This window comes from Erithacus rubecula (assembly GCF_903797595.1).
Source record: "Erithacus rubecula genome assembly, chromosome: 4".
In the NCBI taxonomy this organism is placed as follows: Eukaryota; Metazoa; Chordata; class Aves; order Passeriformes; family Muscicapidae; genus Erithacus; species Erithacus rubecula.
In genome coordinates, this window is record NC_136686.1 from 26,041,601 (window position 1) to 26,155,403 (window position 113,803).

The window sequence follows — 113,803 nt, forward strand, 5'->3', positions numbered from 1 at the left end:
ATAGATTTTTGCTTATATAGGCTACTGAATAGAAGAAACATCAAAACTAACAAGAATGTCTTAATAAATAAGCAATAAGGATGATGAGGTATAGCTTAGTCCTCATGAACAAAAAAACTAACAATGCATCTGTGTGAAATGCAATGCTATTTATCTCAGAGCAACTGAATGTTTTGAAGGCGTGAAAACAACACTACAACTTTTGATTAAATAAATGGAAGAAAGCTATCATAATGCCTTTCTTTTTGTTTCCTTTTCCACTTCAACCAATGTGTTATTTTCAAGTTCTTTCTGTTTCTTCTTAGAGCAGTTACTCACACAATTGCATAAGAAATACAGGTGAAAAGGTGTTAATTAACTAACAACGAAATGTGAAGTTCAAATAAGAATGGCATTCTATTGGAAGGAAAGGGGAGGGGGAAAGGCAGCTGCATTTAGCTGAATGTAGCTAAACCCAGACCTGCAGAGATCTGTGTGCCTGCTTACCTACTGATAGGTGGGAGTACTTTGACTGTCCATGTGAGTTCAGTAAACACACAAGGAGCTATTCTCTGCTTCAGAGCCTTGAGGCGTGCCTTTGTTCAAGATTTACAAGTGCTGATCGCTCCTCAGGGGACTGGCACCTCTCAAGTCTTCCAAATCTATCTCAAATGCCATGTAGAGGTAGGAAGGATTGTATTTGAGAAGAGCTGAAATTTAGCTTTCTTCTTCTGCTTTAGTATCAATGATTTGCTCAACATTTCATGAAACACACATTGCCATGCCATTTCCATTTCTACTGGAGCAGTATTTTCTTCTGAAGTCCCCGCCCTTAGTTCCTTGCCGCAGATTTCACTGAAGTTTTGAAAATGCACTAGTTACATCTTGCTGAAATGAAGAAGAAACTCAAAATCAGTCAAGCTTAACACTAATTTAACAAGTTTTGTCCTTCAACATGAAGTAGATAAGTGACTTGGGAAAATGCCTGCTTGTATCTATTACCATTGGTCATGTCTTGCAAAACCTGGAAGTTTTTGTTTAATTAGTCAGGATTAATCCTTTCACAAGTATTTTCACTGTTTGGCAAGATGTGGGATCTCTGTCTCTCCTAGGCTCCTTTATTCCTTCCAGGGATTTGACAATGTTTATGTGAAGGTGTAACATGGAATGACATAAATCAGTCTGCATTCTAATACTGGAGACATGAATTGCCATTAATCTGTGTCTGAGATTCAGTTTACAAACACAGGTAAATATGTTAAACTCATTACTAGTAGCTGTGTCCCTGTGTGGACTGACTAACAATACATTTCCATTTCTGATTACGCCTTATAAAATAAATAAATAAATAAATAGGTTGAGGCATCATCTTTGCACTATTTGCAATTTCAGGTACTCAGATGAGGCACCTAAATCTAAAGCTTGATAGTCCTTAAGTCCTTGTCTACTCTAAGAAGATACACATTCAATTTCATATGAGCTGATATCCCCCTTCCATTCCCTTTGTAATGGATATGCCAGTCTCTTAGGCAGAGCAGTTAGATGTGATGAGAAAGAGTGTATGTAAATAATTTGATGCAAAGCACTATTAGATATTTTCTCTTCCTTCATCTTTGATACTTCCTGCTCAACTAATTATTTCAAAATGCCTGAAATGTGCTTTAATGATTTGATGCCTTGTTTTAGCTTTCATATTATCCAGATTCTGTACTGCATTAGTATATGAACTAACTCTGAACTTCATATAAAGTGGTAGCAAGTTATCCTCACAGTTTAGTTGAACAAAACAATCCTTTTCTGGCCTGAGAACCAAGGACACCATTGCAACTTCATGTCCAAAAAGTATAAATAACAGTGAATTGAGGAGAGCAGCATGGGAGGTTGGGACTTCATAATTTGAAGCTGTAACTGGACAATTAACCCCAATATATCAATGGACCAAAACTTATAAAAAAAGTGTGAAATGTGTGATCAGTTGTCCATCTTGGGTAAAGCCATGGCCAGGCTCTTGAACTGCCCAAAGTGTATTCTTGGAAGGCCTTTTAAATAAACCTACTTTGTTCCTTTAATATTGTCTAACCTGTGTTCTAGTCAGCATCTCAAGGCATCAGATAGATATCTTAAGACTGTAGAATTATCACACTAAGAAAAAGCAATGCTTAAGTTTCATGAAATTTATTACATGTGGTTGAGTAAACGTATTTGAATCTTCCCTGTGTCAAACCTGAGAGCAATATTTTTCTTGTGAAAAAGGAAATATAGGAGACTGTCATGGTTTAGTGTCATAAAAACTTTTTTTTATAAACTTGGCTTTACACTTGTGTATCAAAACAGTGTAGAAAAAAAAATGAATTCTATTACTTTTAGTAGACCTATCTTAATATCATAAAATCACCATGTAAATCGTTTGACAGGATAGATCTGAGAAAGCAGATCAGAAATACACAAAGTATCTTGCAACATGCAGCATCTCCTACCTCACTTGTTAGGGTGACAAGATTTATTACTTATAAATTCACCATAAAATAAAATTTCCCAGATTGTAGAAGAAAACACCACCTTTTTTTCATGTTTATAAGTAGGGAGAATGCTCTTCAAAATGTTCTGTTTGCCATGCTGAGATTTTTAAGATTTTGTGCATTTGATATATATGCAATATCATTTTTTTGTGTGTATCCTACTTCTTTAATTAATTTCTACCTATTATCTTGTGAATGCAGGCATCAGTTTCAAATCTGTTGTCTAGTTCAAGTGTGGATTAGCACTCATTCCATTAGGTTTATATGAGCAAATATATGACAATACATGAGAATTGCATATCAAGCATTTATATGCTGAATATATGAAGTATAGCATGCATTTTAAGGATACATTATTTAAGTTAATTTATCTCCACAAAGCAGCAAAATAAAATTATTAAGATATACAACTATTATCCGGATCCATCCATACTCAATCTTGCAAAAAATTGTTTTGTGGCATTTAACATTACTGGCACATAATTTAGTCAAGATGAGAACTCAGGAGTAGCTGACAAGTTAAGAATGGCTATATATGCAAGCTTAAAAGCTGAAACAAAAACATACAGGCTTTCCAGTCACAGCACTATTGAAAACAACTCAAAATATCCATGATAGCTGATATATCATAGCTAGCAAGCTCCATTCTAAAAGCACAAGTGAAAGAATATCCAAATAAAAAACATTCAATCTTCTACTGAACTTCACAAGTTTTTCTCTGCTCTATTCTTGTGAGGATTCACTTGGAGTGCTACATCCAGCTCTGGGGTCCTGAGGACAGGAAAGACATGGACCTGTCAGAGCAGAGCCACAGGAGAGCCACATAAATGATCAGAGGGAATGCTTCTCCTATAAAGAAAGGCTGAGAGTTGGGCTTGCACATCCTGCAGAAGAGAAGGCTCTGGGGGAGATATCCTGCAGTTTTTTAAATATTAAGAGGGCTTGAAAGAAAGATGCAGACAAACTTTTTAGCCATGGGACAAGGGGTAATGGCTCTGAACTAAAAGAAGCTCAATTTAAATCAGATACAAGGAAGAAAGTTTTTACAATGAGATTCATGAAACGCTGGTGTAAGTTAACCAGAGAGATGGTAGATGTCCCATCCCTGGAAACATTCTGAGACACTTGCCCTAGTTGAAGATGTCCCACCTCATTGCAGGGGATTGGACTAACAACCTTAAAAGATCTTTTCCCACTCCAAGTTTACTGTGATTCTATAATTCTGTGATACAACATCCAGCAAATACAATGACTTTTAAATACAGCAACACATTCTTGTTTGTCTCATCAGTACACTTACGTGAGTTTAAATCAAAGTAGAATGTTAATTTCCAAAATAATGGATAGAAATCATGGCTCATTTTCAAGGTAAAGATATACATTCTCTAGAACATATCTTAAAGACCTCCAGGAATACTGGACCTATTGTTTAGTACCTCAGAGTCAAAATACAACTCAAGCATTCAAACAGTCATTTGTACTTAATCTCTTATTTTTACAAGTTTTAAACTGGTTTAACATATTTTCAATGCATCAGCTTCATAAAAGAATGAGTTTTACAGCTGATGCACTAGAATCTTCTCTGTCAAGCAGATGTCAATTCCATAAGCCTATCCTAATCCTCTAGTCCGACAAGGAATTCATTTTTCTTTTTCAAAGGAGCCTTAGACATGGAAGCTTAAGGGTAAAAGTCTCAGAGTTATGTTATCTTCAGGTTTCAGTAGTACTTCAGAAGAGGTATGAAAGATGTTACAATTCCCTAAAGGTGAGGGGATACAGAAAGAATGTTTACTAAACAAGAGCCCAGTGGAATACCATGAAACATTCTAAAACACTCTCAGCTGGTGCAGACTTTTGAAACTAATTTATTATAAAATATTATATATATATATATATATATATATATATATATATATATATATATATATATATATATATATGAAATATTTGTCTTGCTTAGGAAAAACCCCATATAAGAGTAAGTCACAGAATGGTGCATTAGTGAGTTGTTGGTATCGTCCTTGGATGTGTTTTCAGCAATCTGTGCACATCTGAGATGTTACCATAAGCACAAAATGGCTCAAAATTCTTAGGCACGTGTTTCCCTTTTTTTCTTAACAGAACTGATTTGCTTTCAGAAAAGGATTAAAGGTCATTCCCAATGGATGAATAAGTGTAAGACAGAATTGCTGTGGGGATTCAGGTCAACCTTGCATGAAAAGAAGATGCCTAACTAACTGTAAGACAATAGATTGGTCAATGTGAAAGTCTGAAATGTGGGGATTGGTCTGAGAAAAACCCTCTCCATTTCAGAAATGCAACCAGAAACGCTGAGGTTTAAATTTATGAGATCTTCCCAGAGATCCATACATTTTTTGTTGGTTAATGGATCTATGCATCAGCTATTAAATAATCTTTCAGAAATAATAAAAAAAAGTGTTAATCCAGTAGCAGCAAACATTACTGAAAATAGCACATACGGAGTTGTTCTTGGTTTATGTTTATTCTTAGGAATTCACATGAAGTTATTTTCTTTATTACTTGGCTTATTTCCTGAAGTGCTGCTAACTGGCAAGTAGTATTTAAAGCAATTTGATCTAAAGCTGTATTTTTCTCCTGCAGATGTTTTTAGAACATTTCAGTGAAGCTGAGGAAGTCAACAGTGGTCACAGTTTTTAGCTTGAGAGAAGGGAGAGCAAGAAAACCCTCAATTTGTTTAACCAGAAATGGAATGTATTTATATTAATACATGTTACTTGAATAAAACTTCATCTCAGTGACCCTGTTTCCAGAAAGCAAACCAATATTCAGACTTCTTACTCTACCCCTGCTTCACTCTGCTGTGAAATATATTTGTCTTTCACTGTTCTCACCCCATCTGTACCCCTCAGCTCTTGCAGAGTGCAATGCCTCTTCCATCTTCTGTCAGCAAGCTGAAGAAATGAGGGATGAAGGTACCTACTTCCACTCAATTTGTTAAGGTTTAAATGACTACACAAGTGAAGACATCAGAAAAACAATTCCAATATATTATCTTCTTTCAGAGAAAATCAAAGCCTCCTGAAAAGAATTTGTTTAAAGGATTTTTCCCATTGAAGCACTGCATTTTCATTGGCACAAGTTCCTTTGTTATGGACTTTGATAAGAGAGATGTTAAAAGTTTGAAATTTTTGTTAAAATAAAAAAAAACCCTGATTGTCAAATGACCTAGAGGTATGATAAAATTATATTCTGGCTTCTTTTCACTATGAAAGGAAATTAAAATTAACTTCTAATTTGCAACTGAGTGAAATGGGTACATTTCTTACAGCTAACAAGTATAGAGGAAAAACTGCAAGTGCAATTTGTTCAATATCTGAGAAATCAAGGCTACATGTGATTGTGTCAAGCTGATACTGTAATGCATACATGCATGGATTAAAAAATGCTTCATTTACATTACTAAAAATTCAAAATAAGTTTATGCATGCTGGGGAATCTCACAGTTTGCACTAGGTGCAGACAGAAGAGATTGTCACTTAAAAAGTAGAAAGATGTTTCAGATATCAGGAGGAGAATGGGGGAAAGTGCTTAACAATGGATGAAGGCATAAAGTTGCAAAAAATAACTACAAAAATAGACTATGTTAACTGAAAGCAGAGATTTAGATAACACCAAGAATTCACTCATGAGCTGAAAATGAGGTATTTGGACTGCATATGAAATGAAGGTAAAAGAGATGAAAAAGAGCATAGGAACATGGAATGGAATTGTAATGGCAAGTATAAAGAGTAGATTCTAAGATAACTGAAGAAGAAAAAGTAAAAATATGTGCAGAGAGCTAAATGTGATGAAAATAAGGCAGAGGAGATAAGGAGGATATTTTTTTTTATTATAAATTTTGACTGACACTGTCTGATAAGCACATGTTTCATGAGGTACACTTATTTTGGAAGACAAAGCTGAATTTAAAAAATAACTTTCAGAGCTTTCTTATTGTCTTGTTGTTGTGGTTTAAACACAGGTGGAAATTAGGCATCATGCAGACACACAACTCTCCTCTCTCATCCCCCCCACCCCAGTGGAGTGAGGAGAAGGATCAAAGTAAAATTTGTGTGTTGAGATAAGAACAGTTTAATAATTAAAAATAAAGCAGAATACAATAAACATGGTAAAAAACTGTATTTTTTTTTAATAAATGGGAAACAAACAAGTGATAAAGAATGCAATGGCTGACCACTGCCAGGCCCTCATTCCTGAACCCAGATCGACCACGCTTCCAGCTAATTCCTCCCAGTTTATGATGTTATATGGTGTGGAATATTCCTATGCTGTCTCCCACTTTCTTTTGTGCACCTCCTCATTAGCAGAGCATGAGAAAAGGAAAAAAGTCCTTGACTCAGGATAAACAAGTCTTAGTGAAAAAAAAAAAAAAATCAGTGTGTTCTCAATGCCACTCTCATTCTGAATACAATTCACAGCACTGAAACAGCTACTGAGAAGAAATTAACTCTACCCTAGCTGTAACCAGGACACTTGTTTTCAAGAAGAAAAAAGTTAAAATAACTTTGATAAAGAAGATTGATTTTATTTTAGAAAGCCCAGAAATAACTTCTTGATGAGTGGTTGGGACTAGATCTTCTGTCATGACAAGGACGTGTGCCACAGTGCATTCTGTGAAACAACTCCAAAACAATCAACTAACCAAAAATACCACAGACTATTTAGAACATCCTGTGGAACTAACTGGAAATATGTTTCAGTCAAATTATGAAACCTATCTTTTGTGGACTAGAATGTTTGAGACACTGGGCCAAAGTCCATTAATATCTTGTCCCTTCTAAGACAAAATATTTTCTACTACAAGAAACACTGAATTTTAGTGATTTCCAGTGGGAAAGCTAACCACTGCTAAAAAAAGCAAGAGATGGAGTTGGGAACTTTCTTTGCTAACCTAGGAGAGAAGGGTGACAGAAACTGCTTTAAAATATTTTTCTCAATATGGAAAACAAAGAAAGCAACGATGCAGCAGCTTAAGAAGGAAGGAAATGCTTTCTTGTCCTATAAACAGTGATCAAATCCTAAACTTGCAGGAATGAACTCAGGATGTTTCATTAAAAGTATCCCTCCCCTCATACCTCTGGTGAGAAATTCCTTGCTAAATATCCCATTTGGATATAATGTCCCCAAATGGTTTAACCTGGACCCCATGGGTAGATGAAAACGAATGCCATTTCTACAAACACAGGTTATATGTCAAGTGTGAAGCTCTGACTTCAGTCAGCAAGGCAGTAAGCATGGTGTGATAGACATGATACAAGCATTCCCCAATTATCCAAAACATAGCTCTTTGCTATTTTTACTATATTTTGCATTGGGCAACCTTGTGCTCAGATAACCTTTCCAGCCAGGTCTACTTTTCTATCTAGACCATGAGAACCAGTGTCTTTGGTGTATGCACAACCCTCTGCACCCTTTGCCAGAGGATGAGGCATGGCACTCATGTGCCAGACATTGCCTCCCCTTTCCCTGATGAAGGCTGTGCACGAGCAGAGGATCCAGGGATGCATACAGTGGAATGGGGGTGTGGTAACACAGAAAGTCTTTTTGAACTGTAGAAAATCCAGCGGTAATGTTATTAATGTATCTCGGTATCATCTATTTAACTCCCTTCTCCCAAAGGATCTGCAGTGTCTTCACACATTCCTGAATCCTCTAATGCTTTCCAGCTTCACCCACTCACTCCCTAGTGGCACACAATCCACAGCCCACTGCTGCTCAAATTACATCATCCCTGACACTGTATCCCTATAGGTTTCAATTACACCTGATTGCTTGTTTTCTGTCTTGCTGGGAGATGGCAGGAGTCAAGGGGAAGGGAAGGAGGCAGGGCAGAAATGGCTTTATGAGTAGTTGCCTTGGTTCAGGGCAGTGAAATGGTATGGGCAGGAGAAACAGGGATCAAAGATGCCCTGATTAGGGTCTGCATCAAAGATACCACCACTGTGAAAATCTCCTTCCCCTTCCTGTTGAGCCAGGAGCTGCTTCTCCATACTCTTTCCATCCACTCCTCAGGGGCCTTCTCCTCCATGATTAGGCTTTTGGTAAGAATTCTTTATTCAGTGAGTGGATATGACTATTCTGTTTTCCGATGGTTTTTCAACATCCCAAGACCTACAGTCCCTGCCCCATTGAGCCAGATCTCCTCTCTCACCATCTCTGCTCATTCAAATCACACTAACCCTACTCCTTGTGTCCTTATCCCCCTTCCAACTGCATCCCTTCCAACTTACTAACAGTCAGTGTTTTTACCTGATACTTCCATATCTGTAATGTTATCCTGTAATAGGAAATCAAATCTATTTTTCTTCTCATGCTGTCCAAAAAAGATTTGCACTAATTTCTAACACTGATCTCTCAGAATTATTGACTTCATTTTATAGCACACCTGAACATGGAAAACACACTCACTGAATTATTTTGATGATGCTGGTGAAGACTTTGTTCCATTTGTAAACCACTGATGAAATATGCCTCTTAGTACTAGTTAGATGTCTCTTTAAGTCTTCACACTTAAAACACTCATGGTGGATCATCAGTTAGTATTTTTATTTCTCAGTTCTTTTTGCTTGTGCAGTAGACGTTGGTCATACTTTTGCCATTATTGTTATTATTACTATTCAAGCTTCTTCTACAGGAATTCTGTGATCAAAAAGTCTCTACAAGAATAATTAATAAATTCAGCTGATGGCTGAGAGTGTGAGCTATAGATGTGTCAAGGGAAGGCAACGGTTCTTGACTCTCCTGATTCATTCTGTGACAGATGTTACATTCAAGGAGTAGGGGAATGTTAGAAATAAGCATTTATTTATTCATTCCACAGTCTCCTGCAGAAAAAAATAGAGTAGTGACAGTGCTCACCCACACTGAATAGCTTAGAAATGCCAATTTATTATTAAAAAGAAGTTGATTGTTCTGTTAACATGGAAACTTTTCAGAGCACAACAAAGGAAAAAATAATCTACTTTCAGGGCCTTACTGGCTACACGGTATGACATGTACCAGAGCACATTCCTGCAAGTTTTATTTATTCCAATGTGCAGGTCAGGATGGCAGACAATTTTCGTGCAAGAACTCATGCTGGCCCTTTTCAGGGAATTGATTGGGGCACAGTATATGAGATTTCTCTATAAATAACTCTAGCATTTCTTGGCAAAAAGGTAAATTTCATCCTGGATTCATTCTGCATGAATGACACTCCCATCTCTCCAGTCTCATCCTGGAATATACACTCCCACAGGTGGGTGCCACTAACAAAATTACATCAGTGCAAGATCAACCAAAATTCTCTCACTCTCCTCAGTATCTAAAGAGCCAGCAAAGGACAGTCATATGGCTTTAGCATTCAGTAGCTTTGTATATTTTGGTATATCAAAGTTCCACTTCCACTGTGGTTCTGCAAAGTTTGTGATCTTTGCAGGGAGGTGATGTTAGGAAGTGGGTGATGTAGAAGGGTGTATTTGAAAGAAAACCTTACCACCGTGTTAATTCTTCTTTTTTTTCCCCTAACTTTTACCTTTGTTAGGAGATGAATGTTTGGCAAATGTTTAGCAGATAGAAAAATCTTAAAGTCTTACAACTCAGAACTTGCAGGAACTTTACCCTTTGCTAGTCCATCTTGCCTTCAGCCTCAGTTGAAGCTCTGGAAGCTGTTGGTGATGGCATGGCACAAGCTGTGAGTGCCCACATGGCCTCCACTTTAGCTCTGAGCCATGGACAGACAGTGCTATCCAACCTGCTGCTTCCAACAGCTGTGGGAAATCTGTCACTATTGATCTGTTTAGACCATTATACCATCTAGAAGCTGTGTAACTGTTGATAATGACAGCTCACTGCAATCTTCTCCTTTACTCTTCCTTTCCATTTCTTCTCTGACTTCCTTCACCAGCAATGAATGTGGAATGGTATGCTTTTGGGTGTATTCCCAAAGGATAATCTGGTAGGAAAATGTAAATGCCTTCTCAAAGCAACAGCTTGCTGGATATATGTAAAAAATGTAAGCCTTTTTTCTCCTGGGCTTTTCAAAATAGGTATTTGATTCCTCTCTTCAGGAAGCTACCAGCCTTAAATATGTCATTATTATTGTGATTGTGTCGTGGTTTAGAAATGGACTCCCTGTGTTCAGTGTTCCCACTGAAACCCCAAACCACATACTGCTCACTGTCTCTCTTTTCCCCTTCCTAACCCCACTGCAGGAGATTGAAGAGAACTGGAGGCATAAAATGCAAACAGCACAGATTGAGATAAGAACACTTCTCTGGAAACAATAATGAGATATGAAAACCAACAGTGACAGCAACAATATTAATAACAAAAGCCTAGAAAAAAAGAGTGAAGAGCTCAGCCCAAATGCAGCCACTCACCCCGACTGCTTCCTCCAGCTCAGGACGTGTCACCCCACTGCTCTGTCCACCACACCAAAGGAACCCCTCCCTTCTCCCTGGAACAGAGTTCCTTTGCCCAGCCCTTAGCAATATCATGAGGTTGTATGGAGTAATCTCTGTGCTTTAGTTCCTTCCTTGCTAATGCAAAAATATAACCTGTCCTTGCTGGTACTTGGATAGATCTCTTGCAGAAAATCACATTTTTTAAATCCAGGCACTATCCCTTTGTATACTTGATTATGTTTTTCCTTATTCTTGAAGGGCATATACAATGGCTGCCTCCTGTCTCCTGAAGTTCTTCAATGAAATTCTGTTTTTTGCTTTATTGCTTTATGTTTTCATTAGTCCACCATTTGCTCTGTAGCTTTATATATTCATTAAAGTTCTGTGAAACACGCTACCAAAATATCAAGCACTTTGCAGATCTGATTCATGTCTGCTCAGTATTCAGGTATTAGTTCCAGCAAACCTTATGTGAACTTTTAATTGCAGCTGGTGCAAACTTTTTGGTCCCCCTGCCTGTCTGCAAATATCTTTTGATACTGTTCTGTGATGCATTTGAAAGCTGAATCCTGTGTTTCTATAGAAAATCAACACTCTTCTTTCCATTTCTCTGACTGGATGAAAGTGCTGTCAGCGCCTCAGAGGATCAATTAGAAACTATTTCACTTGTGTGACTAAAGAAAGACAATCTGAGCTCTTTCTCCAATGGGAAAAAAATATCAAGAGACTAATTTATGTCAGTCCTTCTTTCTGAATTAACCAGAACTATGAATTAGTGGAGTTCTATATTCAGTCTTTAGAAAGCCCACATGCAGACAGTGCAGAATGACAGTAGGGCCACAAACGGTCCACCCCTCAGATCACCACTGCTAGCAATGCCCCACAACCGGTTTGCAACAAAAGAAAACAGCTCTAAACCATGTCTGACTGCAGTACACAAGCACCAGAACACCACTGACTAGGTGTAACTATGTGACATACCAGAATTGGTATATAAGTGCAAAATTCCACGTGCCTTGTACCTTAGCATGGCTTTTGTTTATCCTTTCAACCTTGGTGTATCCAACCATCTACATCCAAAAAGACAGTAAGGTTCTGTTCATCAAATGTTAGCTTTTCTGACTGAAGTACAGTGATTTTTGAACAACACAATGTCTTAAGGAATGAACAAGACATCTGTGGGAATGTCTATTTAATTAGAAATTAGGAAACCACAGGGACTCATGAGGCACACATGGAACTTGTGATAGAATATAAACATCCCTGAGTTATGCAGCCACTCAGAAAGTATAAATGAAGGGTTTAATTAACCTTTGCTGTGAGCAAGCAGATTATTAGAAATAGCTGCTCAAAAACTCTATTCCAGGTAAAAAAAACAACCACTGGCTCCTCAAAAAAAGATTTCTGTGGTACACATTAAGGAAAGCTTTGGAAACAGAGACTGTCAGTCATAGAAAGTAGAAAACAAACCAAGAAAAGCAAAGCTTCTTCATATTTAACACAGGGTTTCCACAATAAAATCAGTAGCAGAAAGCACAGTACAGGACATTACTGACTTTCAGAAAAGATATGGTTTCCTTGCAGAGAAGAATCTCAGAGCTATATAACTGCTTGTCATGCATATTGGTACTATAAATTCCTGAGTTACAATGAATTAGTAGAGATTATGGCAGGCAGGATGCCCTGTCAGAAGTGTCTCGTGGATATTAGCTGTGTCTGGTGGTCAAGCCTTTTGTATCATAGCTCTCCTGCTATGGAGCTACTGTCAGCACAGCACCACTCCTTTCCCCTCCATGACTTCTAGAATTGTTTAAAATGCTGATAACCTGAAGTATTTGTATGTTGCTTGAAAGAAAATCAGGACTGTGGGAAAGGAAAATCCACAAGGAACTCCTCTAATGGAGGAGCAATAATGAAACTGCCTATAGCTCTCCAGGCTGGAATAGAAATAGAGCAACCATGCGTCCTTAAAATTAGGAGGAGAAAAGAGAAAAGAGAAAAGAGAAAAGAGAAAAGAGAAAAGAGAAAAGAGAAAAGAGAAAAGAGAAAAGAGAAAAGAGAAAAGAGAAAAGAGAGAAGAGAAGTGAAGAGAAGAGAAGAGAAGAGAAGAGAAGAGAAGAGAAGAGAAGAGAAGAGAAGAGAAGAGAAGAGAAGAGAAGAGAAGAGAAGAGAAGAGAAGAGAAGAGGAGAAGAATGTTTTCAACACAAATAATGTGTTTATGAAGCTATTGTTCTCCTTTGAGCAGCTATAAAGAGTGATCTCTAATAAATAAATCACTACAAAATAACATATAGAACTGCTCCTGTACCAAAAAATAGTTTTTGAAAAGGTAAGTCACTTCCCCTTCATAACAGTACTGAGTCAGACACTTGTGGTTTTTCAAATGCTGTGGGAATACAGAAAATGAAAGTCTAATTACATAGCTTTTCTTCCTATGAATCTTCCTTTCTTTCTGCTAGTATGCAAGCAGAAATTTAAATGTAAATCTAAAGATCATCAGGCCTAGTAGTCAAGACTGGTATTTTGAAAAGGTCATCTTCTTACAAAGCATTTAGAGTGAAATCCAAGCCTTGGCAAGTCTCCTACTGATCTCATTTTTTTCAGATGCATATACTGATCAGAAAAAACACTTTTCAATGAGGAAGGAATTGAACTGGGAATGTAACTTTATGAATAAAAGTCTTACATGTTATTGCTACAAGATTTTTCTTTTGCATTTCAGGTTTTAGATTGAATACTATTTTTTTAATTCTCCAAAAAGTTGTATTTAGTCACCTATGCTACTTTATAGCACTTTCTTCAAATCTAGCTTCTATATTGGAAAAAAATCTTCTGCAGACATTTTAAATTTTAACCTGATTAACTCAGTTATTTTGATTTATTTTTTGATTGCCTTCAGGTACCTGACCCATTCCAATTAATTGCTACAGATGATAAAAATAATAATCTTATTAGCTAGAAGCCACAGCTATCATAGTATTATGATTTAGTATGCTACAAGGAAGTAATGAAGAAATGAAAAGCTTTAGAGAAATTTTAAACATACACAAATTACTGGAAATATGAGCATAACTCCCAGATCTACAAAATCTCTTTTATAGCTGAATTTCGTAGTGGCTGAGCACCAGGATCTCCAAGAGAGTAGACCAGAACTTGGACAGGAGATGTGTACTTCATAGTTATCATTGAAAAAGCCTAGAACAAAAAACCCCTACAAGCTAAAAGTAGAAAGTCAGACAAATCAGACTACTTTTGAACAACCATGTGCCACCTAAGTGTACTGAAAGGTCCATGAGTTATCTCACCTATTACTATAAAAAATTAAAAGGGTAAGAACTCATTTGTATGTGCAATTTCTAAAAAACACATTTTTACTTCCACAGCAAATTTGTCAGATACTAAAGTTTAATTCTTGACATATTTCCATTCAATTTAGGAATGGTCTGGAAAAGTAGATAGTTATATCCCTTCAATCAAACAAGGTGAAAACTATGAAGTCTATGTCAGGCAGAATGTTGCCTTCTCCAATGATGAACATCCCTCTATTTCAGAATCAGCTAAAAAAGAATTGGATGGTGGAAAAATTTTGAAATGTTATAACCTTTTTGTTGTTGTTATCTTTGAAATGAGTCAGTTATGAAGTTCTTCCATTTACAATGGAAAATGTGAGGAAAGGGTGAAAAAAGTTTTTGAAATTGTCAAACACTTTGGATACTAAGAGAAATAATTTTAGTTTGGCTGCACAACATTGAAAAAACCATTTTCACTAACTAGAAGTACCAAGTATTCTCAAAGCCTTTTATGCAGCAAAGAAAGTATGGGTTAGAAAGTCAGGGTAATGCCCTTGCATTGGGAGTCTGAGTTGGAATTTGAGTGTGCCAAAGAGGTGTTTTAGTGCTGCTGGAGAATTGCTGTCTGTTTACTGGAAGTACACGCTTATTTAAAATCAGGGGACCATGAATGAGACATCTTTTCAAAGTTCTTAGTCTATTCAGTTTCTCCCTCTGTATCTAAGTGGAAAGTGTCTTCTCTTGGGGGGTTTATGGGATGTGTAAGTCTATGTATTAAGCAAACTATCAGCTCTACTTTAACTTAATTTCCTTTCTCTGATCGTGATACATATCGAGATGACAACAAGCATTCCTCAAAATAGCAAGGACCAAATCCATTATCCTCTGAAGAAAACTGTTTGACATTCGTGGCATTTAAACCCCATTCTTATATGTAGTCAGGGATTGTGGTGAGGCATGATTGCTCTCAGTCAAGCAACATAGGATATCAGTCTGTAAAAGACAGGGCAGGGATGTTCTATATGTCAAAAAATGTGTCTTAAATTGCTGGTGTAAAATTATGAACTTTTCTGGTATTCTTTATTTTTAATCATTAATAGCAGAGAACACAGTCACCTAAGGGTGTTCCTCTTTTGCACACACCAAGGACGATGTTGTTTTCCACTTTGCATGGATCTTCTGGAGAAACCTGTAATTAAATAAATCAGAATTTAGATCCTGTATCTGTAGGCTTGGGGCTGCAGTTCCTAGAGTCTTACTTCACCCCAACAGTGGAATATTAAAAATTATTTCATTTTTAGCGTTTTTCTGAAAAGTCTGAACTTCTAACTGCAATAGGAGTATGTGGCAGGCTATAGCAGTGAATCCCAACTTGGGTGCAGAGACAGTGAAGGAGGCAGCTTTGTGACTGAGGGCTGGAAGAGATTACACTGGTGACACAATTTCGAAAATGGCCCATGGAAATTTTCAATGCTCTTGACTAAGAGCACATGCTATGATTCCTGGGCCACCTTAGATAAATATCTCTTGTTCTTGACAGGCTTAAAAGCTCAATCAATTGCTGTGAACTCAAAAAAGAAACATTAGAGACTCATGTAAATGCTTTTACTATTTGCAATCATAGATTTAATTACATTACTTTAATTACAGTAATGTGCTGTTGATGCCTGTCTTCTCTTCATCTGTCTCCTGTCAGTCTTAAAACCATTTCATTGACATGCCTGGAAAATAAAACTTGTTTTTAGAAAACTCTTCCTATCAAAGCTGAATGAATTTGATTCTGAAGAAAAAGGATGACATTAAAATAGTCAACTGTACTTCTAGGTTTTATAACATACATAATATTTATCAAATTAAACCTTGTCAATAGTAATTATTTTGTTTTGGTAATAAAAGCACCATGCTGCCTTTTCTTTTATCAACATAATTTCTTCCATCTCAGGACTATCAAACCATCAAATCTATATATGTCATACATCTCTTCTGTAGCATTTATTTTTTTTTTATGGCAACTTTTAGGATTTGTCTTTAAAAACTCCTATGAGTCTTATTGCAGAAGAAGAGCTGAGATGGATACTTTTTCAGCAATTTCATTGCTTTCTTTCCTTTCTTAGCATACGCATGCTTTATTTGGTATTTTGCAAGAATTTGAAAGTATCTTGTCAAAGAACAAGTAGTTATATTTCTACAATTACATATGTATAGTCCAGATCACTGTCCTTGCTACTGTTTGTCATGTTGCATTGGGTTAAGTTCCAGTGGTAGTAAAGAAATCTTTGAATTCTTTAATGTAGGGAGGTGCAGTAAGAACAATCTATTGTAATCTGTCAAGACACTTCAAATCTCTCTGAAGATACAGTGAAACTAATGAATTACTTATATTCACGGTTTCTAAGGCATGTATTTAAAGTCCTATCTATGTCACAGATCAATACTTTAGAGTAACAAGAAAAAGGAGGAAAGTATTTCAATGATGAGACCAAAAATCAATTGTTTTCTGTCACACTTGATTTATATCAGCAAGACCAATTGAGATGCTCCAAAATGTTGACAGAATATCTTTGAACAGAAACCAAGACCAAAGTAAAACGTTAAAGTAACTAGAATTTGAAATGGGAAGATGAAAAAGTCATCACTTATTGCCATATTAAACTCAAAACCATTACCTTTAGCTTCCTTTAGTTTGAGCTTCTTTTAGTTTGAGTTCATAGATATATATTTTAGTGGTTGCTCAGATGTCTTTTAGCTATTTTAGTCAATAAATAAAAATGGTTATATCTCCATTGTTTCAAAAGGGAAAAAACAAACAGCAAATCAACTCTAAATTAGTTTTATAATTTAGTTTGGATTTGTAGTTATAGGGGAAGAAATCACTTTCAGTTTGTATATTATGGTACCAAATGCAGGGATCTCGAAGTAGAATTTCAGACCTACATCAAGCAAGGTGTGTAGACTGTCATTACACTGGGGAAATCTACATTTTTTTGTGATCTTAGATAACAGCGTGATCATAAAATTTAGGTGTCCCAATATTTGAACTATATCTTAGCTATGTTGTTTGAAATAGTTCATCTTGAAGCTGAATGGTGATTGCTTGAGACAGTAATGCAAAAAATCTCTGGCTCCTTTAAGGAGGGGTAAATAAATGGTTGCATGAGATTCTTCTGATGACCTTTCTGAGCCTGAATATGGTAATTTTTGGTTGTCATGTGATTTGCCTAATTCAGTTTTTTCTGTGACCAAGAGAAGAGAAAAATAATTGACAAAGGGCTTGAGGACTGGCTTTCAGGCTATGTATGAGGCTTTCAGAATACAGTTATCAAAATACTACATAGTATATATAGTATATCAGTAAACATCTAGACTAACGAGCTGAATGTATTTGGGACCATAACCTATGGTATTAAACTCTTTATCTACTAACCAGAACAGCCTTGCAGCTGGCTAATGAGAGCAATACTCAGTCCATGTTAAACCCTGAACAGTGCTCAGGAGGTGTTTGGAGCAGGGATAGCTGACTTACTATGGGCAAATCACCATGGCAGCTATTCTAACAATTTAGAGTTCTATGATGATTGCTTCAGGACCTGGAAATACACCTTTGTACTCTATGGTTTATTACTAGAGATACAGGTCATATGTTTCTCTATAATTTATAGTAATGTATAAACAAATTTATAGTAATGTATAAAATCCTGATTGTTCCTATGCTGTGACTGAAGACAAGCACACCAATAGATATTTCTGATATCTCTTTAAAAAAAAAGAGCAAGATCAAGACTCTATCTAGATATGTAAGATTAAATATTGCAGAAGAACGATGCAGATGAGGATCAAAACTATAGAGATAACAGAGTTTTAAAGGAAAGATCTTGGAAAATATCCAATTTTAAGTTACTTCAGCAAAGTCAGGATCACACTGCTATATCCATTTCTCTCAATAGGTCTAAATTGATGAGAAATAGAAGATGCCTAAAATGTGCATAATTTGAACTGAATCCTCCTTTTAAAATATCCAGCAATTTCAGGAATTTAATCTATAGATTTTTTTCACATAGATTACTTTTTTTCATCTTTATATGCCTCCTCATTTGATTGGTTTGTATTATCTTTTAAAAAGTTTTTTAATACTTTATTTTTCAAGTTGTACTTAGTTGGAAGGATAACATTCTTAGCAATGCCTATTTCTGTTCTCCTGAAGTAAAGTGATTAAAACTTGCTGCACTTTCAGTTTGTTTGCTTAGCAGATATCTGTCAACATTCCCTACCTGGATTTTCTTCTCTCCTGCGTATTTTGAGTGTATATTTGCACTGCTGCAGGAATTTGAGCAAGGGCAGAATGCTAAGCAGAGAGAATGTCTGTCACAAAATCCAAGTAACAGAATGGTCGAAGCTGGGAGGGTTCTCTGGAGGTCACCTTGCCCCCAGCCCCTTCTTAAGAAGATCATCTTGTGGGTCTTCATTGAGTTCTCTCCAGGATGTCCATGTCTGTCTTGTATTGAGAAGCCCAGAACAGGACCCAATACTTTTGAGATGGCCTCACAGCACTGAATAAAGGGAAAGGATGTCTGGTTCACATTTCACATGGTGTCCACCAGAACCCCCAGGTCATTTTTTGGTCAAGCTACTCTCCTGCTGTGTGGCTCAAGGCACATTTGGGTACCTGGGCTGGTTCTTCCCTGTGCAGATCTTCACAGTTCCCTTTGCTGAGCTTCACAAGGCTCTTGGCAGCCCATTTTACCAGTCTGTCACAGTTCTTCCAGAGGGCAGCACAACCTCTGGTGCATCAACCTTTCCTCTCCATTTGGGATTTGAAAAGCTGCACTCTGCCCCATCATTCAGATCATTAATGAAGAGTATTAAACAGGAATGGCTCCAGTATTGATCCTTGGGGTACACTACTAGTAACTGGCCCCCATCCAGACTTTATGTCGCTGTCCATCACCTCTGGGGCCAGCCATTCATCCAGTTTACAATCTGCCTCACTGTGTGCTCATCCATCCATGACTTCACTTTGGTGAAGCCACACTGATGACTTTAGATGACCTTTCCATTCTTTTTTCTGGAATAACCTTCCCAGGGATGAAGGCTGACCAACCTGTAGTTCCTCAGGTCCCATCTGCCCTTCTGGAAGATTCTGGGGACATTTGCTTTCCTCCAGTATTCAGACACTTCTCTCAGCCACCATGAGATCAATGCCAAGTTTCTTAAGTATTCCTTGCCCTGATCCTCTTCCACTAATGGTCCATCTCTAACTTTTCCTCCTATAATTCCTAAAGGCCACTCTTGCTAGTAAATAGTGAGACAAAGAAAGTATTTGGTATTTCCATCTTTTGTATGTCCTGAGTCCTGTGTAACCAGGTCCCCAACTCAGTGAAAAATAACCCCACGATTCCTAGTCTTCCTTTGGTCTCCTGTGTTTTTCAGGTTTCTTAATTCCAAACGGTGAAGGCTCTGTCTATAAGGCCCTTTGCACTATCATAAATTTCATCTTAGGAAAGGCTTAACATGCAGAAATGTAGCTTGCATACTAAAGTTCCAGATGTAGCACAGCCCTGAAGTCCTGTTTATTGCCTTGTGACTGCAAGCTACAGATCCTCCTGCATCAGGGTCATATCCTGCTCAAGGACAGGTTGTGATTGTTGTGATTTTGGAAATGGTAACATCCTGCTGTCTGAGGCAAGGTTTGCAGGGCAAACCAACAGATCTGTGCAAGCCCTGACAATGCCAAGTGGTCTCACCTCAACATAGACAGGTCCTGATATTGGTAATGCTCTCTGTGAGACTTAGCACCATCATGGAGAGTGGCAGGCTCAGTGGAGGACAAGAACAACAGGCTTTATGGGCAGCAGGTCCAGGATACATCCATCTTCTCTACCCTAGTTTAGGGATGATTCTTGGCTGAGGCCAGACACAACATACAGTTGGGAGGGATTACCCATAGCTTGTCCTGGATAACTTCTATATTATAAGCACAGTGACTGATGAGCAGCACATGCTTGGAAAGAATAGCAAGAGTCAAGCTGAAAGCAGAATACTTCAAAGCATTTTGCTTTGGTGAATCTGGAGGGCCCTGAGGCTGATGATGTCAATAGACAGGTTTTAATAACCTGGTTTTGAGCAGAATATATTTTATTCTTAATGACAAAAAAAAAAAAAAAAAAAAAAAAAAGTAATAAAATCACAGTTAAGGTAGTTATGGTCAATGGTGTGTTGTTTTTTGTGTTTCAGTGAACTTGGCCTGGTAATTAGAGAAACAGAAGTCTTTGTTGAAACTCTAATAACTAATGAGTGTGTCCATGTGACATTGCTTACTAATAGCACAGGCCAAATAGGAAATTCTGGCAACATTGAGTGTATTGGAATGATAGTTGTATTAGCAAAGAATACCCCTGATACATGTGTTAGTAATGTATATGCCACCACTTGCAAAAATAATTTGCTAGAGTAGGTGTTCTTTGTCACACAATGTATAACACGGTTTTATTTTTAAGGTAATAGAAAAGTAAATTAAACTCCTCAGAGTGGAATGGAATACAGGCTTTAATAGCTTTGTTAACTCAAGCAGTGGCTTCAGTTCACAAAATCTAACATTAAAAGGGAAAAAGGGAAAAATCTAACCCTCTATTCCAACTGTTCCAAATAACAGCCTTTATTAGGTGAAGACTGATTCATTAAGACAGGGACACTATAGACACTTTCAGTGATTCTTACTTGTATTTCTTTTAAATAAGTTAATGATGTGATCTGAAAATTCAGTTCTAATTTTCTGACACTTTTTATTGAAGTGCAAGTTACATGTAAAAAATCAATGACAGACTCTTAACACTTTTTTCCCCAAAAATACCTTCCAAGGAAATTAAAAAAAAAAACTGATCAGGGATTTTCTTTACTCATATTGATCGGATCTTGCCATTTGGCTCCAGAAGAAAAAATATTACAAAATTCAATTACCATCTCTGGGGGGAAAAAAAATAAATTGATTTTTCATGAAAACGCAAGGTTTTAGTACTGAAAATTGACAACAAATTAATATTTAGCTTGTTTTGGGGAGTATTGTGTACTGAGACATTCATTAGAGTGCAAGGATGTGCTTCGGGAATTTTATATCAAGGAATGATTTAATATTCTAACTCAAAAATCTCCAGTTCTTAGTTCCTTAAGAATGTAGAATTTATATCTGTCCTAGTGAAGAGCAAGTGAAAAAGTATTGCAAAAGAGCTGGAAGGGTTGCAAAAGCCTGTTAAATTACAAGATTCTAAAGGCTGAAGTTCAAGTTAAGTCTATTTGTGAGTTTGAAGAGTTTTATGAATGGATTTTAAGAAGTAAGTATATCAGTATTAAAATTAACTGCTAAATTGCTATCTGAATTGAGTGAAAACCATGAAATTTCTTTTCCTTGAAAGCAATGTATATAATCTGACAACAAAAATGTCTAAAATTTACAATTGTCCCTACATGATGAATTGTTTCTTCTTATTGCTGTGATGCAATCCTCAACCTTTCTGCCATAAGCCCCAAAATGTACATTTCATGATCATATCCTGCTCTAGTGCAATATTATCACAGTTCAAAAAAAGGACAAATAAAACTGATTTAGGAAAAAATTATCTGTGACAACCAGATAGAAATTCCGCTAATGTGAAGTTTTAGCAGCCCTTCAAAATGTGACTGCACTTTTTTTTAATAGTAATTGTTTAAATGTTACACACAAGGTAAAGATTTCATTACAGTTTCAAAAAAACCCCAATTAACCAAACAAAAAACTCACCAAAAAAACCCCAAACAATAAGTGAAGTAAACATTGGCCATTAGGATCTCAGCCTTATCTGATGTCTCTGGGATAGTAAATTAGAATTCTCTCCAGAAAATCCACAAAGTCCTTATTTTCCATGTTAATTATATCTTACCAGTTTTCTGAACAAAGGACAAAATATGTGCTAAGTTTTATCCAGTGTTACATTGAAATTTATACAATAAGGAAACTTTAAAGGGGTTTTGTTCACTTACTGGATGACAAACTTGCTATATGCAGATTTTGTGTTTACTTCACAAAAATACTGATCTGCAAATAATGCTGTACACGTACAGAGTAAATATTCTTAGACTTGCAGCAAATATTTTGATTTTTTATTCAAAGTGTGCATTTGAATCACAGCCTGCTGCCATGATTAATATGATTACATATTAAGAACAAAATTTTTGTGGCATAGCATCCATTAACCTTTCCCTAAAACATAATATATTCATTTTCACATTCCCCACCAAAAAACCTCTCTCAAAAAAGATATTTAAACCACGTTCCAGAAAGCCATCATTCAATCTAGAGCAAGCATATATGAACACCTGCTCTTCCACATTGGAGAAGTCTCAGAGGCAAGAAAAGAGGCTGTTGTGTGAATCCAAGGATTACTCAGCAATGCCTGCTGGTGCCTTGAGCAAACACAATGGTGTCTTGCTCTAAACAGATGCAGGTCACGTTCTCTGGGCCAACATGTGCAGACAAGACTGTTGAATTGCCATCTGTGCTTAATCTGTCACTGAAGAGCAAACAAGGCTGTTCCAGCCTTTCAAAGGAAAATGCTGACTGGTAGGAACATGTGCAGCATTAAAAAGCCCTCCAGTCACAGGACTCTGTTCACTTATGCCTTCTGTTTGATTGCTTTCTTAATCAATTATTTGGCCAAGATCTCTATCTTAATCAGTGTAGGCATTTATTTAAAAGATTAATTGCTAAAAAAAACAGGAAAAAAAGTTCACCTTGAAGATTTTTTTTTATAGTACACTATAGCAGTTATGTAATTTCTGAACATGTCTGTTCTAATTAGCCATCTTCTTCTTTTAAAAGTCCTAGGTTTTTAAAACATGATTCTCTGAAATTATGTGCTTAAGGATGTAAAAATGTAAAAGTACTTTCAAGCTACTTTAATATATTATCTAACAGGGTTTTTTAGAGACAATTCACACCAAAGCAGGGTACCAGGAGAAATGTTCTGCCAAAACCATTAGTTTGCCAGTGGGTTCTTTAGTCCTCTTTTCTACAGTAATCCACTTCTGTGGATTAAAAGTAGGCTTTACCTTGCCAAAATCTTTCTGTTCTCTGAAACTCTCCTACGTATATACTAATTCATGCAGCTCCCTCTATCTTACTGCCATCACCAAAGAAAGGATATAATTTCACAAACCATGTATTATGACTCAGCTACTGCAGCAACTAGAAAAACATATCAAATTACTTTCTCTCTAGGGGAAAGGCATCACTTTGATAATTAGGCAAGATGGCAGAAAAAGCTGGTGGAAAGATCAAGACAAATCTGCATACATTTTAAATAATATGGATGATGTATATTTGTATAAAGCGACAGAGTTCCACTGATACAAATGCCACTCTTACTAATATATCCTGAAAATTAAGCTTGATGTGTTCTGGAGTTTTGTAATTTATCTAGGAAACTGTTCAGATGCCTGCTATCATGGGCTGGGAGCAGAGGGCAGGGAGAGAAGATAAAATATAGCTAGGCAGTTTAGTTCCCCAGGCAGTTAGAGGATATTCCCTCCCATAAAGTCACATGAATAGTAGAATAATTTTGTTTCACCTCCCATTATGCCACATGCATACAGCAAACAGGACAATTTGCTAGCCTTCATCTCAATCTTCAATCTCAGAAAGACTTCTGAGAACAGTTTATCGTTTTTCTCTGCCAGTGCATGAAGCTCTCGTGAATCTTCTGTGATCTCAGACATTTTCTGGCCAAGCATTCCCTTTTTCTGAAAGTTACTGTTATATTTGGATTTACTTCATATAATCTATTATAAGCAGCTTTTCTCCTACATTTAAGAGCAAGGTATCTCTAATCGTTATTTTACCGAGCCTAAAAAGGAGAAAATTCAGCCTTAGAATGGTAAAACTGATTTTTTTTTCATCAAACTGCCAAATACAGTGGCATATTTCACCAGCTTTTGACACCTTTCTAAACAAATCTCTCTCTCTCTTTTTTAGGCTGTGGGCATAAAATAATCACTGTACTTAATGAATTCAGAATGGTTTCATGCACTCAAGCTCTATTCCAGAGAGGTAACGACATTAAAAAAAATCGATGTGTGGATTTTTTTATTATTATTTTTATTTTTTTTTTAAGTCTCCAAAACATTTCTAAAGTAGCTCTTATGCACCCCTTGTGGCCTATCCAGATAACATGGCAGCGGAATATGATGGTCATTTTTAGCAATATTTTGGGGTATATGATGTAATTTGATCCTGGTCTTATAATTTATAGAAAATTCAGTTTCTTAAAATTCATGCTAATAGAAATGAAAAATTATTTGGAAACAAAGCCATAACATTCATATGTCAATGGAACATAAAATGTTCCATTTTGCTTTAGTGGAATCTCCCCTCTGTCACCATTGTTCTTTTCTGAACAGTGACAATTTTTCATTGTGAACCTGAACTATACTCTAATTTTGACAAACTGTGTTTTTAAGCAGGAAAATGCTCTGCTGGGCTCTCTGACTAGCTCTGCATACTAGAGATGAGCAGATGGAAAGCTTGTACTACTCCCACCAGCAGTGAGATTTCAGGGGGTTGATGCTTTTCACTTCCCAGGAATTTTTGCTGGCTTCAAAGTTTTCTCCTCCCACTCTCAACCCTCAATCCTCTGTGGGGCTGAAACCAGCCTTTTCACTTGTTTTTCAGTTCTTGCTTCTCAGTCAAAAAGACTTTCCACCTGGAACAAGAGCTGGGATGACCCCTGGATACACAGACATTTTCATTTCTTTTGCCGTGTGCATCCAGAGTTTTCTAAACAGTTGAGTAATAGATTAAGCATGCTGGCCTATCCAGCAGTCTCTAGTTAAAAACTGCTGGTTTTTCTGTAGAAAAATCAAAGTTTAAATTTGTTTGGCAACTCACTTATCACCATTCAGAATGCCAGGACGTGAGCGGAGATTGAAATTCAGGGTTTACATGACTGAGGGCAGATTATTCACACTTTCTTGAACTATTTTGTTTTTTTAACTGTTAAGGCTATTAAACTATTTAGGAGACTTCTCCTAAAATGACGGCACCTTCCTTGTCCAAATAGTGCAATGCCTCAGTGCCCAGGTGCCATTTGTTAGGAAAATCGAAAGGATATTTTGAGTTTAATCCGTTTCTTTCAGGCTGCACTGGTGCTAAAAGCTGTGCTGAGCAGAGACGGGTTTCAGTGCCAGGAATGAAAGCTCTGATCTGACAAAAAGCTGCAGCGGCAAATAAAACCTTTTTGCTGCAAAGGGCCTGCCACTTTCACGGTGACAAATGCCACACTTTTAATTTGGTCAAAGCACCCTGTCTTTTGTCGTCATGCTGGCTCTGTAATTACTCAAGGATTTCCATCCTTGAGCAGGGTAGAGTTCATTCAAGTCAAAAAGATGCCAAGCTCCATGTTTGAGATATACATATCTGCCCAACAGTGCCTTGTGTATTGTACTTTTCTCTTGTAGGTGAAAGCTCCTGGTGGTAGGGAGGAGGGAACAGAGAAAACACTGAACTACTCAGTCTGGAAATATTAGAGAAGACGACTGAGTAAAGAGTCTAAATAGAAAACATAATTTTGGGAGAAAGCTGGCTTTAGAGAAAGTGCTTACCATGAAAAGCATGAAAGCATGGAGAAGGCTGGGATGTGAAAGTAATTTAACTGCAACCGTTGTAAACAGTTATATCATTTTAAATACTGGATACTTATCTCCTAAACGTTTATCAAAGCAAGATGCCCAAATCTCTATTCTGATATAGCAATAACAGCAGTCAGACAGAATGATGATCAGTCTGGGGCTTTGCAATCCCAGATTAGATTTAATGAATTTGGAAAGATGCTGCATTCTTGTGGTTTTTTAATGATATCAATACATAATAGAACATAAATCGTGTATATCTTACTTGCAAAAAAACATTAACCGAAACCAAATTTACATTTTTTGGATTTCTTTTAAACATATCCTTAATGTTGCAATTTCTTAAATCTATGTGGCATAATTTGTTTAGTGTTTGCATTTCAAATGTATATCTAAGCCACAACTCCCATTTAAGCTGTAATTCCTGTGGGAATTTTATTGCTTTTTGAAAAGTTCATTCATGATCAGTAGGAAGGTAAATGCAAGGGAGAATTACTATGCTCTCATTAATGGTATGGTACTGTTTTTTTAGTAGAATCACAGATTTGCTAAAGTAGTGCTTAGCAACTAATCTGTGTTGCTAAAGGACAAAAATAGACTCAAGGTAAAGTGGTTACAAAACTACACAATGGCTGAGGCTGAGATGCTGAGGAGGTTGTGAAGCCAAACCCAACACTCCGATTAAGTCTGCTAGAACAGGTTGCCCAGGACAGATTTCAAAGATCTGTGGACAGGGATGTCACAGCCTCTCTGGGAAATCTGAGTCACTGTTTGAATTCACTGAGGCACTGAGGTGGTCAGTATTTCTCATATTTACATGAAATTGCTTACATCATTTTTTGTCCCTTGCTTCTGGTCACCACTTGGTCACCACTAAAAAGAATCTCCAACTTTGTCTTCTATACTGTCCTCCTTGGATATTCACACACATTCATAAGATCTGCCTTTTCTTCTCTTTTCCAAAATGCTAAACTAGTGTGGCTGCAAGGTTCTTCTCAGCTTTTATTTGGACACTCTTTGCATGAAATAACTAAAATGAAACACTGATCAGCCTGATCTCTTCCCTCTGGCACGTAAGATCATGGAAAGGAAGGGACACCACCTTGCTGTGCTATTTGTATGACCTACTCCAAGGGAGGAGGAGCAGAAAGGCGTAACTTGTTCTGTCAATATCCCATATGGTAAATGAAAAATTGGTCTCTCTTGTCAGGCAACACTGTAAGGATATAAGGAGTAGTAAATATAGTCTTGTTTCTTCATTAGTGTGCAACAGAGAGATATTGCCAGTCTGTGGACTGCCATTAATATTCCATAGCAATACTGTCAGGTTCATTTACTAAATTGAGTATATATTTAATTATGTACAGTAAAAATATTAGTGATTTAGATTTCTGTGTAATGAGGTTTTATTTTAGTGTGAATACTGAGCTTATCTTTATGCATCATCAGATGTCATCAGAAATACCTATTAAGACAGTTCATAATAAATTCATTCTTTAGGGAGTGTGTATTTTGGGAGATATTAAGAAGTTTCATTTTGGAGGCCTTTTGGTGATGTGCTACAAATTTGAAAGTAGTAAGACAACTTGAAATTATTAGATACTGTTGTCTGGAAATCTTAAATTTAAATTGTAGTTAGATAAATAAGATAAATTTATAATGTTGCCATAAAGTTAGGATTATTTCATCCTCTTAGCTGTGAGAGAACTTTAGAGCAAACCATTTTTCTGTATTAGCCTGTGTGAAAAAGAGAAAAAGGAGGAGAGGGAGAGAAGAAGCTATTATTTTCTCTCACCTATTGTTTTTTACTGAATTTTGAATGCTAATTGATGCTGCTCAAAATATAAATTCAGCAATTTGAAATAAAAATTAAATAAATTGGACAAAGCTTTCTTATCCATAAAAGAAAATAAAGATGTTTGTCTTAACCTTTCAATTGAAAAACCAGTAAGAAAATTTGAATAGAAATTTGAATTAGAATGTGAAATACTTGAGACCTACATTTGAAATGCCTTTGGGGAAGCTCTGTTTATTGTTCTTGTGATACTGAAGTTCTTGTAAACCTTCCAACGGAATGGAATGGAATGGAATGGAATGGAATGGAATGGAATAGAATAGAATAGAATAGAATAGAATAGAATAGAATAGAATAGAATAGAATAGAATAGAATAGAATAGAATAGAATAGAATAGAATAGAATAGAATAGATAGAATAGAATAGAATAGAATAGAATAGAATAGTTTTCATTTGGAAAGGACCTGCAATGATCCTCTAGTCCACCTGCCTGACCATTCCAGGTCTGACTAAAGGTTAGGCATGTGGTTAAGGCCATTGTCCAAATGCCTCTTAAACAGTGACAGGCCTGGAGCCTCAACCACCTCCCTAGGAAGTCTCTTTCATTGTTTCACTGCCCTCTCAGTAAAGAAAGGCTTTTCAATGTCCAGGCTAAACCTTCCTGGCACAGACTTCTACTGTTCCCATGTATCCTTGTCACTGGATACCTGGGAAAAAGACCAGCACCTCTCCCTTCACTTCCCCTCCTTGGGAAGCTGTAGAAAGCAATGAGACAACTCCTCAACCTCCTCTTCTCTGAATTAAAGAAGTCCAAAGTTCTCAGCCTTCCAGTTCTTTCCTCAACTTCGTTGCTCTCTTCTGGATGCATTCAAGGATCTCCACAACCTTCTCAAATTGCAGGGCACAGGATTGCCCACAGAGCTCCAGGTGAGATCATACTGATTACAGTAGGACAATCCCAGCTGGCAGGGCTCACTCACTGCTGACCTGTGTCAAGCCTGCTGCTCACCAGCACATACATATCCTTTCCTGCAGGGCTGTTCTCCAGCCACTCTTCTCCCAGTTTATACTTGTGCCCAGCATTACTCTTTCTAGGTGCAGAATATGGCATTTGTTAAATTTCATCCCATTAATGATTGCCCAGTGCTGCAGTCTATCAAGCTCCCTTTCGATTAGCCAAAGTTTTATGAAGGTTTTTACTTGTCTTTCAAAGACAAAAATATATCAAAAGGAGATATTATAATGAGACTATAAACCTTACATTTATTCAAATTGTTTTCTTCATGGTTAGTGAATTTGAAGTCATTTTTACAGACAGTAAAAAGATAGAAAATTACGCCAATTGAGGAATAAATTTAGCAATGTGGTTTTCAATTAAGCAAGGGTTTGTTAAGTCTAGCATAAACCTCTGCTTGTTAGTTTATGGCATATCAAACCTATTCTTGCTTTACTGCCTCTCTCTCACTCCCTCTCTCTCTCAACACCACCATATCTTATTACAGTCCATGATATCATCCTGAGAGTTATGTCAGGATATGGGAGTTAAAAAGAGGCTTTCTGCCAAATAAGAGATTTACATCCTGCTAAATGTTAAAGTTCTAATGGTTTCAGAGGGTTTCTATTAACAATCAGTGAAGAAGAGCATGAAGGAGGAAGATCAAAAAGTATTAAAGCATTATGAGATTTAAAGGCAAACTTCAGGAAGAGAATTTAGGACTTCTAAAAATTAGTTGGAGAAAAAGTCCAAGGAAGAAAAATAGATCTACAGATCTAGGTAGGTGCATAAATTCAAGAAATTTAAATATGTGTATTTATATATGCAAATATATACTTATATATAGTTGCTTTGCACAGAAAGCCTATTAACACCTATAGCAACATTGTATTTAATATTGATTTTATTTCTATTTTCGGAGGCTTGTTTCACTAGAAGCATGAAAAATTGAATACTTGTATAACAAACTGGATTTTAAATCGTCTCTCAACTTAGAGCAAAGTTAGAAAAGGCTTATGGCACCTCATTTTATCTTTGGCTGCAAATGTAAAGATCAGATCCACAGCCTATCCCACTAACATTTTTCTTTCTCCCCATTTTAAATTAGCACATTATCTCTCATGCAGCTTCTTAAGCCAAGAGTTTTTGACTGTTTGGAGTACTAGTATATTTGTGGTGGTTTCCATGGCTATAATTTCAGCCACCTTAAAAAGCAAAGCTATGGCATATCACTAAGCCTCTACCTCTTCTTGACATCTTCTAACAGGAAAACTATTTTATCATTCATGAGAGGTCAAGGTGCATGGTCTTTGATCTCAACAGGATTTTTTGTTCTTTTTCTCCTAGTTTTGCAATGCATTTTATTTTTTTATTTGTATATATGCAAAATCACACTTCAGTCATCGATAAACAGGTGGTAGTGTCTGTTTATGGCAAAAAATATATTTATCTAACAAGTATTTTTTTTTCTAATGCTCAAAAAGCCTCCAATCTAATGTTTGCTGAAATACATGTTGGGATTTTTTAAAATTTAATCCTCTAGTTAGGCTTTCTCTTTTCAGTATAACAATAATGTACTTAAAAACCTTCCTAAATGGGATATGTGTACCTGAGGGGAACAGAAGCTCTCCAAAAATAAATCTCTGGAGTAGCAGTTTTTACCACTTTGGCATATGCAATGCTGACTTTCTTCTAGTTCTTATTCTGCCAGGCCTCTCTTAGTGTGTGTGAATCATTAGACAGTAGGCAGCAGGCTTAGAAGTACATATATATATATATTTATTTAGGGAGCTGAATGTCAGGCAGTTCCCTGCTCTTAATAGCTGATGATTTTACAAGTCAGACACTTTCCTTGTGCTGTCAGTCCGGTTTGGGTTTCGATATCGAAATGAGATATCATCTTGGCGCTTGCATTCTTGGCAGGCAGGCTGTGTGCTCTCCTCTTCCTCTTCTGCTGATGTGCCTCAGCCTATGGATCAGTGGAAGGGAAAGTGGCCATCAGAGGGAAAGCCTCATCCTCAGTGCTGCAGTCACTGTCTTCTCCAGACACCTCCACTGCCGCCTCATTGTGGTGCATGCTCCTGTACTGGTGGCAGCCCGTGAAGTGCTGGTTGCTGCTGTGGGGCGTGCACATCCCCGGCAGGCGGTACCCGGCCAGGTTCATGGGCCGGAGGCGCGTCCTTGCCTCCTGCAGTATTGCTGCTGGCAAACGGGAGATTGTGATCCAGCAGCGCTTCTTGGCGTTCCAGAGCAGTTCTCTGGTTTGATCGCTGCCACTCTGCTCGCCTGCCTGCTCCTGGCGGAGGGGCTCAGTGCGATGTGGTGGTTGCTGCTCGCAATTCCTGCTGCAGCTGCGATCCTGCCACTGTGCCTTCCCAGGCTGTTTCTGCTGTGGTCTGTGCACGGGACTCCTGTGCTGGCCACGCTGTCTCTCACAGCCCTTAGAGGAAGATGCACAGGAGTCCTGCTCCATGAGCTCCTTCTCTCTCTTCCGTTGATCATCTCCGTTACCATGCCTCCTGCCCCTGTGCTTCCATTCCTGCTCTTGTCTCCTGCCAGCCCTGTTGCTACACAGGAGCATGATGAGCATGTCTCTTGCCCGTACTTGCTGGCACTGCCTTGGTCTCTGGTTCTTGTGCTGACCTTTCTTGCGCTGCCCAGCAGTGGCCGCCGCCAGCGGCATGGCACAGCTGGGGGAGCCGTGCTCCTTTTCCCTCCGGCTGTGGCCTGGCCCTGTGGCCATGGCGCCGTGGGGAGCGTTTACCTGCGAGGCAGCCTCGTGCCTGGCGCTCTCCATGCTGACAGCCTGCTGCCCTGCAGAGGCTCTCCGTGTGGGCACTGGGTGACACGCTGCCTCGCCGCCACGCCTGGAGCCAGCGGAGCTCGGCGGTGACGTGGAGCCGGTGACAAGGACACAGTCCATCCGTCACAAGGGCTCCGCTGTGTGGGCCTGCAGGCCCAGGCCAGGCCTGGCTGGAACACGTCCATCTCTGGCCCAGATACCATCGCCAGCCCTGTCACCATCGCCAGCCCTGCCCTGGGCTTCCCTCAAACACCTCAAGGGACCGAGGGAACCTTGTCCTGGGCACCTGGTGGAGAACGGGGTGGAGGAACTAAGTGGCTGTCATGACTTGGCACAGAAAGGCAGCACTTTCTTGCCCTCCTGACTCAAAATCCTGTTTCCAGCCCTTCATGCCAGCTGTTGAAATGAATTCCTATTTTTTCAGTGTACAAAGTATAGGCATATCATACCAGGCTTATCTCAAGTTTTTTATACACATTCTATTTACATAACACCAGGTACTATTTGTAGAATCCCTCTTGTTGGCTTTTTGTGACATAGAATGAAAACTAATAAATCACAGAATGGTGTGGCCTGGAAGGGATCCTAAAGATCATGTAGTTCCATTTCCCACTAAACCAGGCTTCTTGACAGCCCCAGCCTGGCCTTGAACACTGACAGAGATGTGTATTTTAAAATAAAATAAAAACGTTATTCCATTTTTTTTTAAATGTGTCTGTTATGGAGAGAGAAAAAACTTTATAGATGACAGCTGGGTTGAATAAAAGAGTGTCCTCATTCTCATCACACAAAGATAAGGATGGAATTTTTGGGGCTGTGTATGTCTTTGGAAGTTTGCACATTTTGCCTTGATATAGGTGGGTTTTTGTTCTAGGCTCCATCCACTGATAGTGTCAGACCAAGCTTATAGTTTCACAGTAAGTGATGCATATCTACATTTAGACCAGATAAAAATTATTATCTTTTGCTGAGAGACACCATCAAAGACTCTGAATTTTTGATTAACTTAATGATTAGATCATGTATCATTAGATCAGTATCATGTCCTGCTACATAAATTGTTCTGATGGCATTTATAGTCTACTTATTTAAATACAAAATAAGAAAAATATTAGAATTTAAAAAAAAATTAAATACTTGTTTGCAATATGCTATACAAAAAGGAGATTTCCCGTTTTTTTCAGGTTTTTTAAAATTTTCTTGCTTGAGTTTAAAAACCCAAACAAAATACCGTGTCAACCAAACAACTCAATCAACAAAAACAAGCAAAAAAAATTTCACAAAATCTTCCTATGTTTTTATCATCAAAGAGTTTTCCATTCCTTCAGTTTTTGTTAAAGATGAAAAGAAAAAAATAAATGTGCATAGGGTCAAGTTTACCAAAGTAGTAAAGAGAAGTCTCATCTGCCCTTAGTGTCAGGCTTTGGTATGATTTCCAGTGTCACTATTTATCAACACACGATGGCAGTAGCGGTCCATGGAATCATTAGCTGACCCTGTACATTATTGAAATAGTAATCTGCCTAAGGCCTCTTTTCTAGAGTCTTTGCTTATTAATACTGACAGTTCTGAGCCCAGCTCCATAGAGAAATTAAAAAAACAAAAAAGTTCAGAGTCCTTTCTTGATTAAGGTGACCCTAGATGTTATCCCAGATCCCAGGTATTGTTTGTGATCCCAAACTCCATGTAAGAGGTGGCAAGTAAGTGCTTTCATTAATGACAATGACTTTTTGGAAAGATTTCTGGGTTACAGTGTTAACTGTAGCAGGTTCTGTAATTATTCTTTATCTCCTGGTCAGATTGTAGTATTCTGGGGATCTTCTCAAATCAAAGATATCTCTAGCAGCCCATATAGCCAATAATGCTGACTTATCTGTGGTCAGTTTTGAGTGAGGTATAAAGGTGCTTACTGGAGAGCCCTATTGTCTAAGCAAACACAGCTTCGTTCGAATACACTTCATTTTCAGTGCATCAAGGAAAAGTCTTTTAGACACATATCTTAATCCTCACAATTATAAGTTTGATTTAATGTCATTACTTGTCTCCCTGTGGAACCCAGATCGCTTAAACCTTTCTGCAGAACACGTGTTCATGGATTTACTTTCAGGTAAGATCTTTAATAGAAACTAGATATTTTACATCAGCTCCTTGTAACTTCAACTAATTACATGGTTGAGATTCTCATGGGTCTCCCATGTCGAGTCTGTGGCTGAAGGAATATTTGTACTGGTCAATGGATTGTGCAGCTAAGGTAACCCTGTGTGCTCCCCAGCACCAGAACCCAGCAGCAGAAATAGCTGCATCACCCCAAGAAGCCCAGATTAACAGAATTCACCAAGAAGATCTCAAGGGTGAGACAGCTCTTTGTTTCAGACACCTTATGCTGTCCCAGCACTGTTCAGTTCTGCAGGCCAAGAAATTGTTCATAAATTCTTAATTTCTCCTCTGAAAGTCCTTGCAGGCATTCTTAAAAGATATCAAGCTCACAACTGCTCCACTGAAGATAAAATATATGAAATATAATAGCAATCTTTTATTTTAAAATCAACACTGGTTTTACTTTTGTGATTCACCAACAGGAGCTTTTCTAAGAACACTCTTTCCAGCAGAGGCCGAGTAGCAGGAATTATCCCTGAAGAGATCTCTGTTCTCTTCCATGACTTTGGTATGTGCCTGGACAGGAATGTTAGAAAGCTATAACAGATTGGCCCATTTTTGTTGCTGTTACTAACCTCTGAACTGTTATCTGAAGTGTGAAGAACAGCAACTATATTACCTCTGATAACACTCTAATGTGGTAAGGGAAAGCATATGCACACACACAAAAAAAGGAAAATGTACAGCTCTCTGTCTTGCTCAGGGGCTGATTCATAAAACCTGTCAATTCCCTGGCTAGATTTTCACAACTGAGTAAGGTCTGCATTAGATAAGTACAGTTGACCACTACTCAAGAGAGGGAGCTCTGTTCTGTGATTTTGGTGGCTTCTTCCAAGGCAAAGTTTAGAGAGATCATATTTCATTCAGTATTTCTTGATTTCTGGAGCACAATAGTTGTCTTTTATTTATGGTGTACCCTTTTCTCGCTGTCCTTGATCTGAGAGCATCTTGCAAAGCAGTCTTGACATTGCAGGTTTTCACCATAGAATATGCTTGGAGAACAGACATCTGAACATCCATATTCCTTTGTATAATTGCACCATATTCTTCATGATTAGCAGGGTTTGACCTCTCCAACAGAAATGCATCTTCCCTGAAACAAATGTGCTATGAGCAGCACATGCATCACAATGACGTGGAGCTTGACCTCTGTACAGAGCTCAGGGGTTAATTCAACCTACTGCAGCAACTGTGGAAGGGGCTTTAGTGATCCTCCTCATCTCCCCCCACCCTCTGAATTTTTATCTTTCCCTGACCACCTGTGTTCTGCTGGAACATGACAAGCTGATGCTGGCATGAGCAGTGGCATGTGGATGGAAAGACTAGAATTTCTTGAAATAAAACTAAATGCAGCTAGGGTCATTTGGAATTTTCCTCTGCCTTTCAGCAAGACAGGAGAGAACAAAAATTATCTATCTCTGCTCTCAACACTCTTTTGCTTCATCATATTACTCCATATCCTACCCTTACCTCACCTCACTTTCTTCCAGTTCAAACTGTGCCCACTTTAGTCTTTTTGATGTTCTGTGCGTGTTCACTTCTAGAAAGTGGCAGTGAAGGTGAAGAGTGGCCTCTCTGTGAAAAATTTCCATTGTCTGGCCCAATAAAGACTTATAATTTACATTTTAAATGATAATGTATGTTCAGCTAGGTGAAAGGGATCTTAGATAAGGAGTAAATATGAGATTGTCTAGGTTGATTTGTATGTTAAAAGGGATTTTTTTCCCCCAAAGTCTTTTATGAAACCGTTATCACTGAAGATGTGCAGGTATTATTTGGTGCTTGTCACCATAGTACAGAATGAGCATATTTTATCTATTGGATCTTTCCTGGGGACTTTTTCTCTAGAAAAATGAATTAAATTTCCTCCACTAAAGGAGAAGAGTTATTCAAACTATCCCAAGAGGGAAATTTCCTAATCTTTATCTGGAAAATCTGCTAAACAGTAAAGCAGGGATTTTTTTGAATCAAGTAATTGGAAATTGACCTCCACAAGGTGATTACTGACTTTGGTCTCTGAATCCTGGTCCTTAGTGCATTGTATTGCAAAATTTTTTCTATGTAAATATGAAAAAGCGACTTTTTTTTTCTCCATTTTCTATTCAGAATAAAATCTAGTATTTCTCAAATAAGCTATTTTATGTGAGATTATCACATAATCTGTCAGGTGAGTTTATCAGAGATACAGAAAATAGCTTTGGGTCTAATCAACATTACGAAGATAAATTATTGCTGCAAAAATACAGATAGATTATGGGACGGTAATCTGGTAATTGAGATTTGAGCTCTATATTTCATTATTGATTCAAGGAAAGATTTTGTTTTCTGAAGAAAACATGGTTTTTGGAATATTGCTAGTACTTTTTCGAAATGAAGGAACCTTTAAGGAAAGAAATAGAAAAATGGATGCATCTCTGAGAGAATAATATTTAATTAAAATAAACCCCAATAAATAATCAATTATATATTTTATTTTTATATCTTGATTTACCATCTAATAGTTGGACTTCAGTATGTAAAATTATTTAAATTCAGAATTAATACACTAGATCTGAGCAATTCAGCAAAAAAAAATTGATATTTGCTTTGTTTTTTATATTTTTCTTAGTATTGCTAAATAACTTGCAGTTGGGTAGATAATGAATTTGTCTTTTATTATTTCAAAATCTTCTCAGTATCTCAGTAATCAATTCCAATATTAATAGATATATTTCCCAAATCAATGACATTTGTATAAATTCATCTTGGTTAATAAAGCAGTGAGTTAGTGATTTGTCTTTAGAGATTCTTACAGCTCATGACAGTCTTGGCTGCTGTCAAAGCTTAGATGAGGTTACCAACTGGCAAACGGGGCAGACACATGTATGCATGAGGTGTTTTGCTCAGGTTGATGGGATTACCATCCAGTCTGATGTCTTCGAGAGCCCTACGCACATAAGTAAAATCTCTCATTTTGCAGAAAGTATCTTCATGCATCTCTTGAATGTTGTTGTTCTAAAAGAAAACAAGCAAACAAAAAAGCAGCTATCAAAAAAATTACCTGAGAGTAATTTTTTACTCTGAAACACCATTTATGGATGTATTTTCAGTGTCTACAGAGATATTCGCTTGAACTCAAGGGGCAGATTGTGGTGGCAAGTCATTAACAGAGAAACCTTCAGAGCAGGGGAAAAATTTCTTGGCCAATGCAAAGCTTCAAAACTAAGTAAATCAAACAATATAGCAGAGACTGGCTTTGAAGGAGGACCTGGTAAAAGTATAGAGCATTTTCCTTTCCAGATTACAGTGAAGATCCTTATTAAGACAAATTTGATCCATGATAGGCCAGTACAAAATCATAGAAACTTAATTATCATCCTGACATCCTTATATGCCTCAACCTGCAAAGGAACAACTCTAATTTGATCTGTGACAATTTCTTTCCCCCAGGCCCTCTCACATTAGTTTAACTCACATCTGTACATATACTGGGAAAATTGAATGCTTTTGGTTATATTCCTTTGATTTAATCTGCTCTTACATGCCTTATATTCACTGTGCTTCCATTCTTGAAGCGAACCATTCTCAACGATGAATTGCTGGAATACAGCATTGTCAGGAAACTGGGACAAAAAAGTTCATCACCTAAAATGAAGGCTGTCTGAAAATTCTTCTCTTTTTCATGCCTTTTAAAGTTAAATATTGTCATAGAAAAAGTCCAGCTTACTAACTTTTTTCTGTCGCACATAGCACTGAGTATTTAATTTACAGGCACAAACAGGTGAAAAGATGTCAGCTAGCAGGCAGAAATTTTCAATAAATTTACTTACTGAAAGATAGAGGTTAAATTATGTGAGGTATATTGCATTCCTTACTGAAAAATTTTTCTGTATGATGTAATAAATAAAATATCTGATAAACAAAACAGTAAATTGGTACTAGAGGAGATAAAGGGAAAGAAACAGAGCTGGAAAAGGTTGAAAGAAAGAATTCAGAAAGAAGTTATTAGATAATAGTAATTCCAGAATTTGATTTTTGAAAGGTTTTGTATTACAAATTCTGAAAATTAATGCTGAGCTGAGCTAAATTTTACTTCTTTGAATCACTAGTTAATTTAATGTTTCCCATAGCTTGTTTAGTCAAGTAAGAACACTTTTGGATAAACAGAAGAAACACTACAAATGTTTGCCCTTCCCAGTTGTGCATACTATTTGAGCATGATATAGGGAGCCATTTCTTTTGTAGCCTACCTGAAGATGAAGAGCTTGGAGGCTTTCAGGGAGTGGCAATGGAATGTGATCCAAGTTATTGTCAGTGATGTAAAGATGCTGCAGTTCATCCAGATTCTAGAGGAAGATGGAAAAAAACCAGGGGGAAATGATAGACGTATTAGAAAATCTCTCTCAAGTAAGTTTGAAATCTATCACTGCAATGAGCACCACAAAACATTTTGTTTCAGCATGATATGGTGAAAAGACAGAAATTCAAAGATATTAATGAACTCTGATTTGCATAGGCTGAGAGTGTTGCTGATAAAGGTTAGGTGTTCAGATTAAAATGAAAGGGGAAATGTTTTTCAAATATCCACAGAATTATTATAGATGCAATTTTAAAGATGATGTTTTCTTTCTTTTGTGGCAAGGCTACTCAATTTTGCAGAAGCATATTGTGTTGAAGTAAATTATAACGGTATAAGAAATGCCTAAGTTAAAAATATATATCTCATTCCATTTCAAAAGGTAAATAATTTCTCCCTTGACTTGATGAAGAGTGCTGAGAGATCTGGCAGACACCATAGCTAGGCTACTCCCAGTGGTCTTTGAAAGGTCACAGGGATCAGGAGAAGGGCCTGAGGACTGGAGGTAAGCCAGTGTCACCCCTATCTACAAAAAGGGCAAGGAGGATTTAGAGAACTACCATCCAGTCAGCTCCACTTCAGTCCCTGGAAAGATGATGGAGCGCCTCATTCCAGAAGCCATCTTGATTTCCAGGGCTGACAATAAGGTGATCAGGAGCAGCCAACATGGATTCACTAAAGGTAAATCATGCTTGACCAACCTGATTGCCTTCTAAAATGAAAGAACTACCAGAATGGATGAGAACACTGAATATTTTCTACTCTGACTTCAGCAAGGCTTTTTATGCTTTCTCTTGTAGTATACTCTTAGAAAACTCAAGAAGTGTGGACTGGAAGAGTGGAGAATGAGGTGGATTGAGAACTGACTGAATGATCCCAGAAGGACATAATCAATGGCACAGTCTAGGGAGGTCTGCCACTAATGCTTTCCCACAAGGTTTGGAAGAACCCTCTGAAATTCAACAAAGGCAAATGCAGGGTCCTGCACCTGGTAAATAATAACCCCACACAGCAGTATGGGCTGGGGGCCAATCTGCTGGATAGAAGCTTTGCAGAGAAGATCTTGGTGGATAGCAAGCTGTCCATGAGCCACTAATGCTCTTTGGCCAAGAAGGAGTCCTGGGGTACATTAGGAAGAGCATTGCCAGCAGGTCAACGGAGGTGATCCTGCCCCTCTACTTAGCCCTGGTCAAGCCCAGGAAAAGAGAGAGACATGGAGCTCCTTGAGCAGGTCCATTTGAGGGCTACAAAGATGGTTAGGGGACTGAAGCATCTCTCTTATGAGAATAAGCTGCACTTCTTAACCACACCCTCTGGAGAGCGGAAGAAAAGATTTTCTCAACATACCCAAACTTACTTTAAATGCCTCATTTGGTATCCCTCTGCGACCAAGCCTGTTCTTACTAACGTCAATGAACGTTAAGGTAGATGGCAACTCAGGGAGTTGCCTTATCCTATTGTCACGGAGCACCAGCTCCTGAAGTTGCGGCAATCTTCTGAAGGCATCCTTGTGGATCTCTGATATGAAGTTTCCAGTCAAATCGATCCTCTTTAAATGGTCTGGCAGAGAAATGAGATACAACAGACTTATAAGAATGTATTTCATGAAATTTAAAAAAACTCTACCTGTGTCATTCTTTATACATCTTTCAGTAAAACACTTCAAAGCTCAGTTGTACGATTTCTGTATGTTTTGGGGATCTTATAAATTATTGTTTGGAAAAATAATACTTAAAGGAAAATAAGCATATTTTCTACTACCTTGTTCGATATTTCTTTATTTCAACACTTTCTTATATATTAGAAATTTGATATAATAACTTCTTTATAAAAAGAAGCACTTTTTCAAATTAAAAAAATTAAATTGAATATTTGGGGGGTTTTGTTACTTTTCTAAAGATGATTGCAACTAACAGAAAAAAGATCAATTTATAATAATTCAAGAGTTTGATGGAGAATCTGCATCTATTATTTGCTCCAAAGTAGCAAAATGCATGTGCATTTATGTGTAATAATCAAATATTATATACAATATTTATCACTATGTTTTGGTTGGTATGAGCCAGAAATAATCAAAATTGGAGCTGATTTCAATAATACTGTTATCCATACTTAAGTTGGCAAAGTCATTTCTGCTGATCTTCTTGATTCTGTTGTAGCGTGAATAGAAATACGTGGTTTTCTTAGGCAATGGTGGAACAGCATCAAGCTCATGATCATCACAGTAGACTGTGGTCCCTAGACATGTACATAAAAGGCAAGTAGGAAGATCTATCAAGGAATATAAAAGAAAATACCTAGTTAGAAAGGACATGTATAAAAATCATACATAAATTACTACAATGAAATGTTCACATAAGTACCTAACAATCAGACTTTGCTTATGGTAAAGTTCACTTCCCATTCTGCTTTGGTCACCAAATCATATAATTGCAACAGTAAAGTGATTGAATTATTTTTGAAATTAATTTATTTTTCTCCTTGTGCCTAGGACAATTAACTTGTTCTAATAAATTGTTTCTCAGACTATAATAGAATATTTGCGGACAGCAACCTGCCAGAAGTCAATTTCCCCTTAATCTAGAAGGTGTATACTTCCATCTAGATGGATGAATAGTAGTTGATGAATGTTATATTCTACTTCATCTGTCTCTCTGTCACTCTTATTCTCCTCCTCCATGTTCATATTTCTTTCTACCTCTGTCTTTCTCCCTCTCATTTACTAATAAATTAAATCCATCTTACTGACTTTGGCATGTGGTCTCATTTGCACCTTAATTCAGGCAGAGACGTACCTCTAATAATTTTAATAACCAGACTGTATCACTTCTGACACTGACTTTTTGATATATCTTTTCCTTGATTATGAGTATTAATCAACATCTGTTTATCAGCTTTTAATCCTGTAGAAATATTTTTCTGATTCATGTTTTCCTCCTCCTTGTAGCAGAAGGGTTTTTTTGATCTTGTTACTTATAGGATAATAGAATAATTCAGGAATATTAAAATATTTTTCTGGCAGATTAATTTTTTTACTCTAAATCAGATGTAGCTAGATGAGAGATTTACCTTCTTAATCTGCCCTAATTACCTGTAGGTTACTGAGGTGCCTTTTGAGGCAAGATTAAAGAATCAGTAACCAGAGTACTTTTTAATTTTTATGTGATAATCTCTACTTGGATATCCAGGAATACAATTGCTAGAGAGATAAGGATATTTTCATGCTTTCCCTAACTTTCTCCACAGGACGGATTAAATTGGCTGCAGAGAGGAGGTCTGACATAGAAAATCTAGGCTTAAATGTATACAGAGTTAAGGATGGCTGATATTTTTTCAAAATATTGCAATACAATACTATAGTATGGGGAAAGAGTTTCACCCTGTTCTATTTTTGATCTTGGAGGAGTGGTATTTTTCACCTATGTCTGACATAGACATAGGGCACTCAATAAACCCAGATGGAGGGGAAAGATTCATTAAAAGAAAAATTAATTTGGCCTAATGTTACTGAGCCTTGTAGTCTTCTACCCAGTACCAGGCCAAAGCAACAATGTCTGACAGGAAAACATTTTCCTAAAAAACAGGAAGACACAAGAGAAATCTGATTTGATATATTACTGTCTTGAGCATTTCTTTAGCTGATGCACTACTTGATTTCTATTCAGTACTCAAAAATGTTGACAGATACAGAATTCATCATAAATAATATTTATAGGACATATTGTAACATCTTGTAATTGTAATTTGCAAAGTTGAAAAAAGTATAGGCCTTTTTTTTCTTTTGCTTTTTTCTGAAATCTCCTGGGAAGTTCTCATTCCATTTTTATTGGTTTTGACGGCATATGTTTTCACCTGGTCAAGATCACTTGTATCATGTACCAAAATAAGACTATGGATTATTAAATTCAGTGAATACAAATTTTGGAAGTAGGAACTCTGGAGTTTATATTTAGGGGCTTTTTTGGGTTTGGGTTTTTTTTTTTTTTTCATTTCATTTTTCTTGTGTGGCACTCAGGTGTACTGTTAGGCATAGTAAAAAGAAGGATTTTCCTGTTATTGTATATTGACCACCATAAAACACAAAGATCCCTCACAGCAATGGATAACTCTAGGGAGATTTACCTACTATAACTTAGAGGAGCTTCTGATAAATGCCAAAAATTAGCAGTGCAAAATTTGTGTGGAAGAGGGACAGATTATGTTTTCCAATTTTAATTCCTCTGAAAGATTTATAAAGTTCTTATTTCACTATAGATAGTCAGAAGAACTGAAAATCATCGTGACTAAAAAGTTCTAAGTAGTTCCCTTTCCTTAAGTTTCTCAGTTTATGGTTTTCATGGTCAAAAATTCTTCATTATTTCAGTTATACTTTGTATGAATACATTTATAAAAAGCATATAGCAAATCATTATAAGTAAAGACTGTTGATAATAGTATTGAAATCTAAGACAGTAAAACAAGTACTGGTAGCACTGCCAGCCATCAGCAAATTTTCAAGTTGTAAATCTTCACTGGCACAGTAGTTTTCATAGTGGAATAGTATGGAAACCTTTTGGCTAGGCACTGGTCTGACTTTGGCGCATTCAAGATCAGCATGTTGCATCTTTCTTCAGCGAGAGACAAACAGAAATTATGTACTTCGTTTCCACTATAAAAGTAAATAAAATGGGCATGCTTAAAATCAAAGCTACACACAAAAAAAAATTCTCTTTCCTACTAACCATCTTTATTCTGGGGTCCAAGAACCCCTGACCCCTGTGCTGAAGACCCGTCAATTAATTTTGGTGTTGACACTTCATCCTCAGTTTCTTCGGTCAGTGACACAGAAGAAAAACTCTCCTGAATTGCAGAAGGTAGTTCTGCCCCAACATCTGTCTAGGGAAAATTAAAAGGAAATGTTACTGTTGACTTCCTTTGGAAGCTGTTTCTCTTCTCTTATTCATATTCTCCCACTAGAGGTCACATATTTTCTGAGGTTTAGTTCTTGTGCTGCATTTTATCCAGGAACTATAATGAATTCTCTTATATAAACAATTCATGAAAATCCAACATATTTATTCACATTTTATCTCTGTGTTTTGAATGTTTTTATGTATGCACACATGCATATACTTCATTACTGAGGATATGTACTAGCAAAAGTATTTTTCCAGATTTATTTAAAGATGGATTTGTGATAAAAATTGATAATCTGTGTATGAAGAATGAAAATTTCCTGTGAAATATCAAAAAGGTGCAAGCCATTTACCATAAAATGGTAAATTATTCCACCATAAATCCAAATCCATTATAGCTGTGCAGGCTCTGCTCAGAATACTAACATGATGTAAAAATATTTCTAAATAATTCTGAACTCTGACTTCACATACAGATTTCTAATATGCTAAAGATTCTGGTTAACTTCATTCATTAGTAGTTTTATTATGTAGTATTAAAAAATGTGAAATAAATAAAAATATTGGAAAAACGTTGATTTTACAACACTTACAAAATTAGGAAGATCCTTGTGTGGAACTAGAAAACTTATTCTTTTGTCCTCAACATAATTAGACAAAGCAGTAAATTTTGTCAGGTCAACTTTCATTCTAAAAGTGCATTCTGTTGATTTGTTTATATGACAATTCTAGATAAAAATTAAGATGTAGCAATTTTCTTGTATCTCATCACTGCTCGTTAAAAGAGTACTGCAAACTTGCCAGGCTTGTTTTAGATGGTTCTATGTTGGCAAAGAGGCAGAGTTGTTTTCTGTAATCACCCAGACATAGTTGTGTGATCTTTGCCAGTTACTTTCCCACTGTATCTTCATTTCCCCATGTGTAATAATATTATTCAGCTGAGCCAGAGCCACTTTTGAAATGGTAATCTTTATTCTTTAAATCCAGAACAATTAATTAGGGTTTTACACATCTGAGGTACTGTTAAAAATGTAGGTAATGCATTTAACCCTGTGGGTGCTGCACTCCTGTGCTGCATTTAGCACTCCTTATCTTTTTCTAAGGCACAGCCAAATATAGGAATTTTGTCACAGAGCCATTATTCCAAGTGTAAGGGCACCAAAGCCCAAAATTCTGCTTCATTTTTCATCCACTGCAGCTTTCTAGCACAACACCACTGCAGAACTGTTGAATCCCTAATCTTTCACCTGACCAAGCATTTCCTTTATTGAGACCATCCCACAGCCACTGCTTTCTTCTTGTCTCCATGAAGAGCCAGTTGTTAAAATTAATCACAGTAGTGTTCATAAATTCCAATTGTAAGAGACAGGTAAAAAGTAATTGCATCCAGACTGGCCAAATAGCTAGAATTTTTAAGATTTGATTTTGTAGGTAGGCTATAGAAGTTAAAGGAACTAAAACACCTGACATCTGGATTCCAAGCACTGAATCCCCTATTTGAATCTCTTTATATATGTACATATATTTCATATGTAACCAGCAGCTGAAGGGATGTGATCCTGCCCTTCTACTCTGTTCTTGTGAAGAAGGGTCTGGGAAGACCTTATAGTAACTTTTCAGTACCTAAAAGGGACCTACAAGAAAGCCGGAGAAAGACTTTTTAGAAGGACATGTAGTGATAGGGCAAGGGTGAATAGCTTGAAGCTGAAATTTTTATATATTATTAAATTCTTTACTATGAGGATGCTGGTGCATTGGAAATGATTGCCTAGAGAAGTTATGGATCTCCTTGCTCAAGGCAAGGTTGAATAGGGCTTTGAAGGACCTGGGCTAGTTGAAGGTGGCCCTGACTATGGCAGGGGAGTTGGAAGTAGAAGATCTTGATCCATTCCAACACAAACAATTCTATGATTCTATGAATCGTGAAAATTTTGGAAAAAAACACTTTCCATCTCATAACAGACTATCTTGTAGCATAGCTATATATCATTACAAGAAGTATTAAGCATTATGATCATAGATTGCCTTAGAACATCTAAATAACTACCTAAAATCCAACTTTTTGCATGTAAATTATTTGGTTTATATTATATAATGGCAATGGATTAAAATATTTTATATTAATTAGTTTCATTGAAGACAGAGAACATGAAAGCAATAAAAAGCCAGTAAGCACTCTGAACCACACAGGCTCAGATTTTGACGAAGAAAATTTTAGGTTTTTTGTATATTCTTCAGGTGTATTCTGCTATGCCACAGATACTATTACTAATATGAGTTTATGGATAAAAATGCCTCAATACCGTTGCCAAGGTCATAACCTCATAAAATACAAGGTAATCAAATGAGTAATATGACCTTCAGCTGAACTGAGTAACTTGAGTTGATGTAAGTAAGTGCAGGGATGTACCTTGTCATTTTGCAGAGACAATGCAACACAATGTTACCATCTGCAGCACTGATAGTAGACAGCTTAAGCAGGAATGGACTTGGGGACAAATCAAAAGAACACTTTGGGAACAAAGGAAATGGGACAGCTGTTCTCCGAATGGAGGAAGCCTAGAGGGAGAGATACATTCCAGACTTTTATTGACCCAGGTTAGTACTGCACTAAAGTTCTTGCACATCCTGTCTACTTCACCACACTTGTGTAAATCAGATAAGCATTCCTCTTCTGAACTTTAGAATTAAATCTGGAGATTTCAAGATCTGTTAATGTCATTATATACAACTTTTGTTGTATTGAAGGTAATACTCTGGAGGAAAGTATTTTCAAGATAGACTTTGTAAATAGGCAAAGATAGACCAAAGATAATTTTCCTTCCACTTGTTATGGAATTTCGGTCATCTACACTGACTGCCACCTCTCTGAATATTTGGGGCATACTTTATGAAACTTACTATCTTGGGATTTGTGATTTACTTTATGCTTTCTGAGGGTTCTTAGTTGATTAATCACTGTAGCTGCTGGGTAGCAAAGCAGAGGTGTTAACTTCTATTTCTACCTTGTTATCTCTCTGTTGGATGTTACCTAGATGTGTAGATGCACAGTTGAAATTCTCCCAGTTGAAAGTTTCCCTGTAAATGCACAAAGTTTGGGTTTAGGGAAACTGTTCCAAGTAGTTAGCATTATTTATTCTGTCTCCTGCGGTTTCTTATTTTCATGAGGAAATAAAAATTATTGACATTGACTTAATGTAGTTGCAATTTTTGTACTGTTAACAGAGTAGGAGTTCACTGATATATATGTTTTACATACCAGACCCAGAGCATGAGCAGTGTTTTCTCGCTGTACATAACTTGGAATTGAACCAGTCACCTAAAGGTAAAAGTCTGTTTCCCATTATTGGTCATCTGATCCATGCAGCTATCTTTTACTAGTTTGATAAATCATGCAAGATTGTAACAAGACAAAGATGTTTCTTGGACTATATACTGTACAGAATAATCTCTCATCTTCCAGATGTTTGGGGTTTTTTTGGCAACTGAACTTTGCTAAAAAAAAAAAAAAATCGAAACAAATGATAGTATATCACTTAATGGCATTATTTTCCATAAGGTCCTTTGGAGGGAGGAAGAAGCCTGGAATTAGGCAGGGAGTGGACTTGTACTTCATTTGTTATTTTAAGAAATATTCTTTGTGAAAAATCATAAAGCAGGAAGAACATTGTAGAGAAATACAATAAAGTATGTTTCTATTTGCCAACAGCTACAAGTCTTCAAATAATAATCTGCCTTCCAAGACAGTTTTAATGCATAGAAAGAGAAAAAACTTAAGGGGTATCACATCACCTATCTTTAGACATCTATGCAGTTAATAGTTACCCTACTCTCTCTTTGAAATCAATCAAGAAATTTAGAGAACACCAGAGCAGATTAGCCCCAGAGCATGCAAACAGACAGTGATATCTTTCCTAAGATTGCATGAAGTACCTACTTTTTCCCCCATCCTCTACTTATCTAAGGTGTCTCCATTCTCTAATGAAAGTTCTTAGCATGGCTGGCCAATTCAGAGGCACTTTCAGACTAGGAAGTTACAAAAGTCAAGAATGCAGAAATCAGTAAGTGATAAAATGCAATTTATAAAATCCAATTTACAACTTGCCATTCATAGGCTGGGTATTTAGTTTATATTAGCATAACTTCACAGTCAGTACAGAATGACAAAAAATTTCTGCAAAGCAGCTCCAGACACTGGCTACAGAATTCCTTTTAGGGTGGGCTCTTTAGGTATCTTTATCTCATCATTGACAGTAAAGGAGGTGAGACAAACAAAAGACTAGGAGAGTCTCAGGAGTTTATTTTATGTGTCTTTTTTATGTGTCTATTTTATGTCTACATGTTTTAGGATCAAAGCTTATGTATTACATGTAATAAGTTTAAATCCACAGAAGAATCAGAAGTGTTTTGTTTCAGTGTTTCTTTTACTGCAAAAAATGCATTTAATACACAAATAAAAATTTAAAATTTAAAAAGAGTAATTTTAATCTTGAAGGGACAATTGTTCCACACACTGACCCATCAAAAGGAACTGGTTTCTCCCATAGATGTTCTGAAACTACCAAAGGCTTACAAGAAAATATCTAATTATGGTAGAAGTTATTTGTAGAATCACAGAATGGTTTGGTTTGGATGGGACCAAAAGATATAATCTATTTCCAACCCTTTTGCCATGGGCAGGGAGGTTTATTTTCCTTTCCAAAAGTGGCCTATACTTATTCTTGAATTTTGCATTTAAAGGCTTCTTTCCTCCTATTGTTCTATCTTAAAAAGAAATAGAATTGTTGGTCTCTGCAGACAAATGAATAACAAGAGCTGTAGTCAAAACCTTTCTGGAAAACTAGAAAAACTCCTATTTGGGGATAAAGCTTCAGATGATAAATTTGATTCTCTTATCAACTATGTGACTATCTGATTGGTGCATTACTTGTACAAATTAACATGGATTTTAAAAAATGTATATGACGTTCTGAAAAGTCATTGTATTTCTACTTTGAAGTCTCTTATTTAATCAGATACCTACCACAAAGATAGGAACAACATTTTAAGCCTTTGCTCAACTCTGCAGAATGGCAAGAGTGAGTTCTTGTGAGTGAGTATAGCTCCTCACCATATGTTATGCCAACAGAAGAGATGGTTAGTGTGTATGCACACAAACATGGGTAAATGTGAGTGTGTAACTCAAGTTCTGAGCTTTGTGCAGGCACCAAAATGCCCTAATATTAGTTTGATTCAAATTCAACAAACTACCAACTAATGCTAAGCAAAATGCATAAAATATTAGATTTTCACTGTGTTTGTTTTTGAATATTTTGTGAATTATACTTTACATCTCACCTCTATTGTGTAAACAGACCCAGACCAACCTATATTAAAGTCCCTTGCTTTTCTGCTTATTCAGTGCTAGGCAAACCATTCTTAATTAAATGCTCCTTTGCTTTTCAGCCCCATTGATACCCTGTCTTAGCAATGAAAATATTTTTCTGATGTTTCTATATTTTCACTTCTTATTTAAATTAGTTCTTCCTACCTAAATAAAAATTGACTAATTATGTTTAAAAGACACTGTAATAAAATTGCAGTGCCATTTTATTAGGCATCAGATGAATGCATAAGATTGAGTACATACATAATCTAAGTACATAAGAATCTCTCTCCACAATTTTTCTCACATATTGTCCAAACAAAGTTTTAGTTTCAAAGAGGGAAAAAGTGAGAAGTTTACACTAGAATTCCTTTGAGATACTGGTTTGATTCTATTAATTTTAAAGAAAGAAATCCCTCTTTGAATATGTTTTTCAGAGCAGCTGGGAGACCCAGTCTTGGCTGTGGCCTCTGGACCCTATCAGGATATAAATATTAATTTAAAATACTAATGAACTGTAAAGAAAAGGGAAGATACATCAGCTCATGTTTATGCTGTTGTTACTGTCTGTTTCAGAAGATAAATCCAACACAAAGCCTGTACCCTTACAAGCTATGACATTTCTTTGTTGTATCTTTCTCCTTGAAGACCTTGATAACAGGCTTTTCTTTTACACTGCCTTTTTTAGCCATTATCTGTCAAAGAGTTGATACTGCTATCTTAATGTCTCTATGCACATTTTATTTCTGAGTGATATATTACTTGAAGTTTTCCCAGTAATAATTTCTATTTGGCTGTAAAGCATTAGCTAAGTCACAGAAGTGTCTGACTAACCTGGGATCTTGGAAACCATAGATTTTATAATCTGTAATGTCACCTAATACATGACAATGCATGGCTTTGATTGAGGATTCAATACAATTCTCACAAGTAATTAACAGCTACAGTTACTTTCCTCATGCAAATATTTGCATTTAAAAAGGTATTCCATGTGTACATTAGTAACCTTTCCCAACCTTAAGATTATTCTATAATCTATGACAAAAAAGGCTTTGAGTGGAAGAATATCAAGAGCCATTTTCTAGAATTAACTTTCCCTGTGGCATCCCTCAGTGCTGTGCTTTGTGTTCTCAGCTGAAAAGGTGTTGATAATGTACTAGTGCTCACAGCTGCTGAGCAGTGCTGGCACAGCACCAAGGCTGTCTCTCCAACATTCCCCTCTCACCAGTAGGGCAGGGGTGGTCAAGGTCTCAGGAGGGGATACAACCAGGACAGGTGACCCAAGCTGAGCAAAGAGACACTCCATATGGCATCTGGTCAGCAATAAAAGCTGGGAGAAAGGAGGCAGTGAGGGCAGAGGCACGAGCTTTATTATTAAGGTGTTGGTTGTCAGGAGCACCTGCTGCACATACTCAAGTCCTACTTTCCTGGAAGTGTTTGGCACTCACCTGCTGATGGGAAGTAGAGAATAAATCTTTTGTTTCCCTTTGCTTCTGCATGCAACCTTTGTTTTTCTTCATTAAACTGCCTATATGTCAACTCACAAGTTTTTGACCTTAATTTCTTCCTGTCTCTCTGAGAAGAGGGAGTGAGAAAGCATCTTGATGGTCACCTGGCAGCCAGCTAAGGTCAACCCACCTCAACAGATATCTTGTCTTGGAGCATGGTCTTGGGATACCAAGCCTAATTTTAAACAGATAAAAGGAGTGGAAATAATCCCTTTCTAACTATCTTTTGATCTTTCCTCACTTTGGTAATTACACATCAAATTTACCTAATGATCTGGAAAAGGACATACTGACACAGGTTCTTTAGTTTAACACCTTGAGGTGCACAGGTGATTAATCCACATAGAAATTAACAGGAGTAGCACACTAAATGCATCTAAAGCACTAGAACCAGTCAGTCTCCTGCACCTTCTGCAAATCAGTTGGATACACAACCTTGGCAAAGTTTGCATTTTGCCAATGAGTCTAAAAATGAGTTAAACAGAATGGCTTCTATTTGCACATAACTAGATTTTAAAATCTTAAATTGAAGACTGCAACAACAGAAAATGCTATTTGAGTTTTTTCTTCACTGTTTCACAAGTCTGAAGACACGATTCAGAGCTCTCTAAAGGAAAATACAAGTCTTAAAGAGTTACTGCACACAGGCTAGATCTGTTGAAGGCCTGCTGTTTGTCTGGGTCTCTGTGGTATTGCTCATCATGTAAACTATGCATAATAAAAACTAACCTGTGACCTCAAATAAATATTGAATTTTACACATAGACCCACTTGTGCTGTTCACATCCTTATGATAACAAGATTTTAAGCAGTAAAGTTATACCCACAATCTAGAAATAAAATCTATTCTGCTTAAAACTTGAGTGGCATCAATAATATTTAGTGATCAAAATATAAGTTGCAAGACTGACATGTCCTATGTCTCAGTGCACTGACATATCTATAAAATTTGCTTGATTTCTACAGCACTGACCACTGATATCTCCTGGGATATAGGGAACTATGAATGCTTAGGGTTCTCTTGGGTGGTACATGTTATTAGGAATGTAAGCAAAAAAAAATATTTTGGCTAAACATCTACAAGAAAAGAGGCTCTCACAGGGAGGTCCATCCATATGCAAAGCAAAAACTGTTCAACTGCTGTGATGGATGAACCTCACCTGATGAATTTTGAAAAGGCTATCTGAAGAACTCAGTCATGGAAGATAATCCTGCTCTGGAAAAGAAGCTTGCCAGTTTACCCTGACTCTTCCTATTCCATGCCTTTTTGAAAAAAACAACCTGTGTTGGGATCTCTTGTGTATTTTCTTATTGGGTGCAACATCAGTTATCCTGAATTTCCTTTCAGCTGTAAAACATCACTGAAGCCTTGTTAATCTCTGTCCTTCACTCAGAAACTTGGGAAGGGCCACCCTATGTTTTGGTGTTACAGGACCTCACAGAGAGAGCACAGCACAGGAGAATCCCACCTACCATTCAATGCATCACTAAGAAATTTGTTGGAATGAGAAAAACTCAGTGATGAGGCTCATTCAAAATAACTTCTCCTATTTCTGGGAAGGAAGCTATTTCTGTAGAAATGATAGAGACTTTATTTCTAAGAGCAAAGAGAAACAGAAGCTGTGGCTAATTAATCAGTGTGAAATAGAGCACAGTGACTAAAATTGGTAGTGACTTTGTCAGGAAAGCAAGCTCATGCAGAATCAAGTGGAGCATGAGTGGCACAAGGGAAGCAGGCCAAAGGCAAGGCAAGTTCCTTACAGCAAAGTTCTTCTCAATCCCTCTTAAATTGAAAATTTATTTCCTATATATTATATGGTTCTGATCCTAGTGCTAACTTTAAGATTATTTTTATCTCTTCAACTCTCCTGTTTTGGAATATAGTTATTCTTAAATTTTCTCGGTGCTTTGGTTTCAAAGCTGTTATCAAATTTCTATCTCACACTGATGAAAGAGTAGCTCCTGTCCCTCCTGCTGTAACCACGAATCTTTCAAAGGCTTGTATTTTCATGAATTATGCATTGTTATTGAAAAAGTACTAAAATATTGTGTATAAAAAATAGAAATCCCATATTATTTACATGTTATATTTTTCACTCAACTTCTATCACAGATAATCAGAGTGCTTATATTACCTTCAGGGAAGTTGTGCCAATGGCTAATCAGTAGGGTGAGAATAAAATTAATGTAGCCTTTTAGTAATTGTAAAGAAATAAAGGATTGTAAAAGACGAAAGAAGTATTTAAGTCAACAAGTGGAGTCCCTTGCCTCTACAGGTGACATATCTTTCCAGCTCATACTGTATCATAATTTCAACTGTTTTTCTTCAGTAATTTGTCTTACTTCCCTGTGTTTAAATTCAAATGTTTTCCCTTTCTTTTATCTTCCTTCTGCCCTTTCCTAACAGCAATAGAAAGCATTAGCATTTATCACCTGAAATACTTGTACTGAACATAAACTTAAGTAAACAGCATTTTACAACCTCATTTAATGGGAAATGCTAGGAATCCTGTCTCGACTGCCTCCATGCATCACCCAGAAAAATCACAATGATAATCTTCAACAGAATTTGGAATTGCATGGAGACCTCAGGAAAGCATGGTACCTTTCACCTACTCTTAAAGATTAACACAAATAAAACCAAACAATCAGAATATAATTTAGCTGTGGTTTTAGATTAGGAAAAAGTGAATGAACGGCAAAGGCAATAGAAACTACACAGCTAGATTTGTCTCATAATTGTTTTTGTGGTGAAGAAAAACTGATGAGTAATTACTGCATTTATGCACTTTGGAAAGACAGAATAAATTAGGTTCTAATTACCTCTACTTGGTCAGACTGCTTGTTTTCATCATAGGCAAATGGATGAGGCAGCTCTCCAAGTGGTATGTCATAAAACTCAGAATCATAAATTAAGGTGTCACTGAGAGGGGCAGCCCCAACAGACTCAAAGATAAAAATTCCCAGAAAAACATTTACAAAGGTCTGCATTTTGTTTTCTTTTCTGAAAGAGAAAAAAATGGACAGATTGTAGGTACTCTGGTATTGACAAGGAATCTATGACAATTTAATGTCACAAAAGCAGCATTTATATATAAAACCCACAGTACTTCTGATAAACAATTAATATTTATTTATGGTGACTAATTTGGTTTTCGTCACTAAGAGTCCCTAGATCTGAGAATTCTGTAAGCTGCTTTGGCCATGCTCATGGTCATATAATTTAGAAAAGACCTATTGAATTTTATTGGTGTAAAAATAAACTAATTTTAATGAGAAAGTGTCTGAATAGTATTTTCCCCCTTTCATCTAACTTCACCTATTTTATTTGGACTTAGATATGAACTTCTGAGAAATTAGAGGAAAGGTAAATTATTATATTGCTTGTCTTTATCACAATCAGTATTCTTTTGGAATTTTTAACAATGTAATATTATATCTCTCCTCCATCATAAAGAAAAAAACCAAAACTAAATGGAATCAAACAAACAAACAAAAAACAAACGCAAAAACCAACAAAACAAAACAAAAAAACACACAAAAACCCAAACTCAACCAAACAAAAAACAACAAACCCCTCCCTCTCACCACCCTATTAGAAAACATTAGAATCTGTTATCTCTGGGTAAGCATAATCAAAACACTTTTTACCCATCTATTGTTTTGTCGGAACAAAATTTTAATTGGTGTGGCACATTTAGACCATACTTTTGCAAAGGTTTTGGAGGCAAAATAAAAAATAATGCATGTTCTCCTCAGCCCCATGGGCAGTAGCACCAGTACTCTGAAATCCTTTGTTATTTAATCAACACCATTTTTATAGTGACAAATTGTGGTGTAGTGTATTCACCTGTTCTCCTTGGAAAACAGAATGAATTAGCACCCATTTAAAGTTCTGTAAAATTCAATTATCACCTATTTAAAGTTCCAGAATTTTGTAAAATGGTAGAAAATCTATGCTAGGCTTGAGCACTAGTGTTTATGCATTCCCTTTTCCTTGTAAGTGATTAACATATAAAATGCCCGACACAAGGCTCTATTTAGCATGCTTTACACCTTTATTTATCTAGAGCTCACATTAATTTCACCAAAAGCACAGTGATAATGAGCAATGCATAAGTCTAATTAATTGTACTCCTTATGTGCTGTTGTGATACTCTTAAATATTTAAATTCAAAATTGCAACTACTTAGAATAAAGTATGAGAAATACACGACTTTTTTTTTAATGTATGGACTGAGCAAGAAGCTGAATTTTAGCTTCATGAAAAGAGGTCTTTATAAAGCTGGTTTAGGCATGAGAATATGAAATTCCTCTGGGGATGGTCAGTAACACAAGGCGTTCATTTTTCTCTCATTTTCTTTATTCAGAAAGACTTCAGCTGCTGCTGGAAGAACCTAGAGTCACTGGGTCTTCTCTTTGAGAAAGCTTAAATGAATTTCACCTTTCAGTATTAGCTTTCAATATTACTAAAATATTCTGCTTTATTAAAAAAATTAAAGTAAAATTAAAATGCAATCAATCTCTGAAATAAGCAATATGCTAGAATTAGAAGGTTCTTGTGTGTCTTTATGTTTTCTGCTGCCTATTTTTGATAGAATTTGTTTTGGTCTTGCTTTTCCTTTCCATGTCATTTATCCTAGACAACTCAGCTATAAAGGGTGTTATCTTTCCATCCAAAATGTGGAACTAACATATGTGGTGTAATTTTTCCTCTGAGTAAACAATTCTTAAATAAAAAATTGCTCAATATGAAAAATTGTTTTCATGTCACAACCCTTAAAAATAAAAGATTTTTAAAGGGTATAAGTCTTGATAACTACGAATTTTTGCATATATAGAGACAAAATCAGCAAATATCTGTGGAAAAAAAATACCTATCTGTGCTAATTTGCAGGGTTTGTGTGTCTCTATTTCCCTTTCATGTAATATATTGGAATGCACTCCAGAAACATTGGAATCTGCAGTAGCTGTAAGATCAAATATTTTGATGAAGATTATGTCCACCTCTCACAGGAAGGAACTAAGGCTTATCCAGGGAAAAATAAATAGTCTCCCCAATCTGCGAGCTTTGAATCAGTATTAAGCACGATAAAATAAAACAAACAGTAGCATTTCCAGCGATAAAAATTCAACTAAGAGAGAAGTGCCAAAACTTACCTTTAGCTTGCAGAGTCTCAAATGGGATGGAGTTACTCAGAAGGCAGAGCCGGTGCTATGAGCCCCTGACCAATGGCAGTGGCATCCTGGGGCTGTGGGAGGCAGCACAGCTTCTACCCTCTGCTGAAGACCTCAGCCCAGGGAGTTTCTCAGACTTCAAACACCTTTATATATGATTTTGCTGAACTGAATTTTTGGAAGGCCAAACAAAGATTTGTTGTAAGGAAATGGCGTTTATTTCACGTGACCCTTCTTCCCAAATTTCTTGCTGCTCATACCAATATATCAATAACAATTTCAGTTGTATTCTGGAAAACAACTTTTCTGTGTTACCTGGTAACCTATAAATACAAATTTGTCAGTGTCCACAATCAAGGCTTAGCAAATTAGGTTATATATTAACATTTTTCCTTTACGTAACATCTCTATTTTGTGACTTATTATATGTGATAATGTTTAATGAATTTCCATCTATTGCAGGTATTATCTGATGTGTTTCAAAAGTACCCCCCTTTATTTTCTGTAAGTACTTATAAAGCAATGCTCATTGGATATACTATTTCCAGTGTTTTCCTTCTGAGAGGAGATGCCACTTTCTTAATAGATATGAACCACTATCATATGCTGCAAATGATGGGCATACACTGTAGTATAATGTACTCTATTACACCAGAAAAAAGTTTTACTATATTATAATGTCAAGCTCTTTTCTTAATTGATTGTGGTTTTTTAATTATCAGTTCCTACTTAATTCTGTACTTTGATATTGTCAGTATTTTTACAACATGTACCTACTCCTCTGAATATTTTAATCATTTTTCCAACTCTTCAATGAAATGTATCCCTAATGCTGTCAACATCCAATAACAGAACCTCTCCTGTATCTCTGGAGGGATGTAAGATTCATGTATAAGGTCCAATGTGCTAAGGAAACTTTATTCCCTTCGCTTTACAATTTTAATTTTTTGTCCGTTAAGGCCATCTTAGTGGACCAAATTTCATGGGGCACTGAAAGCACGTGATGAATTTTAAACCACGTGCCTTGTGGCAAGAATCCAAGATGTCTGGCAGGGCAGTATGTATAGTGAAAATGCCACTCTATTGTGTCCTGTTGCTCTTCTCTTTCTTCAGATCAATAGCCTCAGTTTACTCCTTAATTTAGTGATCTAGTTGCTTACAATGCCTGTATGTTCTCCTTCCTGACAACAAAACAAACATCTGTATCTTCTGCAGAAAAAATTTGTCATTCACCTTCTTAGTGCTGTTGATAATGGTTATGCTGCTCCATCTGCAAGTGTTAACATTATTTCACTTTTGAGTATAGTATTTTCTGCTGTGCTTGGTAATTTAAGATTTATTCTGCTAAATCCTCACTTCCAATGTGTCTCCTTCACTTACAAAACATACTCTCTCTAGGCAAGTCCAATATTCATTGCTTTCATTTGTGCAAAAGATCTCAATTTTTTATTCTTTATTGAAACAAAAAGTTATTAATGTAATCATTAATGTTTTTCTTCATTCTTACACACCTAAGTAGATTTAGACATACTGAGACCTAGGGTCTGAAACCTTTGTGTCTTTTGGTCTGTAAGTCTGCTTTTTTTCCTCAAACCACTTTGTGTCTGCATCTTAACTTTGACTTTAGTGGTATACTGTCAGAATACAATATGCTTTGCTGACCTTGTTTTCCAGAAACACTAAGCAAGTTAAATTAATTGAAGGCAAATGTTAACTTATAAATATTTGGTTTCTATTTTTTTGTTAGAGCTAGGGAAACTGTCTGAAAAAGAATATATTTTATATAAAGATTTTTTACAAGCTTACGAGCATGATGGTTTGTATAGCACACAAATAAGAAAACAGTATTGTTTATTTTGATTTATGCTTTAAAGAGCAAGAATTTGGAGATTGAGGCATGTATCTGTAGGGGACATGCCTTAGTTGATACTGAAATTAATGTTTGGAAATTTGTTTAAGCTTGGATGACAGGAGTCCTGACGCTAGCAATTCTAGACCAGCTAGAAACCCAAGAGACCCAACAAAAAAAAAAAAAAAAAAAAAAAAAAAAAAAAAAAGATAAAAGAAAATAAAAGACTACTTAGAGGCCCTGTGGTATTGCTGAGCAAAAACCCAAGCATATAAAAAAGAAAATCTGTGCTTGAGTTGGAAACTGATTCAGATCACTGCTTGCATTTTCCGAATCCTGTTATCACAGAAGATAATGAAATTCCTGAGACTGACAAAAGGACATTTGGGAGTGAGCTTTCCATGTCCTCTAATTAGTCCCTTCACTGACACTTGGGTTTTTTCCAGATCCTCTGGCCTTATGCAGTTTAAGTTACTGTCTTGTGAAATTCCTCAGCTGCCTTTAAATCTTGCTGTCTGACTTAGCTGGGCTTGATTAAAAGCTCACTGAAGTTAATGGAGAGTTCCATCACATTCAGTGGTTTTAGGGGCACTGCTTAAACTGGAAGCATACCCAGCTGTGACCATTGCCTAACACATTCCTAGTCAGCATGCATTCCCACTACATAATTTTTGGCAGTAGTAAATGAATTAATTTATTCCCCTGTGTTTTTGCTTTGTTTCCATTTCAGTTCTCCCAGTTCTTGGAGGTGCAATGACTCCTAAGTGTGCTCTTGAACTCAGTGCCAAAGCCTCAGGGTCATCCTATTCTTGTTTTTCCAAAACTTTGATTATAAAGCACTGAGTCTTTGATTCAGACTGTCAACATTTACTCATTATAATTTTTTCTTTGCTTTCTTTTCTTTTGGTCCTCACAGATTCATCACCAGGAATTTACGATAAGAAAAATTGCTGCCATTGCCATAAAATGAAAAATCCTGTCTGACTCTCAGAAAGAGCCTGGGTATTGTACCAACTTAACCTTTTGTCAGCTTCTTGGCCTGCCAGTCTGAACAGAAGCAGGGGTCTTCAGGTCCTGGAAAATTCTAGTACTGATTTTTAAGAGCAAGAGGAGTGAGAGGGGAATCGCAAAAATAACTTGTTCATTTTGTTGCTTCACCTTAGCACCTGGCTGAAAGATTCTCCTGGCCTGAAGTTATAGTTCTGTTCTGTGACCAGAAATGCATCTGTCAGATGAACAAAATGAGGTCACTCATACTGTGCAACAGAGACAATTCTGCTTTGGTCATGAGTGGGAGGTCCATGAATATTCATTTCTCAAAATATGCTCTGCCTCATGAGCATATTAAAGTTAGTATGAGGAAGCAAATGAATGTTTTTTATCTTTGAGTTTGCTGTAGATAAAGTAGACTGCAAAATAGATGTAACTCTTTCTGCAGACACTCATTCTTTGGAAAGTGATGCATTATTGTGAATTTAAGAAAAATAACAATTAGGATTTATAATATGTTTTTTCAAACAGTATCCTTTTATCTACACGTACCTTTACCTTATTCAAATTGATTGGTTTTAGTTTTCCAAATAAAACTAGTATTGCATATTATGCCCACTGAACAAAGATTTTACTACAGTGCATAGCAAAGAGCACTCCCTTTTTTCACCTGGATCAATCATCTGTGACATCCTACTTCTCCCAGTCATTTAACATGAAAATCCTCCAATATTTTTATGGAAGTTACATGACTTACCAGTGTGCCTGCTTCATGTCCAAATAAAAGTTTTTCTTACCTGGTTTTTGGTCTGTGACTTTGTTATTTCTTGAATCATTATTTATCATTCATTTTCCACCCTTAAACATGTGGTCAGAATCATACTGGACAAAGAAAAAGCACAGTGTGAAATTCTGGAATCACTGAAGTTACTACTATCAGTTTCAGAGCTAAAATTCAGGCCAGTATTTTAGACTGATTCCTCCTGCATTACTGAACACTCTTGACTTCGTTTGTTTGTTTGTTCTATAGGCATAGGGAGAGGATGGAGAGGTAGAAATCTGCTTTGATAGATCCCTTACCTGTCCCAGTATCACTTGCATTTCATGAATTTACTGGATTGTGGAATTTCGGTCACCCTAGGGCCCTGGGAAAAGGAGAGCATCATATGAACCTCACTGGGACTAGGCAACAAAGGCTGGATAACAGAAAAACAAATATCTCAGAGAAGAAGAAAGGAAGGAAATAATGTGTCTGCATAAGGGATTAGCATTTCCATTTTGCTCATCAAAGTTTAGAGAAGTACAAAAGAAGGATTTAGAATGCTCCAACTGTTCCATCCCCTGTGCAAATTAGCATAAACAGCAGGGAAAAGAGAGTTAAACAGAAAATGTGAAATAGCTACAACTGTTTTTGCTAGCAAAGTCTTGTTTAGATTTAATTGTTTCTGCATAAACAGTGAACACAAGCAATGAAAACAAGTTTTTTAATGAGTCACAGAAATAACTACCCTTTAATACAGATGTACTCAAGTGTCTTATTTCTCATGTTTGCCTGATGTTTTGTTCTTGATGGCAGAATCGTTTTCAATTCACATACTCCTTTTCTTCTCTGGTTACTTTAATTATCACCTCTTATTTCCATGGTTGATGCAGGCAGATAGCAAATGACTTTTTCACTGTAGTTCAAATATGTATTGCTGCTTTCTTTGTACTGCCTGTTCAGCTGTTTGGTTTTGGATCTGGGGGGTTTTTGGTTGTTTTGTTTTGTTTTGTTTTGTTTTATTTTGTTGGTCAAGGGTTTTTAAATCTTTCAGAAAAATAATAACATGCCAATTTGAAATTTGTCAGATGTATGTTAGATCCATCTAATATTGCTTATTAACAGTAAAATCTCAGAATATTTTCATGCAGTCTACCATACTGATGAATTTCTAAATGAGCATTCAGAGTATTGTTTTCTTACATATGGAAATACCATATCTATATAGTCTCTGATACATCATTGTATCATTCAGTATACTTGAAATTTCTTAGTTGTTAAGAAAAAGCCTTAGTTGCAACAGAGACCATGCACATTTACAGTAGAATCAAACCATCCATAGTTATAGCAACAGGAATGGGTGGCTCCCATTTTACTTTCAGAAAGGGTGATTTAGAACATTCAATATCTGCTTCTGAAATTAATAAACTTTGTTGCAAACTGAGCAAGATCCAAAATTTATTACTTTTAATCACCTTAAGGCAGGCTCGATGTAAAATTCAAAGATCCTCCTTAAATACATTGCCAATTTTACATCTCTAACATTTGTTTTTGGAGTAAGCCCATAAGTTAAATCCATCATAGCATGCTATTCACTTTTTCTGTATGCTATAAATTTTAAAACAGATGAAACTTTCTTAGATTGTTACTATATATTGTATATGAATAAACCATGTTAGCCTAGAAAAGCACTTGGAGATTAAAGAAGTCCAATTATTCAAACTCTGCTAAAACAGGTCTGAAATACACTTTATTATAAATTATATTCCTTGCACTTCTTTTTATTTGATTAAAAAGTATCAAGAGAATACAGTTTTTGAAGGATATTTAGAAACTTTGGTTTTGAAACAACTGGGAAGTAATACTGAAATATAATCTAAATTGATGTTGATGCCTAAGATAAAAATTTTCCCTGTTCCATGCAAAGGAAATATGATTTTTTTTTTTCTGAAATTTTGCTGGAGACATCTTAATGGGTCAATTTTTTCTACCTTGTTACTACTCCTTTCACACTTTTGAAATTTCTTGGCTTACAGCACACTGGGGCTGGTCTGTGGGGTACGTGCAGGCACACAGATCTTTGCAGGTTGTACCAGAGCTCGTCAATGAAGGCAGTTTCAGGAATTCCCAGTGTGGCCAAAGGCAGGAGTCAGAGCTTCAGGCTCACGTACTTGGGTTCCATCCCACTCACATTAGACAGACTGCCATTTTTCTAAACCCAAATTTGCAATTTGCTGTTTAAGAGGTATAATTCACATCAGTTTTGAGAAGGAGCAGGGAAAGAAATTGCTGTTCTTTCTTTAATCGTGGTTGAACATAAGATAGCACTGCTGAGTATGCAAGCCTGTGGTGTTGCAAAATGGTATTTATTAGCATACAGAGCTATTGTCTGCTGTTCCAGCCCACCCTGTGGACTGGTGGTGTTAGACCCTTTCAGGAAAATGCAGCTCCTGGCCCCAGAGATGGAAAATTTCAGCTTGTTTTTGCTTAGCTAAACAAGTACAGTTCAGAGCTGGGTTATCATATTTATCACTAAAAGAAGAATGATATTTTGCTTGGGATTGAAAAATAAACCAGAAACAGAGTTCAATAAGACAAGGATTTGGAACTCAGTAGAGCACAAACTTTGTGTTGTATGTTGACATATGCATTTATTCAAATGAAATTGTGGACACTGTAACACCACACTTCCTTCATGGATAAAGAATATGAGATATTTTATGCAGCATAGTGTCCCCAATATCCTGATAAAATTTGAAATTGCTATAATGAAGTAAAATTGGTTTCCTCATTAGCATAAATATTTCTCAGTTTCCGAAATTGTACGTTTGCTCTTAGGCTTGCATTTTGTATTACATTTATTGCAGTGGTTTGTACCCTCTATATGTGTTTCTAAAACACTAAAAAATGTTTGTAATGAAGTTGGCATGATCATTTGCATTTGACTGCCTTCAACTAATCCTACATTTGTAACATAAAGATGTTCTCTGCTTTTATTGAATTTGTTACAAAATGTGTGGATATTAATAACTTTTAGTATCTTAAATTTTATAGCAGTACAACTCACTAGCAAGTAGTTCTCACACATAGTGATAGAAAAAAGTTATAATTCCTCCAGACTGTAGAATACAATCTGGGAATTATTAGTGCAGTGTATAAACCAGTCATTCTAAGAATTTGCTCTGTCACCAGTGTGTCAGACATGCAGTTAGTATATTCATGTTCTCAAAATATCAATTGCACTCTTCAGTGCATACATGCATTGTCTCCTTTTGACTGTTTCTTCTAATAGGTGAAAATTGCAAGGTAGTGGCTCTGAGGGCTTTGATCTCAAGGGAAGCTCTACTGACCTCAATTTACATTGCTCTGATCTAGTATATTGGAAATATATTAATTTTCTTATCTCTTAAGGAATCAGTGATTGAGTATGAGTCCTGTTATAGATGGTCCAGCCCTGGCTATGACACAGAATTTCAGGCTCTATCCAGCTTTTGGAGGCTTGAGTTAGAAGCTGAAGGCAGAGAAGAAATGGTGGCACAGTGGGTGCAGGGGAGGTGGGTGCTGAGGTCAGGGAGCACGGGGCAGAGGGAACCAGCCAGTGGCACAGAGTGAAACACACAGAGCTGGTCTGGGCCAGGGCTAACCACAGCCTGACTCCAGGACCTCTGGCACTGCAAATGAGAGACACATCACCCTTCAGCCAATAGTTCTGTTTATTTGGTTTGAATTTCTGGTTTAAGCTGTTCCTTTTCTGAGTAGATGTGGGAACATGTCCTTTGAGACACTAATGCACAAAGAATGTGAGAATCTTGATTTTTCTCATAGGCTTTAAGGAAAACTATTAACTTGCTTTAGCTCTCAGAATGACTATGGATTTATTTATTACTTATAAAATAATGTGGTTGTGAATGAGAATGAAAGATGTTTTTAATCAGACCTTCATTTACATAAAATAAATGTTTGGAAAACATATTTTAAAAGTTTGGAGAAAATATCTACACAGAGAGCAGTCCAGCAAAAGTGCAGGTTGCTGTGAGCATGACAATGAAGGAAACTATCATTTGTTAATGAACAGCATGAGAAATTCTCTGGTATTTTACAGGTCAGTGTGATGAAAGGCCTTTTATCCAGCATGGTCAATACAGCTAAAACACAGGTAAAATGTTTTACAGAGTGAAATTTCATTATTGGATATCATCCCAAAGCGACAAACAAAGAAAAACCTGAGCACCTGATCTAAGCAAGTGTTGGGAAAATACACAAGGAAAATGGATGATACACAGAAGGGAAAAGGAAAGTGTCAGGTTTCCACATAACTGCAAATGTAGTGTGTTTTAGTGTTATTTCAAGGTTGCTTATGTCCTGTTTTCACACAAAGCTGTGCTGATGAATGTGTGAAGGAATCTTTCACGGGGAAATTTCAGCTTGTGCAAGTTTCCTGAACTCTGCAAACCCAGATTAATCCAGATTCATCCAGCTTTAGACTAAGGGAATAACTCCAACTCTGTGCAGAGAAAAATTCTGCATCCAGGCACACGGGAAGCAGTGTTAAATTTCACTGTATAAATGGTGCTTTCTTTTTGTTCCTGTCCTTTGATGAGCAGTGCAGTGATTATAATGTTGTTTGCCCAGATGTCCTCAGTTATTTTGCTGATTTGTTTGGTAGTCTGTTGGTCCACTGTAAGTAACTGGGGGAAAAATTATCTGCTGGCACCATGGCAGAAGGTCTTCTGTCAGCCATACATAAATTCAGGTGGAAATTTCAAAGTTTCCTAACTGTAAGAGCAGCAGAGGAATTGTCCTATGGTGGTGAAAAACCTTTGATCATTTTAGTGTAAAATCACAGAAATGTGTTAATTAGGTAAAGCAATAACATGTAATGCAGATTTTTGCTCCTAATGAAAAAGTTGTACATGAAGATCAGAAGGGGTTCTTTTAGCATCTGAGGACAGGGAATAAGTGGGAATATTCAGCTATTTGGCATTAGTCATATAGCATTTAGTCAAAATGGCAGGCAAGGAGGAGTACTTGAAACTGGGTGTTTATAAGGTCTGAAGTGTATCTGAATGACTGTGTATGAGGAGAGAAGGAAAAAAAGAATTGCTGTACTGGAGATCAGAAGGAAGATGTTTCACTAACAGAGGTTTTTAAAAATGCTGATAAGAACCATGCACAGAAATAACAGCTCAGGTATATGAAACATCAAAGCATGTAGTGAAAAAATTCAGACTGTAGAATTGTGGTACCCTAAAGAAGAGTGGACGACTTATTAGTACCAGTAAGGAAGACACATAGATGGCATTATGAAGAATTACAAAGGAAGAGTAAGCTTCATTTTCCCTATTTAAAATTCCAATTTCTTTAATATAGTTGTCAGCAGGAGACTGGGGACTCCCTACCACAGAGGTTAAATATCAAGTAGTGTGAATCAATAAGCTTGTCTAAGGAAAATGAGCAAAGGGAGATCAGCAGTGGGTGGAAGAGATTGAGGGAAGGACTAAGAGCTACTGAAGAATGTCCTGAGAAGTAGGAGGATCCCAGTTACTGGTGTTGCTGTTTAACCCATAAATAAGATGCAGGACCACCACTTTTTCACATAATCCTGGAAGGAAAAAAGACGTTTCAGTATATCTCTGTTGTGCAGAGATATGTCTTCACCTCATTTGTAATTTTTAATATTCGTAGATTTTCTCTGCCTCAGTAAATTCTGAGGGTCAAAGCTGAAGCTGGTGAAAAACATCAGGTTTTCCTGTCAGAGTGCAGATTAATGAGAGCTGAGTTCTGAACATTTTATGGTGGTTTAATGATAGCTAATACATAAGCATGATAGGCCCAAACTGGTTAAAAAACAGTGTAGTGTGACTTGTAAAACTACATTACTGAAGTGAAGCCATCTCTGAGGTAAATCACCAGGAGCCTGTGGTGAGCTTAGTCTGCTGGCAAAAGTCATTGCTTTCATTTACGCCTCTGAAACCCCATTAACAAAGGCAGATTTTGGCCCATGTGCTATTTAAATAGAATTCAAGGGCAGTGAATAAGTCAGACATTTTTGTCATTAAAAAGAATCCTGCTGAGGGGACCAGTCAGCTTTGGTTGCTACTCTGCAGTGCCAGTGACTGTCACTATATCAGCTGCTACAGAGAAGTTTTCTCCTGAAGGACTTAATGCAAGAGCATTTGAAATGCTTTCATTTCATTATGTCTGGAATTTTATATCATTGAATAAAGATAATAAAGGGAGCAGAGGAGAACTCCATAATATATAGTCTGAGAAAAATAACCAAAGGCAACAAAAACTTTCCCTTTGGCAGTTAGTTTTTTCCCTTTTACTCCATGAAACATGAGAACTTTCATTATATAAAACTGTGCTTTCTTGTGAATTTTTCCTTTAGGTTTGCCAATGAGAGATGATGATTTAATTCTTTCCAGATATTCAGTTGATTTAATATAATTTCTTTCATGTGGAACAAAAGGGGATAAATGGGCACAGATCCTAGAATATCTATTCTGTTTTGCAAATCCTTAAGGGTACATTTCATGGAATCACAATATATTTTTGGCACTCAATTCATGAAATAATTACACAGTGTTTGATTATAAGGCTGCTTATTGAAGATCATATGGTGTTTGTCCTGTGTGCTTACCCTGGATTTTTATTTTGTTTTAATGGACTGAGATGTATGCTTGAATTAGAAATGCTATTAAACCAGACATTTAAATAAGAAGTCCTCTTGCCTAGGTTCTCTAGACACAGCTGTTACTTTTTCAAACCCAGAAGCTTTCATGTACCTCATTCTTATTTCCCTTGGATTTCTCTTGGATTATTTCCAGAGTAGCTTGAAGCATTGATTATGGTTAAAAGCTTCATTTTCCCCTAACTAAAACCAGCTTCATAAAAGTCTTCATTCCATAGTATCTTTTATTCACTCTTGTGCCTCTTCCTCTGTCCTGTGTCTTTTACGTGCAGGCAGTATGTTTCTTTTGTGTGCTACACACATTTAGTTGGAAAAAACCATACTGAAAGGAGCATATGTATCACTCAATTGGGAGCTATTGACACAAAGAACAACCTTGTCACTGAGGAATTCTGGCAAGAAGATGAGTCACTGTGGAGAGGGAATGAATGATCCAAACCACCATTTTATTCCCTAATTAGATTTTGCATTGAAATAAAAATATGTTGTGTTAAGGTTGAGCCAAAAAGTAGTTCTCTGAGTACAGAGATTTGGTAGGAGAGCTGTTAAATATTTTCTTCTCAGCTTTCTTTTTCCTTTTAAATTCAAATTTTTTTAATAGGAATCCATAAGATCATCCTCCCTGTCTGGGAACTACTGCTTCCTGACTTCATTGTCCCAAATGAGGGAACAGCTGAATTTTGTTGCTATTGCTGTTAGGGCCATTTCAAAACAGTGCTGCTGTTCTCACTGTCATATTGTTGACCAGAATCCATTTGGGACAAATGTAACCCAATCTAACTGTATAATAAGAAATTCCCTTTTACATTCCAGAGAATGTAAGATCAGATGTTTATCTGCCTTTTAAAAAACAACAACTGAAAAATGTTTATCTTGGAGGATAACTTGTTCTTCAGCGAAAAAATAAAAAAAAATCAAGTTGGATTTCATATTCTAAAATATGAATTTAAATTTGGTCCATTTCAATCAACATTAAGTATCCAGCTGTTTTCCCATCAGGAGTAAGATGACTTTATAAAACCATCCCATTCAGGTGGCCAAAGATTTTACATTAAGCAGTGTTTGGACAGTTCTTAGAATTTCTTTAAACATTTTTTCTATACCCATCAAATGTTGACTTTTCTCCTTCAGCATGGATGATTTTTTTACACTGTTCCCAGACAAAAGCAGGACTTTTTCATTGCATGATGTGAAATGGAGGTTAGCAAGAAGCAAAACTTTGATTGGCTACAGCTACCTGTAGTCAACAGCTCCAGTGATTCTCAGTACATCAGGCATTTTGGTGAATTTTAAAAGACTCTTAAAATTATTATATGTGTCACTACATGCACACAGAGCAGGACAATCTAGAAATATTAAATGCTTGCACTACAATGGGAGGCAAATATTCCATACAAAATGTGTCTTGTAGAAGATAAATGTGAAAAGGTTTATCTAAAGCCTTTCAAATTGTCTACTAATGCCAAGATATGCTTGTTCTAAGTTTATTTTCTTTTAAATAAGGCACATGAGTTCCTCTGAAAATAGTCTCTGAAATAATGAAAACTTAATGCAAACTGTAGGACTACTTAGTATATTTTCCCTGTAAACAATAACAGCTTTCAAAGGAGAGGCACTCTTTTTAGTTTCTTGGGTTTTTTTTTTAAACAAGTTAAATGTTTACATGAGCTTTCAACAACACATATGACTGCTGGGCTGTGCCCAAACTGGTGTGTTTTAATCAGATTCTGGAGATCTAGAAATGCTGCCTGATGATGGTTTATACATGATCACAAATAATCAGTATAGGAAAAACAAAAGTTTTGAATCAACCCTGTTGACAGCCTGCTGTTTACCTGTGATAAGGTAAACAAGAAACAAATCCTTGCACACTGTCATTAAACTCTGTGAGTGTTAATTCAACCAGTGCAAACAAAAGAGGCAGTAAGAGGAGATAAAATGTTTCCATTTCTGCATTCACAGCTTTCCAGTGTTTCTTCTCTCCAAACTCCCACTGGGTTTATTCCTTAGCAGCAATCTGCCCAAGCTTCATGACAGGTTTCCAAAGACCTGTACAAATACTTGTACATACTTTTGAGTTTGACAGTTTGCTCCAATTGCATCTTCATGTCTGGCTGGCTCTGGGTGATTTTCTGCTTTGCATGTTTGTGATGAAATAGCAGGCACCACAGAAACCCTTTTGAATCCCTGAGAGCACCTTTTTCCCTGAATAAAAAATGGGGGGCTGTTGTGCAGGGTTTTCAAAAGTAGAAAAACACGGGCACAAGTCTTATTAATGCTTTGAGGAAAATCAGAAACATGGATAATACTGCAATGAAATAATTCTCAATGTTGCTCAATACCTAATAAGTCTGCTGCTTTGACCCCAGACAGAATGAAGATGAACAGTGGAGAAAAAGGGAAAGTGTGGAAATTTTGGCTTGAGAGCAGAAAATTCACTTTTCTGATTCTTTGTTTATTTGATGGTCAGTCCAATGTAAAAAATGTTTATATTTATTGGAAGAGGAATTAATTATTTTAGTCTTCTTCTTCATATAAAAATGAAAAATAAACCTCACACCATGTTCTTATGTGGTATTTTAAATTTAATGTTAAAGAATTTTCACCAAACCAAAATAAACACATAAATAAGTAGCTTTTTAAAAGATCCAAACCACTGGGACCTTCAGAGAAAACCTTCATGTGCAGCTTTCTCTTCTCAATTTGGTCAGCAATTCAGAGACAGAGAATTTGGGGACGTTGTTTGTCAAAGTCATTTTAAGTCTAACTTAAGTTAGTCAAAGTTTGTCAAAGACATTTTAAGTGTAACTCCCTTCTATTCTGCTGCTAAGCAGGGTTGAGAAGGCTTGCCACCAGTCTCCTTCATTGGAAGCAATTCCAGTCATTAAAAGAAACAAATCTTTGGATTCACAAAACAGCTTGAACCTCTAGTCTGGTGCTGAAAACAGCCTCCTCAGAGAAAAAAAAAAAAAAAAAAAAAAACAACAACAAAACAAAAAAGCCACTCCAATTCAATCTGCTTCTGATTCAGACATGGTCTTGAGCCTAGATCCTGTAATAGCATGAAGCCTATCCTCACTGCCAGGAGAGAGAATCAGTGATTATTTCAAATCCTGTAACAAAGCAGAGAATCACAAGGAGATTACTGTCCTCAAAATAGACTTCCTAGTAGTGGGAGCATGATTTCAGACAAATTCAAGGATTTCATTAACTGGTGAAGGGCATATCATGCTACATGGACATCTTAGCAACAAGAATATTAAGTAAGAAGCATGAACACTATTTTTTTTTCTTTCCTCTGGCTAAGACTATTGGCATTTCTTTTTTCTGAATCCATGAAAGTTTCATAAAAATTGTAATAGACCATTTTAATGAATAAAAAATTATTGAAATAAACCTAGCTTCACTGAGAGCTGCTGAGCCCATATGTCACTTTCATTGCCCCAGCCCCTAATTAAGAACAGCTTTTCTTTGTGGAAGATGTTATTCTAGTTTCTTCAGAAATTCTCCTACAAAAAAAGACTGGCAGAGGGGAGGAAAAGCCTCAGAAAAGAGATTTCCAGATATTTTCTATCTACAAGACAGCACCAGCCTGGGTCTGCACACAGGCACCAGAGGAGGTGTGAGAGCTGTGAGCATGGGACTGCTCTGCTGCTGTAGCTGTGTGCAATCAGGGCAACCCTTTCCTGGGGAATTCCAGATGGAGCTGAACTACCAGGATAGGGCAGAACACCAGCAAAGACATTAATGCCACATACATAAAGATGCATAAGTGAACACTGAAGAAACAAAACAATCAAGCTGACAGGAAGATAGTTTGGTCAAATAGATATGGAATCCTAGAGTTACTTAAATTGAAATAGATCTTTAGGGTCTAGTTCCAAGAGGTCTGTCATGGGCCTGGAACCTTCAATTACAACAGGTAGCTCAGAGCCTGATCCAACCTGGCCTTGAACACTTCCAAGCACAGGGCACCTACAACTTCTCTGGAGCCTTCTCCAGGCTGAGCAGCCACAGCCCTCTCTGTGTTCACAGCAGAGGTGTTCCAGCCTTCTGATCAGCTCAGTGTCCCTCCTCTGGGCTCATTCCACTGCTCCAGAAATCAAAACAGAACCACTAAGAAGAATAGACTGGCTGTTGGCAACAGTACAGGGACTATAAGAAAAATCTGTTTTGGCAAAGGTTTAGAATTTATTAAAATGTAGGTTTGCTGGAACTATCACTGCTAGAGCAAAGCCAGGGTTTAGAAGCAATATAATTTCTACTAATGGGTTCGATAGTAAGTTAGCTAGGGCAGAACATGATGTGAATGATGGATATTTCTTCATACACTTGACCTGAAGTGGTTATTACTATTCCTGAGTATCACTACACAGACAGTGTGGTGCTCTACAGAACCTCTTGCCATGTTTAAATAGGTAAGCAATTCTGGGTAAAAAAATGCAATTGTGGAGGAGACTTTCAGTCAAGAGAAAAATATTAACTTACTGACTTTAACAATGCCAAGGATTCACAGCCATGCTTGGCAGAAGAGGGATATTAGCTGTTTAACAACCAACACAGAAATGTAGATGTTACAGTGATCTGATTCCAGGTAGGCAATGAAAATTGCTGCAATGGGATATCAGCAAATAGTTTTTCTTGGCTGGAAAAAGGAACAGCAACTACTTATAGTTAATGCTGGAAACCCATTTGGGTGCAGCAAGGGTGACTGAAAACCCCTCCCATGACACAGGATTCGTGCTGGAGTTAGCAATTGCAAACATGCAAATTAGTTTGCTAGCTGTCTTCTGAATTTTTATCCAAATATTTGTGTTTCTTCCTCCAGGTGTCATACAGGATGCTGTGGTCACTGGCATCCATGCATGACTGTTATGGGGGTGTTTTTCCCCTCAAAATTTGAAGAATAGTGGCAGCACACTGGACTCTTGAGAAACAGAAAATTCCAGAGAACAGTATGGAGCAGGGAGAATTACACGTGACTAAATTTTTAACTATGCTGGCAGCACCTTAAAAGGATTTTCTTCCTGCAGAGACAGCTGTGTTATAATGCAGAGACAGCTGTGTTATAAAACCCCACAGCCTTTGGATAGATCCAGCATACCAGCCTCCAGTCTTGCTGGCAGACGTGTCAGAAATGTCTGGGTATTTTTCAGTTCCTGAGTCTCTCACTTTGCTTTAATACTTTTCTTTTCAGGGCAACTGTGTGTACCCTGGGCTGAGGTGATGGCACATCTGTGTTAACAACCCTGATTTCAAAGCTGCCTAATATGCAACGTGGATTTCCTCAAAAAGCACTAGATATTTGCGGTTTTATTAGAGTTTGACCATGACTGCAGTACTGTCATGGTGATTCTCATGTTCTCAGCTTCTCATACTTGTAAATGTCTTTGTTTCTGTATGTGGTATTCCATTCAAAACTCTTTGCAATGTGCTCTGACAAGTAAGGGAAATAACTGACTTTTATTATACCAGCTGCACTTTCAGACAGGACAGCTGAGAAGTGTGCTCCTCCCTTTTTTCAGAGGAAAAGAACACAAATTTTTGTGAACCAGGAAATATCAGTGGGAAGTCTTAGAGAAATCTTGGATTAGGAAGAATTACCATCAGACTTTCAAGTGCAGTGGTGCTCTTTTTTTACATTGTATTAGAGGCTCTTAACATTGGGAAAAAGACAATGTGTATTGCAAATTCCTTTATAGCCTTCTGGAACAATGAATGGACTGGCTGTGTGGTGGCTAAAAGCCTACATTGTTTAGTACCACACAATAATGCAATTTAGGCCTGCTACTATAGTCTGAAATGAAATTTCACCATCTTTCCCAGGACCTTTAAGAACATTAAAACTCTTGCAAGTGGCCATGTACATGCAGTAAGGAAGCTCAATTCCCAGTCAGTATTGGTTTATTTTGTGAAGGTCACTGCAGCAACTGTTTTTATTCTACTGCATGAGTAGAGCTGGTTCTGGGAGAGAGCATCAAGATGGATCAAATTAGTTTAAGTGAGAATACTTAAGATTTTCTCTTCATTAAATAGCTCCCAGATGAGAAGTCAGTGCATTACACCAAAGGTATAGAACACAGAGCACTTGGCAGCAGGAGCTCTTCAGCCCAATAAAGTTTTGTCCTGAGATGTGTCACTTCACTCAGATTAACTGGGATTTGACAGAAACTGATCTTGGGCATCAGTCTGCATGCATTCTAGAATTGTTACATAGGACAGTACTGACTATTTGAGGGACCAATTTATAAGGATTTCCACTTTACACTGAGTTGGAAAAATAGTGGTACAGTTGGTGAAAGTTAAAAAGTTATTTCATCAGATCTTGTGCTTCTGATTCCATCACATAATGCCCTTATCCAGCAAAGGGAGTACCTTGATGCTCTAGTATCCCTTTATGATTTTACATATTAACCTTTGCCATATGTAAGCTTAGCATCTCTTTGGGGAAGGTTTAGTCTTTTCTTCAATGTGTATACATTACCTAAAAGGGTAGTAATTTTTTATTGGATCTTCAAGATGCTTTACTATGTGATTAGAACTATAAATAATACCAATAAATTAATATATGCCTATGATTATTCACTTTGGAGTATATGTATTTGTCCTTTGTTTAAAGTAGAAATTAATTTCCAAGTACAAGAACATAATTGTTATAATTTAATTAGTAGTATTGTCACGTAATTATTTTCCAAAAATAAATTACTATGCTGTTACTGAGTAAAGAACATAGCTAAACATGCATACATGTTGTAAAGACTCTTTAAATATTTTTTTTTTCATATAGGGTGAACACAGAGGTATAGAAAATACTTTTGTTAGAAGGGCAGTAGTTTTCTCAGCAATCACATAAAAAGAAAAGCAAAAATAAATGGTTTTGAGATCAGATTTCTGAATGGGTTATTCCTATGCTGGGTTTCTATACTAGGTTGTTTCCACAAGTTCTCTGGAGCAGAATAAGGCCTGATTTTCAGATAAAAAGGATTGATTGTCAGAAATTGCAGTTCTCAACACTTAAAAAAATATATACTTCTAAGAAAATACCTAATATTCAAAGCAAAAATTGTACCACGTGCATAGTCTTTAAATGCTTGCTACTGAGGCCATTCTTAAAATGTTATCAATAGATGCAGGATATCAATAAGCAACTAATTGCTGCTATCTAGAAATGCAAGATTAAAATAATCACTGATGGATAGTCTGTTGTGTCATACATAAGAATGTCATACTCTCTCAGTGATTAGATGACTGGAATAATCAAGTAATTTATTGAAATGCCAATATTATAAAATAGAAAAAATAAACTAGATTTGATAAAATCAACCATATTTCATTAAAAGTTACCTGCTGATACCTCCCTTGTGAATTGTTAATATTGTGTTCTAATAATCTGGACTTGTCTAAAATCCAGTATTATTATGTGCATGTATGTGAGTTGGCAGATAGTTGAATACTACTTAGATTGTATTTGCTTAAATGACAGAATTACTATGCAACTATTTTCCTAGTTCAGTAAATAATTGGGAGGGGACATATGTCTTAATTTCTTAGTTTTCTCTTTACCACCATCCCATTAACTGGCCATTCAAATTTTTTATGAAGGACCTAGTCTTTGAAATATGTAATCATTACTATTCTTGGTTGTATCTCTCTGCAAACTAAAATTAACTAAATATTCAATGAAATTCCCAAAGCTGCAGAAAGAAATGGTATCAAATCTAGAAATGGAATAAAACAGTAGAAAACTGGGCCTTTGAGAGGACAAGATTACATCTCATGATCTTTTGTCCCTGGATTTGAGTTGGATTAGTTTATTCCAGTTCTAAAATTCACTGAATTAATCCCTACAGTGATATATTCAGTATACTGCTTTGGATGTTAAGCTTCATGTAGTTTTTGCCTTAAAAGTATTAGTATTCAAAAGATGACAGTAATTTTAGGGTTATTTGCATGTTAAGTGGTTGCTCACCATGAGTCATTATCTGAAATAGTGATCAGTGGCAGTTCTGATAACTAAAAATCCTGCAGCTCATGTTTTTATTAGCATATGTATTTGGCCAACTGCACCCAAATCCATTGTGTTAGCTACTAGATAACAAAATAAGGACACATAACTTGTCTATAGGAATAATGTTAGCAGGGTAGGTATTGTCACATTTACAAGAAAGATGGAGTAGGCAAGAGATTTCTCTGGAATATTTGGGATCTTACACCAATTACTTTCATTATATTCACATTATGAATTTATAGGACACGTTTCAGGTCCATACAAAATCTCTTCTGAAAGAAAAACCTTTTCAGTTGTAGAAAAGATGCAAGCAAAGAAAAAAATTAAAGTCAAATAAAGCTGTTACTTCTTGATTTATGAGTTAGAACAAGTTTCATTCCAGCAAAACTCATATCTTAGCACTCTCACAGTACAAGAGTGACACTGCAATATCTTTATATGACAACAGCTTGAAGCAGTCGGAAACAAATCATGATGTCCAGTGGGATTGGAGGCTGAATTTCGTTTCCATCCAGACGAAGGTATCGGAGGCGAGGGATGTTGCCATAATAACCATAATCTTCTTCCAGGGCAATGGAAACTGGGCATATTTGAGTACCATTGACACCTGAAAATGCAGGTCAACATGTTAGCTTATTTCCATGGGACGAGTTCATGAAGGTAAATTTCACTTAGGACAAATAAAGACAACTTCCACTTATGTTAGAATGGAAGAGTGCTGCTTTTGTTACCATTTAAGTACTTTGTTGATTGAGAGCAAACATCTTCATATAATGTGATCAGGATCAGTGAATCACATATTTACTGTGCTGCAATTATGAAAAAAGGCCATTGGATTCATAATTTTTTCTTGGACAGGGGAGATACTGAGTTAGACAACTACATGGCAAGCATTGAGAAATAGCTCTTTACACTTTGAGTGAGCAAGGCAAGATTGCTTCTGAGGGGTTTTGTACATCTTATTTCAATGACAGTACATTAATTTTCTCCTGATAATATTCCCTAACGAAGACCTTGCATTCAAGACAATACAATAGTATTGAGTCAGAGGAAGTTTTTGTACAGTACTTTTAATTTTTAACATTTGGACATTTCTGTTCTCTTGCATTATTAAGTTGTTTTTAATTGCAAAAACATAACTCGTGCAATGGGATATTTTTCTTCCTAATCTGAAAGCTAACAAATAATCAAAATTTTATATATTTCACACATAATTTGTTTCTGAACAGATAAAATTTGAAACTATGGCTTCGGTCATTACCCATATTCATAACTGTTGAATAGCTTGGGCTTTATGTCTCCTCTATGTTATCTCTGCACTGCCATTTGGCTAAAATGCTTTTTATATTTTGTCTTCAGATGTTAAACATTCAGGCAGCTGCTACCCTATTTCAGCCTCAAAATGGTCTCCAGAACACACTGAAGTGGTGTTTGTTTATCAAAGTGTCAAATTCGCTTGACCAAATTATGATATTTTTTGATTGATCTGACTGTTTGAGGATCTTGGCCCCAGACTAACTGAAAGTGAATGAAGAATGTGTATGTAAAGAGTTTTTTGAATAAGTTTTTTTGCTAAAAAGTGATAGGAAAAAAATTTCTCCCTTTATATTTAGTAATGATACCATACACAAATCTTCTGACTACAATTCCCAAAATCAGAGAAATGTTATGAAGTAAAAATAACAACACAACTTACTTTCTTTTTTTTTTGTCTGCACAACTTACTTTTTCCCCCCTCTGCTTTATTTTGAAAAACTGCCCAGATGTTTGCAACATCTTGGAAGTGGACTTTATCTTTGCCATGGAAACTACATAAATACATCCACTTGGCCAAGACCTGGAGCTTTTGTTGTATTTGTGATATCAAAATATGTTTGTTTATCTTGTGAAATTTGATTAATGTTGGCAAAGCTTTTGGTATTTTTGGAAGAAACAAGCTAAAACTTATTTTTATGTGCAAATTTACAACACAGAAATCTTAAGAATTTTCATTATGAAAGCAATTATTAAAATTTGTTGGTGAATCTACACTATCTAGGAGAAAATATCTGCTTTGTTTGGTTGGGACTACTGTTTATAGAGACAAGATGGCATCAAGTGTATCCTAAATTTCTGTCTTCTCTGATCTAGAAATTATCTCATTGCACTCATTTTCACTGGGTTGATTATTCCATCCTTGAAGTGAGGCAGCAGTTATCTAACCACAGGCCACCTAGGAAGAAACTATTTCCTGATGATGTGTGGTATAAATTGGTTTGGGTTTTATTCTTCTCTTCCCATAAACAGCAAATTCTACCTAAACTATCAGGGGAATAAAAGCCTCTCCCTCTTTTTCTCTCTTTCAATACTCTTCATGAATATATGAATAAATTTTGTTAAAGTAGGAGGAATAAATTTTTCCTTTCAGAGATATGATTCACCTTGCCTAAACCGATCCACTGGAAGATGGGTCAGCCTGAGTAAACCATTTAGACTCTCTTTATAAACTCTAGAGAGAGATTAATATTTCCAAAAGGGGACTGACAGCAATTGTGTATCTTTCCACTGAGTAGGAGGTCTGTATGACTATGAAAAATTAGATCCAAAAATCTAGGATAGTTTATTCAAAGAAGATGAAATCTACCACTGGTCAACAGAATTGTTGCGTCCTTTAATATTTAAACATGAAATCTAGAGCTGCTGTAAGGGAAAAACTGTCAAAGTGGTTCTCATTAAAGGCTAATAGTGTCTGGCTGCTGAAGAACTGCAGATCCTGTTTCTTTTCCAATAAAACTTATAATTTAGAAATAAAATTTAGATACATGGCCCAAGGATTTCTGCATTTCTCTACATATGGAATAATATTACATCACAGTGTCTATCTCAGCCTCCTGGTATTCTTCCAGGAGAATGTACTGTTTGCTCCCCTCCATCTGTCCTTTGACAGCACTGTAATAATACAACCTGCTTACCCTTGCTCATTTGTTACATCATCATTTCCAACCTTCTCTTTGTTTACTTTAACATTCTCTTTTCCACTGTTTAACAACTCCCCAGAGCCTCACAAGTGTATCTAGTAGGTAAATACGTAGGCATGGGTGTTTTAAAATGCCATGAAACAAATGTGTTGCAAATCTGTTGGAGCCATAATTAGTTTTGGTTTTAAGTTGATTTTACTTCCAGAATTCAAATAGTATTTTTCCTCTGTGGATTGAGATCCATAGGGAAGGGATTGCAGGCAAAATTCTTGTTCCACTGAGGCAAAAGATGATGCTATTATGGGCTTTCCTGGGCTCCAGAAGGCCTTATATCTTCATAAATGGTCTATGGAGAAATAAGGCCATGCACACATATGAAGAATTGTTATTACAAAAGAACATGTAATAATACATAGACAAATGGTATTTACATAGAAATGCTGATGTCCTCCTGAACTCTTGCAGTGACAACAGTGTAACTGTGATTCACCAGCAGAAAATAAAGTAGTGATTTGCAGTTGTGAAGAAATACCTGAGAATCAACATTATTAAAAGAGCTTGTACTGCACACATAAAAGTAAACCTTCAGCAGGACTCTTTTGTGAAGAAACCAGATCAGGACTTTACAGACATTTTTCTTTCAATTTTTTTTCATTGACTATCTTAAAATAATGATTGATCTGGGTTTAAGAAGACAAAACCTATTGGCAGAATTAATATCATCTCTTATTACTCTGGCCTGATGGAACTACATTTCTTGTTTGCAATCCTAAAGGTCTTTTAAGATATTATCTATTAGAGCAATGTCTCATGAAGAGTATCTCATTAACCATTACTTATTGAACAATTATGCTATATCAAATTTTTTTGAGTTATCAGGTTGCAATCAGTTACTAAGAATTCCTTTTAGTTTTTTTTGTGCTAAAGGCAGTTCTGTTCTTAAGTTGACAATGATTTTTGAGAAGGAATAAAGGCATTAAGGAATAGGAGACTTGCAGAAAACTATTGTGATTCAGTTTCACAGGTCAAGTGTCATTGGCACATGAGACTTGATTTTGTACATACAAAGAAAGTTAATTTTCATGGCCTTAAGCTTGTCAAACTTATTCAGGGAAGGAAGAGGACTGCACAGCTCTTTAAATACTACCTAGACACAAAACTGTTCTTAAACTGGACAGGCTACATTGATTTCAATTTTGTGTCACTTGAAGTGACAGAATAAAGTCTGCACCTGAGGTGTTGCAGTGAAGCAATTAAAATAAACCCCTTAGTAACCAGGAGGCAATTAAATATATTCAGAAAAAAAAACTGTCATGAGCTTTAACTCTAATTAACAGTTGGAATTCTTGCAGACCACTTAAATATGTGCCAGTTATACAATTATTTTTTTAAATTTACATGATTTCACACTTTTGTTTTGCCAAATTCAATGAGTAAATGTAAATTATCAATAAATATCTTACTTTCATAGGTTCTTGTTTTGTGCAAAAGCCAAACCATTATTTTTGGTTTGTTTTTGAACTAGTGGCACAAAAAAGTGGCAAGGGACCATGTATTCAATTAAATCACCATGATGGGAAGATAAATGTAGAAACTTGGCTTTCATCTGTGCAGTGGTGAATAAAAAGTCATCATTGTTCTTTTGGCTTTTGGCATGAAATGAAGCACTTACTGAGTAGACTTTCATTATATAGAGTATTCAGTGTCCCTAACCCCCACACCTCCTCTATACCTGGATTAATTTGGAAACAGTCCTGGAAAATGAAACTATTAAAACCAACAGGCTTCTGTTGCCTTGGGTACAAAACCTCATCTCATTTACATAAAATGGAAAACTTTTGAGGACATAAATCTTAGTAGAACAAATATGCTGTAAAATCAGTAAAACACAAAGCATTTTGCTCAGAGAGGTGGTGGATGCCCCATCCCTGCCAAATTTCAAGGTCAAGCTGGACAGGGCTCTGAGAAACCTCAAGTGTCCCTTCCTATTGCAAGAATACTGGAATAAATGACCTCTAGAGGTCCCTTCCTTCCAAAATTATTCAATGATTCTATGATTTTAATCATTTTATCTCAAAGACCATTTTTATAGTTAAGTAGACATTTAACATAGATATGGTTTTGAAAGGTCCCACATTGGTAATACACACTTACTTTTGATTCTGTTGTGATCAAGATGAAGGTGCTCAAGGTGAGCATTGATTGGTGGAATTTTAGTGAGCTGATTGTGAGACAGCTGTAGGTCTAGAATAGATGAAACATTAAACCCATTTGGGGGGATACCATCATCAGATAATTTATTGTAGTTCAGCCTAAGGAAAGTCACTTTGGGTATGGCACTGAAGTAGTTTTCTGGTATAACTTCGATGGAGTTGTTGTCCAAAAACAGCTGTAGTGTATTAGCTGGGATGCTCAGAGGCATTTTCTTGAGTGAATTTTTTGCTATGTTGAGTTGCATAAGGTTGCTGAGTCCTTGGAAGGTGTCGCTCTGAAGAGCGCTGTCCAACAAACTGTTCTGGTGCAGGTCTAGCATAGTCAGGTTTTCCAAGTGGCTGAAGACTCCTTCTGGGATTCTGGAGATTTTGTTTTTAGCTAGTCTTAGCTGTTCCAGACCCACTGGTAATGGGGCAGGCACCTCTTCCAGTTCATTATCTTCAAGGAATAAGTAAAGCAGTCTTTTCAGCTTGCTCAGCACACCATTCTCAATTCCACTGTTTGTGATCTTATTCTTGTTCAGATTTATCCACCTCAGATGAGTGGCATTCACAAAAGGCTTCTCTGAAAGTGTTTCAATTTGATTATTTTGAAGATAGAGGTACCAAATTCTTGCTGGAATTGAAGGTATTTCCTTGAGTCCTTTATTGTCACAGTATAATGCATTGGGGAAGCTAGGAGGGCAAAAGCACTCCTGTGGACACTCAGAAGTATAGTGAGACCAATGTTCAGGATCCAGGTCATCATAAACTTGTCTCACAGATCGAGTCCACACAGCATGTACCAAGAGTAAGAGCAAAAGGCTTGTACAGACTTTTAGAATCATGGTGTTTGCCTTGGAAGGGGAAAATAAAACAATTAGCTGTTTCTCAGTAAAACTCCCTAGAAGCATACTAGATTAACAAAACAGTTTTACATATAAAATAATATTTCTTTTATAAACAGCCAAATTCTGTCCTCTAGGGTATTATCTATGGTCTGCTAAGGGAAAACTGAAAAGTAATATAAGAGGGGTAAACAGTTCTGTGCTATATGTTGATAAACATTTCCCTAATTCATCTTAGATTCCACATTAGTTACCAGTTTACCTGATGTTCATGCAAGTATCATTTCAAAGAGTATGAACACATGGATCATTTTTAGACAATGAATCAGTGGCTCTTTTAAATTTGTGTAAGTATTCCTGTACAGACCTGAAAACTGCATTATATAATGGCTAATCATCAGAAAAGACATCATTACCAAGATGATATAATTACTATTGTACTTAGTGTTCCTTCTTTTAAAATTAATCATACCCTCTTTTCTGTTTTTGCTCTTTCTTAAATTATAATGACATCTGGGTCCGATTTTCCAGGGTCTTTTGTCTTCATTGAAAAGTGGAATATCAAATAGTGTTTTAACAGCTGTTTGCTGGGCATGTTCTTAAAAGCTTGGAGGGAATATGTTTGACTAATCCATTCCCCGCCTCACTCACACCCTCATATCCAAAGTTAAAAATTTCCTTCCCTAAAGCAAACAGACAAAACAAATGTCTGCTCTAAATGACACAAAAGATAAGTCCTAACCAAATATCCACAAAAATTAAATCCTAACCAAACTAATAATATACATTTATGCTTCTTTTAACTATTTTCCTACTTAATTATTTGCCTTTTTTAGCCTCTTCCACAATGAAAATATGAACAAAATCATCACTGATAATTTACTCAGAAAGAAAATAGCACAAAACCAGTGAATAACAAACTCTGTTATTTTGCTCACTGACTCATGAAGATTAACAAGCATTTTGCAGTGTAGAGGCTGAGAGACTGATAGCTGAAATTTCTGGTCAAAATTAGGAGGTTTATTTTGGCAACTATGGTATTTAAATAAAGAGTAAATTCTCTCATAGGATTAATGCATCAGTAGGGTTAAGAGCTCAGTTCAGTTGCTGCATATGATAGGTAGTAATTCAATAGTTTTCAACATTGCTATTTGCAGTAACAAGTGCAGTACCCTATAGCTTTTGCAGCCCCAGAAACGGCTATCTGGAAACATTCCAAAGAAAGACACAAATAAAGTATTTCTAAAGAATAACATTTCTATTTCACACAGTGAAATTGCAACCTTCTCACTCTGTAAACATTCATAACCTTAATAACACTTTAAAAAAAAAAAAAAAGAAATATAAAGCAATTTACCTTGTTAGTCAAGTTCCTGGAGCTATCTGAAGCCAGTTAGAAATCCCAGTAAGTTCACTGCTTTTGGCTGCTACCACTGTGTTTGTTTCCTGTCCTCCCAAGAATTAGCAGCATATAAAACTGGAAGCACATACTAGTGCTCCCAGATGTATTTCCATGCACACCTTATTAGCTGTTGCTTCTAGTTTGACATTGTTTGAGAGTTTGGGCTTACCTCAGCTTTCTTGGATCTTCTTCTCTTTCTATTGGTCCCTGTTGTTAGGCTGTAATAGCTTGAGTCAGGCTACAAGCCGTGTTCTAGGAATACAGCCTCATATATACGCATCAGTGCTTACAGCTTTTAACCCCTGAAACAGCTCAGGCACCTCAGCACCTAGGCAGGGAAAGGAGGAAATCCTGGCCTTACCATCAAGCAGCCACAGAGCTGAAGGCAGTTGATTTTTTATGTTCTATCAGATGAAGGGAGCTGGTCTAGATGAAACAGGTAACCCAAAGTGCACATTTATTCTACATTTTTGTTAGAAGATACGTTACATGCAAAGCTGACTTACATCATAACTCATTCTCATAATACCTGAGTTGGCCACAGAGAATTAAAACCAGTGCCATCTGTTTCTACGGAAATATTTTATTTGATTTTTATTAAATGCAGATGCTGCCATGCCATTTAAAGACAAAATTCTTGATTAGGAGAAGAAGACAACAAAAGCATTTGCTAAGAATTTTTTAATAACATATTTTCAGTTCTTTAAAGATTAAATCTTATATTTTCCTTTTTGTTCAGAGAAACATTTACATATATTACTACAAAGTTATAATATTCCCCAATGCCTCCTGCAATTTTCTTTTATCATTGATCTAAAACAAACTCTTTGCAGCCAACTTGCTCTCCAAAGACAGACACATATTTCTCACATTAAGTATTTTGGAAGATTTTTGTTTTCATTTTTAGTCCAAACTTAAAGTAACAAATTCATATCAGAAAAACTATTCACGTTCAAAGCCAGAATAATGACATAAACATTTTAAGGGAAAAGCTAATTAAACATATTGAAAACATAAAATATATCCTGGTACTTTTAGTGAATTATATTAGTTTTAAAACTTAGTTACATAACTGTTTTAATTGTTTCATCTGTTTGATTTTAACCATAAACTCCATAACAACCTATTGCTTCTTAAACTCAGAACGTCTCAAAAGAAGTTCAGAAGCAGAAAAGACCAAATGTAGTAAAAAAAAAGGAAAGAAAACTTTAAATACATGGGTAGCTATCACTGACTGCAGGAAGGCTAATGTTAAACACATTTTAATTTTTTTCATGAGTATATGTTTGTACAGCCATGTTTCTTGTTTATGAAAAAATACATCCTTACCATCAGTAATTTTTGCATTGTTTATGTGCCTAACAATAAAATGAGTGCTTAAGTGTTAAGGCCCTTTATCACCTCTTTAGTATTATTAGGGACTTCTTACAAAGCAGATGAAAACTGATTTCTTCATGCATTTTATGTAGAATATTTCAATAATTTAAATTAGATTAAATTAATTTACATCTACGCCTAAAAATAAAGGTTCTAGTTTTAAGCAGTTTACTAATTATAGGACAAAAGCCATAAAACCCGCCTATTTTCATTATGAATGTCCACTTGTGAGCCATTTAAGGAGTCTGCACCATGAAAAGTGCATCTATGATTCTTGTAAACAACAAAGTGCAGTATAGAACTGAGTTGCTTTCCTGCTAAATCTTCACAAAGTGTCTAGTGAGATTATGGAGGCACTGAGGTCTCTCTGCCACTAAAGAAGGAGCTGAGTCCATCCTGAATGTTGCATTGAAGGGTCTAAAATTGAGAGTCCTGATGGCAGATATCTGCTGTTACACACTTTAATGCATGTTGTGAGATGTTTGCATTTAGCAACAACAAAAAAAGATTGATTTATCTCACACTTCAAGGTGATCTAGATTTACCTGCTATTTTTATCTGCTAATTATGTCCAGATATTCATTATGTTATCACAGAAGTCCCTAGAAAAGAGACTTGCTGCTTGCCCTGTGGCAGGCAGTGGTACTATTTGTATGAAATACTGTTCAGCAAGGGGTCACAATCTGCCCTTTGTGGATTTAGAGGCCAGGTATTTTATCCTTGTCAAACACGTTTCCATCCCATTCAAAGGAGGAGCTCTTCACTAGGAGAAGAAAATAAGAGAATACATTTAAGATTTTCTCAATAATGTGAATCTCCATTTCTTCTAATGTGAACAAAGCAGAAAAAAATATAAGAAATGTCCTCAAAATCAGGAAGCAAGAGTGATGACTGTAATACATATTCTTACATGCTCTCAAAAATTTTTGAAATATCTTTGCAGAGACAAGTGATTGTCTGGGCATCTAAGCAGACTTTGCAGAAAGCCTGCTTTCCATGAAACCTTCAAGATTATGCAAATATCATGCATTTGCTCTGTTCAATCCTCCATCATCTGGTGTAAATATTTCTGATTTAAAGGTTGCACTGTATGGTGATAAAGTTTTACAGACTAATAAAAGGCCATGGCCAAGAATTTAAAAAATGACTAATGGTTTGGGAGACTTTTTGCTTTGCGTATCCAGAACCTTATTTTCAGTAAGAGACTGCTAGAAATTTTGTGTTAATGAGGTAATTTTTAACTTGAGAAGCTGAGTGATCAAAGGCAAATATCAATGAAACACAAAGTGCTCCTGAGACCATGAATAATCTCCCAAAAACTTGTAGTATTAAAAATATTTGCACAACAATAAAAGGAAGTGGAAAAAAAAAATCATCTAGTAAAAATACTGTGGATACCCACCCTGAATTTTGGAGACAGTTTCTAAGAGATACTGTTGGCATTGTTCTAGTTTGAGAAAGATGTCTGAAGTTGTTACAGGATTTTTACTCCATGTGTCTCCTTTCAATCCATACTGTTAATCAAGAGAATTTGTATTTAAAAAAATGTATAAAGAAGTGAGGAGCATCGGCAGGGTGTAGTAACATCTTGAGAGAAGTAATGTACATTCTTGAAACTAAAACAGCACACAACCTTGAGAAAGAATAGAAGAGTAAAAATATAGCCTGGAAAGACCCATTGGGAGGAGAAATGGACAACTGGGAGTGCTGTTTGGAGCTGTTGTTCTGTTTTAGCATCAGAGTTGCTGACAGTGAAAGAAATGCATTTCTTTCTTTCAGTAATGGCTGCCATATGTCTCAGATTGAATTCAGAGCAAGGTCTGTTAAGCATCAAGCATGTGTATAGTTCATCATCAGCAAACCCAGGAGTATACTGCAAGCAGAGCTTATTCATTAGCCCTGTGGATTGCTCCATTTAGCAAAGGCTGCAATCCAGGGTGCCTCAATTTGGGCAGTACTTTACTAAAAACTATGTGCCTTGCTCCACAGTCAGTTCATCTGAAACAGGCTCTTGAATTATCTTCATGGTTACTGGAGAAAAGGTAACGCTTCAAAAGCTGAAGACAGTAAGTCCAGTTTGTGTATTCTTCATCCTATACTGCAATGGTAGCTCCAGACATCTCCATGGGGGTGATAACTTTCACTCAGGGTTCAGTTCTGCCTCTTTCACTTCTGATGACAGGCATGTAGTGATCACTCTCTTTCTGCATTGCTGCTTTGAGTTTTACCCAGAGTCAAAAACCCAAAACTTCTATTTCCAAACAATTCCCTGTCCACCAGACAGTGATATATTTCAATTAATAATATCTGCTGCTCCTTTTAAAAAACAGTCACAAAAGGTCAGCAAGATCAAAGAGTCTAAAAGAAAGCAGATGACTGAGCCCTTCAGGCTAGCCCAAGGGACACTGCAGACAGATCAAAGGACCAGGCCAGATGTTCCAGACCCTGCTCCTATGGATGTATTTTAGTCTACATCATTCCTAGTGGACAGAAGAAATTAAAACAAAACAGACTTAGGAGCAGGAATGCTGCACCTCTTCTAGAAGTCTAGAATTATCTGCTTAAACCTCTCAATGGAAGAAACTGCATTTCTTATTTAAATAGGCTCTTTTTTTGTGCATATGCAGGCAGCTGAAGTATAGGGAGCTCACATGGGGAGCTTTCAGTTTAGATCAGAATACACTGCTTAAAGAAACACTGGGGAAAATTTTGACTGGCTTGATTTGTTCAATAGACATGTCACCTGGCCTCTTGTTTATATAGGATTTAGGAAGACAAGATCCTATTCTGAAAGTCCAGAAACAAAACTCTAGCAGTTTACTCTCTGCATAACTTCACTCCCCTATCAAAACTACAGTGAGCAGCTTAGCTGAAAGAGATCATTGCAGAGCAGCCCATTTCAGAACAGAACTGTGGAAAAGGGCTCAGCTTTTATGGGAAATATATTGGTCTCCTGAATATGCTTCATTAAATAATTTTTTGGCACTATATTCCCTTTCTCTCTGTTTTGAACTCTTTACCACAGTGACACCAAAAAGGTTCCGTAACACAATGCCAAGATCTGGTATTTGTCTTGGCTTGCTCAGTTTACTTTACCTACTATGTAAATGTAAATGTTGCTGTCAATCTCTTACTTTACTTTGTTTTCATGCTTTCAACAATTTCAACACTGAAACAAATCTATCCTACCCTGGGACTTGATTTTTAAAATGCTAAATGTATCTTAAATTAAAATATCTAACATGCATTTATCAATTACACACATACATTGATCTGCTGGGACCATATGTAGCTACTTAGATCATTTATATTTTCCAGACAACTAATGGTAAATTAAAATGTGTGTTAGTGATCTGATGCCTATTCTGTAAACCTGCAGTTTTGAACCATAGACCATCAAGGATTAAATATTCTGGGATAACATAAGGATATTAACTTACATTTCTTCTGTTGTTAAAGAAGCCCAAAAATATTTTAATTCATCTTCATTTTAGATCCCCCCAGTAAGACAATGGATTTCAAGAAGTTTAAATTTTAAACAAAGTTCAGTCCTCTAAAATGAACGACACAAGTTGCATAGAAGAGAATTCCCACAACTTAATAAAAAGAAATTTATTTCCCTTTCAGTAATGATCTGCTATAGTGATTTTTGTCACATGAGAAATTCAACATTCAGGGACTTTTTTAATATTTAGAAATAAAAGCCAAATGGCATAAGATGTATGAAAACTCAACTCTTGTTTTCCATTAATTGTAATAATTTTGTTCATATTTTTAATGCAGATACTCTTGGGAAATATTGAAATTAAACACTAAACTATGTGAGTTTTGTAATCTTAAATTGTGATATCAGTCATCACTTTCAAGAGTCAGTGCTTCCCAAAGCACTTGAGTTTTCTTCCAGAGCCTCAAGCTGAAGATCAAATCTCACTCGCCACGACTTCTCCAGTCACTGATTATCCTTTCAGATGGAACATGTTGAAAGCAAGTCTTTATAGTGTAGATGAAATTCCTCAACATCCAGCACTTTGATGGAAATTGACACCACCTTTTTCTTGGAGGACAGCTCTGGAACCCAGCTCCAGGGAGAATTCCTCACCCATCCTTGTCCAAGCACCATGCACTGCTCCAGAGCCTTAAATAATGATCTAAATAACCCTAAATAATTGAAGGGATGTTGTTCAACACTACCTGACCATTTCTTAGATGATTCCATGCTCCTCATGGTGGCAGCTGGCAATCCCAGCGGCAAAAGCCTAGTTCCATTCTCCATTTTCTGTACAATACATACCTCAGCTAAAGGCTGTGATTTTCATTAGGAGAAACACACCTTTTGAATCAAGAGTGCAAATAATAATATTGCAGAGAATGTTTCTTCTCACAAAAACTTAAGAATCTGAATTTTAAAAAAACAACTTTTTTTGTACACAGGTGATCACAAATTCTTCTTCAAAACAATGTAGCATTGCACATAATTTTGAGAACTTCCTGGTCTTAGTGTTTATTTTTAGGCAGCAAAAATGGCTGCAATGATGAAATCTAAAAGTGGAGTTTGGGAAACCTTTGTTCATGTAGTTTGGAAACTGCAAGCACGTACAGTAAGATGGATGGCAAAATCATAATGTGATACTGGAAAGATGATGGAAATAGAAATTTTGAAAGACTTGTCTTCAAGACAGCTTATTATTAAATTGGTTTATAAGATATTAAATTTATAAAGACTTCCAGTGCTTCTGTCTGAAAAATTATACATGTTCAATGAAAGCATTATCATCAACAGAAATATATTTTTACAAGTATTATTTGATAGGTTCCAAAGTATCTTTCTAGTTATTTGAATATGTGCTCTAGTCAGGTTGACTAAGAAAGACCTGTATCATTGTCCTACACTGGGATTCACAGAATAAGGACAAAATTGCTTTTTTTTGCACAGTGCAGCAGCATTCCTCTACTTCAGAAGTCAGGTCCATTTGCCCAAATCCCTTAATTTCTACGTAGTCCCATGGACCATAAATAATATTTCTCCTCTTTTGTATTTACCTCATTTCTTCACTTCCTACTTAATTGCAGTTTATTTTCTGCTATTCTTGAATAATTTCAGGAAAAAAGATATGATAGACCACAGAGATACTACATAAGAGGTATTATACTTTAAAATAAATATTCTAGTAATCAAAATCTATGAAAAATATTGCATTATTTGATCTGCAGATTAAGAATTCAAACTATGAAAACTAAGGCAATTCACCTCTTAAAACAGGTAGAAGAGGTTACACCCACAAAGCATTATGTTTATATCACTAAAGAGTATCAATATGTACATTCTAGCACACAATCGCAATCTTATCTCAGAACACAGGTATAGTGTGATAAAACGTGTTCCAGCCTCTAAAGCTGCTTTTCTTTACATAATAAAGTGATAATTTGCCCTGGTACTTGAACTCGACCCTTTTACATTCAAGGTGAGTGTCCTAAAGAGCAGTTAATACTCCTTTTCTTTCTCTGTATTAGCTGATATTGAAATTTTCAGACTAAGTAGAAAAAAATTATTTCTGTGTGAAAGCCATGAGACTACCAATTAAGTTCTTTTTCTTGTGGATGGAAATCCTTTTAACCAATATCTGAATCGGAAAAAAAAAAAAAATTGCAACCAAAATGTTCTCTATGAGCACTCTGTCATTTAGGATGGTGGCATGTTTGCTGTCCCACATGGGAGCGTTAGAAGGGATGGATCTCTGATTTCACTGCCACTACTCAGTAAATCACAGGTGTTAAAATGGGAGCAGATTTGCACAGCAAAGGTATCAAGAGAAAGATTCCACAGTTCCTGCCTATGGAATCTATATACAAATGTCACCTGAGCTAAGATTTTTGTGAGTATCATTGGAGGTGGAATTGTGGACTGGAACCTAAAACAAGAAATTTTCCACACGGATTTCATGCTAAACTCTTCAGCTTTATAACTGGTTATTAAAATTGATATTGTTCCCCATTGGTTACTAATATTCTTAGAATTACAGATTCACAGAAATTATAAATAAGTTTGAAGAAACATCTGAAGGTTGTTTAGTTCAACCTCCTTCTAAAACTAAGGCTAGCTTCACAGACAAATTTGTCTCTCAGGGCACTGCCAATGAAAGTTATGAACATTTTGGAGGATGAAGAGTCCACAGCCTTCATGGACAGTCTGTGACAGTGCTTTATGAACTCACTGTTCACAAGAATTTTTTTGTATGTCCAGCTAAAATTTCTCATTCTGGAACTTTTTCTTTGTCACTGCTCCATTTCAACGTGCACCCCGAAACTGGACACTTTTTCTGTATCCCTCTTTTAGGCAGTGGCAGACTGCATTAAGACATGAGATATATGGTACATTCAGAGAGGCTAAGGGAAATTCCTTGGCATTACCTGGAAATAAGAAGGTTGAGGGAAGTTCTCTTGACAGGTTCTAATCTACCATGAGCTGGACTGTTCTCAGTCTCACAGTTCACTCTCTTTCATGTTGCTTAAAGTAATTGGTTTGCTGAAACAAGCAGAAAAGAATAATAAATTTCTGCTATGTTGTTAGATTACAGCAATCAGGTGACAAATCTCATTCTCAGTTTGTGCTTTAAAAATCTTAGTGTTTAGTATATTTTCCTATGAAGCAAGCAGTTGGGTTTAAAGGCCATTGGAAATCATTAAATACCATTTCCCATATATTTTTTCTTTTCTTTGGAGAGTTTTGCATGCACTTCTTTCTTATTTTTCTATGTTACAATGTCTTGGTACTATCCCATAGAAATTCCCACTCTGATGTGTTCAGAAAGCCCCAGATTTAGCCTTTCTGCAACAAAAGTTCTAGTCCATGTGCAACTTTCTGAATCTCTCCCTTTGTTTTAGTTCCAGGTTTCTTTGTGAATAATGTTTTGATTTTGAACATCTGGAATTGACAACATGCAGACTAAATGGTTTGGTATAAATTGGTCTGGGGTTTTTTTCAGAGGTGATAGTTTCTGCTTTTGCTATAGAAACTAACCAAGTTTCTGTTTGAGTGTTTAATAGGCTAGCAGTTGAAAAGAAAATAGTACCCGTGGGATGATCTGTACTTGCAAGCGAGCCACTTACAGCTCTCAGTTAGTAACACATTTATTTTAGTGTGTTCCAAGATGCTGACAATATTTGGGCTATTTATTCCTGGGTGGAATATACTACCATGTCTTCACCACGTATAGCTGCATTTTACTCACCACCTGTGGTTTCTGAGAGATTTCACTGTTCTTTAGACAATACTGAAACATTACTTTGCACGTTTTCATAGTGGCATGATTCCCGTACTGCAAACTTCATAAGGCATCAATTTATTGACCAACACAAGTGTAGTGGCTCATGTTAAATTATGTATACAAACATACTGAAACATCAAAGTAGAGAAAACAGTTTATTCAACCTTACAATAAATTTTAATTATAATAGAATAGCTTAGATTTTCTTGTCTTAAACTTTTTTTTTTTTCCATTCTATAAAAGAAAGAAAAATAGTTGTCAATGATACGGACAAAAGGACACTATTTCATATGCTTTGTTTTCTACAGTCTGGTTAAAAATAGCATGCAAGTAATTGAATAAAATATATGTATATATGATTTATTTTGAAATAACAATTATACCAACAATGAATAAAAATCTTACCATGAAAGTTAAATGAAAGCATGACAAAAAGAAGAGCAAACAATTATTTAACCTGAATATTTTTTTCCTCATTGTCTTTCACGTAATCCATTAATTTAACAATGCCATAGGCTCTGAACACATATTTTCACAAATTTTAAATTGTTCCTGTATTGTTAAATATTTTTTCCTTTGCAATGGGTAACAATATATTAAAGGTATGATAGATAATTAGTTGGACAGGAACCTTGCATTGACACAGGCCAGCCCATACTGCTCACTATTACCCTCAATGAATCCTACCTGACTTCTCTGTGAGTCTAGAACCTGCTGGCATGTATTGCATGCATGGATACAGACTTTTATGAAGTTTAATCTTTTTAATCAACTCATCTGGCCACATAAAGGCATATTTTGCACCAGATTTTGTAATTCTTGTGCTTTCTGAACAGAACCCTTTGTAAAAATGTGCACATGTTCCCTTAAGTTTGCCGAGTCCACGCTAAATATTAACAAACAGAACGGATAATATGCAGATCGACGCTTTAAGGCATATCCTAATTTAAAGCACTATCATGGCGTGTTTTTCCTGTAGTTACTGCCCCTGGAAGGGAGCTGGATGATCCCAGGTGTCTCACTCCAGTGAAATCTCAGCAGCCACCCTCAGGCAGTTGTACATCTCCTGGGGCAGGTCAGCCCGAGTGAGATTGTTCCCATCCAGGCGCAGATGAGTGATCTTGGAGTAGGTCGTTGGTCCCACTACCTTACAGAAGCTGCTCAATGGGAACTCTGAAGCAAAGAGAACAGCAATAAGAGGAAAACATGAATAATTAGGACAAATAGGGCAAAACCATTATTTTTCTTCTTTTTTTTTTTTTTAATTTCATTTGGAAATTGTGACCTTAATTCATTATGTTATTTTCAATATTTTGCATTTATACTGATGCGAATTCTGGTAAATTTATTGGAATTTGAGGTACTTGTGTTGAGAGATGTTCTTTCTGTTAATTGTGAGAGATTCAGAATTCAAGACTGAGTTTTTCAAATGCCATTTTCTTCCAGTACTAATTTGACTTTAAGGCTTCAGACTTTATATAAATGTCTTATCTGACATTTATCTAAAAGGGAAAATCATTCTTTAAAAAAAAAAAATAGAGATGCAGAGGGAGGAATCAGTTTGTGTACATTACAATGGAAGGGTAAAACCATTATAAAAGACATGGAAGGAAGTAAAAATTTTGGAGAAATTGAAACAGCTTTACTCTAAAGAACAGGCAGTCCAATGAGTGTCTGTGTATTTTGTATGCATTTTATATGTGCCATATAGATTTACCTGTTTCAGAATAAATTTGGGTCTAGGGCTGGGAAGAGTTTTACATTTAAATTATGCAGTTGAACCTTTCCGCATCAGGATTAGAAGGTGAGTATGATTGCAAAAAATATCATAAAATATACATATTTATTGTAATTTATATATTGTATTTTGTATGGTCTGTATTCAGTTGAGGTATTATTTGGTACACATAACACCAGATAGATCTTAAATGGAAATTTGTCTCATATCCTATGATCAGTATTAACTGTAAGCTGGAAATTACATGAATCACTGAAGTTGTCTGCTCAGTATGCAAAGCACACACATAACCATATTATAGACCTCTTTCATGCTGAGAAGATCCTCAAGAGAGAATGTATGTGAATAAATCTGATGCCCCCTGCATACCACGTTGTGCAATTTTGCAAGGAGGGTCTTCATTTGCCCTTGTGTTTTCTTTGAGTTGGACAGAGGATTAGTCTATTGAAAAGCTCCAAAACTACTAAAGAAACAGTCTGAGAGACTTGTTCTTTAGAACACTGACATCAGATGAATTCACACCGAAAATATTTTAAAAGGTTAAGGGAACTCCTTCAATGAACCCATGCATCTCATAATTTCTGAGACATCAAGTCAGTATTATCAAAATCAAATACCATTTGATTTACCTTTCATAGGACACCTTATGTAACTTTTCTACATGGCTACTTAACTCATCTAAGAAAGTATGATGAAATTTTAATACTAAAGGATGTGAAGGAAGTACCTTTCATATCTTCTCATTAACTTTTGGATTAACAGCTCTTTAGATCATAAGAGCTTAGGTAATTTTTTGGACAGAGATGTGATGTTAAGAGTCATGTACCTTCCACAAAATAAGTTGAGTAGAAGTTAAGGAAATATAATTTAAAAGTCAGATCTTGATCACCAATTTGATTAAAGCAAATCAATTTCTGAGATTTTCTGTAGTGTGCAGCCTTCTTTTGGAAGAATGAGAGATGAATTGCATCCTTTGGGCAGTCCATGTTGTAATACAGTAACATTTTAAGACCTCAGACCAATTCTGATACTATTCTGGCTCAGAATGTGCCAGCAGAAGCAAACTAATGATTCTTATTGATTAAAATTATATGATCTAACAAATGTTTATAGATTGTATTTGTGTGGAATTTTGCTAAATGAAAACACACATTTTAAGAGATTTTAACTGATTTTCTTGGGCTATTGACTATTAAGTTCCAGTTTTCTTCAGATAACTTGGGTTTAATTTGTAAAGTTTAAAACAAATGTGAATTCTAATATCGATTTTTTTCCATTTTCTTGTCATTGAGGAATAGTGTTATAAGTATATTTTTGCTGATGAAAAACATTTTAAAACTTTCTAAATTTAAATTTTAGGGGTTTTTTCCATATTGTCACTTTTGAGCATAAATACATAAAACATTTGTCTGCAAAAGAAGATATGTTTATAGAAGCTGGATGGTGAGCACTCAAAGGACATAAGCTTCATACATGTAAACCACGAGATTTAACTGTGATAACAAAATTTTGATCTGTGCTTACTGTTTATGAGACTGAAACCATTTGGGCAGTGGATGGAGATTTTGTCTTCACAGAAATCAAATGAGCTCAGTCATGGAGCTCAGTGGGATTTTATTCCAATATTTGGTCCACATTGTTTGAATGTGGGTATCAATTTTTTTTTATACTCTTCATATAATTGTCAGTTTTTAAAAGCACATTAAAAAATGTTTCTTTTTAGTTTCAATCTCTACTGGCAGAAAATAAGACCAGTGATTCTTGGGATTGCACTTGATGAGCTGTTACCTACATGATCTCTATGGGGAACTGCAATCCTTTAGACTGGAGTACTGTGACATAAAATATCTCAGTAGTTTACTTCCTCTTTTGTTACACTTATTAATTTTGCAGGTGAAAAATGTCATCCTGAATTTATAGAATTCATGTTTAGTGTACCTGGGATTTTTCCCACATTTTTTTCCCAGCACAGGATTCCTGCATAAGCCAGACAGTGAGAGAATAAGAAGTATTGGATGAAAATTGGACTCTCGTCCAACAATACAGTGAGAAATCCTAACAGGATCTGAAGTCCCACAGTCATTGTTGGTCTGTTTTCCACTAATTACATATGAAATATTTCTAGACAGGTCATTAAAAAGTCCTTTGGGAATTGATGGAGTGAGCATGATAAAAGACCATAAAGCACCTCCACAATTCAATATATAGTCTCTTAACTGTTCTCTGGAACATTTTCATATTTTCCTTTTCATACTCCAGTTACACAGAGTAACTGGGGTTTCATGTGGAAACAACAATTTTCTCCCAACTTAATTCCTTACAAGTACAGATGAAATATGAAGGCCATCTTTGGACCCTCTTCTTTCACTGAACCTCTTTGATTCTTGCTTTTTCCTACAGAGTTTCTTTTTGCCTTGAGGATTCTGTAACACAAGTTTCTGTGTCTGTGTGTGTGTTTGTGCATATGAGTGTGTACAATAATAATGGCATCTCAAAGAGATTTCAGTTTAGAAATTACAGTTTAGGTTTCAGGTATGGAGAAAGCAAAGGCTTTTCTAAATCTTCCATGGTCCTATTCTAGCTTGGAGACCCAATGAACATCAAGTACATCAGATAAAACTGTGTATTTCATACCTGCAATCTGAATTTGTTTTCTTAACAGTTTGTTATCTATTTCACCCACTGCTACTTGCAACACAGAGGGAAACAACATAGTAAGGTTAAGCCAATTCTGTTATGTATTTTGATGTATTTATTTATCAGTTCTTGTTCAAAAAACTCAGAGTCACTCAAATAAGGGTATTTCTCAAGCAGATTTTTTTTTTATGAAAGAAAATGCATCATGATTTTAGCAAGTCCATGGTGAAACTCATGGACAGTAATTTAGAGAAATATTCTTTCAAGTAATATCAACAAAGTTGGAATGAGATTATGCTTTTTTAGACAAATATAAATATTGCAAAAGACTAAGCACTCACAGCTTTAGGTCAGGTGTTATGAATGGTGAAATCCAAGGGCTTTGACTGCCCTATATTAATGATTATTTCTAATAATTTTTCTCCACATTGTAAATCAGCATCTTAGGGAATTATGTATTTTGCCTGTGAAATTAGATAGCTGAGAAAACTGATTCTTGAAGTCTGCTGGATTTTATGGTAAAGAAAAAAAACTAAACCATAATTCTGTTGCATCAGTCCATAGAGTAGCAATGATACTGTAGCTGTTGAGCATCCACTCCCCACACCATTCACTTGAAAATGCAGCTTTCCCTGAAAACCTGAAATTGTTGTTATTGCCCATGACTCTGATGTCCGCAGCCAAGCTTGTTACCTGGGTATCTTGCAGAAGGCTCAGATCATTCTAATCAGGATAAAGTGCTTCATATATCTCATGAGAAATTAAAAACCATAATTGATAGCTATTTTAGGAATGGCAGAGTATCTGGTAGAGTTTCACAGGTTGCTGTATGTAGTGTCTTAGGTGGGAAGTATTAACTCATTGTTTTCCCTCATCAAAACAAGAAACTGAGACGAACTAGGAAAAAATTCACTGAGAAAAATGAAACATAGTAAATACAAAACATTTCAAAATATCTTGGCCTCAGTCTGGCAAGATCTGCACTAAAAATATTTGGTTTTAAAGGATAAATCTCCATGGATTTAGCTATGCATGGAGTAGCTAACACTGATACTCTTAATCCTTGATGATTGCAAGTAGGCAAAAAGAAGGGAGGATTTTGTGGTTTACTTAACATCAACCATCAAGAATATATAAATCCTCTTGAAGAACCACAGTGATATTTGGCATATCTCCCTCTCCATCAGGACTACCACTGACAGAGGTGCAGCTGGATAAGTTCTGACATGATGGTGAGGCCCCTCCAGCTCTGAAATACCTCCTTGTCAGCCCAGGAATGGGGCAGCCTTGTAAAAGCCCTGTGTCAGCAGAAACCTTCATGGTTTTATGCAAGGTGTGGCATTTCTTGACTTTAGAAGGAACATTTTTCAACGAAACAAACTTGCCACCTGATCATATGATGTGCAGAATGGGAATGAAGAGCAAGAGCTGGGTCAATTCTTTGGATTTCAAGATATGTTTGGGGGGATACTGCATGATTCAAAGGAGGAAAGGAACAAATGCAGTTACTTTGATGCACTTTTTTCACTGCATTTTGTTCCCACTACCTTATGAATTTGTTGTCTTCTCCCTTTCTCCTGCCTCCAGCATTTTGACTACCAGCTGGTTACCACAGTCAGATCCTCACCTGATACCTCTGTCCACTTAAGAGTTCTGAACACCTTTTGCACTGATCAAACTTTTCAGTTTTTTCCTGACTTGTATAAGAAAACTCCATTGGCTTCTATATGGTTAGTCCAATTGACACACGATGAGAATTTGAGGGAAAAATGCGCATTAGTATCAAAACATAAATTTCTCATTTTAAGGATATATTGAGTGGCTATAAGGTAAATATCTGTCCTTTAAGATGAATATGGACAACTGTCAGGGAAATGTCAGTGTGCTAGCAGTCTAAGCAGTACAATTTATGCAGACTAGTTCATCTATTATTTCAGATACCTGCATTGACCATCAGTATCTAGTCTGTGGCAAACATTAATGAATATGTGCAAATTTAACTTACTGTTAATTTTGTTGACTTGGAGGTAGAAGTTTTCCAGGTTCTCACTGACAATTGGAATGCTCTTCAGTTGATTGAAGGAGAGATCCAACTCAACAAGTGATGTGATGTTGAAGACATTGCCTGGTATTCCAGAATCTGTTAATTTATTGTGGGACAAACGTAAATATTGCAGGGCTTTAAAACCTTGGAAGTACTCATCAGGAACATTGGAAATCTGGTTATTATCAAAGTACAGCATGAGCAAAGAGTGAGGCAGTCCTGTTGGTAGCTTTGTAAGTTGATTGAAGCTTAAGTCAAGATACAAAAGTGATTTCAGGCCTTTAAAAGCCCCAGAAATAGACTCTGCTTTCAGCTGGTTGTTCTGGAGGTGAATGACAGTCAGATTCATCAGCCCCTCAAATGCACCAGGACTGACTTTCGTGATCTTGTTGTGACTTAATTGCAGGTCATCTAGAGTTTTGGGAAGTGGTCCAACAGCTTCAGTCAAATTGTTGTAGTTAATGTGAAGTTTCTTCAGGTTCTTTAGTTTAGAGAAGACTCTTCCCTTAATTTTTGAGTTTTCCAGATGGTTGTGATCCAGGATCAGCCACTGTAGGTCAGTTACATTGTCAAACGTGTTCTCTTCAATTCCCTCAATCATATTGTTTCGAAGATAAAGGTATTTTATTCCACTTGGTACAATTGGAATGGTCTTCAGCTTAAGATTGTCACAATACATGGCAGTGGGGTAGCTTAAAGGACAATTACATTCTGGGGCACAGACTGCTGCAGATGGCCCAAAAGGATCATAACCATAATCATCTCCAGGACCATAGTCATATTGGCAAAAAATGCCACTAATGAACAGCAGAAAGACAGGGAGGGAGTTTAAAGTCATCTTTCTAGTCCGTCTTGTCCCTGTGTGGTGAGAAGGAATAAACAAGATGTAACTTTAATTTTTTATCTCTTTCAGCAATACTTGAAATTTTACCACATAAAGATTATAATTAAAAAAACTAATTACAGTTCCTATTTAAAGTTTTTTAATTAAGGAAAAATACTGGATCGTTAGTATTACATTGTTACTACTATTTTGTAATGCAAAATTGCTGGCCATTTTGCTGTTGTAAATAAAACTTTCTTTATATCTTTCTGCATTCATTAAATTACAAGAAAGATGATGAAATGCAATGTTTTTAAACTTGCCACAGAAATTTTCAGTTTTGCTGAAGGTCATGTTCAGAGGCAGTTCTGCCATTTGAATTCCATCATGCATCCCTAATGTGCTGAACTAATATCTAAAGATGTGGCTATTTGTCTTAAGTTTGAAAGAGACAAGGAAGTTAAAACTGAGGGTAATGTTGTCATGCATTGTGTGTTGTAGTGTGTAGCTTGAAAGATCTTTTTCTCCTGGATTATGTTCTGTAAAGCATGGTCCACTAAGTTTCATAGTCACCTAAAGAACAAGTGAATAGAAACTTAAAATATGTTATCTTTAACATGCCAAATAACCAGTAGTGCATATGTGTGCAGTGGATCTGAAATGACTGAATCTGACAGTGAACCTGACTGAATTTCAGAAAGTGAAAATGCTGTAAATTGTCTATACAACAGAGGTGTTGGTTACATTTTATGTCCATTCTAAATCAATTGAACAATAAAAGACTGGCTTCACATACTCTTCCAGTTCACATACACCAAAAGGACATTTGGTGACCATGAGGAGGTTTGTAATTCAGTTTAAGTGGGGTCACTGAGATTTTTAAGGCCACAGCTTTCTCATCAGATACTCCACGAGATGCCAATTGATCTATGAAGACTGGTGTCTTGTTTATACCTCTTACTGGCTATATAGGTGTTCTCCTGGAAAAGGAGGTCTGGAATCAATAAAGTCAGTGTGCTTTACTTTGATTTTCACCAGTAAAAGACAAGGGTCAACTACTTTTCAGAGAACGAGAGGATTAAGAAAATCCTTAAACCCATTTTTTTTCCCCCAAGGAATTTCAGAAAGTATGTAAAGCCTGTAAACAGACCACAAGACATTGATCTCAGATCTGGGCAATTTTCCAGCAGAGTAAGTTAGTCTTGCTATTGGAATTGTTACACTGAGGGCTTAATGTTAAAGTACATGGGCATAGCTACAAAATTTTCCCTAATTCTAAATGTCTTTGTTTCTATTGAGTTAATAAAAGCCACGTCATATTCTAGTGAGATAACAATCTCATTTAAAGCACCTCTAGGCAGGGCCTATTGATCTCATGCAGTACAGCACAAATAATTTTTAAAAAATGTTCTAACGTTACCTCCACTCAATAACCCATAAAGTCCCACTGCCAGACATTAAGCTGCTGTCCCCTAAAAAAAGAATCTGATTGCATATAATCTCCAAGGGTCCCATCACATTTACCTAATTACAAATCCTAGGATAATAATTGCAATATTAGTTGTCAGTGTAATTTTCTTTGCCTGTCTTTCATTACTGCATAAGAACATGAAACATGAACATGAGATTCAGTCCCCTGCTGGTATAAATAAGTAGAGCTCATCTGAAAGCAAAGACTGAAAGCAGTAACACAATTCATCTCAAAATCTGGTCCTATTTAGGTACTAAACATTACAACAAGGAAAACAAGTGCTTCTGTATTCAAAGTATAAAAAGAGTACAATGAAATCCTTGGACTATTTGGCCTTATGGTGACTTTTTTTGCACACTTCCTTAATTTTATAGTTTTAAAATAACACAGATATCTTAATTTTAAATACTATTTTTCTTCCAGTTTCAAATTATATTCTTAATACTATAGTTTCTTATTGATATAATACAGTCCTTTAAATAGTGTATAAATTTTACTGCCCTGCAGAACCCTGGAAGTAACTAAAATATTAGATAGCAAGTGTTTTGAATTATCAACATTTATCATTTATCAAAAATTTACCAAACATTTATCAAAAACGCTTTAGAATTTTTGTGACAATTCTGTAGTTCAAGAGCATAAAATAGCAAAGTAAATAGGAAATGTATTTGTTTTATTCATTCATTTCTCATTCAGGTATCTGAATGTTTCACTGTCAGAAGTGTAAAAAGTTGATAGATCATGCTTGTTTATTTCACTGAACTACATTAATCCAAAAGATAAAATCAGAATACATTCTTAGATGTTTATCTTACAACATAAACAAGCTTTAACTAATTGCCTGCTCCTGTTCTAAGCGGTTATGTTGCAAAATACCTGTGAAAAAATTTGTGAAGTTGCTCAGGCAACTTGCCAAAACATACTAAAAAGTGAATCCTTGATTTTGGGAAAATGCCTGCTATATTAGGGTAGAAATACTATTCAAACTATGGTTGACCTTGTCTATATTTCCTTAATCATTAAGTTATTGTGAAAAAAAAATATAACTAACAGTCTATCAACCTTAATTCTGTAGTTAAACTTCTTGTACAGTTTGCAAAAGATGATATTTTTGAAAAGTTTCACTAGTATATTCAAAATGTGCTTTAAAATTAATTAGAAATTCAAAAATACCTATTGTTTCCCTCTCATTGTTTATGTGATTATTTATTTAAATACCAGGACACATCGTCTTTTTGTAGAATGAAGCAAAATCATTTAGCAAATGGAGTTCACGGAGCTCTCACTAATATTATGAATGAAAAAGTAAACAGTGAGTATTCTTACAAACTTCTTTGTACTGCATGTCAGACCTTATTCTGATGTAGAACAAAACAGACTGTAAAAAATTGCAACACTGATGTACAAGATATGTGAAGCTGTTTTAAGGAAACTGAGAAAGTGAATCGACTAAGCAACTGTTGATTTGTGCTCAATTTACAAATTGGCAAACTTATCCTGTCATGTTTTCACATTCCCATTGCAGCTACATTTAAACAGCTGAACATTACAGTTAAAGCATGCAGCAGCACTTACCTTACTGCCTTCAAGCTGCTTTCCTTAATTCCCAGAGCAGATGCAATAAGAGACTGTATCGACCAATATATGCTCTAAACAGTGTCAGGAGGTAAAAGTCTGCCAGATCCTCTGTGTTACAAGAGGGGAAAAAAAAAAAGCCCTAGTCACGCTGTTCTCTGAAGCTGCTATGTCATCATGGTGATCTTGTGGTGTGGCATGTACAAAAATGCAGCTCTCTAATGAAGTGCAGGTGGATACCATATTTTGTACAAGGACAACCCATCTGTTCTTCCTGTGGGAGCAGAGAATGATATTTCACAAACCTGAGAAAGTTAAAAACTGTGGGTTTATACAAGATTTTTTTTTAATTTTAGAAGGGAAACAAGTAAGATTGTAAAACAAATTGCAAACAAGCTTTTGTTTTCCAACTTATTTTATACTGCTAGACATGAGCTAACACATAGCACTCAGACCTCAATGCTGCTGTTCTTCTTCAGCCAAGTGACTCATTCATTTTTCTGCCTTTTTCTTTAACTATCTTATGACCACAGTAAAATATCCTTAATACAAACTTAAGCCTGAGGATCAGATTCAAAAATTATCTTTGAATCATAGCCTTTTCCATATTACATACTGATTTTAAAGATTACATACTTGAGTTTAAAGATTCTTCTGCAAATTATTGGGATTTATTTGGTCTGGAGATTTTCTTGGTGGTTGAATGTATGTTTGTTTAACAAAAACCCATCCCAGGAATGGGTTCTGAGCAGTTACTGTAAACTCACTTCATACATTCGTTCATTTTGCATTTACAGCTTTCTCCTGCTTTTTAGAATCTGGAACTACTCAGCTTTATGTTGTCTGTTTCTTATTCCATGGATGTAGTTCAAGAATGCATCTTAAGGCTTGGATGAGATGTTACTTTCACCAGGCAATGTCGAAAAAATGGGTCTTAATGCTTCCATAAGAACTTTCCCTTATCTCTAAAAGGAGGATGTCCTCCTTTTTATGAGAAGTATCTCTTTTTATAGATTTGGGTAGGGATGAATGTCAAATGTGCATATAGAAAGCATGCACAAGCCATTTTAAAGCATCTTGTGTGTTTAATTGCATTTGACTGTAGTTGTTGGGGATAGAAATTCAGAGATTTTGTTAATTTCCAACTTGCTGTCTTTATGAAAAGTGATGGTGCAGAATGTGTCTGGGCTGGAGAAAGTTTCCTGAAGAGGATGCTGGATGTGACTTTCCAAAATTTGCTGCTGATCATCTCAGTCTCCATGGCAGTGAAGGCTGCTGGGAGCAGGGAAAAGCCAGTGCCCTTCACCAGAAGCAGGAAAGACAACAAACACTCACAGACCTCTGTGCTTCTGCAACACCCCAATTAGCAAAGAAATGTGCCCAGCACAGAGTGCCATGTACCAGTGCAGCCCAGGGAGTGAATGCTGTGCTTTTCATGTTCTGACATCATGCCTTTCTCCCTGGTCTGGGAGAACCATTTACACACTGGGCATCACATTGGTGACAGATTGTTGCTGCATTACTACTTGAATGGTGCCAAGCAGTGAATGTGAACCAGTGGGATTGCAAGAGCAAATCAATCTAGGGAAAAACTGAACGGTATCAGGGCTAAAAATGTAGAAGTGGACAAAGCTGCTGTTGTTCTGCATGTGGACAAATGGAGACCAGATGGAGTTTCTCATGCACAGAATGATATTTATCTGAAAACTACTTCATTAGCTTTAGTTGTCCAAAGAAACCTCAGCTGTTTCTTGACTGCAAAAATAGCAACAGGCAGCAGCACTCAGCAAGAGACCAGTAAGAATAAAAAAGTATTTTTCATATAGAAAGAGATAACCTCTAAGGCAATACAGAGATTTGCTCTATGGAAGAAGGTATATCAAGGTGAGCAGTGGAGCACAATATTTGTAAAGAAAATTTTTAAAATCACGGGAGAGGCACTAATTGTTCTTTCTCTGACTACAAATTTGCTTTGAAGGACAAACCCAATATTATGATAAATAAATATATATATTGAACTCTCAGTAATAGGTGTAGTTTTGCATTTGCAGTACAAATATAATTGAACATTGACTGCAAGTACAGGATAACCCAGGCTTAGTATGATTTTGTCACAGTTGTATTTATGAACCAGTTTTTCTCTATGTCAAATATACATCCTTTTTCTCATTCTGATAATAGAAATATAAAACACGCGTATCTTTATAGCTTACAAATCTTATTAAGTAAATGGATGCTATTTTGAAATTAACATATGGTAAAAGCTTGGGTCACATAAAGTTCAGCTGAGACTTGTTCATTCATATAGTTCCTGTCTTGCTGGCTGTTTTAAATTATCTATGGAAATTGCACAGTCAAAATGAAGAATCACATGCTTTCCAAGGTTAAGATGCAAACTAATAGATTTTCCTCCCTTTTAAATAAGATTTTTAGCATCTCTCCAATCTGTTATTTAATACTGCCCCTTTGGCATCATTTTTATGCTTTTCCTAATCTTGCTGTTGTGACCCATGAAGCTGTCATCCCATGAACCTCTATTTGGGAGAGCAGGTAGGTGCTACAACCCAGCAAATGAAGGAATTGCTGCTTCTGCAACAGAAGATGGGACTGTGGTTGGGTCATTTCTTTTTTCTGGCCCTATCTTTTGCTCTGTGCAGGAGTTCTTCTGGTAGCTCTCAGGAGTCATTAAACAGTGAATGAAGTCTAGCTGATTTCCAAGGAATACACAAAATAGAATGCAAATTCACCTATGTCATCTAAGTTGTAAGCTGGTTATGAATATGCTTCACACTGATGATGCCAGGATATATCATTATTTCACCTTTACAACTACTACACTCCAATTTTTCTTCAAAATTTATTTTCTTTTGTACCTTACTCATATTTCTCTGATGGGAAGTATGATCAAGACATATTATAATCTAATTTTCTTTGTCTTGTGATATATAAACAGAAATTTTTCTTTTATGCTATCCAAAGCTTTTTTTTTTTTTTTTTGGTCATATTTTCATGGCTGGAGATGGTCAAGTTTTATAGGTTGCAATGAAAGAATCTGAAAGCAGAACTGGCTGCATGTGTATCAATTTGCACTGGCTGAGGTCTAGCCATCAAATATTGTCGAGTTACAGTGTCACCATTTTGTTTCTATAGTCATCAGTGATTTCCTCCCTGCTTTTCCTCTCTACTAAAACTACCTTCTTTATATCTTCTGTCACTTCTGCATAAATGGAAGTGCCTCCCAACCTATTTGCATTTAATATCCTTTCCCCCAAAAGATTCAGGTTACCAAAACTTAATAGATGTTATCTAAACCAACTGCTGTTTGCTTTTATCTTAATATTTTGCACACATCTGGTACACAGAACCAAGAGAATTTGGTGCCCAGAATCAGGAGTAGGGTATTATTGCCATGGGAATGTATGGCTCCAGAAAAATTCCTCATGGAACTTTTCACAGTGCCGCATAAAATGAACATGAGGTTTTACCTCTGATCACTCAGAATTTGAACTAAATATTACTCTCACGATGAAATGAAGGTTAGCTCATTTTATTTGGCTACCTACAGCAGGAGTTAGAAAAGCTCCAATGAGGAAAAAGGCTGTTCCATGGACACCATGCAGCAAGCCACTTAATTATAAAGAGGCAGCATAGTGCTCCTACATGTTTTCTATATCTCTAAACAGTGAATACACAGCCTATATATAGTGAATCAACAAAAATATGATATAGTTAAATGTTTCTGTAAACTTCTGCAGCATTTTGAAAGTATTACTGAAGGTTGACTCATATTTAATGAGTTCCACAAAAAACAATTCAGTTCCAGATTCTGGAGGCTGTAGGTGCTTGTTTTTCATCTGAAAACTTCCATTTCTCCTAATTGAAATTGTATTTTTTTCAGCCTCTACACTGGATTTACATGTTAAACGGAAAATGTTAGAGGACATACTATAAGCATTACAAAATTTGTGGTGATCCAAATCCTTCTTTTCCTTTCTCCTAAAAAGGAAATACCAGCTTTGGAAACTTACAAAAATGGTAATAGTGTTACAACCTATTAGCAGACCACAACAGATATTTTAGTTGAGCATGAATCTTTGTTTTTGTCCTTCCAAAAGACTGCTCACTGCTTTTCCTCAAACTTGACAGTGTCCATATTCTAGTCCTGTTATAGTCCTCTCTGTTGCTTTTCAGACTGTCTTTGGTTTGGTTCAAATAGTCAACAGCAAAATTTCTTTTAGTTGATCTGAAGTATGACCAAAACTTTTTTTTTTCTTTTTTTTTTTTTTTAATGAGGACTAAACATGAAGGCAAGAGTCTGTTTTTAAACCAGACTCCTTTATATATTCTGTATATTTTGTCATAGTATTTAAAATCCTCTTATCCATGTAGAAAAGAAAATTACACAGCCTTGGAGCATGAGACAATTCAAATGGTTTGTAATATAAAGAATCCAAGAGTATCTCAAGGAGCTGTTTAATTTGTAAGTTGTGTATAGCAGCATCTCTGTATTTCTGTATTGTAGACAATACAGATAATTTATGGAAAAGGAAGGGTTGGGCTTGGCAAACTTGGTTAGTTCACCACCTGTTATTTGTATATGCCAATGATGTACCAACATAGGCCTGTGTGAAAATCATTGGGTGATGAACACCTTCCCCGAATCTAAACATTGTCAATGTCTGTTTGCATTCAGATCACTGCAGCTTAAGGTCAGAAGGGATGTTAAGTCATCTGGATTCTGCCATACAACCAGGATATAGCATTTGGCTTTCTGCTAGTTTATGTGACCCTACACTTAAACAGATCCACTAAGTCATAAATCATCTTTGCCATGAAGGTGAGACAGTTTGGGAACCACTTTATCTGCAGCTTTTAAAAACACTGCCCACTGTCATTTCTAAAATAGAGCACCTTGGACGCATCTATTACAATTACAGAAGATGCTTTTGCCAAGTTCAAAACCTCATGTGCAAGTAAAGCTTGATAGATAATAACTATTATATGATTGGCTACCAATATTAGAATCTATTTTGACCTTAGTTGTCACTTAGTTCATTACCATTTGAATGCTATATGTGATTTTGACATTATTTTCCCCAGAACTGGTAGCAAGTTATTAGCCTTGAGGTAGAGTCAGCATCTACCTATTTAAAATCCATGAACAGTAACACTACATCAGTGTCCTGGTAGTCCCAAACTCATGAAAATGGACTGTAAATGAACCAAACAACTCTTACATGTCTTAAATACAAATGATTATGACAGTCAATCTAAAAGTATTTTTCACTATCAAACATTTCTGTTTGGTTGGTTTTTTTCTTTTAGAAAGAACAAGCTATAATAAAAATATATCAGATCTACTCCCCTCCAAATGCAGAAAACAATGATTATTTTTTCGTATTTCTTTGCTAACCATTGTCTTGTGTCTCTTTAGCTATACTTCTAGAACATTACTGGAATTTATTTTCCTCATCAAAATCTCCATCTTCTTCCAGCTATCCTCTGCCATGCTATCTGTGGATCTGCCTCTGACACATCCAGTGCAACTGTTTTATTTTTTTCTTTATTACTATTATGTAAAGGGACACTATTATTTAATCTTAACCTTTCTTTTCTTCATGTCTCATAATTTTTCCCCTTCTGATTACATTTTACTTTTGAAGTGAAAAAAAAGCAAATTATGGTTAAAACTGTCCTTTTTTGGGTGTTATATCAAGAAACAAGAGGTATTTGAGGACACGGTATTAAATTATGTTTAAATGTAGGTATTTATATTTTTCTTACAATTTTTTCTTTCCAGACGAATTTGTTCATCCTTTTCCTGTTTGGAGACATTGAAGTCCTCTGAAAGACTGGCTGGAAATATGCTTTTGGCCATATTAAATGGTCAGTTTTGGCAACCACAGATTCCAATCCACTGATTTAATTGTCTTTATTTTTTATAAGGAGATCCAGAGTGGATTAACCTCATACTGCATGAAACATCTTTTGTTTTAGGAATTGTGCATTGCTGAGGAACTCTACTAATGCTTTACCACAGGCCACATGCTAAAAGTATCTCACAACATCAAATTTCCCATTAGAAAAGCTACTTTTAAAAAAAGTTACTGCACCTTGTATCTCACTTTTGCCTCCAATCCTCTGCAGAATGCAAACTATCTATTATAATAAACAGTGTCAGGTGAGTGATGTATCTGACATTTTGGTCCTGAGGGACAGCAAACACAGGCATCTGCAGGTGTGTCAGGAGTCCAGGCACTCCTCAAGATAGAGGGGATGTAATAAATATTGTGGAGCCTGGGGAGAGATTCAATTCCCCAACACAGACACTATGGCAGTATTCACTTACCTAAAGGTAGACGTCCAGTATTATGTGAGGCTCTCAGGTGTCAAACTCACCTTTATAGATCATGGCAGAGGACTTTAACACCTTTTCAAGCAGTAGCTGATGGCAAAGTAAAGAACTTCACAGTACTTGATAGCAAGAAATCAGCATTTAGGCAATTGTCTGAGGTCAAGGGGTTTCATTCAGGTGGTGCAAGGACATCTAACTGCTCTCTGACATGCCCTGGGCTGTACAGCACAGCCAAGGGGTCTGGCTACTTTGACTCAGGATTCTGAGGAGACCCATCCTGTTCTGTAGCAGCAGCAGGATGCCAGGCACATATAAGATATCCAGAATGATATCTTATCTTTTGGAACCTAAATTGTGCCCTTGGAACTCCAGTCCAGGAAATAATCAGTCTTCTAAGCAATAATCTCACTTTGTGTAAACTGTCTGAATAGTATTCTCCAACAATTTTCTCCACAGTCTTCTCTTAGCTGTGTATCCAGCAGAATATCTGCAAGGAAATGTCACAGAAATAGAGCCAAGCAAAATGGGATGTACAAGTCTGGACGCTGTCATGGTCTTTTAACCCACAGGTATTTTCCATTTTCTTACCACCTCTAAAAACCACAGAAGTAAAAATGCCAAAATAAGCAATTCTCTGAAAGGTCAAATAAAAATGTAGAAGACAGTTCTTTGAATCCATTAGACCATCACCTGAGGCCTCACTGAACAGCTTTCTCTTTTTCAGTCAAGCAAAGCTTTTCATATGTAACTGTATAAATTATGTACATTGGAAAAGACAGAAACTACTTAGGACATTTTGTGTCACAGGTATTCATAAACTTATTTGCAATGGACACAAATGTGCTTAAGGTCTAAGTTGATCACCATCCAACTCAAGAATGATCCAGCTGCACTAACTTTTTTCTCACCCTGCAATATTTTAAGGAGAATACAGCATTTCCCAATTAAACTTGTTCACCTTCCATAGATTTCAGACCTCTGTTTACTTAGCATAACTCGTTTTTCTCCACCTCGTATGTTTGCAGACTTCAGCAAGCACTCAGTGATTGCATTTGGATAATTCTCTATCTGTATATTTTTATAAATGTGTGTCTGTTTGTTAAATGGTAAACTGAAATGGACCAAAAACTAGAAAGTAAAGTACTGCTGTCAAATACTGTACCTCTTCCCAAGAGAGTCAGGTCAGAACACCATTTTATCAGCTGTTCAAAGATATAAAAAACCCAAAGATATACTTTACCATGAAGGATTGCAGAAAGCGTTACAACTGTCTGAGAAGAAAAAATAAGAAAAGCATTCAGATAACAGGCAGATTAACAGCATTTTCAATGTTTGTGTAGATAAATGTCAAATATTAATGTCACAAAAAATTATTATATAAAAGGAAATTGATGAGTTCTCTCTTTAGACTTACACTAGTAAATCACATAACGTTCCTGACACTGGCAAGTTATTCTTTGCAGTATTAGTTTATCAGAATGCATTTTTGCATGATTCTAGCCTGAGCTAAAGAAGTCCTTGCAGGATTTATCACTCTCAACAGAGAGCTTAAATGAAGCCACTTTGTTTCATGAGGCAAGAAACCTTACAACAGAGTTGGGACTAAGACATGTTCCAGACATCAAAAATGGCATGATTTCACTTAATAATACAAATGTAGTTTTAGACTCTGGAATGTAACCTAAGCCATCAATAAGAAAGTAGACATTCAGGTCCTAAGGTTTGCTGACACCCTGATCCACAATTTGAATTTCATCAAATTATAATTTCATGGTTTCCACCATTTTTTCAAAATTTATGTGTGTTTACATGTGTGTGATTATATTTATATACACTTCTGCCTCACAGTAAGGTTTTGAAGAATATGCAATGGACTATTTTTAATTTTCAGAGGAGAAACAAATATGTATGAGAAAACAGATCTGATTCCAAGAACAAGCAGAATAAAAATATTTAAGTGAAAAATCTGGTTTCACATAGTTTGTGCTGACACAAACTTAGCTACAGCAGTACCAGTGAGCAATACTATAATTTTGGCCATTTTCTTTCTCCATAGGTAGCTTCTAGATAGACACAGTCACTTGGGGTATAGCAAACCCATTGCTCCTATTCAATTTCATGAAAATAAAATGAGACTAGGATCACATATTTGTAATAACTTCATTCATAGAGGGAAGGGGTTTATACTGTGTTTTGGCAGTTAAATCTTTGCCATTACTATGGACCTTTTAACACAACCATAATTGAGTAAGCCTGATATACATTGTCTCAGAATGGTTACTTTTCCAGGGAGCCACATGAGGGCCATTCTTTCAAGCAAGTAAGAAATAGATGTGCAGGTGATAGCCCACAACATTTTTATTCAAATCTTGGTGAGGGAAGAAGGTGTTTGCTTTACCAATTAGCAGGAAATCCTTCTTCTGAAAGCCACCACTAATGACTTATCACATAATCACATCAAAACATTTTTAGATAAGTGTCTTCCAAGGCGTTGGAAAACAGGGTTTGGGTTCCTAATTAACTCAGATGATGTTGAAGATTTTACTCCAGCCTCATCCACATTCTCCAGCCACATTACCTCCACCCATTGCCCAGCAGCTGAATTCCAGCTGAATCCCAGTCCCAGCTCTGTTTTGGGTATCCTATGCCTAGTTTTGTGCCTGGCATTATATGACTGACCTGCAATCTGAGCTTGTCCTTAAGCCTGCCCTGTCAGTGCACATCTGCTGCTGATGGCTGCCCCACTGTGGCTGCAGTCCCCCCAACAGCTTTGCTGTGCTGCACTGGCTGCTGTGGCACTGATACCTCTCTCCTGGCTGCTGCCTTGCCTTGTGTCACTGCTGGCTCCCACCTTGCTGAAACCCAGCTGTAAGTTCAGGGAAAGGACAAGGAATTGAGCTTAAATGTAGCTCCTGGACAATGACTGGTAGAAGTCTGGGTGGACAGAGGCTCTGGAAGAGATGGTCATGGCAGCAAGAGCCTGCTGGTGTACTCAGGGCCCTGATATTGGATTTGGAATCTCAGAATGATCTGGGGTAGAAGGGATCTTTAGAGACCATGTAGTCCAACCTCCCTGCAATAAGTGATGTCTTCCATGAGGCCAGCTTGCACAAAACCCAATCCTACCTGGCCTTGAACACTGCCAATCACATCAACAGCTTCTCTGAGCAACCCACTCCAGCCTTAATTTAAATAATATCTTCCTCACGTCCAACCTAATTCTACCATCTTTCAGCTTAAAACCATTGCATCTTATCCTGTCTTTACAGGATGTGGTAAGATGTCTCTGTCTCTCTTAAAAGCTGCTTTATATAGAGAAAGCTGCAATAATGTCTCTCCTTAGGCACATTCCCTGGAATAATTCCAATTCTGTCAGCATTTCTTTGCAGGAGAGGTGCCCCAGCCCTCTGACCCTCCTGTGGCTCTCCTCTAGTCCTGCTCTATCAGCTCTTTCCTGTGCTGGGGAGCCCAGCACTCTATGCATAACTGCAGGTGGGTGCTTCAGGAAAGTGAAGAGGAGCAGAATCACCTCCCTGGGTGTGATGGCCATGCTGCTTTTGATGCAGGATGTGTTTCATTTTCCAGGCTACAAGTGCATACTGCTGGTTGATATCCAATTATTCATCCACCAGTATCCCAAAATCCTTCTTTGCAGGACTGGTCTCAGACTAGTCATCACCCAGTCTGTACCAATGCTGGGATTGCTTTGATCCTCATAAGGTTCACATGTGTTCATGTGCTACATGCTCTCATACCAGCCCAGAAGCTGTCCATGAGGTAACCAAGGGCTAGAAAACTCTTTTATCTCAACTTCCTCACTTGAAAGGTGAGGGAGGGTGGAGCTGGGCTGGAGGCATCTTCATCTTCCTCCTCTGTAGGACAGAGCTTTGGTAAATGGGACATGTCTTCTTGAATTCATATTAAATATATTTAATTTACTGCTTTCCTTTACTGCTGTCAAAGGACTAAATTAGAATGAAGTGGCAATATTCCCTTTGAACTGCCTTGTTAGAATTCTGACACAGGATTGTCACATTTCCTACACCTTAGACAGAGGAAATGGTTTCACATGATGAAAAAACATGAAATAGCACAAGGATTTTAGATTATTTTGCAGAGTTGAGAAAGAAATAGCATTAATAGGAATTGAAGAAGACAGGTTTTTCCATAACAATCCAATTATCTGTATCTGTTAAACAGAAATTCACAGTCTTGTCTATCTCTCTGTAATCTACACATGCTCCCCTGTATATAAAAGATTGGCAAGTCTTTGAAGAATTTGGTGCTGAAAATGAGCAGTAAAAGATAGAAAATTAAAATAAAGCCAAAAGGGTAATCTTTTTGTTTCATTTTCTTGATAACATGATGGAATATTAAGTCACTTGAGGTTCAGGATCTCTCAATCACTCTCTGTTAGCCAACACTTCAAAGTCAGTGCCTTGTTTCAAGAATTCATTGCAATGTATCCGTGTTTTCCTTCCATGTTAGAATGATGTGTATGGACAACCTCTGAAGGTTTATTCTCAGAGGGGAATAAGCCTTTTGAAGGGTTTCAATTGTCTGGAGTTTCTAGCACAGGCAAGCAGTAGTTAGAATGATTCTGTCTTTCATGCTGAGATTATTTTATGCATCTTGAAATTACATTTTTTTTTCCTACACTCTGGAATTTGGTTTATTCTTTACAAGCCTTTGATTCCTGCAAAGATTCAATACCTTGAAATTAGAAGATTAAAGGATTCAGCATCAGAATGCTACATGATTAGCTTTAATTGGTTCTCAGTTTTTCCTGTTGAAAGGGCTTTCTAACACAATGCTTAGTGGCAGACACATGGTCCCTATTTTCCATGACTTTAGGGATTTGAACACTTTCAAAAATTACTCTGTAGGGCAGGACTAGCCTAATTTATCTCAATTAAAGTCTTCATCTGGAAATAATAATGTAACTTGTATAAACTTATCATTTCAAAAATAACAACAAAATTCTCAAGGCTTTTTTATTCAAATATAATATATGCTTTAATATGCTAGTTGAAATTAATAAAAGGTGTAGGTATCATTTATCATAAAATATATGCTTCAATGCTCTTGGGACAATAACATATAGAATTTGAAAAAATTTTCTTGATTTCATGGTAAATATGAATATAGAATGTTTGATAAATTTTAATAATTTATAAGGAATCACAATTGGAGGGGACCTGAAGAGACCATCCAGTCCAACTCCCCTGCCAAGGGAATTTAGAGCAGGTTGCACATGTCCAAGTGGATTTTGAATGTCTCCAGAAAGGCAGTTCCCCCCCAACCTGACTGAGGAGCCAGTTCCAGTGCTCTGCCACCCTCAGTGTAAAGAAGCTTTTTCTCATGTTGAGATGAAACTTCTGGTTGTTTGATTTATGGCCACTGCTCCTCTCCCTACCACTGGGCACCACTGAAAATAGTCTGGTGTCATCCTCTTGACATCCACCTTTGAGATATTTACAGAAGTTGATGAGAACCCTTCTCAGCCTTCTCCAGACTAAATAGGTCCAGTTCCTTCATAAAAGAGATGTGCCAGACCCCAAATCACCTTTGTGGCCACCACTGGACCCTCTCCAGTAGCTCCTTTTCTTTCTTGTGCTGAGTAGCCTGGAGCTGGACTCAGCACCAGGACTGGCCTCAGCAGGGCTGTTCTCTAGCAGGTCACCCCCAGTCTGTGCTGGCCCATGTGCAGGACCCTGGATCTGCCTTCTTGAACCTCATTAGGTTTCTGTCTGCCCAATTCTCCAGTCTAACAAGGTCCCACTGATGGCAGCACAGCCTTCAGCTGATCAGCCAACACCCCCCTCCCCAGTTTTGTATCACCAGAGAAATTTCTGAGGCCACATTCTATCTTTTCATCCATTTTCATTTCTTTTCATCCAGTACATATTCTACTGTCCCTTCTGCTAGAAGCTAGGAACAGCAAAATCAATTAATATTGGTGCATCTAAAGAAAATATCATGCTATTTATGACAAGAAATCTTCATTTTCAAGTATTTACCTTCTCTCCTTCTGGATGTGAACAAAAAGAAATACCTGGGACATTTCCCGGCATGAAAATTTCATGGATAGAAGGGTTGCAGATAATCCAGGGGGGGGGTTGTGTGGTTTTTTGTTTTGTTTTGTTTTGCATTTAAAGAGTGGACAGCACTATTTTTTTATATTTTTAATTTACCTTCTAAATGAATGCTCAATTTTTTGAGCTCCTCCAAGTGAAAATATTGGAGCCATTCATGTGGGTAAGTTTTTGCAGATGCAAGGCCCACATTTATTCCTGCTTTTCAAAAGCTTTTTCACAGTGTTTCATGCTTCAGAATGGATACACAAACACAATCATCACTGCTTCCCATCACACTGTTATAGTTTTGTTATTAACTTTCTGCTACAGTCTAAAAAGGTATGTGAAATAATAAATAAATAAATAAATAATTAGAACAGTAAAATTCCATTCTTTCTCCTGCAGCTTTAAGTCCAATTCAAGCAGGCAGTAACAGAGCATTAACATTCTTCTGCTCTGCTGACTTAAGACACCCACATAGACGTAATCTCCAAAGCTTTCAAGCAGCATAATGTACACACTGAGAAAGAAAACTGCCTGACAAAGCAGTTATGAAGAAACCATTTCTTTATAGCCCAGAAAGGAAAGTGTGGTGTTTAACAGTCAGGGCAAAGAGCTTTCTGTAGTGCCTGTATCCAGACTGATCCTCTTATGCCCTTACAGCACACTAAGAGCCCTGAACTTCCAGAGCAGGAAGCAGGGCAGGAGGCCAAAGGCTGGTTTGTGTCACTGAAAATGCAGCCATTGATGAGTCTAGCTGTTTGAGTGTTTGTGTTGAGTGTAATCCAAACAGCTAAACAGTTGCTGTGCCTTCTCAGGACATCCACAGAAACTTTGTTCTTTGGCAGATGGAGCTGCTGGAGCATTGCTAAGATAGTGTTTAATGATAAAAAAATATCAACTCTTTTAAATTTCACTATTCCATTTTGAAGACAAGGCAGTTAATATTGAACATGTATCTCACAGCCTGTATTTCCACTTCAGTGCTCTGCAAATTTTCACTAACACGACTCTTTAATTTACTTTCTTTCTTATTGAATGAACTACTTTCAGCTAAATTAGGACAACTCTTCTAAAAAAAAAAAAAAAAAAAAAAGCCCCAACAAACACAGACATAGGCAAGTCTCTGAAGCAGAACTGAATTCAGAGCAATGTGTGCATACAGAGAGAATGAGCAAAAACTCATCTTGTTCAAAGCAAAAATATTTGATTGTGGGTGTACAAAAAGACTATTGATTTCACAGCTCTGCATCTCTGACTTAATAAAAATAGTAAACCAAAACAGCAGAGTATGTGAATTTCAGTACCCTCTTCTCCTAAAGCTTCATAAACCTTTTTCCTTCTATTTTTCTCTTGTTAGCAGTGACTTTGTTACTGTCCCTCAGTGACACTAGATGGCACTTCAGAGTAATGGTGGAATCAGAAAGTCTGTAATATTTTTAGTCATTTTACATACGATATTAGAAATGCATTAAGTCAATGCTTGCTTTGAACAGTTTTTCAGCTTTCTCCTGTTTGTTACATACGAGTGTGAGGTAGAAAACATCTGTTTTCAAAAATTGCTAACATATGCAGAAATAGATTATAATAGAGTGGTTCACTAGCAACCCAAAAAAATCCATAAAAAACCCCAAACACCCCCCGCCAAAAAAAAAAAACAAAAACCTCCAAACCAAATTATGGACCAAAGAGCTCTTGCCAGACCTTGTGCTTAGAGAATTTTAGAAACAGTTTGTGAAGGCATCTGAAAAAAAATGTATGGTCTTGGAAATAAGAGCAACACACTGATGCCAAGGATTTAAGAACTGATCCTCTCCTGGAAACAAAATTAGATTTAGTATA

General features: G+C 36.4%; 3 protein-coding genes and 1 long non-coding RNA gene across 5 annotated transcripts; 1 reads left to right on the forward strand and 3 right to left on the reverse strand.

Annotated features, from left to right (window-relative positions):
- Positions 1-29,210: 29,210 nt before the first annotated feature.
- On the forward strand, positions 29,211-57,845 carry LOC306801505. Its single transcript, XR_013774107.1, has 3 exons — positions 29,211-29,441; positions 34,040-34,125; positions 57,665-57,845. It is a non-coding gene; the product is annotated as an uncharacterized lncRNA (long non-coding RNA).
- Positions 36,191-52,721, reverse strand: EPYC (epiphycan). The gene is made up of 6 exons (XM_079304494.1): positions 52,545-52,721; positions 42,675-42,828; positions 40,066-40,224; positions 39,311-39,513; positions 37,847-37,942; positions 36,191-36,611 (listed from the first exon to the last, which is right to left on the reverse strand). The coding sequence occupies exons 1-6, from the start codon at positions 52,710-52,712 to the stop codon at positions 36,441-36,443; spliced, it is 951 nt and encodes a 316-aa protein (XP_079160620.1). The 5' UTR covers positions 52,713-52,721; the 3' UTR covers positions 36,191-36,440.
- A 12,924-nt stretch (positions 57,846-70,769) lies between the features above and the next one.
- Positions 70,770-80,875, reverse strand: KERA (keratocan). Of its 2 annotated transcripts, none has more exons than XM_079304960.1 (3): positions 80,769-80,875; positions 78,312-79,206; positions 70,770-73,807 (listed from the first exon to the last, which is right to left on the reverse strand). In XM_079304960.1, the coding sequence occupies exons 2-3, from the start codon at positions 79,195-79,197 to the stop codon at positions 73,635-73,637; spliced, it is 1,059 nt and encodes a 352-aa protein (XP_079161086.1). In that variant the 5' UTR covers positions 79,198-79,206; positions 80,769-80,875; the 3' UTR covers positions 70,770-73,634. The 2 variants fall into 2 exon arrangements, with proteins under 2 accessions (XP_079161086.1, XP_079161085.1); XM_079304959.1 differs by lacking the exon at positions 80,769-80,875 and adding an exon at positions 80,555-80,728.
- An 8,502-nt stretch (positions 80,876-89,377) lies between these two features.
- LUM (lumican) lies at positions 89,378-99,700 on the reverse strand. Its single transcript, XM_079305159.1, has 3 exons — positions 99,530-99,700; positions 95,622-96,518; positions 89,378-90,414 (listed from the first exon to the last, which is right to left on the reverse strand). Exons 2-3 carry the CDS (start codon positions 96,496-96,498, stop codon positions 90,260-90,262), a joined length of 1,032 nt encoding a protein of 343 aa, XP_079161285.1. The 5' UTR covers positions 96,499-96,518; positions 99,530-99,700; the 3' UTR covers positions 89,378-90,259.
- Positions 99,701-113,803: the final 14,103 nt, after the last annotated feature.

Excerpts from the sequence above, each read along its gene's own strand:
- EPYC (XM_079304494.1), bottom strand. The coding sequence starts at position 52,712 with ATGCAGACCTTTGTAAATGTTTTTCTGGGAATTTTTATCTTTGAGTCT. Across the intron at positions 40,225-42,674 it reads TGGACCCCAGAATAAAGATG|ATCTTCCTACTTGCCTTTTA; the intron begins GTTAGTAGGAAA and ends ATTCCTTGATAG. Across the intron at positions 36,612-37,846 it reads TCCAAGCTCTTCATCTTCAG|AACAACAACATTCAAGAGAT; the intron begins GTAGGCTACAAA and ends GTTTTCTTTTAG.
- KERA (XM_079304960.1), bottom strand. The coding sequence starts at position 79,197 with ATGATTCTAAAAGTCTGTACAAGCCTTTTGCTCTTACTCTTGGTACAT. Across the intron at positions 73,808-78,311 it reads TGATCACAACAGAATCAAAA|GTGTCAATGGTACTCAAATA; the intron begins GTAAGTGTGTAT and ends CTGCATTTTCAG.
- LUM (XM_079305159.1), bottom strand. The coding sequence starts at position 96,498 with ATGACTTTAAACTCCCTCCCTGTCTTTCTGCTGTTCATTAGTGGCATT. Across the intron at positions 90,415-95,621 it reads CCAAGTCAACAAAATTAACA|AGTTCCCATTGAGCAGCTTC; the intron begins GTAAGTTAAATT and ends TCTTTGCTTCAG.